At 37.6% G+C, this 110,581-nt stretch overlaps 2 protein-coding genes across 2 annotated transcripts in view; one reads left to right on the top strand and one right to left on the bottom strand.

Moving 5' to 3' along the window:
* The window catches only part of LOC140228792 (DEP domain-containing protein 7-like), a 35,231-nt gene extending 28,594 nt beyond the window's left edge, over nt 1-6,637 (top strand). Inside the window, exons 8-10 of the mRNA XM_072309066.1 lie at nt 580-949; nt 3,172-3,373; nt 6,441-6,637. Coding sequence (XP_072165167.1) covers nt 580-949; nt 3,172-3,373; nt 6,441-6,637 — 769 coding nt within the window. The remainder of the gene's footprint in view (nt 1-579; nt 950-3,171; nt 3,374-6,440) is intronic.
* A 14,375-nt stretch (nt 6,638-21,012) lies between these two features.
* On the bottom strand, nt 21,013-89,094 carry LOC140228641 (actin-related protein 6-like). The gene is made up of 9 exons (XM_072308890.1): nt 89,018-89,094; nt 73,310-73,427; nt 72,054-72,246; nt 43,340-43,475; nt 42,094-42,249; nt 41,344-41,458; nt 39,517-39,640; nt 22,298-22,436; nt 21,013-21,714 (listed from the first exon to the last, which is right to left on the bottom strand). The coding sequence occupies exons 1-9, from the start codon at nt 89,092-89,094 to the stop codon at nt 21,585-21,587; spliced, it is 1,188 nt and encodes a 395-aa protein (XP_072164991.1). The 3' UTR covers nt 21,013-21,584.
* Nucleotides 89,095-110,581: the final 21,487 nt, after the last annotated feature.

The following is a 110,581-nucleotide window of genomic DNA, read 5'->3' on the forward strand; positions in this document are numbered from 1 at the left end:
TGTCTATCTTGAACATTTCAAACAGTTCACGCAATAAAACCTTGTGAGAAAGCAACAACTGGTTAGACTCTATTTCTAGTTTACATGCTTTGTCTATGGGAGCTGCACGCACGGGTGACGAGTTGCGGGCCCCTTAGCGCACAACTATTCCGCATCGTTCGCGTTTGAGGACAATAGTTACAAATTTCCGCTATCGATCAGTGAAATTTTGCTTCTATTGGAATCTTCAGCATTTTTCCTGTATGTAAGTGGGATTTCATAGAATTTCAGTCGTGAAATGTGATTCAAACATGCATAAATATTAACTATGACGAGGTGAGGGTCACTCAACTATAAATTTGACGTCAAATGTGAATTTCTTCGTGTTTTTACATTGTTATGTCATGTTTTTTTTTTTGCGATTTCGGTCCACACAAAGTTCTGTGAGGCTAATCTACGAAGTCTTGTGCGTACAGAATGTCATTAGTACGCAAAAATGTGCATGTCCGGTAATACCATGGTGTCCGGTAACACCATGCTTGCTCCTACTCGTCTTAAAAGGGTGCTACAGATGAATATCTCTATTCTTTCCATTTACAGCATTGACCCCTGGTTGAAATCTGCCCTGTACTGCTTAGAGGTCCACCCAGAAGGTAGTCAGCTGCGGAGGGACTTTGCCCAGAACTGGCCACAGACATCAGCTATGCTCCATGCCCGCAAGCTTCTTCTGTACCAGGCCATTGTCGGGCTCTTCACAGAGGCCAAGCCTGGTGCTCTCATCCCCCTCCTTCTTATGGACATTGTCACCATGATCCTAGGTGCCCTGGGTGGGGGGAAGAGCTCTAGGGCCATTGAACTGACTCAGCTTTGTGTGCTCCTGTTACCGGCTGCAACACGTCTCCAGCTGAGAGCTTTGCTGCGTTTCATGGGGGAGGCCAGTAAGAATACAGCTGTGAAGCTGACTTATCAGGTACTGTCTTTATGAGGGCTCCAAGACCTCAACTTAGCATAGGTCTTGAATGAGGTTCATCTGATTGGTCATTTCATAGAACTATGTTCTTTTTTTCACAGTCATGAAAATTATTTTGTACCTTTATAGTGAGTACTTTTTCCTACATCTGGGGGCTTCTTTAGACTGCATTGAAGATTGCGATATGACACTGGACGAGAGAGAATGGTATCATTTACATGCGAGAGAATACATTGGCCCAAGTATCTAACCCCTAACACAACTAGAAAAGCACTCAGAGAGCACAGACCTCCGCCAAGCCAGCAACTCATTTCCACCCGTACACGCTTGCAATCTGTTTCCCAAAACAGAAGCCTTTTGTTTACATCATTGCATGGCGCCTTGCGGAATTGCCCGAGCAGAGCACATGCTTCTGTGCGCATCTCATGTAAACTTTCAGTACGCACAGCTTGAACCCCAAGTTTGTTGACCTTATATGCCAAAAGTTGAAAAATCCTTCGAAAATCCATAAAAATTCCCGGATCACTACCAAAATTATATGTGGTGTTCCTTGTGTCAATATTGACTTTTCATGCAAGTTTCATTTCAATCCGTACACAACTTTTTGAGTTATTTCGCAAACAGACAAACCAATGCCGATGATCACTTACCTCCTACTTCCTTGGCGGAGGTAATGAACAGAGAATCATAGTCATGAATCTGTTGTCATCATCCATTATGTGTGCACATGCTCGGTATTCATTATAGCACAGCAGCAGCTAAAATCTCACTAGTAGTAGCTACTGCTTAGTTTCCTACTGAGTTAAGTTATTCTGCTCTGTACGATCCAGCAGTCCCCTTGCTCTCAGAAACTTCAGATTATCGGTTCTTGTACACCAGTAACATTGTTGGAATGAGAGAGCAATAATTGTTTGGATTATAAAGGAAGCTAGTGCATAGTAGGAGCAAGTGGATAAGGAAATAGAACAAAGCCAGTTAAGAAGGAAGTCTGTACTTGGTGTAGTAATCTTACAATGGCTAGCAGCAAGCATTCATCAGAACCACTCAGGCAACTCATTGATCAGGGTTAATCTGATCACTAGATAAAGATGGACTTTTTTGTCTACTTAGATGAAAAGAACTTTCATTTGGGAGCTATTGAACCTCATTTGTGCACCTGCCCTTTTCACAAATGTAAACTGTAGAAGCTATCAACTCTACAAAATGCATTTCCGTTTTAAGATGGGAAAGCCATCTCTTTTCATACAAGTTTCCCTATTAAGTTTCTAATTCTGAAACTAATGAGTGCCATCACCACATTTAACCCGTTCCTTCCGCAATTCTCGAAATACCTTCAATGTCCCCAAACGAGATTCTTTTTGCCCGTTGACAGAGAACGGACAGGTTGGTAATCCACCTGTGCGAAAGCAGTCAAGCGGTACATGCATCCCCTCCCCATGGTCAACTACATGTGCCCTTGAACAATAGAAATATGGATCGGGTGCGATATATGAATAGAGCGTGCGCTGATGGGCTCACAGACTCTTTTGTTCTACACAAATCAGGCACCAGAATGCGATGACTGGGGTCAGCGAACCCAGATATCTAGGGTGATCAGCTTTGATCGCTAATGTGTATGTTCATACGAGTTTTGAAGCTGAGCAAGGGCAAACTAAATCAGAGCAAAGGTAAAAATACTGTTTTATACGAATTCTTCCTACAGAAAGAGAACAAGTGCTGATAGAATAAACTCTAACCTTTTTATCAAACCCATTTTGGGGGACTTTATAAGACAAAGAAGCATGAATTTAGGCCACGAAAGCATTTACTCTTGTCTTCACTTTGGGAACCTGGTATACCAGGTTCCTGTATATCAGTTGCTCCCACGGGAACCTGGTATACCAATAAGGAATGGGTTAATGTGTGTTAGAGTGTGAAAAGCCCCCCCCCCCCCCCCCAAAATCCGATTCCATATTGACTTCTGCTAATACAAATAATTCTGCAGGTTGCAAGGTCTTGAATTGTTTGATCAAAATATATTGTACAGTTGTATGTATCATGGATTTGTTATCAATATTTATCAGTATATTTCTTTTTTCTTTCTTTCTTTCTTTCTTTCTTACTAGCCCAGCTCCACCCTTAGAAAAGCAAATGATACTCGCCTTACCCTGACTAATGCCTATAAAATTGATCAGTGCATCCCTCATGGCCCATGATGTTTCTTTGTTTTGCTGCCCTTTCAGGTTGATAACCGAACCAACGTCTGCAACACATTTTGCTCTGCCATCATATCAAGCCCACTTCTTGCAGCTGTCCAAGCAAAAAATCTAGTCTCCTTCTTCCTGGACACCCAGAACCGGATTTTTAAGGTCCCAGAGGCAGTCCTGCAGGCTGTCACTGCCAGACTGCAGCAGGCCAAGCAGGGTGAGAAGGACCTGTGCCGAGGTAGGTGATTCATGTGTGGCAGTGGTATGGATGCAGGGCGACTGCTGATTGGCTACTATGTCAGAATAGCTGTGATAGTATGCAAATATTGACTGCTGTGACGGACATGGTTAAAACTATAAATTTGCCCAGAGGGGATTTTTTAACACTGTTATGCCCCAAGACAAAGTCGAAGGACATAGCACTGTTGAGAAATCACTGAGAGCAAACAGTTTTAACTATTACTTGAAAGAAAGCAGGAGCACATGGTCACATGATGCTATGTAGACCAATCTGTGAACATGATTTCATTAATGAAGGATATGATACAGTGAAACCCCGTTATAACGAGTTCGGTTATAACGAGGAACCGCTTATAACGAGGTGATCGCGTTGGTCCCGTTTTCCTTTGCGTGTAAACCTATGGCAGAACGAATCGGTTATAATGAGTTCGGTTATAACGAGATTCCGGTTATAATGAGGACAATTTCGGTGCATCATGATAAAGAAAAACATAAGAAATTTGATCGGATATAACGAGGTTCCACTTCTTGACTAAATTGCCGCTTTCAAACACGCGACAAACAAAACACTGAAAACCGAATTCATGCTATCCACGTCTTTTTTCCGTTTTGCAGAGAACCGTTCCTTCCATGTTTTCTTCTAAATCACGCAATGAGACATAGGAATGCCTTCCTATGTTCCTACTGAATCATTAAACATAATCATTCGATTGTCTTTTTCGCGAGATACGCGTGCGTGATATTAGGGAAGACCACAGCGCAATGAGAAAAAAAAGAAAAGATAACGCATTCAAAAACTTTTCATGTAGCGACACTTGTGGCCAAAAATGGACAATTGGAATGCGTGTACAACTCATCATTATATCCTTTCCATTTTTAGTTCCAACTTCCAGTTCTTTTGCTGGTTAGCAAATATGATTGTGGATGATTAAAGCCTAAATAATTAATGAAATGATCGCGATCCCGCCGGATGACAGTAGCGTAAAAATAGTTGAATAACGCATGTTAACCTACTTAATCGGTGTTCAGACAATGTCAGAAAAAGAAACAAACGCATTTATTAATTTGAATAGATCGGGATTTGTTCGTTATCATTTAACAAATGATAATTTAAATATGAGTGTGTACGATTAAAGCCGAAATGATTAATGAAATCATAGCGATCTCGCCGGGGGACAGTAGCGTAAAAATAGTTGAATAACGCATGTCACTATACTTAATCGGTGTTCGGAAAAAGAAACAAACGCATTTAACAGTTCAATAATGTACAAAACGCGAAGAGATTTTCGAAAGAAAATAAAGAATGCAGTTTCAATCCCTTCAGACGCCACTATCATACATTGTATAAAATTACGGCCGAAATGATTCATGAAATTATCGAATTCCCGCCTGGCACCAACAGCGTAAAATACCTCGCAAGTTAACGGTAAACAACGCGTGTATGCTTTACTCTGAAATTATCGCGATCTTGCCAGGTAACAGTAGCGTAAAAAATAGTTGAATAACGCATGTTATCCTAAATCAGAAAAAGAAATAAACGCATCTATTAGTTTGAATAGATCTGGGTTTGTTCATTATCTTGATTTTAACGCTGCATTTCACAATGAAAATTTTTATTTCTTTCAGAATGGTCTATGAGGTATAAATTTGCATAAAAAGAATCACGACGTAACTTTCCACATGCAATCCTGTCGCATATTTTTCAAGAACGGATGTACAAAACGCGAAGAGATTTTCGGAATAAAATAAAAACGCATTTTTAATCCCTTCGAGCGCATTTCACAATGAAGATTTTTCTTTCTTTCAGAATGGTCTATGAGGTATAGATATGCGTAAAAAGGATCACAACGTAACCTTCCACATTCAATCCTGTCGCATATTTTTCAAGAACGGATGTACAAATCGCGAAGAGATTTTCGGAAGAAAATAAAGAACGCATTTTTAATCCCTTCGAGTGCAACAATCATATATATTGTACAAGATTACAGCCGAAATGATTCATGAAATCATCGCATTCCCGCTGGGCACCAACAGCGTAAATATACCTCGCAAGTTACGTAAACAGCGCCAGTATTTTACTCTATTTGCGCTAGTTTTAGACAAAATTAACAAACAAGAATTACAATGAAGAATTAACTTATTTTAACCCCTACTTTTTCGTCTAATTCACAAATAATTTCCCTTTATCATCTCAGTACTAATGATCCATAATCGTGTAACAACAACGCAAAGGATGTTCTTATGATCTTAAGTTTCATTGATGGGTATATGATGTCGTGCTTATGTTTTTCTTTGTTTTTGATGCGTACGGTTATAACGAGGTACCGGTTATAACGAGGTAATATCGCCGGTCCCACGGACCTTGTTATAACGGGGTTTCACTGTAATAGATATGGGGCCATTGTAGAGATTTTGTGGTGAGAATGACTAGGACATGTTTTCTGATAATCTGCTGTGATTAATGTGAGTCATTTTGGTCTTTGTGAGCTTCAACCCCCACCAGCACTCAGGTGAATGATGTCTTTCCCCATGGTGTTTGTTAGGATTGATCTGTTTTCCATTTGTCCCATTGAATGGATCTCCTCAGAAGTACAGAGCTTACAGAGATACCAGCTCAAGATATATTAAATAATAGTTTCAGTCTTCACATTAATGGATTATCTGGGTTAGAGGTTACATTGATCCTAGCTGAAGCAAAACTTCCCTTCACTCTGTTCCAGAGCAGACCAGTATGTGGTCTCACAGACACAGTTGACTTTAGCTCATCTCTTCACTGGCAATGTGCTTTGAACATGATGACTTCCTTGATTTTCCTGTTGCATAATGGATAGTAGAAAAAGAACCATGAAATTAATACAATTTCTATCCCCACTTTACTGATGATTGTTTGGCAAAAATGAAAGCTTATTAGAAAGAAAACAATATTTGTATAGCTTAATAGCAAAGACAGTGTTGTATGCTGTGTTATTCTCTTTCATTGAACAAAATAAAATCTGAAACAGCCAATTCTACATGATCCTTCGAATTTGGTGTCCAAGGTTAATGTAATGTTCCTCTCATGCCAGTTGTCTACTGCCAGAGGATAAGCCCGGAGGAGTTTGAGGTCAAAGGCCACGCGTACACCCATGAGATGGTGAAGGGGCTGATGAATGCTATCATTGACGACACAAGGATCCCCCTGAAGGAGAAGAAACAAAGACTCAAACAGCTTCAGAAGACTCATGGTGATGTGTTTGCCCAACACTTCTCAGATATGCAGTGACTCAAAGCTATATGATCCTGCTGTATGTAAAGACTGTTAGCTGCAAACTTTTGAAACCTGGTGCACAAACTTTTAATGCTCCCTGTAGTCTGGTAAGAAAACAAAAATCAATAGAAGTGCAATTTCAGATCTGCAGGTGTGATTATTCTCTTTATTTTGTTCGGATCTTATTGAATGATGGAGGACACTGAAATAAGCATAATCACCAATATTTACATTCCAGCACTGAAGAAAGAAAAAAAAAATGACATTGTAACATCTTTTCCCCTAATTTGGTGCCATGGGCAATTCCAGAGGTGATTGCCTCATTGTAATGTAACATAAGTAGGCCAAACACCCTTAGAGTACTTCATAAGAATATGGAATGGATTTGATTACTGGTGGTGGGGTAAGTGAGAGAAACTTCTTATGTAATAAAATACTTGCAAGAAATTTGGAAGACCTTCTGAATGCTTGTTATTGGACAAATGTTCAGTGTTGTGTGAATTTTCTTTGCTGTCAGAGGAGACAAGCTGTAAGTCGCCATGATGGATAGTCAGTCAGTGCATATTGTAAACTGGCTGGAATGATACTGATCTCTAATCATTTGTCAGTTTCATTCGTTTTAAATAGTTTTATCAATTAAAGTGCACTTAATGGTAAGTTAGGAAAAATTTCTTATAAAGCTGGATTTGTACAAGACTTTTGTTTCATTCTTGTTCCATCATCAAACAATCATGTTGCACTCTCGTGGGATCTCAGTAATTCAAAAGGACACCTAAAGCCTTTTCTAAATAATACTTCAATCCCACTGACTGAGTTGAGGTTCTGTTCATAGCTCTTTTGGTCCAAAATATCAATCTCCTAGTGACATAGACATCTTGTTTTGGTGTAGCACTAGAACTTTTTTTTTTCCTTTTAAAAATTGCCTTTTTATTGTAGGTAAGTAAATGTATATTATGTTTCTGCACAGAGTAAGTCATCCCTTTTCAGTGTGCAAATACTGCTGTCTTCTACAAAAGTCAGAAGTATGCTGGGCTCTTTTTCCATATACTGTCTGCTGCTCTGTAATGTTATCTACCTGTAATAACTTCATCTGCTGCAATGAGAGACCTACAATGTATGGATGTCAAGTCACTTCAGTGGGGTATGAAAGCTCCAACCCATACTGTTGTAGGAAGTACATAGCAACAGTTTGCCTATGAACATGCATGAGGGCTGGCATAGTGCCTTTCCATCTCAGCCAGTGTTATTCTCATCAAACTAAGTGTATACAGTGTACATGTATTATCAGAAAAAGATTCTTGAGAAACAGTTTTGGGTCAGAGGTCAAAGGTCAAGTGAAAATGCAGAAATTTGATTTATCTGTCCAAATCTCATAAATGGATTAATATATCTTCATGAGACTTTTATGAATTGCCAGTAGAATTCAAATGCTCAACTTTCACAATTTCCCCATATTTTGGAAATGGCTGAAAGTATTGAAAGTATGTCATGAAAATTAGCGTATGTATACTAGTACCAGATGCTGATTATTTGCCGATCATGTACAACTGTTTGTCTCGCATTGGCAAGATGTACTGCAGACTTATTAGGAGAATAATGTGATATTGGCAAAGGCCTACCAGTCACCTTATAGGGATGTTTCTAGCACATGGTATAAATGTTCTTTCTGAACCAGTTTGTCATGTGATTATTCCGACCATACAAACAATCCATGTTATGCTTTGTACAGTATACTCCCATTATAACAAACACAGTTTGTAACAAAATTCTCATTACAATGAAGAAAAAAACTCAGGTGTCAAAATTACCCTCCATATTATATATCTTAACATACTTTACTGCTTGGCTGTAACAATATTTCAGTACAACAAAAGAAAACTGCTGGTCCCAAGGACTACGTTAAAATGGGATTGCACTGCATTGCTATTTTCTGGTGTGTGACATAACTTTGTCCAAAACAAGTCGACATCACAATCCCAAATATTTTGTGACATTTTAGACATTGCTGTTTTGCAAAATCCATATTACAATGTACACATACAATGTATGTCAATTGTTGAATTACCATACATTGCTATCCTATCCGAATCACTACTCAATGAGGGGATGATAAAGTCTCAAATACGGATTGTATTGACTTTATTTTTACATTAAAACATAAGAGTGTGTAACATTTTTTCACAGTAGTATTCAAAAGATGAAGGATGATAGAATGAATGATAATAACTGAATGAGATAATATATTATGTGCAATGTCAATCATATTTGATAATTCCAAGAATCACCTTTAATCATTCTTCAATCTACATGTACCTTAACCCGTTGAGGACGAGTCCCGAGTATACTCGGGCAGGTGTCTATGGGAAATGCGTGTTGTAGCAAAATCAAACCGTCCTCAACGGGTTAATTAGGAGTGGGCAGGTAATGTGGGCATTTCTGATGTGCAGTAGTATGTGGGTAGCTCTGTATGTAATTGCCCAAGCTGGCCTGCATAGAACCGGTGGTACGTATCTGCCCCAGTAAATCTGGGTTTTATGTTGCAACGGCCAAAGTTGTGATGTACTGAGACACTGATTTGATATGTTGTATCTGTATGTAATGTGTTTTCAGAATGTGTCTGAGAGAAAATTTCGGGTACTAATGTATTGGGTGATAGTAGCTAATATCTAGAAGAATTCAATACTTCTGTCATCAATTCCAGCTTGGTCCTTGCCAGTTTTCAAACCTTGTGGCCCTGTCCAACCTACTTTTCGCTCATTTGCCATTTTAAGATTTCTCATCTAAGGTTAATGACTCCAAATCTGACAGGAACAACTTTGTGATTGATATATCGTTTTCAACTACTACAGTGTATTGGAAACTCTAAGAGATGTTTCCATGTTGGCCTAAATTATGTACAAGACATTCTACATTAACTCATAGATGCTCTTTAAATCATCTGATGATTTCTGTTTGGTTTGTGATATGTGATCGCCCCGCTCAAAACCCACAAAAAGTAGGCCAAAATTAATTTCCACTTTTCTACATAGTTTAGAATAGTTAGCAATAAACTTTGAATATACAGGTAATTTGCTAAACTTGGACCATTTTTTTCCCTGTTTTAACAATTTTTGTTTTGTCCTAAACCACCAGATTTTGACAATATATAATGAAAAGATTACTCTCCCAGGTAAGACAAACTTAAAAAATCTGGGTCGGTCAACCAAAATGGCATGTTTTGGTACATTTCAGAGAATCCTAGTCGGCATCATTTTGTGGGTTTTGACCTTGGCTTTATAAACTATGTACCATACCAGTAATTGCAGAGTCATTTAACCCTAATCAGGCCGGGCTTTTTTTGGCTATGCTAAAACCGGAGGGCCCTCCCCTCCCCCCACCCCGAGATCTCGGCCATCAGTGGTGCGATTGCGACGAAATTTGGCATGCGTGACATCCACGTCATTATCTAGAGATTGTGTCATAAGATTTTTTGAAACAATCAATTTTTAATTTTCATTAATTGATTATGTAAATTAAGCTCAAGATCATATTTTAGCCTAATTAAAAGCATTGAGAGTCTACTTTTTGGTCTGTAAATCTGTTTTGGCATATTGAACAATTTTACATCACAAAAACTTCCATAAGTCATTTCAATTCTTATGTATTTTATTGTTTTCAGAATTTCTTATGTATTTCCCGCTGTTTTTCAACTTTTGTTTTTTCTTTGTTTTTTTTATTGGAAATTGTCACTGACCACTTTTCTACCATAATTAGCATAAAACTAATCAGTGAAAGTGATTAATTGTAAAAATAATCAGGTTTTTATGACTTTCATGACAGAGCACTGTTTTCCATAGGAAATGTACACAAAGTCACAAAAATGTGCTCGTTTTGGGGCGACATGCCGTTACAAAAATGGGCCTGGCTTTGAAAAAGTATGCGCGGACGTTGCAAATTTGGTGTCTGTGCGAGACTTGAACGAAGAAAGTCAAGAAGCCTCGCAACGAGGCCTTCTGGCATTACAGAATTATAGCGCAAAACGTCGAGGGGGGCGGATTCTGCCCCCACCCCCCGGACCTGTTGGCGTTAACAGGCTTTGTGCATCGCCCTATTCATGCCTGCAGTGTGTAATATCCTTCCTTGTGTTACAGATGGAGATTATGTGATGAGAGAACATGTGAATTTTTACAAATAAATGCCTACTAATTATCATAAAAAGGCAATGATATGAGAAAATTGCAATATACAAAATGTCAGTCTGGTAGGATAATCTGATAGAAAGCTAACAAGGAAGATGACGAGAGGTCTGTGTGAAGTTTCAGCAAAGTTCAATCAATCTTTATGTGCTCCCCATTCCCTGAACATTCTACTGAATGGATTTTATGCAGTTGGTGTAAATGTGCCATATTATGATACAATGTACAGAGGATCCTCAATATAACAAGCTGCTTGGGACCACTGAAATTCATTGTCATATCATTTACATGTGTCTTGTTATATAAAGACTTAAAAAATGAATACATATATAAAAGAAATGGGACCTGCGGAATTACATTAAATACATATAAAGTGGTTTTTATGCCTCCGCCACGAAGTGCCGGAGGCATTATGTTTTCGGGTTGTCCGTACGTACGTCCGTACGTACGTCCGTCCGCTTTCGTTTACGCGATAACTTGAGTAATGATGACTTGAATTTTACCAAACTTGGTCCAAATATAAAGTATGATGGGGCAACTACTTGATTAGATTTAGGGTGAAATCGGCCAAAGTGGAATTTAGTGAAATCGGATAGAGGTCAAAGGTCAAAGATCAAGGTCAAATCCTAAAATTTATCTGTTTACGTGATAACTCAAAACTGGATGAAGCAGCTTTCACCAAACTTGGTCCAAGGATGATGTATGATGGGGCAATTAGTTGAGTAGATTTTAGTGACATTGGCTAGAGGTCAAAGGTCAAATGTTGCTATTTCCCCCATATCTATGCAATGCCTGAAGGTATTTTCTTGAAACTTAGTGTAGACATGTACGTCTACATAAAGACTCTCCATAGAGACTTTCATGTCATAAGGTCAAAGGTCAAAAGGTCAAAGGTTAGGTGAAAATGTTGCAATATCACTTTTCTCGCAAATGGTTCAATGTATCTTCATGGAACTTGGTACATACGCATGTACTGACTGGCAGGGATTATCTAGGGAATTAGGGGTCATGGGTCAATAGTCAGGGGGTCAAAGGTCAAGGTCAACTCCTCAAATTTTTACTATTTCCCTCATATACTAGTATATGCAATGCTTGCATTATTAGTTTTAAAACTTAATATACATGCATTACCTAATGGAGATTTTCTGGGAAATTTCTAGCCAGAAGGTCAAAGGTCAAAGGCCAGGGTTCAATGCCCCCCCCCCCAAAAAAAAAAAAAAAAAAAAATATATATTTTGTACTGTAATTACACTCTTTCTTCATACTTTGGAAATTACCCAATGCATAAACTTATAAAAGGGTCAGTCAGAAGTAAAAATTCTCATTTCCCTAAATATGTGTACCCTGCACTCTTAGACAATTATAGCAAACCCAGTTCAAGAAAAGTGAACATTCAAGATATTTCTGACAAACCTGACATTTCAATATTTTGCCAGTTATGTGAAACTGCCATCACACATTGTGAAGACATTGTATTGGGAGAATCATGCATTATGGCCGAGGCATCAGTCGCCATAGCGACATTTCTAGTTTTAATCTGACCTCCTTATAATGACATTTCACGGTATGTGAAAACATTTCACATCTGTCATTCTATTTCCAGTGACATGTACTCTAATAGTGTACACAGAATATATACAGTAGAGATACACGTAGATTAACGAGAAGATGTGGTTGAAGGGTCATTTACCAAAAATGTGTCTCTGCTTTTCATGACATTGATATCATAACAGTGAATTTTCAATGTCCTAAATAACCTAAGAACAAGCTGTTCACTCAATATGTAAAGGAACAAATTCTGATACACTTTGCTTGTACATCCACATTGCACTTTTTGCTTGATTTGTTGTTGTTAATATGGATGTCTACAAGATGCTTATGTTGTACCTACAATAACACAGTACGCATCTACAATTTATTGACTTGCTAAGTTCATGAAAAGTCTCTGCACAAATATTAAATTTTCCCATAATATGATTGCAATCCTCTAGACAATAAACAAACGTGAAATTGCTTATGAAAGAGGGATGCTTTTTCTTTGCAACCATCCATATTGATATGCAGGCTTTTAGTAGTGAAACATATATAAAACAAAATGACATCAACATTGCTGATGATGCGGTTGTAGGAATACTTTTCATCAGGAATTCTAACCAAAGTGGTGTAATACAATTTACCTCAGCAGCTACATGTAGTGATACACTGCCTGCATCCCAATTTATGTACAGTCAACCTTGCCTAAGTTGAATTTTGTTAGACTGAAGAAATTGCTTAACTTGAAGAAAATTTGACTTATGAGGGATTAAAATCAATAGAATACACCGTAAAAAGAGAAGACTTGAAAAGACCTTAGACTCGCACGATTATTCTACCCGTGCGAGGTCAACTTAGCTTGGACTGCACATTGAATCTACAGAGTAGAACACACACTGTGAAAATAGGTATGCAACTGTATATATATTTTGCAGAAGAATAGCAGAACAAGCAGCAACACTGTTTATCGTGATGAAACTTTGTACATGTAATAATATTCTTGTGTTTTGTCTTGTTTTTGTCACTGCCTTGCAATTCGCTAGCCAAATACAAATGTACAATGTAGTTTTGTTTTAACCGTACATCGCTAAAAATCCACAATTTCTTTTTGCTTTCCATTTGTCAGGCCTGCATTTGTATAAGTATTCCCTCCTTTGTGATCTAAACATAATCTATTGGATTATCTGGTACATGTACAGGTGTATATACAGTACTTAACCAAATTGCTCTGGAACCCACTACATTCTCCCTAAAACTACATGCATTACTGCAAATACTGTATGTGTAACTTTGCGTATTACATCACCAATGTTGTAAATTTTGTGTACATGTACGCTGTATATTCACTGTAAGCATACCTTTACAAAAATGTCTCCATTATATACAATGTACTCTGTATGTTCTACTTCTGGCTCTTGACATTGATTGTAGATATTGAAAATGAACTTGCCAACACATCTGCATCTATATTGTATTATATTATTTGATTCTGCTAAAGAATTGTTCACAGAAACTCAAATAAAATGAAGAAAAAAAGTACTTGAAAGTGAAGGTATCAAATGTGCATTTATTTACAGCATACAAAATATAAAACTGCAAAAAGAATTGGGTATTCAACTACAAGATTCCTGGAATCAATTACAGTAATAATAGTCAAGGCTTTGTTCCATGAAGGCTAAATATGAACAAAATACCTGTATGCCATATACAGTGAAACTGTTACAACAAGCTCACTTATAACAAGGAACTGCTTTTAACTAGGTGATCAAATCTGTCCCATTTTTCCTTTGTGTGTAAACCAATGGCAGAACAGGTTGGTTACAATGAGCTCATTATTAACAACATTCCGGCTATAAGAAGGACATTTTCAGTGCATCATGATTAAGTAAAAACATAAGCAATCTGATCAGATACAAAGAGGTTTCTTGATCTGTCGCTTTCATACGCGACAAACGGAACACTGAAATCCGAAATCTGAATTCACGTTATCGGTGTACTGTACATGTATTTTCTTTCCTGTTCTGAAGACTCTGTCCTGAACACGGTAATGTGTGGCGATCCCCATACCGTCTCTCTACATGAATTATTTGAAGAGGAAAGAGGAAACAAACATACACATTATAAGCTCAGTCCTGCCATTATCCCTCTATATCCCCTATTATCAGTGACGAATAACCTGTGAGTATTAATCCACATTATTATGATTATTGTCCACGTTTTCACCACATGACAAAACATGAATATCCTCCAATATTCTTAAATCTTTTGAGGATAATCATGTGATTTTGTTGTTGTTGTTGCTCCAGATACATGTGTGTGACATTGGCTCTAACCAGTCATAAATAATGTTTAAAAAATTATACTCGTTCAACAAATTTTCATCCGATATGATGACAGAAAATTGCCGGTCACAACAACATGAAACAAATGACTCCAGTCGTGCCAGTGTGCAAAAAAAAATAAGTACTGAATGCATTTAACAGTGCTTAATACAATCTGATTTTGTTCACCATCATCTTACACTGTACTTCATGAATGAATACACCTGTATTTTCATTCTTTCAGAATGGTTATATGAGGAAGAGATTGGCCTATAGGTGTAAAAAGGATCACGAATTCAAGACTGTCCTGTACCTTTCAAGAACGCATGTAATGTTTCATGTACAAAATGCGAAGAGATTTTTGCAAGAAAAATAAAGAATGCATTTTCAACCCCTCCTGGCACATACATCATAAAATATTACAGCCAAAATGCTATGTAATTCATGAAATCATCTCAATCCCACTGGGAACAGAGTGTAAAATACACAGTAAGTCAACGCAATTTTACTTCACTTACGCCGATGTTCAGAAAAAGTAACAAATGCATCAGATACAATCAGATTTTGTTTATTATAATTTTACACTGTATTTTACAAAAGAACATTTTCATTCAGAATGGTTCAATACAAATTTGGGCCTGCCCTGTACTTTTCAAAAATGCATGTTATAACATACACTGTATGTGAAGAGATTTTCAGAAGAAATATAAAGAACACATTTGTTTTATTTTTCTTTTTTGTTTTAGTTCACAAATGATTCCTTTTTATTCTTTCTCATATGGTCCATAATGATCCATATACTTGTGCAAGACTGCTGATTTGATTGATGGTACAATGTTGTACATACAGTAAACCTCGCTTAAGTCGACATCGGATAAGTCGACAACTCGCTTAAGTCGAGACGATAAAAAAGTCCCAATTTTTGCCTGTGTTATTTCTTGAAAATTTCCTCATCTTAGTCGACATTTATAAGTCGACAACTCGCGTAAGTTGACCTGATTTTTCAGTGCCAACTGAGCTGAAATACGTGTTAATTCCCTCGTCTAAGTCGACATAATTTTTCGCTCAAAATCTTATTGCCATTCTATGAAAAAGAACTGTTTTCCCGCTCCGATTCGCTGCATTTCTACTCGGTAATTCGCTAGTGTACGGCGCGGTAGCGTTCGCGCCATGCGTCCATTGTCTTGTATGCCAGAATAGAAAGGGCATACACTCATTTACACTGGTGTATTACATGTAGTACACAAGGCAGTTCAGCTTACCCCTTTTCTCCCTCTCGTTATTCTCAAAACGCACAAATTTTGTACACCTATATGTCCCAGTAGGTATTCATTATCCGAACATGAAATAGGTGTTTTTGTTAATCCGAATATTCTAACTTTAATTATTCCGAAGCGGTATAAGAAACCTGGGCCCTTTCTAGAAAATTTATTAAAATGCAACTAATAATGCAACTCAAAAAATCAAATGCAGGTGTATCAAATCACACACACACTTTTGCATTTAAACACAAGTGCGTTGCTGAAAAGACTTGCGTTTGATAATCATATGAAACTAGAAAATAATTGTACGAACCTGAAACTCAATTGCGTTTAAACGCAACTCTAAAAATAAAATGCAAGTCCATCAAATCACACGTAACGCTGAAAAGACTTGCGTTTGATAACTATACGAAACTAGAAAATTGTAGGAAATTTAAACTCAATTGCATTAAAAATCAAATGCAAGTCCATCAAATCACACGGAACGCTGAAAAGACTTGCGTTTGATAATCATACGAAACTATAAAATCGTAGGGAACTTTTTTTAACTCAATTGCGTTTAAATGCAACTCTAAAAATCAAATGCAAGTCCATCAAATCACACGTAACGCTGTATTTAAACGCAAGAGTGTTGCAGAGAAAACTTGCGGTTTTTGTACGAAACTATAAGAAACTGCGTTTAAACGCATCTCTAAACATCTACGGAAGTGTGTTATTGTTGAAAAGATTTGCATTATTTTTTATTTTGTGAGCAAAATTAAAAATTAAACACAACTCTGAAAATCAAATGCAGGTGTATCAAATCACATGCAACTTTTGCATTTAAACACAAGTGCGTTGCTGAAAAGACTTGCGTTTGATAATCATATGAAACTAGAAAATAATTGTACGAACCTGAAACTCAATTGCGTTTAAACGCAACTCTAAAAATAAAATGCAAGTCCATCAAATCACACGTAACGCTGAAAAGACTTGCGTTTGATAACTATACGAAACTAGAAAATTGTAGGAAATTTAAACTCAATTGCATTAAAAATCAAATGCAAGTCCATCAAATCACACGGAACGCTGAAAAGACTTACGTTTGATAATCGCACGAAACTAGAAAATTGTAGGAAATTTAAACTCAATTGCATTTAAATGCAACTCTGAAAATCAAATGCAACTCCATCAAATCACAAGCAACGCTGTATTTAAAACGCAAGAGCGTTGCAGAAAAGTCTTGCGGTTTTTTATCCGAAACTAGAAACTGCGTTTAAACGCATAAGAATTTACGGAGGTGCGCTATTGTTGAAAAGACTCGCATTATTTTTTATTTCGTAACGGAACTTTCGCCATGACCGAACTTAGTCTGCACTTGCAGGGGAAAGATATCACAGCATTTACACGTTTCAAACTACCGAAATGCATGCTGCTTCACGAAATGTCAATGAAAAAAATCATAACAAATTATTGTTAAAGTTCGCTATGCCGAAAGGTTTAAATCTCAGTCCAAAGTGAAATCAGTCCAACAATGGAAAGAGGTTTGTTTTTACGAAGGTTAGTAGTCCAAAAAATGTCGTTTTCGGATGAACAAATCTTTCTTCTCTTCATTTCAGACAGGCCCGCGCCGTACAGAGCGGTAATGTTGCGAATCGGAGCGCGAGAACAATTCATTTTCAGAGTACGGCAATAGAAATTTAAGCAAAACAAATGTGGCGACTTAGGAAAGGAAAATCACACATATTTCAACTCAGTCGGCACTGAAAAATTATCTCGACAGAATCATACGAAATCACACGCATATCCTCGCAGCAACGCACTTGAATTTAAATCGCAAAGTTTACGCGAGGTTGACTGTATATACTGTATATGACTCCAACCTTATTTGTTTCTTTGTTTCTAGTGCGAACTGTTATAACAGGATACATGTACACGTACATTGTAATCCACTCTCCCAAGGACCTCATTAGAACAGGGCCCCGTTGCAAGAAAGTTGCAATCAATTGCAAATAATTGCTAATTTTGAAACAACCATTCTGATTGGCTCAGGGTCTGCCCTATTAAGAAGACATGCATGCAACAATGATTTTGATTGGCCAGTGACAATCAGTTGCAAGTTGCGTTTAAACGCAAAGTTTCTAGCAACGGGGCCCAGGTTTCACTGTTCAATGTTTTTACAGTCATCGTGAGCTCTCACACAATGCAAATGTGTTGTTAATACAATGTAGCTGCTTGTATCAGTTTTCCTATACTTGTAATGACAGTCAACTAGTCTGACACTGTTTTGGTGGGAGATACAAATGATTTAGCCAGTTCATGCCTTTTAACTATAAGTGATATACAAACCACCTAACCATTCCATTACCATGACAGTCAAATTCACTGTAAAATTGAAGGACAAAGAAGAATTTCATAGTACACTGTAAACTGAAAAAGAAATGCCCAGCATCAAAACACATTGTAGAATGCTCAATAAAAAGCACACTGATGTAAACAAAGTTTTGCTTTGTTCTGTTTTTCATCTTTTCATAAATACAGTATTTTTCTTGCCCCAAAGTTAACATTTTTTTTTTTCTACTTCATTTTTCATACCCTGATGCACCAAAATTTCTGCACAAGAAAGTGATGTCCTGGCTCCAAGGAGTTTGGTACTGTATGAAGCCCCATTTTTAACAGACCTCAGCACAACAACCTCAGGAGAACAAAATTTCTCACTTTAGGCAATAAAACTGCAGTGTGCAAACTGCAGAGTGAGGGGTACTGTTTTAACAGACACATACCATAAACCTTTTCCAGGTAGGTTTCTACAAAGAGGGTGTGTCCACTGATGCGACTACCCCGCCCACTGGCCAGCGCCCCATGTCTGTATTAAACAATATGTGGTTACAATCACTGATCTCGACTACATAGAGATAAGTGGTTACAATCTACGCACATGATTGGCACGCGGTGTGTCAGTCATTCTCTGTCTGCAATGTTGCACATGCATGTTGAGTGTATCAAAGGAATGTTACTGCAGTTGCATTTGAACAGAAGGGTTACCCCTGTAATGTCAGAGTAATGTCGCAGTAAGAATTTTGCATAAGTTACCGCAACAACGTCTGACTAACATTTTGTGGGTCCCTAACAGGCAGGGTAAAAAAGGTTACCCAGACGCTTCCTCGACGTTGTCCCAGTAACAAGGCTCTGTTGTAACGGGGCTTGAGTGTCCACTATCCCAGGTCAAAAAACCAGTAGAAACCAGTAGAAACCAGTAAGCATTTTTAACTGGTCGTTACTGGTTTTAACTGGTCTCAACTGGTCTTAAATGGTTTCAACTGGTACCAGTTGAAACCAGCAAGGTAATTCCAACTTTCCAGTAACAAAATGAGCAATTCTAATTGAAACCAGTTGAAGACATACTGGTACCAGTTGATACCAGCTTAATCCTACTGGTACGAGTTTATACCAGTTGAAGTTGCACTGCTTACCAGTTGAAACCAGTAAAAGTCTACTGATGGCCAGTTGTAATACCAGTTCAAGTATCACTATACCAGTTGGTAACAGTTTCTGTCAGTTGAAGTCTTATGGTACCAGTTGATACCAGTTCAAGTGTCATTTTGTACCAGTTGATACCAGTTGAAGTCTTACTGGTACCAGTTTATCCCAGTTGAAGTTGCACTACTTACCAGTCCAGTTGGAGCCATTAAGTCTACTGTTTGCCAGTTGATACCAGTTCAAATATCATTTTGTACCAGTTGGTAACAGTTCCTGCCAGTTGAAATTTTACTGATACCAGTTGATACCAGTTCATGTCTCACTGTGTACCAAATGATATCAACTGAAAGTCTACTCTTCTGGTCTATGAGTTGATACCAGTTCAAGTCTCAATGTGTACCACGGTGCCACTTGATACCAATTGCAATCTACTGGCACAAGTTGATACCAGTTGAAGTCTCATTGTGTACCAGTTGATATCTTAAGGTAATGGCAACTGCGTCTGATGCCAGTTTGAGTCTTACCTGGAGTCTACTTTTTGAATTCGATCAGTTCATCAAACTGAATTAAAAAGTAAATTAAACTTGTTTTAAAACATCAAATTAAAAAGTAAACAAAACAAAATGATGCAAAACATTTGACATGATTGAACTTGGACTCTTAATGACTTCAACTTAATTCAACTGGAACCAATTTAGATCAGTTGACACTTAAACTGACAGACTGTATTTCGACCAGTTTGTGTGTGTGTTTGTGTGTGCGTGTTTGTGTCGGTTTGTGTGCAAATGGTTAGTTGACACAATTTGAAACCCATGTACCTGACTGCATGGACTTGCTTACCACTTCATTCTAGATTAAAACCCAGTAACTAAAACATTGAAATGTTGATACCACTTGATACCAGTTGGTTTCTATTGGTTTCTACTGGTTCTATTGCGCATGAATATTCATAAGCTATTCAAATCCTCTATGTGAAAAAGATAGAATATTGTTAAATTCATTGTTTTATGATTTCAATAAACTCTTAAATATCTGAAATGTAATTAGAAATTTACCTAATATTATTGCCGTGATATTCACAATATCCACTTGTGCCTTTGATGAGGTATTTTCATATTTTTATAATAAAAATGTAATCTACTTGGTAACCATGTCTTAAAGTATTGCAACTAGATGGCCCTATATATATGAATGAAATATCCCTTGCACTAACTAGGTCTAGGACATAGGCTAAGCCTAGATGTACTTGTAGGTATAGGCTTTAAGTCCAGCTGTAGGATTATGATAGGGTAGCTATTAACAATGTTGTGACATATACACATGTTCTGGTATGAACCCATACATCAAATAATTCAACACTAAATTAATTTTGTCAACTGGATCCTAGTTGATTCCAGTTGATACCAGTTGATTCCAACTGGTACCAGTTGATTCCATTTGGATGAATACCAGTTGATACCAGTTGATTCCAGGTCCCATTTTCCATATTGAAACCAGTTGCCTTAACTGGAATCAACTGGTACCAGTGCCAGTTAGCCAACTGGTTTTTCTATCTAGAAGGTACTTTGATGCCTGTAGAGGTAAGACGGTCACAGTTAACATGTCAAATTCTGATTATTTTGGTTCATGCAATGTACATGAATTGTCCTTGGAGTCCACCAAGTGAGTGATCAACTTTTCAACAGAGGAGCTCTCTAAAAGCCATCATCTTACACACCATACCTCGCCAAAGTTGAAAGAAAATTCTACTGGGATGGATAGACATGTGTTTATAACTTAAGCATACAAAATACGTCCAAATTCATGTAAGCTGAAGGAATTTCTCCAGTCCCTTTAATAGGATTCAACTTTAGGCGAGGTTGACTGTATATGCAAGTACAAGAGCTGTGACATAAAGTTACATGAGGGAAACTTACCAGGACTTGTCTACTGATACACTGTACCATTGAATAGTGGTAATAGTTTCTTCTGTTGACATTATGTCAGCACTCTGTACTACATACACTTTAGCATGCACAGTACTTTGGATAAAGATGAACTGTGTTCAGATTTCCAACTGCCTTCGTGAATTCCAGCCTGTAAAACCTGGTGCAGGAGGAGCTACCTGGTACTAAAAGGCAACAGGCATGTCCTATGACGCTGGTCCTTGGCACACAAGTATGGCTGGTAGAAGGGAAGCCACATGTGTCTAGGTGTTGGTTGCAGCAGGTCATCATACATCAAACTTATCGAAACAAATGTTCTGTCCTTCCTCATCATACTGCTTCTTTGTTACAATCAGCTTGGCAAACTCTTTGGACTCTGTCATGATCTTTCCTCCTTCCCATGCATACGTCACTGGACTGAAAGTTTAACATGTCAGCATTAGAAAGAAAACACATGATTAAAAAGAGTGATACAGTGGCTTCATGTAAATATGGGCACAAAATTTCTCTCTGCCACCTTTCTGTTTTATGTAATCAATCTTCAATGAATCATCTCTTTTTATGCTAGCAATATTCACAATGCCTATCAAACCTGACATCTTAAAAAAAGGGGGGATTTTCTTGATAAATTCAAGAGAACTCTATGGATTATGCCATTATCTTTCCCTCCTTCCCATACATATATACATACAGGTAGAAATAACACACTGATATGTGTCTTTATGTACATAATATTGTCCATTCTGTTCAGAACTGAAAAGGTGTTTTGTTAAGAAGAGGTACAGTACAATTTCTGCCACACAACAGCTGAAAAGCATTACAGACAGGCTAACAAAATACTTCACAGAAACAAGTATGGAGAGATAGAAGGACAGAGAACATGAAAAGACAGAAGAGGATCTAAGTTTAAAATGACTGACAGAGTGAATAGGAGAGTGAAGCCCACAGGAATTAACAGAAGAAGTAAGACCACATCAAAAATAAAAGTTTAAGCTTTCACCTCTTTGGCAGTGTGACTTGGACCTTGTATTCTACCGGTGCTAGAGACCTGACATCACTCTCCACTCTCTCCCTGAAGCCAGGGAAGAGGCAGTTTCCCCCAGTCAGTACAATGTTCTGGTAGAGATGAGGACGCATCTCTTAAACAGAAAGCCAACATAAAAAAAGAGCAAATATTATTTTGAATGATTTGTTAAACTACAGAGGCATGCGGTTGGAAGATCAGGTTGTACTGTTTCTTCATGTGACACTTAACATGGTACCTACAGTGCATTCCAGACACACAAACAGTAAGAACTGCAGCAGATGTGTGGGAATGACAAAAGGCCACTGGCCTGTCAAAGGTCAAACCCTTGATGGACTGCATCATACAAATTTGCATTTTAAAAATTGTGTTTCTTAAGTTACAGAACATAAATGGAGACAATAAGAAAGACAGTAAAGAACATGGCAAGAATAAGAAGCACTGACAAGATTTACAAACATAAACTCAGGAAGAAAAATACAAACAAGCTAATGAGCTACAACAATAACAAACAATACATGAACAAACAACAGGCCATCAATTAAACTTACATGTATATAAAGATACCTCATAATATATTGCATATCATTCTTTCTGTAATAAATAAAATGTATACTTCCTTTTAAAATTACTTAAAGTGGAACACTGTTTAAACTTATCTAACATATCATTCCAAAGTACAGGACCCTTATAAGAAATCAATGTTCTCGAGAATTTATATCTATAAAAAGAAATATACATTTTATGGGAATTTCTAGTAACATACATCACATAAAAATTATAAATGAAATAATCATTAAAAGCATAAGGTAATAACTGATGAAGGAATACATAAAAGAAGCAATCTGAAATTCATTGATACTATAAATATCCAATAATTGCAACTTTAAGAATAACTCTTTAGTGTGTGCCAAATAATGTGTTTTAGTTATTGTACATATTGCTAGTTTTTGGAGTTTAAAAAGTTTCTGCGTTAAATACATTGCGCAATTACCCCATACAATATTACAATATGATAAATGTGATAAAATCATACTATTATATATATTCATTAAAATTTTCAATGGCAATATATGCTTCAAATTATGCAGTACTCCAATTACTTTTGATATTTTAAAAGAAATATGATTAATTTGATCTTTCCAACTTAAGCATTCATCAATAATAACACCCAAAAATTTAATACATTTGACTCTCTTAATCTCAACATTATTAATCATAATATTGATTGAATTCATATCAACATTTACATTTCGAGATTTAAAAATCATATAATTTGTCTTTGTATAATTTATCTGTAATTTGCAGGCTAAAAACCATGATTGCACTTTTTCCATTTCAGCATTAACAAGCTGATTAATCGTTTCAACATCTTTTCCAGGTAAAAACAGGCTGGTGTCATCAGCAAATAAAATTACAGATAAAATTTCACTTACATATTGCAAATCATTAATATACATTAAAAATAATAGTAGTCCAAGATTTGATCCTTGTGGCACACCAACTGGAATATCTCTCAAATGTGAATTAACATTGGCTATACAAACAAATTGCTTTCTCTCACGTCACTTAGATAGATAACTCTGTAGTGTAACCATTTCATTGCTATACCCCCTAAACCATTAAAACTAAGATTATCAAATAAAACTGAATGATCTATACAATCAAAAGCTTTCGATAAATCTAAAAACACTCCAACTACACCACTATTGCTTTATCTTCAAAAGCTTTGGCAAGTTTATCTAATAAATCAATTATTGCATGTGATGTACTGCACCCTTTTCTAAAACCAAACTGTCTCCAATATAAAATGTCATGTTTTTGTATAAAACAGATCATTTTTTTACAAACTATTTTTCTAATATTTTACTAAATATTGATAAAATAGAAACAGATCTGCAATTATTTACGGACATTTTATTACCATTATTAAAAACTGGTATCACTTTGGCGAACTTCAATGCACTTGGAAAAATACCTTATTCAACAGACGCATTAAAAATATTGCACAAAGGTGACACAATTGCATCAATAGAAGTTTTTACTACTTTTGTGTTAAATCCATCATACCCTGCTGATTTATTTACATCTGATTTCAAAACTACATTTAAAACATCTGAAGCTATTATAAGACTAAAAAATAAGGAATCATTGACCTTTCCACACATATATTTTTTAAAAGAATCATTTTCAGATATGCTTAACTGTGCATTATCATGAATTTCTTTTCTAATTTTACTAAAAAAATCATTAAACACATATATCTTTTTTATTTGTGATTAACTTACCATCAAACTCAATTTCATTTATTGATGTTTTCTCTTTTTTCTTACTAAATATCTCATTTATAACTGTCCAAGTGGTTTTTGCATCATTCATAGCATGTTTGAATTTAACATAATAATTTCGTTTTGCAGTTCTTATCATATTATTAACTTTATTTCTATATTGTTTATACACTTTCCTTCTACTATCTGTTGGGTTTTTTAAATATTTCTTAAACAAAACATATTTTCGTTTACACAATTTTTTATTTTATTTCTGCAGTTAACCATGGCTTTCTATGCATATGTTTTCTTTGCCTAACCTCTATTTCAGGAAAACATTCATTATACAATTCAGAATAAATGTCTATAAACCGGCTATATTTCTCATTTACATCATGTAAAAATCATGTAATCATATAAAAATGTCCAATCAACTGCGTGTAATTTTTAAAGGGGAAGGCTAGTAACTGATCAGTGGGAATCAGTGGAAATGCTGGGAGATGATTGTTCAAATCCTTATGGGATTCATTCAAGAGTTCATTGTATATTTATTGTTGTGTGAAAATGATTTGCTTCAGAACGGTCTCATATTCAAGTAATGTGCAGATTAATGCCCCGTCACTGACCAGGGACGCTAACCTGGAAGCATTAAACTGCACATTACTTGAATATGAGACCATTCTGAGGCAAATCATTTTCACACAACAATAGATATACAATGAACTCTTGAATGAATCCCATAAGGATTGGAACAATCATCTCCCAGCATTTCCACTGATTCCCACTGATCAGTTACTAGCCTTCCCCTTTAACAAAATGTATGCATTTTTCCATCATCTATTTCTCTCTTTTTATATTCTGCATCAAAATCATTCATAACTGCCTTAGAGTTAATCAAAATAAATGGTGTCAGATGATCACTGACATTAGTTAGAATTATTCCACTCTTTTCTATTTTTTCAGAATAATTATAAAATATGTTATCCAATATAAGTAGCTGAATGAGAAGTTATTCTAGTTGGTTTGAATATTTGAGGTAAATATGAATACGAAGTGAAATTATCTATAAAATCATTCACATACTGACAAATATTCATTTTCATTAAATCCACATTAAAATCTCCCATTATAATATTTTCTTTCCTCTCATTTAATATAGTATTTAAAGAAGCTTGGATATTTTCTACAAAATTTTCGACTGTCTGCTGAGGAGGTTTGTACATCACTCCAACAATATAATTTTTTTTCTTATCATATACTTCAACAAAAATACTTTCAGCGACATCATTGCATATATCTAAATCTGTTCTTCTTTTCAATCTAATATTGTTTTGAATAAAAATTCCAGCTCCTCCTCCTCTTTTTCCCTGTCGAGCATTACCAACCAAGGTGTACTGTGGGAGAGAAATTATATATATTGTATTTGTTCGGTTATAACGAAATTTCGTTATAACGAAAGAAAACTGCCGGTCCCGAGCATTTCGTTATAACGGAAGTGCACTGTATACAAGGATATTAAGATCCTATGATAATTTTTGGACCTGAATCTTTACCTTGTTGTAACAAGAACTTTGTTATAATCATGTTCATTATAACAGGAGTGCACTGTAGTCTACATACATTCATTGCTCTTGCCCACTCTAATTTGTCATTGCTGACATTTTATACTGTTCAATGTTACACTGAAACCATAACATTTTGTAGTTCTATTGTGGCATTTACAATTCATCATCAATTCTACAATGTTACAGGAGAATGTTACTGTCTGGTGCATACAAACTTCACAAAATGCAGATTGCTTCTTCTGAAATGACTGTTGTTACCTTCAAAATGTAACAAAACTCCTTGTGATTGTCAAAAAGTTGTATGTGCATGCACATAATTCGAACATATTCATTCTTGTGTCCATCTGGTCAGAATTTTATGATACACAATTACATGTCTGAATTGTGATGTCATGTACAATTGTTTTTATCAAACATCCATAAAACAAAATGCAATGTAACATAGTTGAGTGATTAAGACAGCAACACACATGGGTACAGCATACATGTACATGTAGTTATGTGTTATTGTTACAGGTTCAAGAGTTCCTGGGTTCAGTCTCCAGAAATTCTAATACTATTCTGCATACAACAAAAAATTGGCCCTAACCCTCCTCAAACCTAACTTTGAGAGAGCCAAGCATGCCTCAGACATTCTGGGGTTTGTGTATTTTGAATCCCACCTGTGTTCCTTCTTAAATCTACATGTATGAATATTTACATCCAAGATTATTGTACAGTTGTATCACTAACAAATACATCTGAAGGTGAAGTAGAAATATAAACTGGTATATACCAGGATTTAGCATGCAACTCCCATCCCCACCACCATAAAAACATACAAAAAACAAACACACAATCAAGCAAACACACAAACAAACAAACAAAACAAAAAAACAAACAAAAATTGTTGTGCCTGAAAGTGATTCACATTTCATTTGTGAAAACCTGTGGGAGGCATTTAAATCTATGTAGGAGAGTTGGGGATTAAAACAAGTGTGTAATTATCTTGCTAATCACACTGCCTGAATTACTATTTTATCATTTATACAGACATTGGACCCAGGTCTATACAGCTGTTGAATCCATATTCCACCAACATCATCCCACCTACAGTGCATCAGGAAAATTCACTTCAGCTTTCTTAATTTCACACCTAAATATAGTTATTGGAAGGACTCAAAATTCATCTTCAATCACTTGGAATTTACTTCCAATAAATCGAAAGGGTCTATGAAGAAACTTATCAGGCTGATGCCATATGCTGGGATGATGAGTTGTGTTGGAGTGTTTTGAGATCAAAAGAGCAGAATAATTGTGATCGTTGTACACAAGTTTTATTCCAGAAGAGCCTTCCCCCTTAACCTGCGTTCAGCATTGTGTGAAGGTAGAACATAACATGTTGATTAATTATGCCCTTGCAATTGAATTGCCCAACAAGGTGCATGCATTTCACTCTGCGCGGAAGATCGATGTACATCGCTGTGGCCCAATTTGTCCATTGGCGATGATAGATTTTGAAAAATTAAGTAGTAACCACAATGGGGTAAGCTCTGATATTGTGGACTTCCAATGAACCCTTTTGGCTATTTCACGTTTTCATTGTTACCCAACTGAAAGTGTGTTCTTACAGCATCATTTCACACATTGTAAAGCAATAATCAACAGGTCTGCTGGCAAAGAACTATTTTTAGGCTTTAACACTGCTGCTCTGTTGTTTATGACTACAAGAGACATCATGCCCAACATATATTTGAAAAATTAAATACAATACAGTGCACTCCCGTTACTACGAACACGGATATAACGGAATTCCGTTTACAATGAAGTAAAAATTCATGCCGCAAAATTGTCCACTCTAGATATGTCTATTTTTATTTGTTCTGTTATAACGAAGTTTCGATACTGTAAAAGTGGTTTTAGTAGAGGCTACTATGTAATCCCGTGAGATTTTCGTGCCAAAATTGATTTTTTTCGCTAACTTTGTCAATTTGGGGGTGCTGAATCCAAAAAACTTTGGTTCCATTTTTTCTGACCACGTCTTCAGCCGCCATTTTGAATTTCAAAATGGCCGCCCTAGCAGACTGTATTTTGACCCATATTTCATAAAGTGAGCATTGTAGAAGCCTAATATTCGGTGCAAAATGCATGAGTGTGATGTCAGACACTCTGATAAATCTTTGTCTGATATTGTGGATTGTTTTGATACAATTTGTAGGCTGCCATTTTCAATTTCAAAATGGCTGCCATAGCAAGCTGTATTTTTACCCATATCTCATAAAGTGAGCATTGTAGAAACATCAAATTTTCAGGAATGCACTTGCTTGTGGTGTTCAACGGTCCAGAGTACAGCTGTTTCCTAATTGTGGATCATTAGATAGGCCATCATGTTGAAATTCAAGATGGCCGCCATAGAAAACATAATTATAATACTGTGGTAAGCACCTCAGATGAATGGACCAAAATTGTCCTAGTTAGACTGAATTTATTTCCAGTTCGAGCAGAATGACAGCCATCTCTCAATTCAAAATGTAAGGATGAGGTTCTAATTACGTCATCAAGAGATGCTGAGGGGCAAAAACTGCGTGGGGGGAGGGGGCATACCGCTGTCCGATAGTGTGGGCAAGGGTGTTAGCTTTACATCCCATATAGCCATGCGGGTATGCGGTTCGCAAAAAAACAATTCATTTTTACCTCTCAGGCAACACGTTATTTTGCGTTATGGAACCTCGTTAATGATTATATTTAATCCCAGTCAATGAATGTTTTGTACAAAAGCATTGATGCAATTAAAGGTGATCTTCAAAAACTTGATGCTGCCTCAAGAGAATGAAGACAAACAAGGAGAAGTCTCGCAATGGCAAGAAATGCTATAACATGGTCACCCTACCAGGCATTCCATTGACAAGCTTGTTTGTTGGCCATAAACTGAAACACTTAGGTTTGCTAGGTGTATTTCTGGAATAACACAGAATGAAGAAGGAATATTAAGTATGCTTTTTCCTGATTGCCCTTGATTGGGTCATCTTCAATTATCAAGACTTCGAAGATGCTTACTGCTGTACAACCAATGATTCTAAAACTACAAAGGAGTAACGATAGCTCAGTTCTGTGGCGCTTGCATCCATCAGAATTCCTCCACAACTTGGAAGATCATCACACGAGGGTAATGTAAGAAATTGTCACTGCATTGAAACTGATTAATGTGGTATTTGGCAGTCAGGTATCAGAAACATTCAAGGGAGATACTCTAGAAAGAGATGAAAAGGGCAGTTTTGATGTTCTGTACTTTTGTATCTGAGAGAATTAGAATATATTAATCTCTGGAATATTGTCAGAAAGGCCACAAATTCAGCTCGTGCAAAAAAAAAAAAAAAAAAAAAAAAAATACACCATGTAAGATTGGATCCAAAGTCATTAAGCTTAAGGGATCACCAATTCTTCATAACATTTCCAATGATTCTACAGCCTATATAAACCTGTCATTATCCAGTCATTGCTAAACGATACAATATTGAAAGGTATAAGTTCTAAGTAATTCCACAATCACTCTTCATCTCATTGTCTCATGGCCTTCTCCTCATTCTCACGATTAATGGTTCATTTTTTCCCACCCATGCCTTAGAAACTCACAAAACTAAGCCAAATAATCAGCCTGAAAGTTGAAATACTGAGCAGTCAATTCCATCTGACACAGAGACCACATCATGAAAACAAAAACAAAAGCAAGAGTTCATCAAAGATGCCATGGGAGTTACTGTCACCCATCACTCACAACAGATAGCCTCATTCCATTGTATGTATTAGAGCAACGGGAAAATCAGAGATATTGATGATTACTACCTATACGAGGTAGTTTTGCGAGGCAATTACTGTTGTTATTTTGCAGGGTCGGGAGTTCAGCGGGCGATATTAGAGCATATTACGAGCATTCGGGGTTTTACATATACAGTGGGATCCCGTTATAACGAAATCCTCGGGACCGGCAGTTATTCTTTCGTCATATCGGAATTTTGTTATAACCGAACAAATAAACGATAGAAATACATAGAGTGGATGACATTGCAGCCAAAATTTTTACTTCGTTATAACCAGAATTTTGTTATAACCGCGTGTTCGTTATAACGGGAGTGCACTGTAAAACAGGGAGGTGGGAAGAGAGATTCCACTCCTTCTCTTCCCACCTCATGTAACCATGCCGTCAATCCCTCGTTTGAGGCGAGTCCCCAACCCCAGTTACCCAAAGTGGGGTGCGTATATTTGTCGTTTGGGAGTTGGGAGTCGAAGTACTTGTCCATTGCAAATAAACTTTCTGCTCAGGCATGACAAACCTGGAGGCCAAGCCAGGGTTTGATGACTCCAGCAGCTGTCGTATTACGTAAGAGCATGATAAGGATATCTGCCTGTGGCAGACCATTCAAAGTGAACTCAATTTTCTCTATCCTTTCTAAAGTTTTCAATTTTATATTCTATTGAGAAATTCTATGGTCATCCATTTTACATTTCGAACGAAAAAAATCGACCCGTAAATAACGAAAATACAGGAATAAGAAGGAGAGCATTGCCAGTTTGCCGGTGCTGACAATGTGCTATTTGGCAGTGAGTTACAACGGGGAGGTGAGACTACCTCCCTGGTTACAATCAGCCTGCTGACTGGATCATTGAGAAAGAGAGAGAGAGGGAGAGAGAGAGAGAGAGAGAGAGGGAGAGCGAGGGGAGAGAGGGAGGGAGAGGGGGGAGAGATGGGGGAGGGAGAAGGTGAGAGCAAAATGGAATGACAATAGTTCCGGTCACTACAGTACAGGCATGCTCTGTCTGCATACGCTGAATGTCTACACTCACACACACACACACGTACACACACACACGCACCATGGAGCTACATGGCCCATGACAGAACCAAAACAATCTCCTCCTCTCGCGGTGCCCCCCCCCCCCCTCCTGTGGCGCTGTGGCGATGACTGATGATGAGATTAGGCCAGGGTCAAGAAACAGGTGTTTTATATCTTTGACTTTAAGTCATTGATTGCCAAGATATGCACTGGCATTATTTACTGGGGTGTAGCCTCTTCAAACGAGAGATTTGCGTCATGATTCGACCACGAAGAGAAAACATTCAAGGACGTCGCTGCGTGTCGATTACACGCACCGCAGAAGAACGCCGATAAATCAACTCATACAAGGTCGACCACTTCCACTAGTTCCAGCAGCACGATGCGTCAAACAATGACTAACTTGCACAGTGACCATTAGTTATTACAACTCTCCAAATTGAAACAGAAGCAAAAATAAAGTGTAAAAGCGTTCAGATGTTTGAAGTTTGCCTGTTACAACTACATATGTATCTTTGAAGTTGGAGTTGAATGATATACATTGATGAACAATTTTTCCATTATTCGACATGCTGGTGATGATCTACAGGTAGTCAAATGTGGCTTGATCTATATCATAGTGTATAGCTGTATTCACATATTTTCTTAACCCTATATCTGTCACATACGCTGTAGTCAGACTGCTCAGACATTTTGCAGTGCACAGACACAAGATTGTTGATGGCCATTTCTGATTATTATTATTGATATTAATGTGTCATGTTATACATCATTTGAAAGCTTATGGTCTAAACTTTCATTTTCCATAATAATCTGAGTGAGGGCGCACTTCAGTTTTAAGTAGGACGCCCTCTTATGTGACATAATTATCAATGCAGACTTATTTCCACATGTTACCACCTCATTTTTCCACACAACATGAGCTTGCATCACAAAAAGGTCTCATAGATGTTGTAGAGAATTTATTCAGCTTTCAGATGGTATGATTTTTTCATCAATAGCATCAGTACTTTTCATTTTATGAACAAAAGTCTGTGGCAATTACAACCTAGATTTCACACATTTTGTGTACTGGTACCGTGGTAATTTCTGATTTTGTAAGTGATGTTGGCCTGAAAGTAGACAAAGCGTTTTTGTATCTTGTCAAGCTGAAAATATAAATTGAATTGTGCTTTTTTCTTTCAAATTTATATTAATCTTGTCCTATGATAATGCCATAATGATAAGATAATCTATGGATAAAAAATGTTATTGAAAATATTGATGTTGGAGTGTCCATGCATTCCAGTTGATCATCATATGCTAGTCTACGACTTTCTGCACTTTCCTTATTGAACAGAATTAACTATCACAGCAGTCATTTTCTTTATGATACACCTGCATTGAACTGAAGTTTCGCATAGTGACGGTTTCATCATGTAATAATAATAAACAGTCAAACATACCCCAACATCAAGACTGTACAGCTTCAGGCCGCCAGCAGGAAGCTACTGTAACCCTTTTGCTCCTTACACCTGCCCCGCTGGCCCCGGCTAACTAGAGACCCATTGCACTGCTGTTAGTGCCGAGTAAACAGTTGCAACTGCTGCACCGAATGTGCAGTGTTCAACTATTCTTCAGATCATTTATGAGGCCGATATTACTGAAACTATACCCCTTCACAGAATTCAGAGATGTTGAAATCCCTAATCTGAATGTTTTCACTTCATGTTTTACTATTTTGACTTAGATAAAATAGATGAAAATTGACCCACATGTACGATCTTTTCATCGCTCGCGGCGATCTCTATTACAGCCCCACATATACAGATTCGTGTAAGTTCTCCACACATGGCAAAACTGTACACAATACATTGCAGTCTGAATGCAAATGAACATGGGCGGGGCCACCACAATTTCTTGGACTTTGAGAAAGCTTTCCTGATTGGTTAAAGGTGGGGAAGCTTTTCTCAGGCTGGAAATCGTTTCCTTACACTGTCAGCCAATCACAAATGAGTTTATAGAGTGGTAGTGTCATAGCCTTTGAAGTAATCTGTCAATCAAAATAGGGCGGATAATATCGGCCGAAGCATTTCTATTGCAGTTTTTGGGCCGATTTAATCGGCCCGTGACAGAGATAGGGTTAATTTACCTAGGGGATAGGTAATAATTATGATATTGACTGGCCTTGAGGGAGATACCAGATAAATATTGCCCGCACTGAAAGAATATTGCCCTCGTCTTCGACTCGGGCAATATTCTTTCAGTTTGGGCAATACTTTCTGGTATCTCCCTCGAGGCCAGTCAATATTATATAATTATTACGTAGACTCTAACATTTCAATTATCCTGATGGATCTTGTAGGTTTTCTTCACTTACTGCATCGCATGTTGTCTGCTCCATCACTGGAAAAGGAAATGATAAAGGTACCTCACAATATTGACAATTTTGAGAGATTATGCTCTGCAATTTGTTGCGAAAAAACAGGAACAACTAAAGGTCTGCTTTTTCATGCCTTTCATGGTGCTGGCTGAAGTTGAAAATTTGAGGATGTCTCCAAGAGCAGATGGACCAAGAAGTATCTAAACCTTGAATCATGCAGAATGTGCTATGACACAGTCCGTGCCTTCAAGAAGTTTGGCGTGGATGACTTCAACCAGGACAATTTCCCGCTTTACCTTCGTAGAGACTTGAAACAATAGAGAACTTATAACCTCGTAAACTCTCACAACCTAATTTGTGCCTCTAATACATATAAATATGATATATTAGATTGTAGATATTTCCAGAGGGTATGCATAAATTTTTCAATTATTATAAAATGCTTCGAGCTTCCTACACCAACGGTAGCCACAGAATTCATTATCATGCTCAACAGCAAGAAATGCAAAAGTCATTATTTCTTGAAGAATTTACAACTAATTCTCCCCTGTGTATAGCTTTAGAGTGCTGTTTCTTTAAAAACACGTGCAGGGAATGAGCCTAGAAAACATTTCATTATCTAAGTGACTATCCCACGAATTATTAGAGTATATAGGGCTGATATTGTAAGTTCTTACAACCAAATCGTCTAAATGGGGCATTATTTAGTCACTCAGACACAATTAAGAGGGTTTTTTTTTTTTGAAAGTCATTTGTTTTTAACATCAAAATCACATGATTGCCCATTCACAAATTTTACCCAAACGCTATGCTTTTAAAGGAATGTTTCAGATGGCAGCCCTTTTGCATTTCAACACAACAGTGTACCTACAGGACACGAAACACTTCCGCTTACGGAATATTCAATGAAGTGATTGACTTTAATACATGAGTGTTTTACCATGCTTGGGTTTGCAGTTTAAAGATCGTACAGCACCCAATATGGTCGAAATACACCTCGAATTTCAAGAGTGGCGACCAATACAAATAATTCATTATTACAGAATGTATAGGCCCTATGTGTGTGTGTGTTTTAAAGAATGTACACTGTACGCCACCATAAACATTGATATGTCTTAAAGTTGCTTGTAACCAGAGATAAATATAAGATGAAAAGCAGCCATTTTCAATTTTAAGAAGGCAATCTTGAAAGTGATCTGCAATTTTAGGGAGGGGAAAAGTGCATCTGAATGTTCAACATCATGAGCCCGGTTTATGCCCGAAATGTGAACTGTCTGTATTGCGTACAACGTGAGATATGGGTCAAAATATACATTCTGGTATGGCGGCCATTTTGAATTTCGAGATGGCCACCTTTAATATCAAAATGAACCATCATTTCAGAAAAAGATGTTTCAGAATGTCTAACAACATACGCATGCTCTCTGTCCCAAATTAGAACCTTACACAATGCATACGATATGAGATACTGGTCCAATTACATTTGCTATGGTAGCCATTTTGAAATTCAAGATGGCCGCTAAGGAAAATGATCCACCATTAAATAAAAGAATATATTCGCATGACTGACATCATAGGCATGCTATTTGCCTCAAATTTATACTCCACACAATGCTTACAACATGAGATATGGGTAAAAATATATTTAGCTATGGCGGCCATTTTGAATTTCAAGATGGCTGCCTAAAAATTGTATCAAAGGTATCAACAATATCAGAAAATGGTGTATCAGAATGTCTGACATCACAAACATGCTTTTTGCATCAAATCTGAACCTTCTATGATGCTCACATTATGAGAATTGGCTCAAAATACAGTTTGCTATGGCGGCCATTTTGAAATTCAAAATGGCGACTGAAGACGTAGTCGGAAAAAATGGATGCAATTTTTTTTGGATTCAGCACCTTCAAATTGACCAAGTTAGCTAAAAAAATCAATTTTGGCACGAAAATCTCACGGGACTCAATATTTCGACATAGTAGACTGTACTATTTCTTTCGCGGTGGTTTTATTTCCGCGCTTTTCGCGCTTTGAGGTTGAACCGCGAATTTAACATCACATGAAAATGTTTTGAAAAGTCACGCGAAATTAACCACGCGAGGTAATGTTATGAACCCGCCACTTGTTACAACGCAACTGCGCACATGCACACACAAAGATTCTGTGCATTGAGTGTATTATGAACTCACCGCTTGTTACAACGCTATTGCGCACATGCACACACGAAGATTCTGCGCATTGAGTGTATTGATGGTCGACACACACACAAGCATGTTATAAAGTACACGAAAATGGGATTTCAGGTAAGCCTGCATTTAATTTTAATTTCTATTTAATAAATAAAAGAATAATTGGATTATAGTTTGGGTTTTCATGTGCAAAATAAAACAGTTTTTGCCAACTGTGAATTCACAGATTTTGCCGACCGTGAATTTAAACACAAGCGGAAAAGTCGGCACCGATGGAAACCGCGAAAGTATCTGTACGCGAAAGAAACCACTTTTACAGTATAACGAAAGAAAACTGACGGTCCCAAGGACTTTGTTATAACGGGAGTCCGCTGTACCATCAAAGTTACTACCTGACTCAGACACTATATTTTGAGAAAGAAAATATTTGGTTTAAGAAAATATGCATTGCTCACGATCAGTTTTACAATATATATCATCTGTGTTGGCAGCAATTACAATGCAAATATTCAGTTTCTTCAAATTCACAACTAGTTGAAAGAAATTATTGATAAGAAAGCTATTATTAGGATTTGAGGTTGGGTAGATTAAATAATGTAAATTTAGTTCAGAATAATTTTGACATTTTCTTCCATGAAAACAACCTGAAGTAAATACCTGTTGGGTTTGACTAAGGAAAGCTTTATTTTAGATGTGGGAAGACAAGAACTAGCAGGGAAAAAAAAAAGACAGTGAGCTGAACTCAATGGGTTCAACAAACTATCAAATACACATAGGAACCTATCATAACAGCTTCGGTCTATAACTGACATGTCCAGATAAATGCAAATCCATGGATTTTTTGTTTTTCACTTTTGCACCTTTCTGTATTAACCTTTTGGAATTTGAAGTTTCTTTTACAGAGAGTAAAATTTTGGGCAAAAAAAAAAAAAGGAAGAAAGAAAGAAAGAGGGATTAGGGCTGATATAACAAGGAAAAAATCTGATTCCGAAACATGCCATGTCAAAACCAGCACACTATGGTGGAATAAGAGGACTCTATACTTCACAGCATTATCGCTGTGTGCTTGCAGTCACTACCCCTGTGACAAATGCCAGTTACATGTGTGCCCCATATTATCTGAGCTTTGATTGCCTTTAATAAACAATGTGGGCCCATCAACTGTTTGAGAGATGTTACTGTTTGTGAAAGTATGAGGGACTTTGGATAGCCCTTTACTTGGCACTATTGTTTGAGGGATAAGAATGGGGCACTTTCCAGCACATCCAGTACTAGTATATTTTGTATTTGTTGATTGGAACTTTGGTCACATTGCTGAATCAGAAACTCAGAAAAGTGATTCATGAGTATGAGATGTAACAATTGCCAACAGTGTTATACACTTGTGGGAAATTTTGCATTAATAGGTCTGTCTTTAAAGAGCAGTGTGTGATTTTTGTTTTCTGTGACTGTTTGATCTGCTCCCTTTCACTTTAATTACCATTACCCTGTACTTTGTCTCTACAGCACTACTGTACGAGCTGAATTTTCGCGTACAGATATTTTCGCGAATTGCTACTTGGAGGACATTTGAGCGTGTTGTTAATTTCGCGGTTGCGACGGTCTAACTGAACGCAACTATTTGCGCGTTGTTATTTTCGCGGTTCAAAGGCGATTCGCGAAATTCGCGAAAATTTCAGCTCGTACAGTATTTTGTATGGTGTGATTGAGGCAATGTACAGATGATGAGTAGACGAACTGAGGATTCATTAACATGTGCGAAGAAAAGCAGGTTTCATCTGTGACAAGTTAAATGCCAAATCTAAAACACTTTAATAGCAAGTGTTGAGAAAGGCAGACATTTTTTCCCCAAGAGAATACTCTAAAGCCCCTTGTACACTTTCACGGATCGCAACATGGATCATCATGGATCGTCATTCCAGGATCATCCATACTGCTTCCTCATAAAGCCATCATCTTATCAATTACATACTATCCATAAAGTGATCACCTACGAAGCCAAGCTGTTGACCCAAACACTCCATTTCCTCAATGTTTTCCAGTTTTTTGGTTTTAGTTTTGGGTTTGTTTCGTTTTGTTTATGCTTTGATGTTGCTGCAAAATGAGAGTTTCTGCAACAGAGTGTTTTATCTCTATGGTGCTGACAAGCAGAAGTATATGTGCTGTAGATTTTCTGCTGTGCTTGCCATACTGACCTCTGAAGGCATGTTGCCTGAGAAGGATGCATTATTAAATGAGCACCTTCAAGCACAAGTGACCTACAAATGTTTCAGGGATATCTGTGCAAGGACCGGGAAGGGACCCAGTTACCACCATGCTCTTCCTTGATGTTCATGTAAGCTCCATATACATTTCCAGTGTGGTCCGCGTTGCTACCTTGTCTGTCTGTGTACACGCAATACTTGTCAGTGTACATAGACACCCAGTTGGGATCGTATCCACACCAACATTGAGAGGAAAATTGTGATGTTGCACCCCGGAATACCACGGTGATCCGTGAAGCGATCCATGAAAGTGTAATAGGGGCTTTAGCACTTTTCTGTCACATTCCTTTGTTTCCTGTTTGTCAATAGCACATTGTACTATGTACGTTACCCTATCATAGCAGAACATGTTCACACAGTGTTCATTTACGAGTACTCCATATGTGCCAATATGACAGGGGTTCGGATATAGTGAGGTACATTTGCCAGACAAAAGACCTCATCTAACTGGATTCTCCTATCTCGCAAATAGTTCTCTATTTGTTTGTTATGTACATGCTACATGTCAAATCTATAGGTGGATTCACATGTACACAAAATAGTGGGTTACAAAACTCGAGTTTTGTAACCCGCTAGCAAACTGAAGTTTTTTGCATGTGTGGACACAAAAAACCCCCAAAATTAGCATGATACAGCTGCGCGATGCTAAACCCCAAAAACCTTGCTCTTATATCTAATTTAGCATTCTCATCTGCCCCGCCGGGACGTGTGAACAGTTGGGTGTAGAAACTTGAGTTTTTATATCCCATCATTCAATGCACACATCACAACAGCGAGGGCTCCACGAAGAGGTCCTTAAACTCTTTTGCCGACCACAATAACAGTGCGTGAACCGCACCACTTGTGATGCACAAAAACAATGGGGAAAGACAAGCACAGGTAGTGATGTGCGCTGAGTGACCCAATTTGCAAGTAGGGCAGTTATCTCGATTGGCAATTAGCAGGTTATTTCTCTGTACGTGTGAACGGTTGCAAAAAACTAGATTTTCTGAGCGTGATCGGTAACCCATTAATTTGGAGTGTCAGAACGGTTGCAAAAAAACTTGAGTTCCCGAGCACGCTCGGTAACCTGCTATTTTGTACGTGTGAATGCAGCTTATGTGTGTGATTCTTGCTTTAAAAACACACAAATATTCCCTAAACCTAAATTATTTTTGCCTGGATTGCTAAAACCACCCATCTTCAGGAGAAATGTTGATTTGTTTGTGTTACATTTGCGTGTAACAAGAACTTAGGGTGCGTTCGAGCACTCTAAAGCGAAACAAAGCAAACTGAACCAATGCGTACCGTACTGAACTGTGCCAGATATGGAGCGTTCAAGCGCTCTGTCGAGAAAGCGTACCTCATGAGTCATTTTTAGAAAAGGTCACACATTTTTGTAGCAAGAATGTCATTCACCTGGCGTGTGAACTACTTACAGCTGTCCCGAACAAAGAGAATGATGTCTTTGCATTGTGACATATGCGCATGATACCGGCATGCTTTACAGCGAACTTTTGGTACACTTTTGAAGCACATCGGGAAGTGGTCCACTTTTGGCTCGGTACGGTATGGTACGGTACACTTTAGAAGCGTTCGAGCGCTCCTCTGGCGCAGGGTATGGTACGGTACAGTTTGCTTTAGGAGAGCCCTCAAACGTACCCCCTGGCCACAAGTTAGACATTCATTTCATCTTCCCTAGAACTGTCACTCCCATGCTTATCTCACAAGACACCATCTGCTACTTTGTAATCTCACCTTCTGGGGTGGAGTTGATAGAATGCACTATGGATTCACTGATCCCCATCTCCTGTATGCTGATGTCTGATGGATGGAAGAGGATCTCAGGCACAGCAAAACGTTCATTATTCATGCGCACAATCTAAGAGGGAAGAAGTTAAAAACTTAAAAACAGAAATTGGACCTTCAATAAATTTCCCTGTCAAAATGAAAATTGTAAACAAGAAAACACTAGTTTCGTGATTGTACAGGGAAGGTAAGTTGTATAATATTCTAGTTGTGAGTCATGCCTGAACACTTGGTATAACTGACTTTTTCTTGAAACACAGTGTTAACATGGATTCTCTAGGGAAAGTTTTGGGTCATGGAGTCAAAGGTCAAACAAACATGCTTAAATTTCACTTTTTTCTCCATACCTCGGAAATGGTGGAAAGTATCTTCATGAAACTAAGTACTGGTAATATTATGCATGTTTTGCCTGACAAAGATTCTCTTGGGAATTGGGGGGGGGGGGGCATGGTGTCAAAGGTCATGTGAAAATTTTAAAATGTTACAATTTGTTCTCATATTTTAGGTCCAAATAGAGTTAAACAAAAAATGATATTACTAGTAAATGATTAAAGAATTGTGTGCTATTATTGGGTCAAAGGGCAACAGTAAAAGGTCATGTGAAAATGACAAAATTCCTGTATACTTGCTCTCTTACTTTAACAATTTAACTTTCCTTTCAAATGAAACCTAGTTCAAGGAAAGTAAGCACTTAACAAATTTGAAACAAATATATCATTTAAATGTTTTGTCAATTATGTGAAACTGTCTAGACATATTTCGAGAATCATGCGATATAGGGGTAGCATACTAGTCACCACAGCAACATTTCTACTTTTTGTTTATTTTTTATGCCTGAATTAAGGGGCTTGGAGGCCCCTGTGGAAGGAGCATGGTGCTCACATAAAGAAATTGAGATCCTATCACCTATCTACCTGCCAAGTTTGGTGAAAATCCATTATGGGGTTTTCAAGGAGAAGCCGAAAATGTAAAAAAGTTCATGCACAAAGCATGATGCATGACACATAGAGCATGACCAATGATGAACGATCACAATAGCTCACAAAAGCTTTTTTTTTCCCCAGAAATATAAGGTACACATTCCATAAACCTTCCTCACTGTTATGGCAAATATCATTTTCAATGGCTTCTAAAGACAGTCAGATCAAGAGCTTTGTCAATGTCGTACAAAAAATAAATCTTAATGATTTTTTTTTAAATATTTTTTATGGTCAATTGTAAACTTTGTTTTCTATCTTTATTTTCACTACATCACTATACATGTATATTGGGGCAGTGATTTGGCTTAGTCGGTAGCATGTCATGTCTCCCGATCCATGAAACAGCCCCCTGAATCATGTGTGGTAGCACTGTCTAGTGGCATGCTTAAAGGGACTGTACAGTACTGGTTGAGGTGGGGATTCATGTTTTGAACATTCCTAAGTGAGATCATGAGAAACCTCTTATGAAATATGAAAGAGCATGTAATCTTAAGAAGGATTCAGCATTTATTTGATGAAAATTGGTTTTCAAATGGCTGAGATATCCAAAAAAGTGATAATGATAAAAGGCGACAGGCCACGCCTTTTTATTAGGATCTCTTTGTTTCACGTTGTTTTTGAATATCTCAGCCATTTCAAAACCGATTTTCATCAAATAAACTTTTGATACCTCTTAGAATTGCATGCTCTTTGACATCCCATAGAGTGGTTTCTGAATATCTTGAAAAACGTTAAAAAGCTAAATCCTCACCTCGACCAGAACTGTACACACCCTTTACCAAACATTAGTCCTTACCTGTTCATTTGGTTTCTGTTTGCCAAATGCTTCCTCTTTCACATAGCCTCTCTTGATGTCCTGGAAATCAGGTAGGACATAATCTCTGCACACGATGTTCTCTTTTCCTTTTAACCTGATCATGAGTAAATATACAATCCCAACAAACTTGCTGAATCATACCACATACTGTAAAACGAGGAATGTTTGCGTGCATTTTAATTTCGCGAATTTCGTGAGCGCCAACATTCGAGAAATTAAAATGCACGTGAAAGTTCTTGCCTATACAATATGCATTGGATGCCAGTGGCAATTCACGAAAATTTCTTGCTGCGAGAAAGGCCGTTGGCTCCAATTCTCGAAATTTTCATGCCGTGAATATATCATGTTTTCAGTACATCATTGCTCTTGATCCTTTGTTTTCAAGGAGTATTAAAACAAAAACAAATTATGGAAATTATCTATGATGCTTGTAAATCTAGCACATTGACTGGAGTCCATCTCTAATGTCAAGGCCTTCTCCTTTCTCAAAATCCCATGACAATATTTGTAAAAGTATTTTTAAATTGTGGAATGCAAAATAAGAGATATCTTTAGAAGGGAGATTGCATAATTAATGCTAGGAAGGTACAACATAAATCAATTGCACAGAGTGCTGTAATATGTGACAAACATATAAACATACTGATCTGGAAAATCTTCTAAAACTAGACAAAGAGACAACATACATGTACATTCTGTCTCACAACTAACCATAAAAAAGACACTTACTTTGCAATGTCCATGTCCTTGTAGAACTGAGAAGACACATAGCAGACATCTTCTTTGACCTGGTTCATGACATAGGTCTCATCCATCACATGCAGTTGTCGGTATGAGATTATCTCTTTCAGGTGATTTGTTAAGAGTTTTCCACCAACATTCAACCTATGGCAAAGGAAGAAGCAAAATGGAGATGGCAATGAGTATAATACATTGTCTATCATAGAAAATAATGCCAACAAATGTACATAGGAGACATGATAATGGAAGTACTGCCCAGATGTGTCATGTGTCATGTATGTGGCACTAACTAGATAAAAGTGTATCAAGGGTCTCTGAGAAGGGCTCATACAAACAGCTATAGCATTAAAATGACACGGCCAGAAAGGCAGACAGCGACCAGGTACTGGGTGAAAGAATCAAGTGATTTTTAACCCGCTCATGAAATGCCTAATGATATTAAAGGTAGGGGAGACCTTTTACAGACCTCCCAAAATGCAGCAAAACATTAAATATGAACCTCAGGGGACTTGTTTAGGCCACTGCTGAGAAATTTGGAAGTCAACAGTTATCTACAATTTGAATAATGCACAAAACTCAACTAATCAGTAGTTCTGTGTGTCAGCCACACTTAAGCCTTTTTGTTGCAGTCTTCCGTATTCTTTTTTTTTTTAAATCTATAAACACAGATCTATAAGTATAAGAGCTGATGTAATAATATATAGAGTGTGTGGCAAGAATGTATATAGAAATGTTTGTAAGTTTTGATGAACTTTCTTCACAAAATATACATGATGGACACACATGCAGTGCATGGGTCTGCAAAGGTAGCCTAGTAATGTGCTGGAATTTACGGTGAGCCCCGAAAAAAATTCAATTCAAAATCTAACGGTCAATGAAAATGTAATAAATGTTACCTTCCACTTTCAATACTTTATGGGAGTTTCTTAAATGATACTCTCTTCAACATACCACTGTATTTATACAACTCTTCATTTAAGGCATGCAAATGGGATTCCCTACCTTTAAAGAAGTAACACAAATTCAGTGATAATACTTAATAGGTTTTACACCAACAACAAACAGTATAATTCGGTAATGGAGAGCAAGATATTATTCGGAGGAGTGAAGGTTCAGGTGTGAGTTTCTTCTTCTTGTAGAGGGAGACAAATTGAAGAAACTCACACCTGAACTCTGTAAATGTATCTAAATAAATGTAACATGTACGAGATGAACAAGACCAATATTAGCTCACCTGAAAATAGCTTCAGCAACTTTCTGGCTGTTGTAATAGGGCGCTACATGAGTGAAGGAGTAACCACTGTCTACAATCATACAGCAGCGATGATCTGGATGTTCAGATTTACGATTGTGTGCACTGAGAGTTCCAGCTGGGAATGACAAAACATACATTTATACCATACTTTGTCACTCAATAAATAATGAATTCACCTTTATCATCCACTCTCACATTATTTCACATAGTTTAGTCAATGTGTTCCCACGAATGCATATTGCAATAGAATAAGAGAAGAAAAAAAAAAACACATAATGTGCAACATTTCTTGCAACTGACTGACAAATCAGTTCTATCAGCTCCTCAGAAGACTATGACAAGAGAGCAATGTACCATACTGTATTTTTTAACCTGTTATAAATTTGTCTTGCCCAGTGTGTAAAATGCTCTGAAAACACAGAGAGAATAGAGAACCACTAAACCCATAGGCCCAAACTCTCAAAGCTGGAATAACTATTCTACGGAATAGTTATTCCAGGGAATAAGTTATTCCACCTTTGAGAATAGATTCCGGGGAATGAATCACGTCATTTTACGTCACGAGGGCCTGATTTGCATAAGAGGAGTAATAAATTCGTATAATAATTCCATCTTTAAGAATTCGGGCCATAGAATGCCAGGTTCAGTAATAAGGTATGTACAACACTTTGTGAACTCCTCCTTCCCTCATTTTGGGAAAGCTAAGGGAGGAGTTTTTTTTTTCTTCTTCTCTTATTCTATTACAATATGCATTCGTGGGAACACACTGTCTAAACTACGAGGTACAAACGTAAGATGGCACAATCAGGTTACTTCAAACTCACACGTCACGACAGAAACTGACAATCTTCTACATTTAATTCTATGTTCATATCGTACAGTTGAATGCACCATATTCAAATAAAGTGCTTATAATATTTGACATCTAGAAATTGAAAAAGCATGCATGTGTAATGTGTAAGTAGAAAATTCAATTCACTGCATGGATAACTTTTCATGCTCATTTGAGGTGGAGATATTTTGCCTGTTTTAATTCTAATGATTTAATTACAAGAAACAGCAAATGTTCACATGGAAAAGAAATTGAGCTACCATACATGTACATATTTTTCTTAATTTCTTAACTCCAAACTAGTATCATACTGTGTAAAATGTGCAAAATTTACCACACAACAAAATAACAGGATTATTCACATTCAATTAAGGTATATTATTTTTGCTATACAATAGAACTGACATAATATTTTTCTGCTTTTACCCCTGTTTGTTCAGTGTGTATGTAATCAGTACAAACTAATTTCAATTCATCTTGCTGTTAAATTTTCATACCGGTAATACAACATTGATAGCTTCTTGATACATCTGTAGTGTAGAGATAGCATTCACATCTCACATTCCAACTGGCTCCAACTTAATACGGAGTTAAAGTAGCGAGTTGTGGAGAGTGAGAGCAAGCTGAATTTTAGCAACACGTGCAAAGACTCATGAAGAGCTCTTTATTCAAATCTGGACAACTCACCACTTTTCTCAGCACAAACTGGCGCAACTATGAATAACTTTCCTGCACTTGTGTTCTAAGTCAAGAGCCATTCCCAAATTTGTAAACATGTTAAAAAATGTTGCTGACTTGGTGCAGCTCATGTGCAACTCATAACACACAGTGAACTCACACTACTTGAAATGGTTTTAAACCTGCGATATACTCTTTGAAATTTGCCCATACTTGCACCCTAGAGTTAAACTAAAACAGTTCTCATGTGCCTGCAGAACTGTCGATTTCTGCTCTAATATGTACACATACCCATCACAAATGTATGAAATAACACTGTGGTAACACAATTTCAGCTGGGTAATGCCAAAAATGCAAAATGAAATAGCTAAAAAGATTTGATGGAAGTACTACAGTCCCAGCTCATACCCGATTGTGGTTGCTACACAATTTTTTTTATTTTTTTATTTTTTTTTACAATTGATAATCGATACTCAACACATCAGGCAACAGCAGGACTCAATGATCTTCCACTCAAGAGTGAAACATATGGAGCCTGTTGGAAAGAACACTGTACATATGATAGCTTGGGCACAATCAATTGTCCTGTAACGTTTTTACATACTCACAATACTGAACAGGGAAGGTCTTCTGGAATAAAAGTTAACTGTACTACCATCAAAATTCTTCTACACTTTGATCTCAAAATACTCCAAAACAACTCATCATCCTTGGCAAAACTGTTTCAGCTAGGTAAGTTTCTTGGTAGACCCTTTTGATGTACACGTATTTCAGGCAAATTCTAAATGGTTGAAGATAATTTAGCCCTATTGAGAACTACTGTATGTTTTAGTTTTAACTCCAGTACAGTGCAAGCAGAGTCGAGTGCAAGCACGTTGAATGCAATGCGAGTTTTCAGTTTTCACTGCAAGGATTGTATGGGCTTAGGTTAAGGTATGGAGAGTTTTGAGGTAGGATTCCAGAGAGAAAGCAAACTTGGTACAAGATTTATCAGGGTGTAATTTTCAGCTACAGATCCAGTATTTTCAACTCAAAATTTGTGTTTTTCCTACTAGTGTGGTACATGTATGGTATGTCACAAAACTAACTCAAGCTCAACTGAACTTGTGATTGCTTATCATCCATCATCCATTGTGTGTAAACTTTTTACATTGATTAATCAGCCTTTTCCTGAAAACCCTATGACAGATTTTCACCAAAGTCACACACACACACAATTCATACAGCAGTGCATCACTTTGGGTCTAACATACTATCCACAACTTGGTTTACTATTGAGTGTGTTGGCACTATTCTCAAGGAATATGTGCCATAAGATGGTCTTTTAAACAAGTCTTATCTTTGTACTTAAAACCACATATAGATGACAAGTTTTGTATTCTATGTTCTCAGATCAGTATCTTTGCCAGGTGGAAAGAAAGTGAACTGCATCAGTTCTTGCTAGTCAGGTATCTGTGAGTGCCATTTACCATCAAAGAAAAATGTTGAGAAATTACTTTGCTCATATATCTTGAACTTTATGCCTGTGAATCTGGCCAAAATGACTGGTGTAGAAGATGATCACTACAAACATGCCTTTGTTAGACTCTGGAGTGCAAGCAAAGAAAACAACAAAATTAAAAAACAAAAACAAAAACAACCTACAATCCTTTTTCCTCATTTTGTTTCTATTAAATAAAAATTATCATTTTCTTTAATAGGATCACATCTTTAAAGTGCGTCTGCACTGGCAAGAAACATGTCTAGCGCCATCATAAGGCTCATTTTTCTCTGTGGTGCCCAGCATTTCCCCCATAATGCCAAGCGGCGTGCAGCAATTAACCCCTTCCACACTGAATTCTGAAATCCCCATAGACTTAACACACAGACCACCAGGTTCCCGTAGGGGATGGCCTTGCAGCGCAGCAGCTTGCTTCGATCCCGCATTATGCGCAGTCCAGTGCATAGTATGTACCATGATCGATGGTACATCCCATGGTTATGCGTACGTTGTCACGTAAATCACTTCGCGATCTGTTCGGTGCTTTCAAACACTGTCTTCAACACTCAGATCGTTTATTCTGATCTTTGTGTCGAACTTCAATCTGCGTGCCATTATGTCGCGGATACGACTTGGTAAATGCTGGATCCAGTGGGAGGAGGTGCGAGCTGTTTATCGGCAAGAAATGAACAAGATAAACGTTGCCCTTCACGGCCCATCAAGCCATTCAACACAGGATGACTTTGCTGGTCATCTGCTGGATGTCCACCACTCGCACTGGGCATCAGCACTGTGTGCCAGGATTGCGGGATCAACCCGTTGTGAAAGTTTCTACATGCACTCAGACTGAGTCAGAAGCCTCTGATAAGCCAAGGTGGGTGAAACTCAACTTGTATGATATATAATTGTACCTATTTTTTATTCAGTTGCAAATGACATTCACTGAACGCTGAATTTATAACCTTCCAAATCCATGTAACGATAACGTTACCGTTACTTGAATTACCGGTACAGTTGTACCGCAGCGTTGATCATGCAACTATCGCGATGAACGATGACACAATTTAAAACAGCCTTATTCACATTTTTTTTTAATGATTATCACAATAAATACTGACGTCCAACTTACGACAAAAAGTACTATGATGACTCAATGACTAGACCTAGGCCTGATTAAGTCAATTAGTGAACGTGTACGGTCACAGTAGTAGACCCAGCCATAGGCATAGGCACCTAGGCCTAGGCCCTACATGTAAATTATCACTAGCCGTATATGAACGTTTTCATTGTTAGCTTATTGTTCCTCACTAACCCAGCCTCAAGAAATTGTCAAAATTTCTAGGAAGGGAAATCATGATCAATTCTAGGAAGGGAAATCATGATCAATTCAAGATATGTTATCTGTTTTCCAATTGCAATCTCGAGATTGGTGTCATTTCTCACATGTGTGGTAATATTCAGGGGGACAGCACATCAGCTGTACATATACTTGTAGGCCTAGATCTACAGTAGGACTAGGAACCGCGTGTACATTTGCTCTGGTACTACTAGTCACTACTAGACTACTAGTGCTGACTGTAGTACTTAACGTTAGATCTGTAACTCTTACCGTCTAGTTATCTTAGTACTAGCAAAGATTTATGTGCGAGAGATAACGCATCTGGAGCTTTCATCACTCATTGTGTTGGACTTCATGAAAACTCAATAAAGAGCATGAAATTTGAAGGAATATTTTTCTGCACATCGTGTAGTATATCTAAATCAGCTATTGAAAATAATTTTTGGTCGTACAAAACCTTATGGTAATAAAATGCTTGACTACATGTACAGTTGTAGCGACAGTCTTATACAGGGCAGCTTGCATGCAACGTTGCAGACAACTGGGTGCAATTGAACTCACATGGTGACCGGCAATAGATTGCGCAGACCTGCAGCCTGTGCCTCCATGGGATATGGGTTACCACTTATCGCACAATCCTGCAGGCAACACCTCCACTGGTTACAAAAATAAGATTTGGTATTCAAACCCTTGGACTGACTGGAGGCCCTGGCTGCAGGATTGCACAATCTATCGTTGGTCAGATTTTGTGAGCTCACTTGCACCTAGTTGCCAGCGCTGTTGCATTGCGAGCTGGACTGTATGAAAGACGTAGACATAATTCATTATGCCTTTCATACATGTACGTACCTGTACTGTACTTTTTCGAGTATGGTTACAGTTGTAGTTCCCTGTTTCGGTAGGTTGTATAATATAACAACTAAGGACAGTTGGGGCTCAGTAACTGGACACCAATTTTACTAAGATTTAAAATTAGAAAATTTGGGTGTTTTTTATGTCAAATGGCCAAGGTCAAAGAGAGCATATCAGAATAAATTGATTTGATTTGTGGGCATTATTGGAAATACAAGGCCAGAACAAAAGGAAGGTACAGGCACATTTGTACAATGTATAATTGTCACACATGCAAAACTGCTATTTCATACATTTACACTGTACAGACCCTACACGCCAATGTACACTCCCATCAAATTCAGCACCTTTTCTTTGCCATCATAATATCAATATACAGTGTAGTAGAAATACTGATTTCTTGATGTCAAGATAGCTTTTTAGCGGAGTAATTGGCTGTCCTTGAGTGGTATACCTGATCAATTATGTGAAGCCAGATGAATATTGCACGATGGACGAGTGTAATATTCGTCAAGCTGAATGCAATATGTCTGGTATACCATGAAAGGGTAGCCAATATTATGATTATTATGTAGATCTGCCCCCAAAGATGCGTGAACAGTGGTTTGGAATTCATGGAAATCGCTTAAATTGAAATTGCATTTTACACTAGTTTATGAAATGAAAGAATTCCATGTCTCATCCACCTTTACTGGTACGAAAGCACAGTCGCACGCTACTCTAGCGCACTGTCATACCATCTCAGTAGGCTACCGGGCCATGCAGTATGGTGTATTGTTTCACAGAAATCTTTTACAGTAACCTATTGGGATTTTCATCTTTCTTCAACATGGTCATTGCTGCATGATTGGTAATAAAGGGGACAGACTACATGTTTTTAGTGTGCTGCTGAAACCTCTCATATAATATTCACTAATGTGATATGAAAAGTCTGGGGTACAGTACATTTGTATGCATGGTATCCAACTAACATTATGTTTTATGCTGTACTGCTCTTACCTTGATTTACCTTGATGTTGGGCATAAAGTATACACGATGTATAAACTTATTTGCCCCTGTGCATCTTCTTTGTGTTAGTTCTCGGTCATCAGAATAATCTGACTTACTTGTAGCCTCTGCAGCTGATAGCACAACATCACAGACAGAAACCATCTCCACCTCTGCAGTTGCTGACAAACATTGTACAGCATTGTCTTCTTTGAGGTTGTGCTCCTCTGAAATATGTAGTGCATTGTCAATCACCTCAGAATCCATAATGTCCACTGGACGATTTTGATTGCATGGAAACCTTACTCTTTGCATGCTCTGCAGGTTGATTAAAAAGGTATTTTACACACAGAGGTCAGCTACAGTGTCTAACAGAGCCCTAAGGCGATGTCAGTGTTTCAAGGCACTCTTGGAATTTTGTGCCAATGGAATGGGATGGATAACAAAAATATCCTATAAACCCAGAGATGCCGACTATTCTGGAATATTCATTAAGCCTGTCAATAGCCCTCCCCCATACAGTTTGTTTTTCCTGAGTGGCTAATAGTAGATGGTTGCCTCTGAAGACACAGTACATGAATAGTGTAATGTATTCATACACAAACCTCCTTATCATCTGTTCGGTGATACGAAAAAAAAAAAAAAAAAAAAAGTGACTTACAGTTACTAAGTAAGTTCAAACTCAAGACCTTTATTGGTCAACTAAAGCAGTCATGACATTGGGATGAGTTATTTTGATTTGGATAGATATGCTGATATCTAACACCAAACATGGAAAATAGCTCATGATTGGCCAATTTCTGGATACCTTGTAACGAACAGTGCTGGGAATTCATCTGACTTCTTGAGTCTTTTGCTGATTTTACCCATAAAATAGCATGCAGTATTTAGGATGTATCCTGCTGGAAACATCAAGTTATATACCGGTACTCATTGTTCCTGTTATTTCTTTCCAGAAATGTTCTGCTGAAGTGGAAGTTTACCATCAGCAAAATTAGTGTTATTTTAAGTTCTGCAGCCCAAGATATCTTTGGCCTCGTATCTCAGAGGAAAAATGCCAGCTGAAATAACTTGTGCATTGGAAGCAATGTTCTGAATAAGGAATGAAAGAATGCAAATGGCCATCCAACTGATCCAAATGTTCCTCTCAGAGAAAACATTAAAAAAAACATGTTTTCTTTGGTCAGAATACTGCCTTTAGTATACCAGACGATGTTTAGTTTGTGAGTTATTCAGAAAAAATGTTTTTATTTTGTATACCGGTATACAAATCAATTGATTTTATTAAGACTCTTAAAACCATTGCTTTGATAAGAGTGTGATCCCTCAGCTACATTGTAAAGGAACAATACATGTGTACTCTATACTCTACACAGTGTGTCCTACAGTGTATACCCATTGACCAATTACCATTCAATTTTAGGAGTTTGTTGTGAAAGAATGTTTGTAACCTTTACTTTTTGAGAAGTACACTGTATTATACTCAAGATCATTGCTGCTGTTTGCCACACATCATACTTTTCATGGTAAATGCACTGTACAATGATTGCCTTTTCAATATGTTATTCCCATCCATATTAAAAAGACAATATCGTGATCACAAATTGTGTGTAAAAGAGCATTTGCAACACCCTATATCTGCACTTTTTTTCAGCCAATTAGCATATAAATATTTTTGGGTACATTTTTTTTTCACGTATCCCTGAGAATTTTCTTGACCATAATACATACTGATGTGTTCTTTCTAGGAGTGTTGTGCTACCTTGCTCGTTGATAACTAGGACTCTAAAAATCTAGGATCAAACTGTAAAATTTTGTACTCGACTCGACATGAAAATGTCATTTACTGACACTCATTCGGAAAATATATGTCATTAGTATAATTGAAAGTAATTATGACTTTGTTGCATTACATGTATGTGGTTAATTAAGTATGCTTTGTTTGTGTTTACAGCTCCTAGGAGAGCTCCTCTGGGCAGAGGAGTGTTGTTTTCACCGATCAACTCTAAGACCCTCCTGAACCAAGTCAGGTGAGTATCAAACTAAAAATTATCATTGTTATGCACAGGCTTATTGACAATAAAATGCCCACAAATTTGACCATGAATCCTTTTTATTCCTCTGTCCGATGGGTGCTTGAGGCCTGATATTTTTGGGTTGTAGGTCTGTCTGTCTACTTTAGTATACACGATAACTTGAGTAATACTGAGCGGAATTTGACCAAACATAGTCCGACTATGAAGTATGATTGGGCAATCACTTGATTAGAAATTGGTCATAGGTCAAAAGTGAAGGTCATCTAAAACAGTTTATGCAATAACTCAAGACTGTATTGAGCAAATTTCAGCAAACTTGGCACAAGGGTAAAATATGATAGGGCACTAACTTGATAGCATTTTGTGTAAAATTGGCAAGAGTCAAAGGTCAAGGTCAAATTCTAAAAATTCACTGTGTGATATTAAAACTCAAGACTGGATCAAGCAAATTTCACTAAACTTTGCACAAGGGTGAAGCAAGGTGGGATAATCACTTGATTAGACTTTGGGTAAAATTGGGTAAAACTTCAAAGGTGGATGTAGCAAATCTCAATAAACTAGAGCAATGTACAATGTACATATACCTCAAACAAACATAATGAATGTTCGATATTCTGAAGGTTCATTATTCCGAAGGTTCGTTACTCCGAAACACACATATTCCCAATACCTTGAGGTTCGTTAATCCAAAAATGAAAAAGGTTCATCAATCTGAACATTTGTGGCGTTATTCCAAAGATTTGTTAATCCGAAATGATATTTGGAAAAACAAATCTTCGGAATAACGAATCTGCGGACTGAAGAGCCTTCGGAATGACAAACCTTTGGAATAACGAGCTGTAACCCTATTGGGTACCATGTTACCAGGTCTAATAATTGGGGTCTGTGACAAGACTATACTCTTGGCGCTGTTCCCAGGCCATGACCAGGTGCCAGTTGTAATACGATCTCACGAAAGAATGCTTGTGCGCGCCGTGTTCCTTTGTCGGTAGCCCTTCCCAGGCCCCAACCCTGTCTAGCACTTCTGTCTCTTTACTAGTAGTTGGTGTTTTTGTTTTTCTGATGGTAGTGGTCTCTGTCTTGGGTCTGTGTGTGTTTTGCATCTTTCATGTGCGAGGGGAAAAAAAGAGACAGAAAAGAACTTCAAGAATTCGAGGAAGTCTTGCGGATTTTCTTTCTCGTCATTCACGCTAGGGGAAAAAGGAGGGGGGGGGGGTTATTTTTTTTCTGAATTGTTCATGGCAGGGGAAAGAGGAGACAGGGAGAGAAGCTTTTGTTGCTCTTTTTTCTCTTCAATCCTGTTTACTTCATACATTTAGTTACTCTGAAGCATTGATAAAGATTTGCTGCTGTGAAGTCAATAGGACATTAAAATAAGAAGCCTCCCATTTACTTCTGTTCATCGAATCTTCACCTAACTACTGTACCTTTAGAGTATGGTAAGGGTTGTTTTACAATCAGGGTACGCACTTCTGTCTCATGGGGGTGAAAAAAAAAGTTTTTTCGTATTCCCTGATTTTTTGTCGCTGCATTGTAGGATAGTTAAATTTAAATAATCTAAAAAATTGGAACTTAAAGTCTTCAACTTTTCTTTTTATTGCATGAAACATGCCAGTGGTGATAAAAATCTAGCCCTCAGACCTCTGATACCATCTTACCACACCCTGACTAGAAATTACAACTTCAGGTGAAAAATTAACACATTTTTTGATAATTGAAGGATGGTGAATATGAAAGCAAGTCATGTTTTTAAGTTTTAAACACTTCTGTTCTTGAAAATTCATGATTTTCATGGAAAAATCCCCAAGGCAGTCACCATGACATTGAAGAATTAATGATCCTAAACTCCACAAATCAGTTATACCAGATTTGTTGTATATCCCCGATAGGCATATCAAGGGTGCTTTTACAGGCAAAGTTTGAATGCCCTGTGGTTAATGGTTGCCGAGATAAGTAGTGTCAAAAAAATCATTCGGAGAGGACATTTCTTTTTCGGAGAGGACATATTTTTTTGACATATAGATAACAACATAACAAATACTTTTAAAATGTTTAGCCCTTTAAATGATTGATGAAAATTATGATTGTCAAGTTCAAAAAGACCATTTCCTTTGATACATTTTATCGAAATGTAGAGCAATTTCACATCATGTGATAAACAAGCCATACCAACACCCCCATAAAGGTTGTGACAAAGAAAAAGAAAAGAAAAGAGAAGCGCAACCCATAATTTAGACATGCAGTTGTGCCAGATTTATTGGACTTCACAACACTTTTAAAGAGTTGTTTTACATGTAATCTTTGAATGTCCTTTGATAAGTGGTAAATGAGATGTTAGAAGACCAATGTACATTGTGTATACGTGTACATCATTCGGAGAGGACTTTTTTGACACATAAAGATACTGTATGAAAACATGATACTCTTTCCCCTTTTCAATTTATGAAAAGTAGCATTATTTATTCAACAACAAGGACATATTTTCAATATTTTTTTTTCTATGAATTTCAATAAAAATCAAAGAATTTGATGATACTGAGAATCCCTGAAGAATACTTAGATTGGGCTACATAAATTACAAGTCCTGTAAATCCTCAAAGAGGCGAAAGATTTAAAAAGTTTGTATCTCAGGTAAAGTATAATAATGTTGTGTAGCACCAGAGGTGTTTTTGTATGCAAATCTTAAATGCACTGTGGCATAATGTTTACTAAAAGCATTTAAAATGTCACTTTGGAGAGTATACCTCTTCTCAAAGAGGACATATTATTGACATTCACAAAAATTGTGCTCAAGATAGATGTATACATAGAGAATGGGTGCAGGTGTGGCTCTTCATTGTTATCTGCAGTTTACAAAGTGTCAGTAAAAAGTGATGCTTATGACTTTCTTGATTATCATATTGCATCACATTACAAATGAAACCCTATCGTGGTAAAACATGTTCACATAGTGTAAATTAACATTGTATGGTGTGTTCCAAGCTGACTTCTCTTATACTTTTTGAAATCCAAACAGTTTTTTACATGAACAAGCAACTTGTAATACTCTTGATATATCAATTATTTGAGATGCCTGCATGAACAAGTAAAAGGGGAAGGCATTTTTGTTTCATTATCTAGGCATTCTTTGTGTGTGCGTGTGTGATAAAAGCATTCTATATTATGTCTAATTACACATGTAGTAAGTCTTTGAATTAAGTCAACATGTATTACAAATAAGAATAATCAAATAGGCCCAAAATCCAAAATGTTTTGGACCAGTTTCCACAGAATAACATTTTGCTTCTAATATTTATATGGTTGTTAAGGCAGAAGGGCTCCTAATGCACTATGAGGGCAGAATTCTCAATTCAAGTTGTTTGCAATGTGAAATAATGTAACCTATTACAGGAGCTTTTCTTTCAGATCTTATATCGCATGGATCATACCCAGTACATTTTCGTTTTTAGGAGCACACTACATTGTGCTGCAATGCAGAGTATTATGCATTTACACATGTGGAGTTTATTTATGATTCATCTGTTTTGTTGGGGGGATCTATAGGGTAATTAAACCATAACCATAGTAATGTGTTTTCTGTGTGCTTGTGCATAAATCTTGGTGACTGTGTGTTTTCATTCATTTTTCTTGTTTATATTCCATTCATATGGTGAATGTGTCAAAGCAATTGTCCTCTCCGAAATGATTGATTCTGTGAATATAAATGTCTGTACAGCAAACCGAAGGACTCTGGTTATGTTCAGTGTGTGATGAACATCATTAAATATGATATACATACTAATAGAAAACAAAGAATGCTGAATGTTCCTCACTTCTTCTTTTTTTATTTGCAGTTTCATCAATGGGAGTTTAAAATGATATTATAAGTCAAAGGGGCATTTTCATTCTAAAGCATTCATATTATGAAATATGGGGGCAATATGATTGTAAAATGTTTTCAATAAATCATAACTCACTTTTTAGCAATATTTTGTAAGTTTGTTACATTTAATTCTCATTTTCATTCATGTGTAACTACCATTCGGAGAGGACATTTTTTATTTGACATGAGTTAAATAAATGAAGAAAAGCATATGAATAAGTCTTGATACATGTAAATGATAGACAACTATTAGCACTGATAATAACACAACTAGGATTTAAAACGTACATATTCCTGTGGAGTACTGAACAAATATGTCATTTTTCGGAGAGGACGCTTTTGGACGGAATTGAAACCATCAAAATTCAAATGTGCACTGCCTGAAAATTAAATGAGTGTGGGTTACACAAATACCCTGTATGTGTAGGGTATGAGTGAGACTCTGCAGAGGGTATGTAATTGTTTGAGTTCTGAAGTCTTCAAAAAAGTTATTAAACTGTTTTCGGAGAGGACATTTTTGGACGGAATATGCATATCAATCATGCTTCAAACCCAAATTTTTAAACTGTGTCGTAGATATCATGACACACACAGTTTTTAATATCCACATTTCATTTGCTCATTCTGATATTCTATTTCTGTGTTATGGTCATTGGTTTCATAGATGTTCATTCTCAAATTTTGAAAAAATCAAATGAGACTGTAAAAACTGCCCAAATTGGCTCATTTTGACATATTTTGAAAATTTTGTAAGCTTTATCAAAATTTTTTTCGCTGTTTAAGGTTGAGGTAACTAGGCCTAATAACATGCCATACCAGATTTTGTATTAATGTACACTGTTTTTTTGCTGGACGCTGATAATGTCCAAATCTGAAGTGCGTACCCTGATTGTAAAACAACCCGTAACAGGAATAGCAGAAATAGTTCTGGTTACCTTGACATGTGTTTGCATGGAAATCGTGGATGCACTTGAAAAATAGTAGACTTTTTGAAGCTTGAAGTTTGTTATGAAGCCATATATACAGTGTACAAGTTTTGTACGTAGGGCTCATCAGTTGTTCGATTTCGGTATGAATTTGGAAAGGTTGCAACACAGTTTAGTTAGCACAATTTCGTCAATTCCAAATCAAATTTAGGAGACAGAATCAATTTTCTAAGCCAAGTATCGGAAATCCCAATCAGAGCTGCATATATGATAAATTAATATGTCGTGTTACATTGTATCTTGTAGTTTAGTAATGACCAAAGATTCAGGGTTACCTCAAGAAAATCTGATGCATTGCTAAATGAATTACAATATGGAAGATATATTGGTACAATGAAAGATTTTCTACATGATTTGACTCACAAATATTGATTAAGTTGACCGTCAAAATTATGTACCTGAACCCATATACTCAACATAAAATATTTTAGAAACGTATTTGCCATAAAACCATCATACTAATGTGACGCCTAGAGCATATAAGTCCAAAGACAATGTTTTATAGTGGTAATTTAATCGCCTGTGGCTTGTGGGGTTTGATAAGACGTGGTTTGGTTTTCCCACAGACCGTATTGAATTTGGAGGAGAAACTTGCAATCTGCTCCATAAACCATTTTCGTACTGTATCCAGATTTACACAATTATACTTGTTTCCTTCCATGCGCTCATTGACAACAATTCGAAGAACTTGTCACAGACAGTCAGAATATATAATCTTCCTTGTTCACGACGCTGTTACAAACTTCACATGAGCGCGGACAAAGTTTGTTGGGTTGTCATTATTTGTTTACAAAAATACAATCTGAATACATGAGAAACCCGTTCATTAGCATTGACAACAATTCTAGAACCTGCAACAAACAATACTGGACACAAGAGACACAATATGGTTTTATGCTCCTACTTGCTCCCGAAGCTCGGACAAGCTTCGCATGAGCTCGAACAAGCTTTTAGGGTCGCCATATGGGCATCCTTTATTGCAGCAACAAGTCTTAATACATGATAATATCATCTATTACCATTGAATGTTATGATGTCTAGTCAACCAACATGCAAACAAAAACAAACAATCAACAGTCAATGAATTAATGCATGCGCATTTTGTGTTACAGTACTTTTGATGTACAGCTGTAGGCAGAATTTGTTTCATTATTTTTCTTATTTATTTCTGTCTCTCATGCGTAGGCCAAGGTGGAGGCGCTCACCAGGGATCAAGTCAATGAGCTGGCCATCACGAACTTGAAAAGGACAGCTGGACTATTCGAAGATTTCTTCGAGCAGTTTGTTCATCCACTGCCACAGCCGCCACGAGAGCCAGAGCCAGAAGCCGTGCCTCCATGGTGCAAATGTGGGCGGTGCAGGGAGATGGCGCATGACGCAGAGAAAAAATGCTGCAGAAAAGCTAACATGCAGTGTCACTCGCTCTCTGCACGATTCCGTCGCCTCTGTTTGGACCCAACTGTACTCGACATCGTTCGCCACAACCTGGAGAACCAGCACGCCTGGGCTGCAGACAGGGGCAACAGATCATACCGTCACGCGTCATATCGCACATACATTGTACGTCCATTGGCAGCACGACAAATTGGGCGCTGGCAATCGAAGAGTGGTTCTCTCCCGTTCTGTCTGGGCCATTAGAACCGAGTACAGTACTCATCTGCTAACGGGCACTATGTAGGTTATCAGGAGGTCAAAGGGTACCGAGATGGTTATAGGGTCGAACTTTATACTCCTTCCACAACCATTTTCCTTGTATCTTGGATCTTGCAACATACTTTCAATAGACGACACTGGTTGCTCTTAGTTTGGTTAGGTCTTACGATTATTCTATGAGATGTGTGCTCATAGTACATGTAACATAGTGAAGTATCCCTTTGTTGTAGGCCTACTATCTATTACGCATGAGTGATTCTTTATGCACTTATATGCAGGTATCAATTACTGTATGAGACATTATGTTCATTTCAAGACACTAGTGATATTGTAAAATGCTGAATAGGTGAGTAAATCTAACAGAACACGCAAGAGATGACGAACTTCCTTTGTGGCTGATACATGTATAAAACTACATGTGGAAAAAAAAATTGTACAAGACATTTTACCAATATGTGTATACAAGTATGTATTGGATGGAGATATTTCTAAACATTTTCTTTGTATTTTTATTGTCTGCAAAGGCTGCAGATATTTCTAAACATTTTCTTTGTATTTTTATTGTCTGCAAAGCTACTTATTATGCCTCCATCTTGCGGTAACTAGTTATTTAGACTTTGTTTCACCCCATCCCTATGCTAAAACGTTTGTATGCACATTCTGCCAGCAAAACATATATGAATATGATATGCACATCCTCATTGACAGAACAGGGTTTATAATTCGTGAGGTGGGATGCTTCTCTATATCAGCACATGGCGGTCTATCTCCTACCTCCATGATAAACTGTTGGTTTGATGTAGACTGTGAAGTTCGCAACTCGACATCATCATGGATTTGAAGGTTGAAAATGGCAAAGCCTCTTATCCCCCAAAATATACAAGACAGAATATATGCAAGATTTACATGCAAACGGGATGTGCTCACCCTTGTCAAAATCCCTGTGCAGTGGATGGTGAAAGAAATATATAATGTAAGTTGGTGTGTCGTCATTATGCCTACACATACATTAACTGTGGTAGTGAGTGTTTGGTGTATTTCCTACAGATCTCGTTTTGATAATATATTTTTCTCTGTGGTTGGTTTTCACATTAGCACAAGCTAATCCTATCCCTTTAGCATTTGTACATGATAACCATGGTACTATACATGTGTATTGAAAGAGTTTCGCAATAAACACAAAGAGCAAAGAAGGAAACAATCACTCGTTTCTTTTTCTGTCCTAGGTGTCCTGAGATTTATGCAACTAACTCTGGTAAAGAAGGAAACGCGACTTCGTTTCTGAGTCCGACATCAATACTCACAAATCTTGTGTTCCACTTTGTTCCACTCACCTGCATAGCGTACTAGACCAGTTTTGTAGTGAATTTCAAGTTATATTTTCGTCCCTGCTTAGTGGCAGAAACAGCTCAGAGAACCTGTCAAAAATAGTTGGATTCAGAGTTCTGACTGAAATTCCTCCTGAATGTTGGAGAAAACACCTTATGAGCTGGAACAAGCTCTCGAATTGGTCTAGAAATCATTGGAAGTATGCATGAAATTTGAACACTAAGCCATGTCTTGCTCGACTATTTCAGTTACCACACTAAGGTCAGAATTCCTAATCACAAGTAGCCCGCATTTCATGTAGAAACATTGCGAACGACATCCGACTATACAGGTCACAAAAAGATACATTTATCGATACGATATGACCACTTTATTTTTATTTTGAGGTTATTGAGAATTTGCTAATTGATCTGTAGAGGGAATTTAGGCGTTTTATTTGCCAACCCGCACGACAGCAGAGCATTTTGTAACGTACAGTTGTATTCGAACAGACCATTTCCATAATGTATTCAAATTTATGAACATTTCCTTACCTGCACCGTGACAGAGACTATTCAACCTGTGTCAAAAACATTTGGATCCAAAAGGTAGAATACAGGGTTAGAATTGGTTGCTCGCAAAGGGTTGCTATGGAGATCCTTTGTTGCAGAAGTTTGCATACAATATGCAGTACACTAATAACACGGTATGCATTCCGAAATTTATCCTGTCACAAGCAGTAGACAATTTTAGTTGTGTACACGTATTAAAATTTATGGACATTTTTTCTTCCCCGAGTGATGACAGTTCATGTGACTTTTTGCTAAGACGATTACTGTCTTGAAAATCAGCGCAGATTATATTTGCTGAAAAAGGTCGGACATTTCGGTCAAAGTTTCAGACAAAGTAGAGATCCTTTGTTCAAGAATACACAAAACCTATAATATCAGGAAAGCACTGTATGTCGTATACATATTGTATTAGATTGTGTGTATCATGCATCTGTCCACATGACAAATATTCCTTGTGATGATATTCCAGCAGAATTACACCTGTTGTTTACTGAACATCATTACTGGCGTCATGTGGGGTGTACATGCCTTTTGGTTATTTGTTAGTAATGACAAAACCTTAGTGACAGCTCAATAAACGTTCGTATTGAGTTCACTTCTACAATCATGGATTCCCTAGCAACCCTAAAGCTATAGACAGGGCTCATGTAATGTTTGTCTGAGCTTCGGGATAAACCAAGTTATAACCCTGCACCTGCATGTGCATGGATTCCGTCTTTTGAATCAAATTTTCTGCAACATTATCTTTGGATGGTACTATAAGTAGTCAGTGTGCAAAGGGACGAAATTATAAAGTTGAATTCATTACGAATCATTAGTGCTCACGGATGAAAAGTTTTGCAAGGGTACAAATTCAGAATTGGCAATATGCACCTGCCTACTGGCCTAACTAAGTCCTTTGTGGTCTGATCCTTCTGGAGATGTGTGTTTGGCAAAAGATAAAGAGTAATACACCTGAATCTCCTATATCTCGGTATAAAAATACCTAAAATGTTGTTCCTTGGTGCGATGCTTTCATAAGTTATTCAGCTGAAAACATTTTCTGTGTAAACCTTCAATTTCGCTGGATATACTGTAATTTCCATGGTCCCAAGGACTCCTTCATAATGAGTTTCTATGCAAGCCTTTCACTTGCTTCTTTCGGACAATTTCTATATTATTTGGTAGCCTTTGCTGCGCAAATTTCAAGAGGTTTGTTTTTAACAGGGAGATGGAATCCACTGAGGCCTGGTTTTATGTATGTTGCAGAGTTGCCATTTCTGAAATACTTGTCCATTAGATTTGTTATTCTGTGACAAGACTGATTAAGAGCATTTTGCAGATTGGATTTCAACGCTTCATGAAGTAATTTATCATTATTATTATTACTGTATCATTATTATTATTGTCACTACTATACTACTACTGCTTCTGCTGATACAATTACTTGTACTACTAATACTACTACTATTCTTATTCTTATTATTATCACCATTATCATCCTCATTGCATTGTTACTATCATCATTATTATAAGGACCTACTATCTTCAACCACCTACTATCGACCATCTTCAGTAACATTCATGGACACGGGTTTTAGTCGTCCTTCTCGATCTTTACTGTTTTGGTTCCTGGACTGTTTATTTTTTTTTATTTATTGACATATTCATATTTATGCATGTGATTCATGTTTACAAGCATTTATACAGTTGTAGCCGTAGGGCCTTGACATTGATTATGATATACAACTGTACATGTAATGAAAAAATAAACAACACAAAATCAACTATGCAAAACGTACGGGAAAGTGAGGTATAGCGAAACCGTTATCGGTGTATCGCCTACACAGGGAGATAAGATACCGCGGAGATCGAGGTGGGTGATAAATTTTCGTGGAAATGTGATTGATCGTTGGTACAATACGTGTTCATGCTGTGCTACGTTTATTTACGAGCTGGAATTGACAACCAACAAACTAAATGCGATCACTAATCACATGTCATCGTAATTGACCAACCCATAATCAGGCGAATAATTATAGTTCAGAAGTTACAAATCCCAGCTCGCTAAATGGCCCGACGAAGAAACCGACGGCCACATTACAGTACTAGTAATTCACCGCCCAGCGATGTTTTTCTGCTCGCTTCGCTGGTGAGTAGGTCATTGGGCTGAGTGAGTGGATTGTCGTGGATCTCTCTCGCGACAAGTAACCCGTTCCCTCGCGATCGGCCGAAAGATCGAGGCCGCGCCGGGCGGGCCGGGCTGGGCTCTCGGTACCCCACCATAATATGCACTGCTTGTGTGTGTTTTCTCGGCTCTGCGTATGCGCACAAGCTGCTGTGAGATCGTGCGCTGACCGGCAGGCGGCGATCAGCGCAGCCACAGTATAAAATAACGATGTAACCACAGAACTAGAGTTTTGACTAGAGTTCCGTGGATGTAACCCGGCCACCGGAAGTTTTGATAGATGGCGCTCTTTACAAAAAAAGTTCTGGCATCAAAATTATGACTAGTGCAGACGGGCTTTAAGAAAAAAAAAATTGAGAAATGATGAGGGTACAAAGTGCTCCACTGGAATTAAGAGGAGCATAAAGTACTTTAGTTAAAGGGCTGTGGAGTGAAGGTACTGTCCAAGGAGGTGAAGGACAGATCTGAAAACAAACCCCATCAGTTCCTGAGGTTTATTGCCACTTGGTCTTCCATCAGATGGTCTACTTCCAAGTTCGTCTGACACCACTACTGCTTAATTCATTTGGTCTACTATTAATTTTGTCTAATGCCTGTTTAGTCTAGTGACCAGTTTGGCTCATCATTTTGTCTAATGAGATGTTCTTGTTGTCATTTGGTCTACTTGGATTTTTTTCCCACTTCATCTAATATCATTTGGTCTATTGTCAGTTCATCTAAAGTCCATTTGGTTTATTTATCACACGTGACCATGCATCACAAACCCAACAAAAAGTCGCACACACTTAGTTATTTTGTGGGAGACTTCAAAATAGGTGAAACTAGTCGACCTAATCAATTTAGAGTTATTCATATTTTCTGACACAGCAATTCTTCTACATTATTCCAAAGTTTGGGATCATAAAATGAACAGGGAAATTGTGCTTTTAGCAGTTTTTCCTAGAACACTTTTTTTCTAAAATAGTGTGACTACATGTAGGTGTGTCTTAGCAGGGAGGTGAGAAGGTCTTAGCATCCTCTTTTCATTTCTTAAAAACCCTTTATACACTCTTCACTTTCAACTCTAACAACTTTTTTGAAAGATGATGCTACTGTTTTAAAAGTTGGTATTAGTCAAGAGTAGAATTGTGTTAATACAGCACAATTTCCGCTTAATCTAATAATCCCTTCAATGTTGTTGCCATGGTTTCTTTTTTTTTTTGTCCCATTCATAGCACAGAGCACATCTACGTAACATTAAAGGTACTAGCCCACATTTGTAAACCTGCAGCAATTGGTCTCATAGTTAGCATGGAGTTTGGGTATGATTGCAGTAACACCTGTGCAAAATTTCGTTCCAATTACGTAGTCCATTACTTTCATAAATATAAATGAAAATGCACCGTATGCATGCATGCATGCATATAACGCTCGCTAGCTCCGGTCCACGTACGTACTACTTGCATGCGATACATGTGTAAGTTACATGTACGTACTAGTAGCTAGCCCCGGAGACCGCGCCGCAAGGCGCGTTCCTGGCGGCTACCTTGCAGCTGAGCGGGAGCAAAAATCACTGCCACATTCACTTCACAAATAAAGCACTGCTAAATTTCTATCATAAACACAGTGACAATTAATACATTACCTTTTCGACTTGGTTTTTCTCACCCATTTATCTAGAAACTGGAAAATTTTCTACATTTTTTTAGGAGTAATAAGCGGCCTGCCCTAGTGCAACAGTGGAAAGACTTGCTGCTATATCCATTAGTACGCATTACGCATGCTCTCAATGCACTGCACTGCATGCATGCTGCGCGCCTGTGCAAGCGATTGTGAGTTTCAGTGAGCATCGGTGAGCTGAAGATATTCGCGTTATAAGACAACATTTTCTGCATCATAAGCAATGAAATGCATCAAACAGTCGCCGAAATTAATCAGTTAGGTTTAATCGACTAATGTAAGTATTCCTAGTAGTTTTTGTTGAAAAATTAAGGAAATATAGCGCCGAAACGGCACCCGTTTTGTACAACTCCTCGATCTGAATGCGAAAACGGCACAGCCCCAACGCTGCACGTTGGGGCTGGTCGCAGTTAGTACGTAGCTAGCCCCCGCTCGTAATTCGATTTTGGGTCGGGTTGACCCGGTTTGAAAATTGATTTTAAAACGATGATTTTCTCTCTTTTATCGAATGGTATAGACAAAGAGCAACAGGTGAGGTATGTTACTGTTATAACTTGTACTTGAAGTCATATTGGACCTGTTTTATGCAGTTTTGATTTTCATGGGTTTGCAAATGTGGGCTAGTACCTTTAAGCGCTTGAATAGATCCTATACTTCAGAGCCTCCTTTCTAAGTACACACTTTTCCAGAGTGTGTGCTCTCATTTCAATATTTAGATATGTTAGGAGAGTATATATGAACTGAGTTCTACATAATTTTAAAGCACAAAGTCTGCTCATTCAAAATCTGTTCTTAACTAAAAATCCATGTCTGGGGATTTTTGGTTGGTTTTATGATGCTGGGTCACATTTGGTCTATGATCATTTCGGCTAATTACCGCTTGTTCCACTGTCCAATTGGTCTATATTTCACTAGGTCTGATAGCCAATAAGTCTACTCCCATTTCATTTAATTTCCAGTTAGTCCACAAGCCAATTCATCCCCGTAGCATTTCGTCTAAACACCGTTTTGGCTAATCATCTTTCTGTCTAATTTTCATTTGGTCAAAGTTCCAATTAGGCTTATATCTCTTGTTTCATCAACAAGATGCCAATATTACATATTATCACCTATACGAGGTAGGTTTGCGAGGCAATTGCAGTTGGTATTTTGCAGGGTCAAAAGGTCAGCAGTCAATATTTGTTGGTACCGGTATTTTGCTTCTTCCGGGCTTCGCCATTCACTTTACACAGGGAGGTGGGAAGAGGAGTGAAATCTCTCTTCACACCTCCCTGCTTTACATGTAAACATTCTGATCGACCATGAAGAGAAAACAGTCAAGGACATCACTGCGTGTCGGTTACACGCACCGCAAAGAACGCCGATAAATCAACTCATACAAGGTCGACCACTTCCAGCAGCACTACGTGTCAAACAATGACTAGCCCATTTGCGCTCAATAACTGCACAGTGACCATCAGTTATTACAACTCTCCAAATTGAAACAGAAGCAAAAATAAAGTGTAAAAGTGTTCAGATGTTTGAAGTACACCTGTTACAACCAAGGAGGTACTAGGCGAGCTCGCCTAGTACCTCCTTGGTTACAACTACATTTGAATGATATACACTGATCAACAATTTTTCAATTATTTGACATGTTGGTGATGATCTACAGGTAGTCAAATGGCTTGATCTATATCATAGTGTATAGCCATATTCACATAATTTCCTAATTTACCTAGGGGATAGGTAATGATTATGATATTGACTGGCCTTGAGGGAGATACAAGATAAATATTGCCCGCACTGGAAGAATATTTTCTGGTATCTCCCTCGAGGCCAGTCAATATGCTGTTATAAATATTTATATCACTGACATGGCTGCCACTGAAGTGCCTTTCTTGTGTGGTATATTTACAAAATAAACTGTAATTTCATCTGTTTCTCTCTGGGTGTGCCATTGTGTAGATTGTGTATTAACCATCTGAAATTTGGTTCATAGCCACGACTGCTTAGTTTCAGACACATACTGAGGAAGACAGACTAAAATACCATGAATTTCATCCCTTTTCAAACAACAATCTCAATTTTGCTCCCAGGCTCAGATTTATGTAGCCATGTCTAGAGTGTTTGTGTACATGTTAAATGGGTAAAAATTAAATAGTTAGCCAACGTGAACATTGGACGAAATGTACATGGTATTTAGACCAATTGGGCATTAGACTATGTGGTCATTAGGTCATTAGACCAACTGGTCAGTAGACCAATTGATAAGTAGCCCAACAGGTAACTAGACCAATCGATATACTGCCTAAGTGAATATAGCCTACGTGTAAGTGGGTGGAGCCGAAGTGTGAATTAGATGAAATGGTAATTAGACAAAGTGGACATTAGAAAATTTGAATTAGACTAATCAAATAATAGATGAACAGGTGATTAGACAATGCGGTATACATGCACAACAAGTGGTAATAGACCAAACGGATATTAGACAAATTGGACATAGCCCATCTGGTTTAAAGGAGAAGTCCGGACGATTTTGAATAAATTTCACCATAATCTACATAAATCAAGGACCACAATGACTAAGTTTCATTGAAAAATACCCTCCCAATTCGTCACAATCGATTTTTTAGCATCACTAATTTTGAATCGTAACTGTTCCAATTTCTGTACGCCGGCGAGAAAGATCACATGACGGCGTGACGTATTAGCCCTACATTGCTTTTTGTTTGGAGCGTCAGCTGGCTCGGGGAGCCCTGCTTGAGCAATGGCGATACGGGCCGAGCAAGCGGTAGTGTTCCGCGTGGTTCCGGCCACGCAGCAGATGCACGCGACATGATCCTATTGCCTCACTTCGAAAATGCCGATGTGTGAAGCGTTTGGGTGTTCTTATAAACCGGGCGATGGCCAGAAGAAGAGTTTTTTGCCATTCCGAACCCAGAAAATGAGCGGGAAAGGTGTGCAAGATGGCTCTCCAATATATTAATTGACAAGTTTGTCATCAAAACTTACAAATACTACTCGATGCAGTATTCCCCATCGCGATCGGCGGCGTAAATGCAACCAGCAGCCCCATACGCATAGCGTAATGGGGCTGCGCACTGTAGCATTCAGGATCATGATAAGGTAGTATCGCAGATAAATATCAACTTAAAATTGAAAAATTTCTTTAATTTGAAGACTTACCAGTGAAGTTAAAGTATTGACAACAGGCTTCGGGCAACGTTTGGATCTGCCGACAGTCCCTTTCTGTTCGAATTAATGACTTCATGTGACTCGGTTGAGAGGAACCCGGGAGAGCTACACTGAGTTGACGGCGAGCGCACGCATAACCGGAGATGTGTGTGCAGAGATGTCTCTTTGTGTGTGCGCCTGTGCTGGCCGTCAATAATTCAGTGTAGCTCTCCAAGGTTCCTCTCGACCGAGTCACATTAAGTCATCAATTTGAACAGAAAAGGACTATTGGCAGAACCAAACGTTGCCCAAAGCCTGTTGTCAATACTTTAACTTCACTGTTAAGTCTTCAAATTGAAGAAATATTTCGATTTTAAGTTGATATTCATCCGCGATGCTACCCGATCATGATCCTGAATGCTACAGTACACAGTCCCATTACGCTATGTGTATGGGGCTGCTGGTCGCAGTTACCGGCAGCGGCAGTACTAATATGAAGCTGGCGCTGGCGTTTCTTCCGCGGTTCAAGTTTATACTGTCGTAATTTACCACCGTCAGAGTATACTCAACAGTCTCGGACAACAAGAGAGGCAATAATCCTGAAATTGACAGACTGATTTGAGATTTTTTACACTCAGAAGTCGAAAAAAAAAAAAAACGATCGCGGATTGTGATAGCACCTGGCAGCAGCAGACGGTACGTAAATGCCTGATCTCTCTGATGACAACAATAGCCATTGAATTGTTATAAGTGATTGGATGGACACTAATAAGTATGGCAGTATTACAATACATATAATATTTCAATAAAATGAAAATGTTATAACATTGCAACTATTTTACATTAATCTTTGACGGATTTTATATAGATATATACCGAAGATCATTTGAATAAAGAAATACAGCATATGGCAACAGCACTCCTAAAACAGTGTACGGACTCCTGTGGTAGCGCCAACTAGGCAGACCTCGGCAGGCATGCAGATACCGCGCCGCAGTCAGCAGTGCAATGGGAGATCGATGCGTAGCTGGGCTGCGCTCGCGGTGCTCTGCTGAGGAAAGTGATTCTGAAACGTCACGCGCAATGCATACTGGGACAGATAGTACGAAGGGCTGCTCGCGACGGATTTGAACATGAAGAATTACCTTATTTAAAAAAAAAAAAAACATATCTGATGGTCTTTTCTCGTTGGGAAAAGGGTAATAGGTTCATGAAATATTGTTCTTTACACGGGAAACGGCTGATAATCGTCCGGACTTCCCCTTTAAAGTAGACAAAGTGGTCATGAGGCTACGTGGCAATTGGACTTATGGTCACTAGACGAACCGGCTGCAAACAAAACAGGGTTAGACCATTAGAGTTAAGATTAAACAGGTATTACAGCGAAGAGGGAGTAGATCAAGTAATAGATCACTGTTCCTGATGTCTCTTCTAAAGCTGAACTAGCAAAGAAAAACAAGAAACAAAAAAAAAACACATAAAGGATCCTACAAGATTGCATACTATACTGTACTACACAGAATAATCACACCTGATCAAAATCATCCTCATAGAAAAGCTAAACGCACTTGGACGCAAAACAAATGAGCTACTGCTATTGCATCAAGCCCCAAAATGCCGAGGATAAATGGTGCTGGAAAAAAAAAAAACTAGAGCACTCGCACAGGAGACCCGTTCGAGCACATGTATCCCCCGAATCCGTCTCCCATACCCCATCTGGATTACTTTTTAGGCAAGAATGTTGTATAATATGGCAACTGTCGCAGGATACAATAAAATCCGACAAGAAATGAGGCTGGTATATATAGCACATACAAGGAATATGGCATGTCATCCTATAAAAGTTTGAACAATGAGAGTGCTGGCAATGAAAACTTTTGTTACCTGGAATAACTCCCCATAAACTTCAATAGCAAGTTTGAATAAAATCAGACAAGAAATGTGGTTGATAGAGCAGGCACAAGAAATGTGACTGGCATCCAAGTTGGAGCACTGAGGGCACCACTACCACAACCTGTTGTGTCCTACATGTATATGTAGAATGACCATCCATTCACCGATCCTTAGCAAGTCTGAATAAAATCCCATGAGAAATGAGGTTACATGTACAGTTTTGTACAGCTGTAGTATAGCACATACAAGAAATATGACATGACATCCTCAAAGTGGGAACAATGAGGGCACTGTCAATGGAAACTTTTGTTACCTAGAATAACCCCCCCCCCCCACAAACCTCCACAGCAAGTTTGAATAAAATCCAACAAGAAATGTGGCTTATAGAGCATATTCAAGAAATGTGACATGGCCTCCAAGTCGGAACCCTGAGGGCGCTGTCACCACAAACTGTTGTGCCCTTCATGTAGAATGACCACCCATGCACCTCCTTAGCAAGTCTGAGTAAAATCCGTTGAGTAACAATCAAGTTATTGCATAAATAAGCATTTTTGCAAATATTGTCCTGATCAGGGTGACCTTTGACCCCTGTAAAAGGTGGAACAGTGGGGGCAGCAGTATCAATATGTAAAGGTGTCTAGATTTGACTATAATATGTCTACATACTAAATTTGAAAAAAATAAATAAATCAGTCAAGAAACACAGCCAGGATCATACACACAAGCAGACCCTGAAATATTTAGCGCTTTCTGTATAAAGTCGGAACAAGCGAGGGCGCCATCACCAAAAACAATAGGCATCTTCATTTCACTATAATGCACCTTTTTGCCAAATTGAAGAAAATCTGATGAGAAATGTGGCATATACAAGAAATGTGACATGGCATCCAAGTCAGAACACTAAGGGCGCCGTCACCACAAACTGTTGTGTCCTTCATGTAGAATGACCACCAATACACCTCCTTAGCAAGTCTGAATAAAATCCGTTGAGTAACAATCAAGTTGCAACTGATTGACAAATTGCCCCACATCGACGTAAATAAGCACTGAATTGATCAGTGTTTTAGTAGTAGCCATGATCAAAAATCATGGGCGTACGTACTCGAGCAGGATTCGAACCTACGACTTCCTGATCACCGGACAGGCGTCATCTCCACTAGACCATCGAGCTTTCGCCCGACAGCAAGTGTTGGTTCTAATCCTTATACATGCTGCGGGTACTGCTTTGTTATTCATATTCATGAAATTCTTCCGTCGAGATGTTTTCATTGCAACTGATTGACAAATTGCCCCACATCGACGTAAATAAGCACTGAATTGATCAGAGTTTTAGTAGTACTGTAGCCATGATCAAAAATCATGGGCGTACATACTCGAGCAGGATTCGAACCTACGACCTCCTGATCACCGGACAGGCGTCATCTCCACTAGACCACCGAGCTTTCGCCCGACAGCAAGTGTTGGTTCTAATCCTTCTGGCATGCAGCGGGTACTGCTTTGTTATTCATATTCATGAAATTCTTGAATTTCATGAATATGAATAACAAAGCAGTACCCGCTCGGTGGTCTAGTGGAGATGACGCCTGTCCGGTGATCAGGAGGTCGTAGGTTCGAATCCTGCTCAAGTATATACGCCCATGATTTTTGATCATGGCTACTACTAAAACACTGATCAATTCAGTGCTTATTTACGTCGATGTGGGGCAATTTGTCAATCAGTTGCAATGAAAACATCTCGACGGAAGAATTTCATGAATATGAATAACAAAGCAGTACCCGCTGCATGCTGTAAGGATTAGAACCAACACTTGCTGTCGGGCGAAAGCTCGGTGGTCTAGTGGAGATGACGCCTGTCCGGTGATCAGGAGGTCGTAGGTTCGAATCCTGCTCGAGTATGTACGCCCATGATTTTTGATCATGGCTACTACTAAAACACTGATCAATTCAGTGCTTATTTACGTCGATGTGGGGCAATTTGTCAATCAGTTGCAATGAAAACATCTCGACGGAAGAATTTCATGAATATGAATAACAATCAAGTTATTGCATAAATAAGCACTTTTGCAAATTTTGACATGATCAGGGTGACCTTTGACCCTGTAAAAGGTGGGACATTGAGGGCAGCATTATCAATAGGTATAGGTGTATAGATTTGACTAAGATACATTTACACTGTACATACCAAATTTGAAAAAAATTGGTGAAGAAACAACGCCAGCATCGCACACACAAGCAGACCCTGTTAAATTTACCTTTTCATGTATAAAGACGGAACAAGCGAGGGCGCCATCACCAAAAACAATAGGGGTCTTCATTTGACCATAATACACCTTCATGCCAAATTTGAATATGATCTAAGAAGAACTGCAGTCAGAAGAGCGCTAACAAGAAAATCTCTGCGGCGGACACGGCGCAACGAGGCCAAATCCATAGTATCCTCCGAACTCTGTTCGGGGGATACAATAATAAATAGAAAAGGTGGCAGAGAATAACGCTGAAAATGAGAAGGAGACGAAAAACTGAAATTCTGACACAGAATATCAAAAACAGATCTTGGACCAGGAATGGTAGGCACAGCTATGAAACATGACAAACACGGCCAAGAAACATTGTCATGGTGAAAAGAAGGGACAAATGGAAGGGGAGGTCCACATAAAACATGACTCTTCAACTCAAACTTCAAACTTCCTAGAGCACAGCCAAAAGCCATCTTTGCAGAAGTAAAATTGTTCCAGTGTAAGTTCTGCACATAATGTCACATTATGGAATTTCAACAACACTTGCACCAAGCTCCCACTAAAATTAGAAAACTGTTTACATGGTAACTCATGCGTAAATCATTGTAACTCTCAGCAAACTCAGTGTCAATCACATCATGCTCTGTCTGTTAACTCATATCTCACACCATCATAGTCATATCACGTTAGGTATTACTCATAGTCCACACTGTTAATAATAACAATAATGAGTGAATAACATATTCACTCGGGCTTGCATAATACAGCACACATGGAATACTTAAGATACAAAAAGCAATATTCCAAAGACTTCAGTTGACACTCATTAAAGACAAGCACTTCAATACTTACTGATTACAACTTGGCAAAGTGGGAGCTATGATTTATCATTTTTGTACCCCACATCACAAACTTTGGGGTGTAACCAATATGACAGGAGTGAAATGTGTCTTTCTCCTGAGAGAACAGAGAAAGATTTGGTTTATGCTACTTACCATTTATTCGCAGCAGACCTTTGAACTGGTACTCCTCAAAGAAAATCTCATTCATTGCTTCTTGAATCGAAGAGAAATTGAAGTAGGGTTCGGTGATGACTGCAGTGGTGTCTGGACAGTCAAGAGCCATGAGTTCTTTGCCAAACATATAGTCCCATACTTGCCTTTGTACGTCCCAGTTGACAAGGTAGCCCTGTCTCCGAATGCAGTAAGGGAGAAACATAATCAATATTTTTGAAATGATGCAACACTTTAAAGGACAAGTTGACCTTCATTAACATAAGGATTGAGAGAATGCAGCAATATTAGTAGAACACATCAGTGAAAGTTTGAGGAAAATTGGACAATCGATGCAAAAGTTATGAATTTTTAAAATTTTTGTGTTGGAACCGCTGGATGAGGAGACTACTAAGGCTCGTGATGTCATATTAGTACAACAGTATAAAGAAAATGTAAAGAAAATTCAACATATTTTCACTTTTTTCGCATAATAAAAAAGCACTTGACTTGCCTCTTTCTAAAGGCAATGGGAATAATATTACCCAATACATATGTCAGTAACGAGTCAAGGGAATGTGTACTGTTTTCAAAAGATGAAATTTTGTGAAATCCTCTTTATATTTTCCTTATATTGTTGTATGCATGTGACATCATACACTGCAGTAGTCTTCTCATCCAGCGGTGACTGCACAAAAACTTCAAAAATTCATAACTTTTGAACGGATTGTCCGATTTTCCTCAAACTTTCAATGATGTGTTCTACTAATATTGCTACATTCTCTCAATCCTTATGTTAATGAAGGTGAACTTGTCCTTTAAATCAAATAATACTTCACACATAGTGAAATGCATCTATGACTGTATAATTCCAAGAAGTCTCTACTGCACAAGTTGATGTCTCAGCTGTCATACATGATGATCTAATACATATCTGATGACTGATGAACATTTAGTCTTCTCATGACGTAGGAGAATTTCATCCAGATCTACATTCTTTTACACATGACTAAAATCTTTAATATTTACATTCAACTAAGCTCTTCTACATTTTATTTGAGTTATTCCACTCAACACACTTAGTTGCATGGTCAGTTCAAAGAATTACTCCTAAAAATACTATGTAAGCAAAGCAAACATACATATACATTTGTACATTAGTGAGTCTCGAACTTGTTTTTCCCAATACTGCTACCAATAGCTAGGATCGAGGAAAGTCAAGGGACTAGGTAGAGGAAATGTTTGTGCTGTAACCTCACCTTTTGGAATGGTAACATGTAGTAAAGGGCTGATAAATCTCTGCATTCTTCTATCTGGTTACCAATGAAGTGCTTCCGGCGCTCACTCTTTGACTTAGTAATGCAGTTTGGAATGAGTCTGCAACAACCATAAAATTTCAAGAGTAAGAGAAACTGTCATGTGAAAAATAAAGAAAGAATTCTTCCCTTTTAAAACTGTCACAAGCTGATACATGGATAGATGCCCTTGTTTAGCAGGTATTCACTCAACATGCTCAATTTTTTAATTTCTAGATGAGATGCATTATGTGTTCAACTTGACTTGACATTAAAGGCATTGGAGTAAAACTGTGTTATGTTAGCAAAATAACAAAACAAACAAAGACAAGAAATGTCGCTGTGGTAACTGGTATGCCTCCGCCATTATGCATGGTTCTCCCAATAGGTCTACAGTACATCTTGACTATGTGTGACGACAGTTTCACATCATTGGCAAAATATGAAAATGATACGTTTGTCATAAATTCAATGAACTAGGTTTAATTGGATGAATGGCCATATTGTTTAAGAGACCAGGCGTTTGAGGGATTTGAGGATCTTTACTTGACTTTGCCCCTATTATCACTTTATGCATTGAGTAATTTCTGAGGTATGGAGAAAAAGTGTAACTTCAGCATTACATGTAGATAGTAAAACTTTAGCATTTTAACCTGGCCTCTAACCCTTGACCTTTCACCCAAGTAACCCTAAAATTCCAGAGAGAATCACTGTCAGGCAGTCATGCATAAATACTTGTAAGTACCAAGTTTCATGATGATACCTTGAGCCACTTCCAAGAAAAGAAGGATGACGTGAAATTTAGAATTTTCACTTGACCTTGACCTTTTGGCCAAAAACCTTCCAAGAAAATCTCTATTGTTTAATACATGTAAAATACACTATTCTACCTTAAGGCATTGCATAGATATGAGAGAAATATTGACCCCATGACCTCAAAATTCTCAAGATAATCGCTGTCAGGTAGTACATGCATATCGTCGCTGTCACCACGAACTGGCATTTTAGTTAAAAATGGTTGGATTTCACGTTTTCGAGATTTTCACATTTTTCGATAGTACTATAGACCCTTTACATTCCTGCTAAAAATTTGGAGACTCATATTTCAATGGTTACGTAATTATGACGTTCACATCAAACGACATTTAGCTAAACACGCGGATTCAGATATCACAAAAGAGACACTTTGCAACGCGCGCTGAAATGTCTCTTTGTGAAAATTAACTTTGTAACTAAATCCACCGATCAAGATATCACAAAAGAGACACTTTGCAACGCGCACTAAAATGCCTCTTTAGTCCAGGCCAGAAGGCACCTAAAATTTATATATATATATATATATATATATATATGACGAGTTTGTTCACAAAAACCGATAAGTCCATATTTGCCAAATGGAGATATTTGCGATTAAAGGTCAAGAAAAATGAAGAGAATAATAAGAAAATTTTTGCTTCTTTTGACCATAACTTCAAAAATGTACCTTTATATCTAGTGACCAATATATCATTTAAAAGGTATTATTTTGTACTTTATCACAGAGACCATACTTCAAAATCTTCAAAAATGGACTTATCGGTTTTTGCAAACAAACTCTTCATGTACATATACATACAATGTTTTTTAATGGTTTCTTGTCAATTCAAGGGTGCTGTTTCCAAATCTGATTGATGCCACTCGCGAAACCTTGAGCATTTTCGGCAAAATGCAAAAATCCAAAATGGCCGCCAAATATGCTAATTTGGCCGTGATAATCACAAAAAATGTGCATTCTATGACCAATTATTCCACTAAAATTTGTACATTTATGGTCTAGAGTTACTCCATCTGCATTTGCAGGAGAATTTTCATTTCATATAGGTTCATTTAGTATTTAAAGTTCATTTTCAATTCAAAATGGCCGCCATTTGTATGCTCATGTACAATATGAATGGCAAAAAATTTGCATGGAAATATAGAACAAATTTACTGTACTTCCAGTCCCGTACCTACGCTGTTATAATGTGTTGCGTGTGCAATAGAAATGTATTGGGTGCCACTTACAATATAGAGGGCCTATCATATTTTTATTCTTTTAAATTAAAAAATTTAAAATGGTTGCCACTCTTATTCTCCTGTATAAGATGAATAACAAAAATATATGTGGAAATAGAAAACCAATTTGCTCATTTTTTTCTGACATGCAGTTGTTTATTAGCATTTAGTGCTGATCATATATCTGAAGAATGTTCTGAACAAAAAAAAAAAAATTATTCTTTTGTGATGCAAAAGTCCTAATTTACCACATAAATTAGGATTCTTACTAGGAATTATGAATGGAGTTTTGAGCATTTAATATTCATAAGCCTTACGATGTTTAATACAATTTCATATATCTTTTATTTTGTTTCAACAAAGATTAAAAGTGCACTTAACATCACGCAAAAAAAAAAAATCAATAAACCATCATGTTCTACATGCAGGTTGAATATAAAAATTTTATACTTACACAATATATCAAGAGGCCCAGGTGCATGGTATTTATCAAATAATGTTAAAAATGAAGGGGAAGCTCGGAAGCAAAGCTTCTAATATGCATTCCCCTAAAACCATTATTAATAAGGTACAGAAAAATCCTATACAGTAGATACAGAGATACATGGTTGCTGACAAAAACACATCGGACATTAATGACAAAACTAAAAACCCTTTACAATGTAGCTTTTTTTCAGCAAGGAGTGGGGGGGGGGGGGGGTCCTGAAGCGATTTTGAAATGGATCATAACCTCCATCGCTGCGATATGATATAATTTAGGTGTACCGCCTTGATATTATCGAGCAAACTTGATTTTCTTCTTGAATTAAAACAACAACAAAAACTGGTGAAGTCATAAACGAAACTGTCCAAACGCAATACTGTACAAACTATTTATTAAACATCAACCAAGGAGCAATGTGAGGTACCTCTTTTAATTTTCTCAAAGTCCCCAGGTGTTGATTTATACACTTTGACATCTTGAGGTCATTCATTCTTGTCTTAAAACTAAAACTGTCCTTTTTTATTGTTTTCAAAGATCTCTTTAATTTGATGTTTGGCAGCAGGTGACATCACTGAGCCCCAAATTTGCAGGATTCTCAGGCTAAAGATGCATATCAATTCTGTAATTGCCTTAATTGCAACCATATCTGACGATGATGTTCAGCACTTCCTCAGGGGTCAGAGGGTAATCATTTGCCATAGAAACAGGATGAAGACATGAAGATTTGCTTCACCACCCGTTGAAGCCCTTTGGCTTTGTTGCCATGCCAGAGACAGTATTGTAGGTAACTTGGGTGGTATCAGAGATGGCATCAGACCAGCATCTGCACTGGATCAGTTTGGGGGCCAAAGCTTTCAAGCAAGCATGTCAAGTGATGGGAGGGAAATCTAGGTTGGCTTGTGGGATTTCAGAGGCATTGATGGCAGGTTGTTTAGGGGGGCATTTCATGAAGCATTTTGTCAATTTTTTTTTTTTGACAAAGCGTTATAAGCTACTCAAATCCTTGAATATGATTGGCCGAGAGCAAATTTGTCAAACAAATTTGGCAGACAAAACGCTTCATGAAATGCAACCAGGTTATCGTGATTGGAAGGTCAGGGTACGCGTAGACGACACTGGTGACACTTGCCATCCTTCGTTCCTTTCTAATGGAAACAAAAATCTAATATTTCACCAATAGGGTGCATCAGATGTCTGAATATCAAGTCTGAAAATGCAAAATCTCCCTCATGTGGGGGGGGGGGGGGGGGCTGATCCCCCTTCCATACCCTCCCGTTGCCCGTTTCTCTGAATACCACTTTATATTTTTCTTACTCTTTGATGGAAACAATTCAATATTTTACCAAACATGTGCACTACCATGTCATGCATATTTCATCTTCAAGTCTAAAAGAAAAATCCCTCGTGTGGGAGTGGAGTATCCCTTCTCCATGTACCAATAACTACGAGTGTTATATTCTCTTATTTCTATCTATCATTTATCTATTCTACATGAAATGAATGAAATAATTTAATCACTATGTTTTTAGGTGGAGTAATAGACGGCATGCACAGAAATTCACTGTCATGTGATAAATTGCACATTATTTTGTGGCACATTACACTTATGTTGAACATGTATGTAGTACAGATACCAAACAGCCAAAAAGAACTCTTTTTACTTCCTAAGTGATAACTGACAGTTTCAAATGCAACTCACCTTATGGTAGACATTAAATGCGTTGGTTAAAAAAGAAAGAGGCTAGCACTAAATGTTCATCTCAAGTGCTTGGGGTGACGATGATAGACCATGTGGTAAAAAATATCGCCTTCTAGTAAGCTGTCTGTTTGGCAACAAAACTAATGGTGAAATGTTTCTCTCGTTGCAAGGACACACTCCTTGATTTTAACATTCGAATCTTTCAATTTGTATACTTTACATATAAGAACTATTTTTAATAAAAATGTTTTTGAATATTTTTCGGAAGAAAAATCACATGTTAATCAGCATTATATTGATATGTAATTTACATAATAGTATTGTGAGATAAAATTGTTATTGCCGGCAATTTTACAGGCCATTTTGCATGCTAGGAAAAGTTCGAGCGGTTTTATCGGTACTTGCGTGCTTAAAAATCTCTTAATATGTATTATAATGTGTTCTCCATGCTCCACAACATATATTTAGACATTTAAATTTTGTATTTGGGTTACCTGGTTGAAAGGTAATAAAGATACCCAGGAAATGGCTGCCATTATGGACGCCGTCTTGGATTACGGAACTTGTGTGAATCAACATCTCATAATGTATTTTATTAAGTTCTTCATGTTTCGAAACATGATATATTTAGACACTTAAATTTTATATTGGGTTGCCTGGTTGAAAGGTAATAAAGATATTCAGGAAATGGCGGCCATTTTGGACGCCATCTTGGATTACGGTACTTGTGTGCATCAACATCTCTTAATATGTATTTCATTGAGTTCTTCATGCTTCAAAACATATATTTAGACATTTAAATTTTGTATTTGGGTTCCCTGGTTGAAAAGTTATACGAATTTCAGGAAATGGCAGCCATTTTGGACGCCATCTTGGATTGCGGAAAACGCTCAAGGAGGATTTATGAGGACTTTTAGTCCGTTATTCTAGACATTTTTCTAGACATATTGCTTCAAAACATATAATTTAGACATTCAAAGTTTGTATTTTGGTTACCTGGTTGAAAGGTATTAAAGATATTCAGGAAATGACTGCCATTTTGGACGCCGTCTTTGATTACGGAGCTTGTGTCAGTCAACATCTCTTCATATGTATTTTATTGAGTTCTTCATGTTTCAAAACATGATATATTTAGACACTTAAATTTTGTATTGGGTTGCCTGGTTGAAAGGTAATAACGATATTCAGAAAATGGCGGCCATTTTGGACGCCATCTTGGATTGCGGAAAACGCTCAAGGAGGATTCAGAGGACTTTTAGTACGTTATTCTAGACATATTCCCGGACCTATCCTGAAAAAATCAGCTTGTTACCAGAAATTTCCAGGTTTAAGCATATTTTGACCTAATGCTCTTGGACTAGATTGCAGGGGTCGCGGTCGCGAGGGCTGGACAGCAGCAGAGGTGGGGGCAAGCAGGTGTAAAACAAGCCCCTTGACTAAAATGGACCCATCCCATTGTATAGCCATCATGAATCACCTCCATTGTACTAACATTGGTAAATATTCCATAATTTCACAATTCATCACAAAAAAAAAGGTGTGAGCAAAGTATTCATCTCCAAACACAAAAATGTGTCAATTTTACAGTGGGAAGCACAAAATTAAAAATTACCTGATGTTATTTTAAGCATTTTAAGTGAAAATAGGTGCCTACTTATGAGGTCAAATCTGTTTCAGTGGGCGTAACTAGCTAGGCGCTTCCAACAGTCATGTGGGGTGAGACAGACTTTTCTCCTGATGGAAGTAGCAATGCTCCTGACAACGACTCACTCTTCCATTAAAAAAGCTGAACAATTATGTATTACTATATTCATTTTATTTCATAATAACCATGTGAGCTCAGCATGAAACATTTCCCAATTCGATATACCGCAGTATAGGGAATGTGTAATAGGTGATATGCTGTTTATAGTCGTAAGAACATTGTTTACTATGTTTCCAGTTTCTCAAATTTGTTAGATGTGTAGCTCTATATTATGCTTTCACTGTCTCTGCTGCTGTGTAAATATGGAGCCCCGAAACTTTCACTTCAGAAAGTTTGTTAGGTGCTTCTAGAAGTGAAAGTAACGAATTTCATCATACTTCTCCGGGATATGGTTGTTGCAGTTTGATTAAACCTCATGGCGATGGTTTGTAGATATGGAGATAGTTATTCGTAAATTCCATTTGATATAGTGATAGCATCCGTTTAATATAGTTTTTCCCGGCCAATTTCGCACTTTTTTCAGTCCAATTCCTAATTGCTGCATTCAATTTAGCACAATTTAGCCTAGATGGCATATTCGGTATTTCAATTGTATAATCTTTTCATTCAAATTCATTTTGGAGCATTCAAATTACCTTTAACATCATTCAAATCAGCACTTTTTCAGTTCAAATTCGTCCGACAAGCACCATTTCGAAAATCGTTCATTCAGTTTAGCATGATATAGTCACGTGATCACGTATACGCTGCGCTCGTTCATTCAAATTCATTCTTGGGCATCCAATTTCGCATTTACTGCAGTCAATTTAGCAGACACGTTTATGCTTTCATTCCCTTTTTTTTTTTCATTTTCAGTCATCATAGGTATTGTTTGCAAGCATCATAACATTTCATATTTTCGTATTCATTCTTTATTCTGATAAACCTTTGCAACAGTAATTTCAAAATACAATGTATATTTTTATGTGTATGTGTCTAAAATGTTCGATAGCATTATTTCATTCACAGATACATTAATCTTAAGTTTGTTTTGACATTAATTGGGAGAAGGAGGTTTCAATTTACATCGTGCATTATTTCTTTCATCTACAGGTTTCATTATTTTCATTTGGTGGGTGCTATATTGCCTTAATCATCATTAGGAATAAAGTTCTTGGATCAGCTCTAGCCATCAATTTGTCAAGGTTATTACCCTCAAATGCTTCTTTGATTCTTTCCCTGTCTTCTTGAGAGATACGCCTGTATCTAACTCATGCTGCCATGACTGGACATAAGAAAGTGAAGTGAATCTATGGTACTGGTGCATGTGTAGTTCTGATAACATGTATGAAAGAAGAGGGGCGTTACAGAACAACAAACTTGAGTTATTTATGGTCAAAGATACCTTTACTATATACTTAACAGTGTGTGGATGAAACAAAAATTCACAATTGAATACGTATAAATCACGGTTCTCACCTTTTCAAAATAGAAATAACATTACGCCAATTTGAATGAACATGTTTGGAATTTGACTGCCCATACACGAAATTGAATGACTGAAATACCATTTTCCGCCAGTGCTGGCGAATTTGAATGACTGAAGAGCAGGTGCCAATTTGAATGCCCGTTTTACGAATTTGAAAGACACATGTGCGAATTTCATTGATCGAAACGCTAAATTGAATGAACCTTTTATCAAATGGACTGACAAAAGTGTGAAATTGGCCGGGAAAACGTATATATACTTTTGTTTCAGAAACTGATTTTTTTTCCCTTTTGAACAACATGGTACAGCTCACAAATCACATTCTTTTCTTTAATCAAATCTTAGAAATATTCAACAATAAATCAAACATATGCTTTTGAATTCTTTTAATGAAAAAACCAGTGCCAGTGTTATGAAATAAAACAAATTTGGATATTGATGAAAATGTCATTTTCTTTCAATCATTTGCATACTTGTTTACCTTTGGGATGATGATCAGCATTCTCATATTGTTGTATTGTACCAGAAGAGTGTTTCGATCACATGTATGTGTTACACAATTGTTTATTGTGTCCAGGCGAGGATTTAGTGGGGGGGTGGGGCGAGCGGGCCTTCCCCCCCCCCCCCCCCCCGAGCCAAATTTGATTTTATTTTTCAGACCATTTTTGACCATTTTCGGTGCCTCGACCCCTCCCCCCCACCCCCCACCTTTTTGGTTTGTTTGTTTTTGTTTAGTTTTGCATTTGTTTTGCATGTCGCATTTTTTTTCATAATATGACACGTGGTGGGGGGGGGGGGGGGGGAGGGGGAGATGGTGAGTACCCAAAGGTCACCGAAAAGTCACCTTTTTTGTTTTAGTCGAGATGGCTGAATATGTCATACTGCATATACGTGTAGCTGTGTGAGCTTCTGTGGGTGTGTATGTGTGTTGTGTGTGAAGGTGTGGGTGTGTGTGTGGGGGGGTGTGATTGCGTGTGTTTGTCTGTGTGTACCCATAATGTCTGTGTACACCCTGTATTATAATGTGAGACTGCGCATTTATGTCTCTTTGTCAAAACCTCGGAATGTGTAGTGAAGTTTTCACAAAATGACATTTTTGTTTGGGAGCCCATATTGGCGTACTGAGAACTGATATTTCAGCACAATTCATATCTATAGAAAGTCTGTGTGCTGTTCATTCCCATACGTGAATTTTGAAATATTTTCACTAAGTTCAAGTATAGAAATATGAACAAACAAACGATTGCCCGATTTCTTATGATTTGTGCTGGATACTCCATTGACAATGCGTATATACGCAACACTGAAAATGTCACTTCGTGGTGACTGCGCACAGCGGGAAAACGATTTCTTTAGTCACCACGAACTGACATTTCTGTATGGAAGCTAATTCTGACGAAATTCTGGATGATTGATCATAAAAAATACTCCAATAAAAAGCCTGAGTCATGTAGATTGACTACATATCAAATTCAGTGTAATCTTATTCCATTAACGCATTCAAACATAAAGTTTAAAAATATGAAATCTTTAAACACGATTTACTCGAAATCAACTTTCGTGCGCTAGAGCGCTAAAATGCCAGTTCGTGGTGAGAGCGACGATATGTACTAAGTTCCATGAAGATACCTATACCTGAACCATTTCCGAGATGTAGAGAAAAAGGTGAAGTTTTAGCATTTTCACTTGACCTTTGACATCATGGCACGAAACTTCCTCTAGAGAATCTCTATCAGGCAACACATACTAAGTTTCAAGAAAATACCTTCAGGCATTGCATAGATATGGGGAAAATAGTGAAATTTTGAGCATTTGACCTTGACCTTGAGCATGTGCACCCAAAAGTTGATAAGTGCAACTTTGTCCACTCATACATTAATACATACCATGTTTCATTAAGACAACTCAAACGGTTTTTTAGTTATGCTGTCCACAAAATTTATCATGGACAGAAGGACGGGCAACCCGAAAACATACATAATGATGCAATGCCTCCGGCGACTTCAGGCGGAGGCATAAAAACCTAGAAATGTTGCTATGGCACCTGGATGGTATGCCTCTGCCATATCTCATGGTTTTCCCAATAAGTCTAGAATGTAATGTGAGATGATAGTTTCACATAATTGGCAAAAACTTGAAATGAAATGTTTGTCGCAGATTTGTTGAATGTTTATTTTCCTTAAAATAGGTTTCATTTGGATGAATGGCTGAATTGTTTAGGAGAGCAAGTACTAGGGAATTTGAGCATTTTCACTTGACTTTTGACCCTTTCTCTTTGATCCCATGGCCCACAATTCTTCAAATAATCACTATCTAGTAACATAAATTTTCATGACAATACTGGCCCAAAACTTTCCCTAGAGAATCTTTATCTGGTATTAAATACATGCATACACCAAGTTTCAAGAAAATACCTCCTGGCATTGCACACATATGGGGGAAATGGTGACATTTAAGGATTTGACCTTGACCTTTCAACTTTGACCAGGAGCATGTACATCCACAAGTTTACAACATCGTCCATTCATACCTGCATATGCTAAGTTTTATCAGGGTACCTCAATTAATTTTTGTTACACTGTCCACAAAAATGATTGTGGATGGACAACCCAAAGAAATATCAAGTGTCTCCAGCAACACTTTGTGCCAATTGTGGCTGAGGGATAAAACAAGGAAAAGTAGAAATTATGCGGTGCGTAATATATGTCCCCGCCAGAAGTAGCATTTTATAGCAAAATGAACAATACAGTTAAAAAATCAAGGTCAAAGGTCAAAGAAGTCAAAGGTCAAAATTCTGTGTAAAAGTTTTGAAGCCCTCATCTAGTGCCATCACATAAAGCAAACGGAATCGAAATCTGGTTAGAAATGGCGAAGGAGTAGCATTTTGTAGCGAAATGTACAAGACAGGTCAAAAATCAAGCTCAAAGGTCAAAGAAGTCAAAGGTCAGAATTCTAAGTTTTGAAGTCCTCACCTAGTGCCATCACATAAAGCAAACGGAATCGAAATCGGGTTAGAAATGGCGACCGAGTAGCATTTTGTAGCAAAATGTACAATATAGGTCAAAAATCAAGGTCAAAGGTCAAAGAAGTCAAAGGTCAAAATTCTGTGTAGAAGTTTTGAAGCCCTCACCTAGTACAATCACATAAAGCAAACAGAATCGAAATCGGGTTAGAAATGGTGAAGGAGTAGCATTTTTTAGCAAAATGTACAATATAGGTCAAAGGTCAAGGTCAAAGGTCAAAACTGAAATTCTGTGAAGAAGTTTCAAAGCTCCCATGTAGTGCTATCATATAAAGGAAACGGAATCAAAATTGGCTCATAAATGACAGAGAAGTAGCAAATTGAACATTTTGATGCACACACATACACACACACACACACACACACACGGACACACACACGTACGAAGCCCGTTTCATAGTACCCTGCTAAAACTTGTTCGGCGGGGACAAAAAGTGGAAATATAATAGTCAAAGTCAGCAAAATACGTGTGCATGACTGAACTAGAAAAGCACTCTGAGAGCGCAGACCTCCGCAAAGCAGCTCATTTCCACCACGGATTGTGTTCTCCAAATGAGATTAGTGATTTTCATCCATACATACTACTCTATAATGCATAGTGAAAATTGCCCAATTTCCAAATGAAGAAGCCTTTTGTTACATGTATCATCAACTTCCAGCTGCGTTGCGCCTCGCCGGCCTAGCAGAAACTAGAGAACACACTTAAGTGGGCTTATGCAAACCTCAAATTCCAGGGCTGTCAACACTGGAAACTAGTTGAGAGTGAGACTCCCATAGGCCAATGCTATAATTTAGGAGTAAAAATGAGTGAGATCAATAGAAATGCATGCAAATGAAATAAAGTTTTAGAGTGAGAAAGGACCAAAATGCGTGAGTCTCACGCTCAATGCGTGAGAGTTGGCAGCCTTGAAATTCGCGCAGCTTGAACTCCCAAGTTCATCGACCCTACTGGCCAAAATATTGAAAACCCTTCATAATATCCATAAAAATTCCTGGATCAGTGCCAAAATTTAATCATCTGTTCCTTGTGTCATTCTTAAAGGACAAGTTCACCTTCATAAACATAAGAATTGAGAGAATGCAACAATATTAGTAGAACACATCAGTGAAAGTTTGAGGAAAATTGGACAATCGATGCAAAAGTTATGAATTTTTAAAATGTTTGTGTTGGAACTGCTGGATGAGGAGACTACTACAGCTTGTGTGTGTGTGTGTGTGTGTTTATATGTGTGTGTATTTGTGTGTGTGTGTGTGACCAATTGATGCTCTAGCACATTTCAAATATCATTATCGGGGGGGGGGGGGGGAGTGGACTCATGTTATCTTCAATGTTTCAGATTTTTTTTTCTTTTTCTTGTGCATCTGTATAATATAAATGTGTTATAAATTACTGTTATAAATGTTGTGAATGTTATAAATGTTATAAATGTTTTTATATGTTATAACTGTTTATATCTTATGTGTTATAGTAGGCCCAACTCACAAGCTGTGCTTCTTGGGGACTATGTTTGGTTTGGTTTTCAATAAATTGAAATTGAAATAAAAAAATTGAAAAAAAACATAACCTTCTTCCTTGGCGGAGGTGATTAGGGTAGTAACTAGGCTCAGTCTGTAGCGCATCGGAGTCCCAATCCAAATAGACCCAGGTACAATTCACGAGTCTAGCTGAGAAATGTTGTGTGTACAAGCCATCCCCTGTAGGAAGCCCACCCACTCCCCCCCCCCCCCCCCCCAATCAGGAAAAATCCACAAAAAATATTAAAATAATCTATAGGGGGTCTTTCTTTCCTGAAATATTCTAAATTGGTGTAGTTTTCAAATCTTTCCTGAACAATCCTGAAATAGCATTCAAAAATAGGGTTAATCTTAACATCCCCCCCCCCCCCGACTCTCCGGATTGTGCTTACATGTATGTATGCCAGGCTTGCCTTCTTTTTAAATTACATCTTGCCACATGGGCGGCATGTACATCATGCTTAATATGTTAAGTCCTACCTGTCTTTAATATACAGACATGTTGGGACCGGAGCTTATCCAGATAAGGCCTTAGGGATTTGGCCGGATATGGGAGACTCTAAACGCACCCGACTACCCAAAATGGTAGAAAATTTAACTACATTATAACCTACTAGCAGCACCCGTGGAAATCCACGGGTCTGAGGGCCTCATATTTTTTGAATTTATTCATATTATTTTTGCCACGTTTTTAGTAGTCAAAAAGAAAGAAATTTACTATTTTCTTCTTTCTTCTTTTGCACCCTCTTCTACCCATGGCCATCCCCTCCTAACACTTGAGTTGAGGAGCCAGTTCATGGAATGGGACTTTAAAATCACCCCGCTTGCTGTTATCACAGATCAACTTAGCAGCACCCGTGGAATTTCAACGCACACACATCTTTTCTCTTCATGAAAAAGCTGAAAAATGGCATATGTCATGAATAATTTTTTTTTTTTACACGTCGTCATTTAAAAAAAAAAAAAAAAAAAAATCCCATACAACGACAATATGTTTACATATCCTCACCCGTTTATCTGCTTGAGACTGTACATTATCATTATTGTTATTATTATGATCATTTAATCATTATCATTTGGGGAGGGGGAGATTATAGTCATTAGGTTTAATAAGTACGTAGGCACCCGTGGGAATCCATGGGTCTCAGGGCCTCGTATTTTTTCTTTGATATATCTTTTCCCACGTTATGGGAGAAAGAATTAGAATAATTTTGTCTTCATTTGCTCCCTCTTTTTCATTTTTATCACCAAAACTTCGTTTGACGGACTACAGAACCATCCATTTTATTTCCACTTGTAACTTCAAAAATAGGCGGTCAGCAAAGCCAGGTTTTCCTCCACTTCGCACGTGTCTTATGAATATTCATGTTTACAGCAGTTATGCAGTAAACAAATGGACAGCGGCGCGTGTAATCTGAAATAGATCGGCAAGGACAAAATTTAAGTGGATATTTAGCCGTGGATATTTAAGTGGATATTTAGTCTGACTACAATGATACCTGACTTGAATGCAAACTAAATGATGTACCTGAGCTGCATAGTATCCTGTAGTTGTGCAAAATAAAATAAAATAACAGCATTCCTTATTTTCATTTGGGCACGCCAATGGCACACTGTACGTAAATGCCCTTGTATGACCGCGCCGTGTATTACCATATGAGAGCCCGCACGGAGATAGTGTTTCTTGTAACCATCGTCAATACATACACAGGCGCAGGCCTGTATATCTGATATGGAAGGGCACGATCGGCAAGGACAAAATTTAAGTGGATATTTAGCCGTCGAGATCACTGCTAAACAGTCCGAGTACAATGATACCCAACTTGAGAGTAAACTAAATGACGTAGCTGAGCTGCACAGGATCCTGTAATTTCGCAAAATAAAATACTGCATTCGTAGCTTCCCGTGTACCGAGAACGCATCATGATATGCAATGCAACACAGCGACAGGCTCAATGCATACACATATCTCTCTGCGTTAATATTGCCTGTACCCGGTACCCATAGTGCGTGTATCATGTCTCCACGACGATCAGCTGGGCGAGCAAGAATGCCCACTGTGCTACCACAGATTGTATAGAGTTCTGTGTGTGCGACCTGAGCCTGCGAGCTGGCGCGACCTGTATATAACCCGTATACATCGTGTGCGTATGTGTGCGTCCAAGAACGATGATAGAGCTTTCGCCACTGAAGCGGGAGTTCAGCGCGCCAGCGGCGCGCCAGCGCGCAAACGCTGCATGTTGTTGTTTGTCTTTTGTTTGTCTTTGTTTTTTGTACCGCTCTCGACGTCGACACGGAGGAGGAGCGCGGCCGAAAACCGGCCGACCGAATAGAAGAGACCCTCCCGCTGCTGACGACACCGGTCTGGGGGGCCCGGAGCCGACGGCTTCGGAGGAGATACCTCTACAACAAACAGCTCTCTCGATTATAATAATAGATTAAATTGCAGGCAGCGTACAGTGCCGTACACTAAAACTCTTTCTTTGCTATATATTGGGGGTAGTGAATATCTGAATGTATGTTATTCTTAGTAGATTTGTAGACTGGCAGGGATTCTGTGAAACCAGATGCAGTCTCTGCTCTGGAGACTCCGGGGAACATGTCCCCGACAACCAGAGTCAGAGATATATCTAACTACACGCAGCCGCTGTCGCAAAGCAACAGCGGCTGCACGTCTACTCCTTCGCAGACGTTGTCATTTTTCAGTGGTGGTTGTGCGACTCCTTCATGAATATCTTTTTTAATCGTGGAAAACTAAAATATAGGGAATCCCCATAATCTATGATAATCATCCAATAATCGGTATGCATATTTTTTTTTTTATTACGTCAAAAACCTACCGAAATCCGTCCTTAAAATCAGGTCTGTGAGCGTCCGTATTGCTTCACTCCTCATCTTCTGCGTGTTATTGAATGGCAATCACTCTCCTATGCTACAATGTAGGTAGTCAATGGTAGTCGGAGGTAGTCGGAGTGACGTCATATCATGAGAGCAGCACGCGCGGAAATACATGGTAGAAGACGACAAGCTTTATGTAACACACGAAACGCACGGGCGTACGTAAAATGCTAACACGGTATCTCGGGTTGAGCGTTCGTGGCTGTTCGTTAATTTTGTGAATCATCGCACAATCTACTCCAAAAAATTCAACAATAAGGTTTGGATACCAACAAAACACCAAATTCAACTCAACCATCAGCAACATACGATATAGGTGGGTGGTATTACTGTTAAAATCAAACAAAATAAAAGACATTTTTGTGGTCTTGCCGTCAAAAGCGACAGTCGTTTACGTACGTTTAAAAACACTAGTACATGTCAGACTGCTGTGCTGTGCACAGCGGTCTGGTCAGGCTAGAGTCTAGAGATACTATATCTAGACCCTAGTTTACAGACCAATCTTTCGGTCAAGGTGGTACGTGTAAATGCTAACCGGAAACCCGATGTCGGTGAAGTGGTCCATCTACCCACCACACAAGTTTGAAGAAAGTGATAGCATAATTATTAGAGCTCTAGATGATCTACAGACCATGCAGACCGTTGTTAAATTTATAAGTGCTGTGTAATACACCACACCTGTTACAGCACGTGGGACTACGAGACAACCGGGTCATGCCAATGGTATTCATTTCAACAGAAAAACTGAAAAACTCCCATGTATAGTGTCACACGTTCCAAAAATATGAACCTGTTTGCACAGCAGAGCGATAGTCAACTTCAACTTGAGTATTGTAATAAAGAATACCTTGGTTCGTCGGCACTTGCTAAGCCAATCTTTGCTTGGAATGCACCATTGTCCAGAATGACAATGGGGGCTGCCATCTTGAATTTGAATCACTACGTCAATCTCGCGCGCGGAATCGAGGCGAGGCGGTTGACGACGCGGTTGACGTGGAGGGTTGGGGGCGGTGCTCGGAAGGAGGAGTATGATAAACAGAGAGTGAGGGGGTGGGAGAGGGAGGCCTCATTAGGGAGAGTTTCGCTGGCCAGCACATTGCCAATGTCATTATCAAGCTTTGGATCCATCATGAATAACTACTCAAGATATGCATACGTCATACTCCGTTAAATTACACTGTATAGAACCATAATTGTCTGTAATATTGCACTTTCTTTTGCAGAACACCGCCAAAACTAGTGTACTGTAGGGCCTATAAAACTATTCGCTATACTCATGTATAGTACTTCCACCCAGTATTCGATAATCTTCAAAACGAAGAAAGCTATCAGTCTTTCTTGCGCAAAGTATTTGCAAAGTGATCAGATTGCAATCTCAAGATCTTTCGTTGAAACAGTTTATAGCCGCAAGAAGGATGTCGGAGATGGCCAAGGGCAAAACGGGAACCTATAAAAAGAGAAGCTGCTCTGCGAGAAGGAGACAGAAACAAGGGATGCGCCGAGAGTATAGCTAGATGTTCTACTGTCAAGTTTGTTGGTATCGAGTCATCCAATCCGTTTCGTTTCCTGAACTAGTTGAGCTGGAAAAGATTCTGGCATTTCGTAATATCTGTCGATGTGTGAAATTGAGAAGAGTCGAATGGCGCCAAGAAAGATGGGGTGAGTATTTTACAGCTACGGACCACAGAAGTGGTGTGGTCGACTTTCTCAGGCTATGGATTCATTATAGGTAAGATACACTTTCGAAGAGTGTGTCACATATCTTAATTAGAGCTTTGCATTTTTCAATACTCTATTGTCCTACTCACAAGCTGCAATGTTGAACTATGTCATCCGAATAGATCGACTCTCTAAACATCGTCATTGAGCCCAACTTATCTTTTAATCCTTTAAATTTCTAAAAGAGTTTGTGATAAAATATGTTTGTTCTTTGTCATAGCATTGCTAAAAAAAAAGGCAAGGTTTTTTTTTTTTTTCTTTTCGTCCATGAATGGAAAAATATACATGGATGATATCTAAAACAGGGCATGCCGTTCATGTAAAAATGTTGACTGTTCTTCGAAGGGATCAATATTGTTCAATGGCATTTCCGCAGTTCATTTATGTGTGACAGAAGGAGTGCAAATGGCGAATTTTTGAATTTTCTTAATTCCTTGTTGACCTGAAGAACTAATTTAATGCAATGCAAACGGTTAGTGATTTGAGAAGGGGGAAGTTAAAACCCGTGCTTTGATACCTCTGTCATTGTTTTACCTCTATAAACCTTTACATTTCTGCATGTGATATGTCATCTCTGTTATTGTTCCTTTAGTCATCCTATACTCTGAAATGTTTATATCTGACATTTTAACTGTATTTTTTCCCCTTTTTACACTCTGGATCAAAGAAGAAATAATTAAAGAAAGGAAAATTGTTTAGTATTCGATTATTACATAAAGAAGATTTTGCACATTGGAGTTGTGGGTTTTGCAGGTTAGATAGAGCTTGTGACGAAACCAAGAGTTTGGCACTTTCCTTATTTTTTTTTTTTGGGGGGGGGGGTTGTTGGTCATTTTTTTTCTCACTTTTTCGTTTGTTTGTTATTTCCTTTCCATCATATCGTATAATGCAATTTGATTCTAATTCGAATGACTTTCCTGATATAAACATAGAGTTTGCATTGATAACACGTATTGATGACCTTTGAGATTAAAACCATTGTTTTGATATTTTTCATCCCTCACACTTCATTGGAATTGTGAGAGTTCTGTTCATTCAGCGTGAAGAAATATGCTTGCTTATGCCAGTTCGTACTTCCACTTTGCTCATGAGCATGAAAAGGTCATTTGTACCACCAGAAATAATAATCTTTTAATCCACTGAGATAAGCATCTGTGATTCAATGATTATTTAGGTTATCCTTACATAAATAAATGGCGCTTGCCAGCATAATGTACCTGACAGCGGGCCTGGTATTCAGCCAAGATTAATTTTAAAAAAAAGTTTGTTAAAACATGCAATGCAAAATTAAGAAATGAATGCTTCCCCAAGTTGACGGACTATTCAATTCTGGTCACCAGGAAGCCTTGTCAGCAGAGTTCTGAAAAGATGGCATTCGAGGTATTCATGTCTATTGTGCAGAGGGTCATTGTAAGCACCAATACATCATTGGTTCTTATGTAAAGTTCAAATTTTGTACAGAGGGTTCAAATTTGACCAAAATCTGGAACTTAACTTTGAAATTAATCATGAATGTAACGAAACTGATTCATGCTCTTATATTCAAATCACCTCCAAGTAAATTGTACACTATTCAGCTATTACACATATAAATGACAGTGTTATCTGTGCTATAGTTTTTGAACTATTAAAGGACAAGTTCACCTTCATTAACATAAGGATTGAGAGAATGTAGCATTATTAGTAGAACACATCATTGAAAGTTTGAGGAAAATCGGACAATCCGTTCAAAAGTTATGAATTTTTGAAGTTTTTGTGCAGTCACCGCTGGATGAGAAGACTACTGCAGTGTATGATGTCACATGCGTACAACAATATAACGAAAATAATGAGAATTTTACAAAATTTCATCTTTTGAAAAAAGTACACATTCCCTTGACTCGTTACTGACATATGTTATGGGTAAAAGTATTCCCATTGCCTGTAGAAAGAGGCAAGTCAAGTGCTCTTTTATTATGCGAAAAGAGTTTGTCTTTATATTTTCTTTATACTGTTGTACTCATATGACATCACGAGCATTAGTAGTCTCCTCATCCAGCGGTTCCAACACAAAAGTTTTAAGAATTCATAACTTTTGCATCGATTGTCCAATTTTCCTCAAACTTTCACTGATGTGTTCTACTAATATTGCTGCATTCTCTTAATCCTTATGTTAATGAAGGTGAACTTGTCCTTTAAGGATCAAAAGTGGGAATTTTTTTGTAACACCTAGTATATATCATATATATATATATATATATATATATATATATATATATATATATATATATATATATATATATATATATATATATATATATATATATATATCATCTTGGAATTTTCCACGTGTTGGACTTCGAATGTTGTAATTATAAGAAGAAAGAGTCTCAAGTACGCCATGGATCCAACGATTACAAAAATTTTTATTACAAAATTTTCGGTCTGCCTCAGACCTCATTGTCTTTGCACTGACGAAGGTCTGAGGCAGACCGAAAATTTTGTAATAAAAATTTTTGTAATCGTTGGATCCATGGCGTACTTGAGACTCTTTCTTCTTATATATATATATATATATATATATATATATATATATATATATATACAGACAGACAGACATATATATACGACACTGACACAATAGATGGTGAAGAAGCTATAAGATAAAACCTTTCGGTACTAAAGGAATCCTATCATTAAAACCAGCTCCCCATCCTAAAACACACGTCTCCGTCTAGCTTTTAGTAATATGACCCGAAGAAATGGTGATGTATGAAATATACTTTTTGTATGATGATGAGGATAGTAGCAACAATAAGCTGCATTTATTATCTTTTCATAAAGCGCAAAACCTATGCATTATACATGATTATGTTCTGCGCTAGAAGAGGTCTTGATAAGTTTGACAATCATGGAGATCTAAATTTTAAAACGAGAAAAATGTGTTTTTCGTCTTAATCCAAATAATTCTGTGTTGGGGATCTCGTCGATTCTAGATATTCCACAGATGGAATTTATGAGGGGGGTGGGGGAAATGTCTTTAGATCTACGCAAGTTATGAATGTATAAGTTTGTGAGACTGAGGAATGTAATTTCATGTGTAATAATGACAATAATGATAATAATAATAATAATAATAATAATAACAATAATAATAATAATAATAATAATAATAATAATAATAATAATAATGATAATAATGATAATAACAATGATAATAATAATAATAGAGGAGACTCTAGTAAAGCGCTCATTCTACCTAAAAAGATACTAATGGCGCTGTATAACAGAGTACATATCACGTTACAACAGAGTATTACAGAAGATATAAGAACAATAAACAAACAAACAAACAATATACGTACATAAACAGCAGGTAAACAATTGTCAATTTAACGGGCCTGAACAGTGATCTGAAGTGATAGTCGTCAGAGAATTGCGAGCCAGTGTAGATCTCTAAAAAGAGGAGTGATCTTTCAGAATCTGAATTTACAACAGATCAGCCTACCGCTTATTGTGTGGGCTATTTACGATGATCGTGATGGTGCCTTTATATCCATGCATACTGTCAGGGCTGCTCGTTTTCCGAATGCTGATTAGGTTATGCGGTGTCACGTATAGGTCGTGCTTCCCTAGAATTAAGGATAGTTTGTTTGTTTGTTTGTATAATTTGTATATTCAAAGAAATTATAGTTAGATCGTACATAGTAGTATCTTGTGATTTCCTTGGATCACATTATGCCACTCCGATGCACGGAGAATGATCATCACAAGTTTCGAAGGAATCGGAAGTGACGACATTAATTTTGTGTGACAATTGTTACGGATTGTGTGAACAAAGAAAAACCATTCGTCCTCAGAGCTGCAAGACCAAATTTCACTGAAGAAAAATGAGGTATTAATAGAATACAAGAGCTTTGAGGTAAAGTCACTAAGTAATAGAATACAAGAGGGTAGTGGTAAACCTGTTTATGAGTAACGAAAGCTGCAGTAGTCTCGTGAAAGAGGCGGCAAGTTCGAATCCCGATTACAGTGCGTTTTGCCAAATTGCTTTTCACCTCTTGCCCAAGGATGATAAAAGTGGGTATATTGCATACAGTGGTGGTGGTGTAATAATAGATAATGACATTTGCAATCTGGGAAAACAGGACAGTCATCATTTTAATAATCATTATCATGATTATTCATAACATGTAAGTTAATTGTTGATGGTCTTGTCGTGGGAATAACCATGGATGGCTTAGACTGTCATCACATGATTCGCACACTGACGAAATCATATTTCTTATTTGCCCCTTTGTTTTCAGAAATGAGAACATAAAAGTATCAGTGGCCCTATGTTTGATCATGGTCTGGATGTTAGAGACTCCTATTACAGGAGCCGGGATGACTGTCACACCATCCCCACCATCACGTCGTAACGCCACAGCCAGTCGACCTCTCCCGAAGTCCCATGGTATAAGTATTTGTATGTTGTGCAGTTAGAAAAACGAGCATGTTTTTTTTTTTCTAGAAGAGCCGTTCAGAGACTTGTAGAGGTTTATTTTCTACCTACTTAACGAAGCAAGAAAGGACAGCCAAATTTAGACTATTTTTAATTTTCATTGCCATGATCCAGCGAAAGAATGGTCTATGAATTTGAATAATTCATATTACATAGTATATAATAGGTATTTCTTTCTCTAAAAGAAAAGTGAAAATCTTCACTCTTGAAGGAGTGAATAACAGAAAAGAGTGAGTTTCGAGTGAAATTGGAGTGAATTTTGAGTGAAAATGTTCATTTTCACTCATTTTGGAGTGACCTCAGGGATCACTCGAAGATTTTGGTGTGATCCCTGCACGAGGTCACTCCGAAATGAGTGAAAATGACCATTTTCACTCATTTACCCATACTGTCGTACATGTTTTGAATTGATTGTAAGCGCTTTGGGGCTTGTGGGAAAAGCGCACTATAAATAATAGTAATAATAATAATTTTCTTGTCTTTGTCTTTCAAATATACTTCGGCAGTCTCTCAAGAATTGCCATATTTTGGGGGAAGATCACTGAGAGATTAATGAGAGATCATTGAAAGACTAGTCACAAAAATCTTCATCGATTTCTCAATGATCTCAGGGTGCATGTCAGATGATCTTTGGGTGATTTTTCAGTAGTCGTATTGGTCTTTCCATGAACGTTCATCAATCTTCAAGGTCCCATGCGCATGCAGACATCTCTGAGAAATGTGCAGAAAAGATACTTTCAATGATCTTTCAAAGGGTTTTTAAAGGGCCATCCCACTAAGACGCAATTTTGTCTGATCTCGCCAATTTTGGGCGTGTCAGTGGTCTCTCAAGGTACTCCGTTATAAGGTATGGGGGGTGGGGGCTTCAAGATACGCCGATGCCTTGTGTATGTTGGCAACGGTTGAGATAAGCCGTTGTGTGCTGCTGACAAGAGAATCGTTAAAGATACATCCTGCGTCGCAAAGGCACATCGACGCTTTGTTTGTTGTTGACGATAAGTGTTACAGAATGTAATGAATGATTACTTATGTTGTGTGTTGTAGGATAGGATGTTTCATCAAGGGTGGATTTTGCGACTGTTTTTTTTTTTCTGACGTTGCCGTGACGTATAGGAGGAAGAGAATAAATTCAATCAAATCAATATTACTGGTACCTAGTGGAGAAGGAGGGCAAATCCTTCGAGGTAGCAGCATTACTTTACTTATTGGGCTTATAGATTGCATATCATCTGCTTTTAACACAAACAATGTTAAATTGAGTTATGTTGAACAATATACAATGTGTTACATCACACTCTATTTGTAAAGGATAATTCTCCTTATAGATTCTATAAGAATGTATGTCATTAGACAAGTTAAATCTGCTGGAAGTACTGTGTGAGACACAGTTTCATAATTTTGTTTTACATTTATTATTATTGTTTTTGTTCTTAATTATTCAACGAGTCGCTTGTTCTGATGGTATCGTGTCTTGAAAAAGTATGACACGCAGACAAAATACACACTTTATGCGTACATCCAGGCACACATACACGCATATACCTACAATATAAAAGTTTATGTGTAGACAGAGGTTCGGTGTAATAATGTCAGAAGTAAAAATGTCAGAGGTAAAAATGTCAGAGGCAAAAATGTCAGAAGTAGAAATGTCAGTAGTAAAAAATGTCACTGTAGATTTGAAGAATATTTAGGGAAATGTGTTAAAAAAAATAGAGCTCTCTTAATATTCTGAGTTTGTTTCCAATGCAATAGCGTAATCTGTCTGTTCAGAGGAATAGCTAACCTGCTAATGGCCTCGTAGGCCTATGGGAAATTTTTATTATTATTATTATTATTATTATTATTATCATCATCATCATTATTATTACTATTATTATTATTACTATTATTGTTATCATTTTATTATAATTGGGTTCCAGCAATGCTGCAATCCCCTTAACAGTTTAATCCTACGTTGTTACGCCCAATGAAGTTATCACACACACACACACACGAACCCACTTTTGGTATTAACGTATACTTTTACACAGATATACATATCTCTTACATATACACACTGTTACACAAACGAATTCTCCTTACGTCAGAACCTGCCTTGGTTAAACCATGGACCCTACCGTCGGTAGGGTCCATGGTTAAACTTTTCAGTGATCTTCTACTGGCTTTAGACAAGGGAAATGAAGCAGTGTTAATACTCCTGGACTACACAGCTGCTTTTGACACAATTGAGCACAGTGTTTTACTTCGCCGCCTTGAAAAAAAAAACAACCAACAACAGCAACTTCCTGATATCCGGAACTGTTCTTGAATGGATCCGTTCATATCTTCACAGCCGTACTCAACTAGTCATTCATCAGTGACACGCTGTCTTCAACATTCCTCCTGACCTGCGGGGTTCCGCAGGGTTCCGTGGTCGGGCCACTCCTTTTTCTTCGTTATACCAGTCCATTGTCCAATTCATTGAATCCCACCAAGGTATTCGGCATGTGGTGTATGCTGACGACACACAGATTTATGTTACACTCAAACCAGATGAGAAGGCTGAAGCAGCTCAAAAACTTCAGAACTGTCTTGAGGACATTAAAAACGATCTGGTCCTGAAACAAGCTTTGCCGCAGTGAACAAAAATCAGAGATGATCCATATAAATTATATTACAAACATAGAAGCACCAATTCATTCCCAGATTTAGTTTCTGATGATGTTTCTACCAAAAGTAGTGAATGGGTACGTGATCTTGGTTTGATCATTGACAAAAATCTTACCCTTCAACACCACATTAAACACATTTGTAAGGCAGCATCTTTTTAATTGTTCAAAATTGGAAAGATAAGGAAACTACTTGACCGACCTACAACTGCCAAATTAATTCATGCATTTGTTTCTTGTCATCTAGATTATTGTAATTCCATATTTTCTAATCTCCCTCAGACACATTTATTCCCACTTCAACGGTACAAAATTCTGCCGCAAGACTTGTCTCCCTCTCCAGGAAATCCGAGCCCAGGAAAGTGTAGGGAAAACCGGGGAGAAATGGGGCATTTTTGCATCATCATGAAAGATTCCTTGTAACGTTTGAATATTTTATCAAGCTATGTCATGATCATAATTATTTACTATAGACTCTGAAGTTTATAGTAGAGTATTCACTGATACTTTAAATATACTAGACATTTTCGTGTAATTAATGATTTGTTTGTTAAACCCTTAATTTTCGGGGAAATGGGACACGCCCGGGGAAAAATGGGACAACCTGGGGAGAAATGGGACAACCATGCACAAAAGAATCCGTAAAAACTGGTGACAAAACAAACACCTTTTAATTAAGGTATAGGACAAAAAGGGAATAATTTGTGAACAGAAGGCTTTTTTTATAAGAGAGGTATTGGAACTGAATAATAAATTGTTGAAGATGCCTGTATATTATTCATAACAGAAAATGGCATGGAAATGGTAGGTTTGACATTTTTACCTCTGACATTTTCAGTTCTGACATTTTTAAATTTGACATTTTTACTTCTGACATTTTTACCTCTGACATTTTTACCTCTGACATTTTTACCTCTGACATCTTTTACCTCTGACATTTTTACCACTGACATTTTTACCTCTGACATTTTTACCTGGCACCTAGACGGTTGCATAAGAACTTGAATACCATTATATTTAACCCCTCTTCAAATATTTCGATTACAGACAAGCTGCTTGTATTGTCCTCGGTCATCACTCTGTCCATCTTCTTTGAGAATAATATAATCACCTCTTTCTCCATAAACTTTTCTCCTCATAAATTCGTTGAATGTTCACAGCATGCATACATCTGAATTAGTAGACGAGTTGACTAATGAGTCTTAATATCCTAATCATCGCCGACAACTTTTTGAAACTTATATAGAAGATTATTTGCACAGTGACATTTTAATAACTCAGCCTGTGAATTTGCAGATGAGCGAGAATTCATCATGACTTGATTGGATTTGTTAATTTCTTAGTATATTCAGCTGAGGAATATAATACGAAATGCTAAATTCCACTTTCGAAGATAGTAGGTCTTGATATCTTGAAGTAAAAGTCACTTGATTATAAGTAAGCTGCTTCGACAAACAGAAGATAAGATTTCACTTTGTCTGATTTTTTTTTTTTCATATCAAAAGGAAGAATCGGCATTGGCAAGCAAACGAATATTGCTTACTTCGCATGTTAAGCCTTGGAAAAATACAGCCAAAAGAGGATATTCCTCACTGTCAGAAAATTTAGCTCAAATTCTAAAGTGCTTGAGCTTGCCGCAAGCTGTTCGGTGAGCTGAACGCTGAATCGCGCCTACACAGCGTGGGAACAGATTCGAAACAGTGTATTCATGAATTTACCAGAAGCAAGTGATAGGCACTGACAAATATGTCATCTCAAAGGATTAAACAGTCTTCAATCAAAACTAGAAATATCGATATTGTGTATGGAATTTTCAAAAAGAAAAGTAATCAGTACAAACAATGAAAATTAAATGAAATTTAAACAAAAAAAAAATTATAGAGAGGGTGTACGTTACCCTTAGGGATAATGACAACTAAACTATGCCGATCATAACGTACATGCATTTATAGTAGCACCACGCATTTTCATTAAGTTTGTATAAAATTTAATGAAAACTGATTGATAAATGCACTGCATGAGCTATCTTTATAACCGTTGTAAGATTAAGATTCACGTGAAATCCTCTCAGCCTCCTGGCGATACCAATATATTATCTCAAAATAAAAGTTCATGAATCAATGTAATTGTTCTCGTCACACACACACACACACACACACCCACACACACACACACACAACAACAACAACAACAACAACACAACGATATGAAAGGTTTTCATTGTCATCATTCTTGATGATAGGATCCTGTCGGTGTAATGTAACCACTATACTGCTCCTTGATGATTTAACATCATTTTCAAAGTCTAGCGCTGACAACTGTGAAACCACTGCCATCTGCAATGTAACAATTTCTCAAAGAGTGAGTTCGACTAACGTAGAATAAAACACGATAGGACCAGCTGCAGAGATTCATACTGAAAACCATCCACACCTGTGACTGAGGACCACTCACAAAGTCTCTTACACTTCAACGGAAATATTTTCTTTACAATTAATATTGGTCCTCAGATTTGTTTCTCCTGTACGACATCGACGACGATGGTTTCATTCTACCGCTCGAGATGTCGCTCTTTCTCCAGAGGCACCCTGAGCTCGAAGACGACATCGATCGAGTCGTGTACGAAATAAGAAATATTTTCGACTTGTATGATGTTAACGGTGAGGATACCTTCTGCCGCATTTTTAAATTTTATGTATCAGATGAAAAGATCATATCTATCTTATGTTAATTTTCATTTGTCATGGAGGCGATAAATAAGGCAACGTTGCTTGGCGTTCACATCACTGCGTATATATGTATATCTTAGTTTCTTGGCATGTTTGATAAATTGGCATGTTTGATAAATTATGTCATAAGCAAAGCGATGTAAGACGTCTTTTACAATAGTTTCCACTGACGAAGTAATGCCCCTTCTGTTATTGTGTAGGAAGGAATTGCTAAGCGGGAAAAAGAATAGGGGAAGAGATAAATGACAAGACGATAAAATAATGATAAACAAAGTAAATGGAGAAGGAGGCGAAGGGAAAAGGAGGAGGAGAAGTGACCGAAAGAAGAATGGGAGAAGAAGGAGAAGTGGTGATGTTTTAGAAATGTCATGTGTTACTTTTTAGGAGGCTTTGTTATACCTCGTGTTCTTTATCTCTTTGTTTGTTTTACAAACTTCAGACGATGGTCGGCTAAATGAGTCCGAATTTCTGAATGCTGTTCCAGAGGAAAACTTTACTATACCGTCTGATCCGGAGATTCTAGCCTTTTTTGAAGCTTTCGATAAAAATGGAGATACCAACCTAAGGTTTGTAAACTCAGGAAATAACACAGTTTGCATTTAATCATGACTAAAACGAGAAGAATGGAATCATTTACTGTCTGCCTGGGCGGATGATATCAGCATATTGCGAAAAGTAACAATCTATATAATAGGGTCACAATAATTAAAGTTTAGGCCATGACACCAAATACATGAATATATATGCGCAAGAGAAATCTCGTAGAATTATGCAGTTGTGATGTCATGATGCGCACATGCAATCATTGTCACGTATATTACAAATTTCGAATGCCCTCCCTCACTCATTCCCCTAAAAAAAAAAAAACAAACAAACAAACAAACAAAACACGCACTTTCAGCTGCGAAAGCTCGATTTTTTTTTTAAGTCATAGCTACATCATGGGTTGCCCACCTCCTCTTCCCCCTTCACTACTTAGTTAAGTAGATTAGAATAAAAGTTAACTTGTTAGTCAAACTTCTTCATAATCATTATTAGACTTTAAAGCTGCAATGATTTCGTTCACAGGTTTTCACGTAAAGTGCGAAGAACAATTCCCATATTGAATTATAATATCTTCTGTACTTGATATCCTTACATTTAAGGAGAAAATTGGAAATGAATACAAACTAAACATACCGAACCAAACCAAACTGTTGTCCTGTAATAGCAATTATAAATGACATGTTTGGGGAAAGAGGTTGTAGATACTACAAATATACCTTTTTTTTTTTTTTTTTTTTTTTTTTTTTTTTTTTTTTTTTTTTTTTTTTTTTTTTTTACTAGTGAAACCAACAGGAGAGTTGTGAGGTGATGATACTTATTATCGCCTCTGCTATTATTTTCTTTTTTTTGGGGGGGGGGTGGGACGATGTGTTTACCACCAATATCATTCTGAAACATTGTATGGAAATTCAACCTTTCTAATTTTTTGGCTCTATTAGACGAAACATCTTGCATTCTGGTTGCCTTATTTACTCCATTTAGGTTAACAATGAATATTATCGCCTTATTTATCCAGGGTAGCCTCTTCAATGTTATGGCACCGCTCGTCTAGAAGGCTTTTCATTGTTATTACCCTAGCAATGTTGATCAAGTATCCATTTATTCACCTGGGTCATGATGATTATTGTACAGACATCGCATCTGAAGATGGACGCTGACAGAATTCGAACACCAGACCCATCAGGTTTACAAATCCAGAAACTTATCCTCTGTACGTATGGCTCAATGAAAACGATCTGTTTTGGGTGGATAAACATGACAATCTAGAAGGTTGGGGGCTTTCTTTGAGACCGGTATGTGGTACTGACCTTTGACAAGCATAAAACGAACACTAGGACATATCCGAATCTGGATTGGGATTTGAGATGTCATGCCATGGTCTGCTCAGATTACGTCAACAAATATGGGTCATGTCTACTTTGGTGTTATATTCTGTAAGAATACGAGTAGGATTTCGAGGCATAGTAATGCCAATGATCAGTGATGAGCAGCAGCAAATCTTTGTCTAAGGCAAGGTAGATAGCATGACAACAACAATACTTAGATCTACAGCAGACGTTCTATGTCAGTATGTAAAAACAATAAACTCAGGCGGAATTATTGTCGGTGTTATCTATTATATTCAATGCTATCTTCTTAGTTTGCAGGAAGTTCTTTCCACCTTTCAACAGATGAATCCTTCAGCTAACACAGAAGAAATCATACGTCACTTTCACCTGAGTGACGTCAATGGGGATAAAGCCATGTCATATGAAGGTACATGCACCAGCTACTTAATTGCATCAACCAGTCTTCTTTCCGTTAGAAAGTTTTCCTTGTTTATTCGTTGTTGTTGTTGTTGTTGTTTTTTCCAGGGAGGGGGAAGGGTATGGGTGTTTGGCTGGAGGAAGCACACGGGTGTAATGTCACATGAGAACACGTTACATTTCTGTAAGAGTTGTATCAAATATGCATATGTCTACGTGCAACGAGCCTGACAGTACTTGAATGTAGTGGCTACGCAGGAATTTACATGTAACTATGTACTTCGGATATTTGGCGCCAAAACAAAGTGAGATGATTGTCATGAACGAGTACTAGAATTGTCTGAAAAGTTGACGGCATTCTTGCTTTATTATGCTAATGGCTTTAATGCTTAAAATTCAATAATGTTTCCCCATCTTTAAAGTATCACGGGGCATATATAGGCCTACCTTGTTCTGTGCTACAAAAGAATGGCCATACTCATAATGATCTTTCCACTATGTTTTCTGTCCATTTTCTTTTCTAATTATCACCCTCGTCATCAATCTCGTCGTCATGTCTGTGTCTGCCACGCCTGTCCTGCCGACTTCTCTTCCCACAGAGTTTGTAATGTCCATAGTGTTTAACTATTAATCTACAGCATTGGTGCCTATAATGTGTGATGAGTTATTGAAATTGTCTCGTCAGTTTTCTCGTCATCAAAATTGTTGTTGGACTTTTCGAAGACCGTGACATTGTGGTATGCAACATTGCATATAATGGCGGTACCAATGAGCTTGACGAAAGTCCTTCGCACAATCTAATACTTCTCACGGTTTTTATAGATTGCTCATACGGTCCTGAGGATTGTAATGTTGATAGCATATCGAGAATACTCGGTTTATTTGGTTAACGGATGAACAACGAAATGAAAATGTACATACATGTACATAATATCCATTTATTGAATAACGATCTATGGCAATCAGTCCTTTCAAAACAAAATGAAACAAAACGGAATGCGTGCTAAAGTTCTAGTCATGAATACTGGTGAACTTTGTCTGGGTTGCCTTAAATGGGGATATTAACGCGTACAACTATGTGAATTTATGTTATGCAAGGATTTTATGAAATTTCCCGCTCAGATTTGTAGTTTTGTCATTTAATCTAAAGTTAAAAGTATTCATATTCACGATAGTTGTGCTCATCTTTTGTCGTCTTTTAAATTCATTTTAGTTCCTTCATACTGTTCATAATTCGTGTAATAGCTAGCCATTTCAAAGCAGTCAAGAAAATGTGGATTAGGAGAATAAGATTCTGGGTTTGCATATTCAAATCTACCCTCTCCTATTAAAATATCTTTCAGATGCCACTGCCTTGGACTATGTTCTGTTCTGTTCTGTCATTCAAGTTCATGAAATGGCAAGCATGTTTTAGATAATGGTATTAGATTGGAGGTCCACGGCAAAGACATAAATGAACACAGAGACAAAGCAGTACACATAAACACGCATGCTCAGGTAAAAATCACGAAGTCCGTGAAAGTGAATAAACGAATGTATGATTTCAAAGTAAATTCCCCAAATGAAATCGAGATTCCTCTGAGGGATTTTCTCAATTTGAGGGCACGAACATTAAAATCTAGTGAGGAGATGTCCGTTATTCTTAAGGGTCTTTAATGAAAAAAAAAATGAACTAAATTCGTTATTCCGAAAGTTCGTTATTCTAAAACACATGAGTTTCTCATCCATGATGATCGTTAGTCATCATTAATCGTAACTGAAAGGTTCTTTATTTCGAAGGTTCGTTAATGCCAAAATGAAATGAGGTTCTTTATATTACGGACGAGTTTTTTTTTTTTTTTTCCACTCTCGGACATACGAACCTTCGGAATAACGATTTGTAACCATGCATCTGATGCATGAAATTTGAAACCTTATGAAAATGCAGAAGAACCATCGCCAATTTTAATACCCTGAAAATGTGTTGTATACGGATAAAGAAAAATAGAATGTCCTTAACTGAAATAATGTTCTCAATAAATGACTTTCAATGTTTGTATATTATTTCACGTGTCTCGAATTTACTTTCAATTACTGTATTTAGGATATTGATCGTTAGACGATAGTATCAGAATTTGAATGCATCTAAACGAATTGGACTTATAAAAATATGAAACTGAGCAGGAAAACTTTGACATATTGATGCTTCGTTACAATGTGATTTAAAATCTATGCTACATTGAAAACTGTGAATTAAAGACAGCAGTAATTGCATCGGCTGCTGCACTGTTAACTAACAAAAACCGACAACAACAAAAAGTAAGGCGCACTCTACACTGTGAAAAATTGTGACTGCTTTGATTACATTGTTATCTATTGTTGATAATGTATAATCATGATCACCTTATGGGGTTAGGACAAAAATCTGTTGTTTGTTAATTGCAAGCTGTTTCTAAATGTCGATTTCTGCTAATTCAATTATTAATTTCTCATACAGATTTTTATGTTGGTATCCAAGTTAATTTTATATGGAATTAAAGCTCGTTACAAAACTTAAACAGGAGAGCTACTTATCGAATCTGACGTTTTTTCTTTGTAAGAATTGGCTTTTCTGCTCTTTCTGTTTTGTATTTTGTTGAGAGAGAAGAGAGATACCGTATATAGAGAGGCATACTTCCGGTCGCCGCAGCGGCTTGTATACCGCATTTGTGTATTATTGTGTAGTCAGCGTAATAATTTCTATAGACTTACGTTAGAAGTAAATTGAAAAATATCATGTCATATGTTTCTGCGTGGTATGATAGATATCACATACCTTTCATGAGGATTTACTTCATAATGTTTTATGAACTGAAAAGAAGTGCAAAACAATATCTTGACAGAGACTGAGCTTACTTATTTACGGCCCAAGGATATAGAAGATTGAAAAAGCCACATCTGTTTGGTATTCATTGATTTCTTCCTCCCACATACGCACAGTAGTTTTGAAGTCATTATATTCTACAAAAAAAAAATAAAAAAAATATATATATATAAATATATATGTGAACATTCACACACACACACACACACACACACACACTCACTCTCTCTCTCTCTCTTTTACGCATGTACGCACTATCATATTTAAAGCTATGTATGAGATTAAAACCTAAAATGGCATTAAAACGCTTTATCCTGGCGAGGAAAGCGCATGTTTTAGAAACAAGACACCAAACAGGTTAGTCATCGCATTCTTCATCAGCGACCAGGATGCGATGTGATGTTAGATTAAAATCCGTTTCTGAAGCAGAACATACACTCAAGGGTATACGTCTGCTCCTGGTCGGACGGATTTCAAAACTAACCTGCTTGTGATGGAATGCGTCTAGACTGGTAGTTGCTGCCACAGCCAGTGGCGTATCTAGGGGGGGGGGGGGCAAGGGGGGCACGTGCCCTGGGCGCCACTCCTTGGGGGCGCAAAAAAAACGAAAAAAAAAAACGAAAAAAAAAGAAGGAAAAAAAAAAGAAGGAAAAAAAAAAAGAAGGAAAAAAAGAAAGAAGAAGAAGAAGAAGAAAAACAAAAAAGAACTCGCCCGGACCCGCGGGGGGGGGGGGGGGGGCGTTGAAAACCAAATCTAACAAGATAAAAACAAAACATGATGACGCGGACAAATAACAATGTTTATTGTGTTCACACAAGAATTCCGAATTCCGTAGTGTTTTGTAAGCTGAAATACAAAAATTTTCGGCTCGCTCGCCAAAAATTAACAACAAAAAAAGACAAGAACAAAACGTGATGATGACGCAGAATTATACAAATTTCGGCTCATCAGTATTTTTCAAGTCCTCAGTTTGTTGGTATGAATCGTTATCTATAAAGCCGTCTCACTATATCTTGATTAGAATTGTAAGATTTAATAGGCAAAAAAGACAAGAATTACATGTTTTGTAAGCTGAAATACAAAAATTTTCGGCTCGCTCGCCAAAAATTACAAAAAAAAAAGAAGAAGAAGATTACTGTGAACGAAACGTGATGATGACGCAGAAATATACAAATTTCGGCTCATCACTCGCGCATACTAATTTAGAGTATTTTTCAAGTCCTCAGTTTGTTGGTATGAATCGTTATCTAAATGCCGTCACTGTATCTTGATTAGAACTGCAATATTTAATAAGCCAAAAATACAAGAATTTTATGTTTTTTAAGCTGAAATACAAAAATTTCGGCTCGCTCGCCAAAATTTATCCAAAAAAAAAAAAGAAGATAAGAACGAAACGTGATGATAACGCAGAAATATACAAATTTCGGCTCACTCGCGCATATATTATACTAATTTAGAATATTTTTTCAAGTCCTTAGTTTGTTGGTATAAACCGTTATCTCTAAAGCCGTCACTAAAATATCTTGATTAGAATTGTAAGATTTAATAAGCAAAAACGACAAGAATTCCATGTTTTGTAAGCTGAAATACAAGCTTTCGGCTCGCTCGCTGCGCTCGCTCGCCAAAATTTATCCAAAAAATAAAGAAAAAAAGATAAGAACAAAACGTGATGATGACGCAAAAATATACAAATTTCGGCTCACTCGCGCATATATACTAATTTAGAGTATTTTTTCAAGTCCTTAGTTTGTTGGTATAAATCGTTATCTATAAGGCCGTCACTATATCTAGATTAGAATTGTAAGATTTAATAAAAAAAAAATGACATGAATTCCATGTTTTGTAAGCTGAAATACAAAAATTTTCGGCTCGCTCGCTACGCTCGCTCGCCAAAATTTATCAAAATTTATTTCATTTAAATAACCCTCAAAAGACCCCTCTTAGGTGTTTGAAAAAGCATATCATGTGGACCTTTTTTAGAGTCCCTACCGGGATGGGGTTGGGGTTGAACACTTTTTCAGAAATTAGGGGCGCAATTTTCGCGCTTGCCCCGGGCGCCGTTTTCCCTAGATACGCCACTGGCCACAGCGCATGGTAACCGCGCAGTGTGTCTGTGCGCGTTTGGCGTAGCAACGACGCATCCATGGACTGGTTCCCTCCACGAAGAGCCAAAGATGAAAGGATGAATTCACTGTTAAAAAAACATGACAAACATGAATCCCTGATAGCTTTTCAATGGACTTACATTGCCAACGTCATGCTCCGATTTACTATCACGAAGATAAACGGTTCAGAGACCCACCTTATCTTGTCTTTCACTGACGCAAACTCACACCTCCGGCCCCCATAGAGACATCCCAGCCAGTAGTTGTGCCTTGTCCGTGATGGAATACTGTATCAGACTTTCCCGGTAGTCAACGGTCTTTCCCGTAGTCAATCAGACTTTTCCTGATAGTCAATCAGACTTTACCTGATAGTCAACCAGCCTTTCCTGGTAGTCACTGATCAATAACGAACAGAAGTGAATGAGATTAAAACCTAAAATGGCATTAAAACGCTTTATCCTGGCGAGGAAAGCGCATGTTTTAGAAACAAGACACCAAACAGGTTAGTCATCGCATTCTTCATCAGCGACCAGGATGCGATGTGATGTTAGATTAAAATCCGTTTCTGAAGCAGAACATACACTCAAGGGTATACGTCTGCTCCTATGTATATATATATATATATATATATATATATATATATATATATATATATATACTGTAGATATAAACATTACATAATATTATGTAGGGTTGGACCTACTACTAATCGACCGCCTAATGTTTATTTGCTTGATAAGAATATTTAACACTGAAATTCACGTAAAAAACTTGACCTACGTGATTGAGAAAATCCAGCTCTATCAAATGCCGTTGTTCCCTTTTCGATTCGAAGTTTCAGTGCAAAAATATCGCCGACAAACTTGCGTGGCCTCGTTTCAGCTCCCCGCGGTAAATCGCGTTTTTAGGATCGACCGCTGATTTTGCATTGACAATGCACGTAAACCGAGTTGTATTGAACACCGTGTTGTACGAAGCTTTTTAGAAGCCTTTTAGGAACTTCCATAGACATTACATTGTGCTGTCATTACGATTCGGTGAAAATGTTCATTCGAAATTTTGTCCTTGATTAAAACCATTAATGAACAGTGAATTATCGCGTTTTCCCACACCATCCTAATCTACATTCAAAGCCAATCCATTTTTATGTGCTTTGCGCGCAGAAAAGTGCGTACTTAGTGTTCAGTGCGCGAATTATACGCGGTCGGTTTCAATAAGGGTGGTCGATATGTAGTAGGGCTACTATACGTATTGATTATTATACACACTGAAAAATTATCTGAGAATGTGTACGTGTGTGTGTATGTGCTTGTGTGAGCGTGTGTGTGTATGTGTGTGTATGTTTGTTTTCCAGACGGGGGCTTGATGAATCGTTGAATCTTACGACGTAAAATTACACAACCACATCAACGAACTGCACAAGTGACACACATGCACAACCGCCGAAAGCAACCAAACGCCTACATGCGCACACATCATTTAAGTCGTGGTCACAACTCGCCGTACTTGCAAGTGCGTGCTGTCTACTTGCAAAAACGTGGACAAAACTTGGGGATCCGTACGTAATAAGTACCGCCTCAGTGCGGATTTTGAAGCACGCAGACACGCCCAAGCACTTTTATGTCACGAGGAACTTTCGCTGCGTTCGGGCTACGGATTCATTATAAGAACGGGCAACGTACGTGCCCTCTACAGTAAACGTGCGTACAACGCACTGACTCCGTGCGTCTTCCTGCCGTCACTTGCTCGACGGACGGCGCACGTAGCATTTGCGTGTTGAGCACGTGATAAGTGCGTAGTCCCTGCTTATTCGGCACTTCGTGAGCTCAACCCTTCATATGAGCACGCAGATCGTACCGAATAAGCACCTGCTCGACACGTACAACGCAAGTTGTGCGCAGTGATTTCTGCAAAGCACACAGCCCAGCCGACGGACGAGTGTCATTAATTTTCGTCTCCAAGACGTTGGCAATTAGGTATTCGTACTGTTCTACTTCACCTGGGAGGGGGGGGGGGGGGGCAGAAATGCCCGTTAAGGATTGTTGCCTCGAAAAAAAAAATCCCATACACAGAAAAATGAATGATTGTTATATTACATGAAAGAGCTTTCAAAACTCTGTCGAATTGTCATCACCAACCAAAATGTCATGCCATAGGACCTTTCTGCCTGGCAGGCGATGAGTAATGATTATGGTTATAAATACTTTATATATATATATATATATATATATATATATATATTATATTAGGTACCTATATTATATTATATCATATTATATTATATTATATTACATTTTGCAGAACATAAGAGACAGTCAAAAATTGCTTAAAGAAGAGAAATCTTGAGTTCTGTGTGGTCAGTGCATGAAGTGACCAGGTTTTTGGAGTTCTGAAAAATTGTTACATTCAAGAGTTGCACAAGCTTGGTTACAATACATTGGTCATCATTGTTTTTGTAGAGCAGTGATAAAGTCAGTACAATTCTCAGTTAAGCTGAAATTGAGAATATGTATATTTTGAAATTAAGCAAGGAAGAAATTACTATGATGACAGTATTACCTTATATGAATTGCAAACGTGACACCTTCAGACTACGAAAAAATGAAAAAAAAAAAAAAAAAAACATAATCCTACATTCATCGTTCCAGCAATATGCTGCTAATCTAGCTCAAAACATGCTGGATGGCTGAAATGAACCACTGGCCACCTCTGAAACTGCGTGTAAAGATGGCAGACTTCATAACATCAAATCATATGCTTCTGAAATAACAAACGTATATTCTCAGCTCATCTCCAGTACCAATGTGTTAGGCTATTTAAACCAAAATAATGTTTTACAATGTCATTGTATACACGATAATATGTTTATACGTGTACCATTTCATAAAATAAATTAGGATGGCAACTCTTGCTGGAATGACAAGTTCCAATGGCAACAGCCAATCAGGAAGCTGGATTCTTGTCGTTACTATGACAATTGCAATTCCAGCAAGAGTTGCTATCATATCAACTTTTTATGAAATAGGGCCCAGATGTATTAACCCTTTCTCTGTCAGTGAGTCATAACGTATTATATTCACACATTTCACATATAAACCTATGGACATGAAATAAATATGGTACACAGAAGGTTAAACTGCCATGTACACGTATGGAGAAGACGTATGATTATACATCAGAAGAATCTCGGAAGGTGGTCCTATAGGCCTACCCCCAACATCTGACGGGGAAAAAAAAACAACAAAAAAAAAAAATCGCACTTGCAACCACTTACAACATGCGAGAGAGTAGGGATGCCGTACGTGAGCAGCACGTGTAATTACAGTCTCCGCAAGATAACGTGACAATCGCACAGAGATTGTATAGTAAGGGTACTAGGTCTCGCGCAGGGACTTAATGATCGCGCATAGCGTAACTGCGTATAGCAAGCGATATTACGCGTAGGACTAAGCGCAAAATTTGCCGATACGCCCATGGAATAAAAATACCTGACAACCGCTAAACATGAGAAGAAAGCAGGTAAGAAATTTTGATTTCAAACAAATTTTTCACTAAATTTCCAATTTTTTGGAACAAATTTTTCACTAAATTTC

Source organism: Diadema setosum, chromosome 5 (assembly GCF_964275005.1).
Source record: "Diadema setosum chromosome 5, eeDiaSeto1, whole genome shotgun sequence".
NCBI classification, from domain to species: domain Eukaryota; kingdom Metazoa; phylum Echinodermata; class Echinoidea; order Diadematoida; family Diadematidae; genus Diadema; species Diadema setosum.

Bases quoted from the DNA above. Each gene is read 5' to 3' on its own strand.
- LOC140228641 (XM_072308890.1), bottom strand. From the start codon at position 89,094: ATGGCAGCCCCCATTGTCATTCTGGACAATGGTGCATTCCAAGCAAAG. The intron at 73,428-89,017 runs GTATTCTTTATT...TGGTTGTTGCAG, and splicing joins GCAAGTGCCGACGAACCAAG to ACTCATTCCAAACTGCATTA. The intron at 41,459-42,093 runs GTAAGTGTCTTT...ACTCATGATCAG, and splicing joins AAGGACATGGACATTGCAAA to GTTAAAAGGAAAAGAGAACA.